Raw genomic sequence first — 141,865 nt, 5'->3', positions numbered from 1 at the left:
CGGTAAGATAACACCTGAAAAATGCTTCACACTGATGCTCAGAGAGGCCAGGGCACTGGTGCAGGGTCCACCCAGCGGCAAGGGGCAGAGGGCAAGCCCTCCTGTCCCCCGTCTGTCTATCTCCACATGCAGCTCCACCTGAGGACTCAGCTGCCTCTGCTGATGTGGTTCCCATCCTCTGAGGAGCCTTTCATTGACTTGTTCATTCTGATACCTGTTGGGGCACAGCGTTGATACACTTTTACCTAAATCTTCCACGTTTTTCTTCCAGCGATGGAGATGTGCCAGACCTTCAGCTCTCCCTTCCAACCTGCTTCTCTCATTTCCCTCTCTCACTTGGTCTTGCTCCAAGACTCCAGTCTTCCATATAAAAATGTCCCGTATTGGATAGAAATCTTTGGAAACAGAGCATCCTGTTCCCTCTTTCTCTGTTTTCCCAGGAGAGGGGAGCTGGCAGTCTGGTAGATTCAGTGCCCTTACCCTCTCGTGGGTCCTACTTACGGCTCAGTCTCAACTTTCTCCAGTGGAGCCAGGCGTGTCGCTGTGGTGGGAGGTAGGGGCTCAGTGCAGGGCCCCTGGACCCGGACTGCCCGAGGCAGCATCCTTGGGCCTCTGCATCTCATTTCCTCACCTGTAAAATGAGGCAGAGAGTAGCCCTGGTGGGAGGGTTAACTCAGATGATCTAGAAAAAGCATGTGGCAAGGGGTCTGGTGACAAAAAAAAAAAAAAAATTCTAAACGTGTTGTTGTTGTAGTTACTGCTCTCTAGGTAATTCTGCATGCTCTGATTTCATCCTATGGAATTTGGATAATCTGCCCCATCTGATGAATAAGGAAACTGACGCTCTGGAGACTTGTCTCCCACGACCCACGTCAGAAACCTTGCCTAGTAGCTCTCAGACTGGAGTAGGCATCAGAATCCCCCTGAGGGCTGTCAAACCACAGACTGCTGAACCCCATGACCCAGGATTCTGATTCAGTAGCTCTGGGCTGGGGGCCAACAATGTATACTTCTAGCCAATTCCCAGGTGCAATCCAGGAGCTCGGATTTGAAGCAAGTGAACCATGACCTCCTCAAGCAGAAGCCAAGTTTGCATCCCTCGGCATGTCCCCTTGCAGCCAGCACGATGCCCGCCAGGTCTGAGCAGGGGCTCTGGGACTGCCTGGTGCCCACCACGACCGTGCCCATCTCGCTGCCTGCCCAAGCGGCCTCTCCAGCTGCTTGGCCACTGTGTCCCCAGTGTCCTCAAACGTGCCCCAAACCCGCCTCCACAGGGAAGCAGGGCCATGAGAGCATCAGCGCTTGAGGTGGACAGATGTCTCAAAATGAGAAGAAGAAAACCTATCCTTGGAAGGTTTCTATGAAAATCAACTGATAGGAAGCCGGTAGTTCTCAAAGTTCAGCTGCATGGCAGACTCACGCGTGGAGAGTAAACAAAATACAAGCGCTCAGATTCAGGCTGAATGAGTCCAGGGTAGGGCCTGGGTATCAGCCCCCAAAATGATTTTAATGGACAGAGACGTTTGAGAGCCACTGACTAACTAATATGCAAACATGAGTCTTCCGGGTCCCTGGTCCAGTCCGGTGTAGACAGACTCAGAATGTGACTGGGATAGAGTAAGGGAGGCATGCCAGATGTCCCCGGGGGTGGTGCATATCTCCACAAGTGGGCACTCATTTCTTCTCTGGTATTTGTCACTTTTTGATAAAAACAACGTATTTTTACCCAGTTTGTTTGGAAAGGCACGAGGCCGATTTCCTGTCCCATTACACCTTAGTGTCCCCTGCACAAGGTCGGACACTCTCTTGCTGATTTCTGGGTTTCCTCCTCCTCTCAACTTCAGATTGCCCACGTGCCACATTTTCCCCTCTGCTCAGGTCGCCCTGTCACCCAATATTCCCAACTGCAGGGGTTGTGTCTCAGCCAAAATATCAGTGAGCTGAGCAGGGATTAGCCCTGTCTTCTTGTTCCTGCTTCCTGGCCAGAGCAGAGGGCAGCCTGGGAGGAGCCCAGGAAGTGGGGCCTCGTTACAGTGGGGCAGCAAAAGGAGGGGACAAGGGAGCCCCCGCTGTGTCCCAAACAATCCACTGTATAGCTAGGTCCCCTTATTCTGCCCCTTTCTCACCCCCAGCACAATCACGCAGCTGAGCCTGCCTAACCACAAACTCGGATTAAAAAGTAAGGCTTGGGATTCAGGAAAATCTGGGTCTTCTTAGAAGTTAGGTTGGGGGGCACCTGGGTGGCTCAGTCGTTAAGCGTTTGCCTTCGGCTCAGGTCATGATCCCAGGGTCCTGGGATCGAGTCCCACATCGGGCTCCCTGCTCCGCGGGGAAGCCTGCCTTTCCCTCTCCCACTCCCCCTGCTTGTGTTCCCTCTCTCGCTGTGTATCTCTCTGTCAAATAAATAAATAAAATCTTAAAAAAAAAAAAAAAGAAGTTAGGTTGGGAAAGTCACCTCACCCGTCTGAGCCACCACTGTCTCAGCTGTCACATGAACGTACAGTTCCTGCCACCAGGGATGTTGGCGGAGCTCACGTGCCATGATGCGTGTCATGTGGCAGGTGCTCAGGAAACGCCAGAGGCGCCCCCTTGTCCATACTCCGTTATAATTGCAGCAAACACTGACCCTCGCTATCAGCCTCCTGGAGGCCGAGGGAGGTAGAGGCGCTTTGGAGAAATTTGAGGCCGTGCCAGAGGTCGGTGGATTAACATCACCACCCACGCACGGGAACTTGATGTTGCTTCAGCAGGCAGAGCAGTTGGAAAAAGTCGGAAAGAAGATGGTCAAGGACATTCGGCATGAGCGCCAGCAAGGACAGAGCTGCTGCACCATGAGAGAGAACCGGGCTGCGTATGGAAGGACAGGCAGCCATGGAGACAGACCCCAACCCCCATTTCCCCCCAAACTAGCCAGCAGCCAAGCCCCCTGAGGATAGAGCACTTACAAGCTGGGACTTGGGGCAAGTCACGCCACTCCCTGGCCCCTCTATTTCTTCTCTAAAGGCCAAACAACCAGGATGCCATTGTCCCAGCTCAGGTTTCCTGGGAAAACAAGCTCTGAGGAAAAGGTGGGGTGCGGGAGGTACATCAGGCAGTGGCCCCGTCCACTCTGTGGGCAGGAAGGAAGCAGGATGGGGCAGAGGCAGGAGCTGGACTGTGGTGCAGTCCCAGCAGAGGCCTTGGCTGAGCCCCCTCCTCTGGGAGCTCTGCTCTGGGTGGCCCCGCGGGGTGAGGGGGCCTGGCTTTGTGTCCCCACATAGGCCAGTGGTGCGGTGCAGGCAACCTGGAAGTGGGAATGTGACCTGGGGCGAGGCAGATCCCTTCGACCAAGGGCAATTCCTGGGGAGGGATTCAGCCGTGAGCTGAGTGATGGGTGTTCCCCCCAGAGGTCCTGGGAAGCTGATGACAGAGTCCCATCCACAGCTCTTAGGTGTGCTGGGCGGAGCGCGGAGGCAGACACACCGTGAAGCCCTCCCACCTTCAGTAGAGGGATCTTGCCATATTCTTGTCTGATAACCTGTTAGGTGACCTCATGGAAGTCAGCCCGAGCTAGACCTCATTTCTCAAATAGTGCAATGACTCTCTACAGTTTCCCCTTGGAAGAAAATACGAGGTGCTCCAAGAGAGGTTCTCATTCTTCGATAAAGAGCCTCTTACGGGAACTCAGAGCATTACAGTAACTGAGGACCAATCCAGCCCTCCCACTGAACAGATGGGAAAACAGAGGCCCTGGGAGAAAAATGGCAAAGCTCAGACCAAGGTACAAGTCTCCTGACTGTCAGAGGAACGCCTTTTCATGGCAGCCCCCTGTGTTCCTTTGCTGCCAACATTCTCTCAAAGCTGATGCCCGATCGTGAAACAAATCAAACTCAGTCCAGCACGTCTTTTGAATGGGATGTAGTCCAGGGACGGAGCATTATGGTCCAGTCGAAACAGATCTTCGCACACATCCCAGCCCTGTCACCCAGCAGCTCTGTGCCCTTGCAGATGCCACCCTCCTCCTGCACCTGCCTTTTCATCTGCAAAATGGGCATGGCAATCCTTGCTTCATAGAAGTGCTGCAAGAATTTAATAAAGATTACCACGTGGGTAAAGTGCTTAGCCTAGAAGCCAGCTTACTAGGAGCACTGCAGAGGGCAGCTGGTGTCATTACTGGGCGCTTGGGGCGGGCCAGGCACTGAGAAGCCGAGAGGAGTAAATATGGACATGGTCTCCTCCTTCCTGGGATTTATGACAAAGGGCTAAGACGTCAAGCTGGGGAGAACTTAACAAATGTCAGGGAGGGAGTGACTAAGTGGCTTTGTGCGAAGTGGCTGGCAGGACAGATTTTCTAAGAGAGGAAAAGGAGGAAAAGCCCAGGGTTGACCAGATTGAAATGAAATATTCATGGGACGTCTTTTTATTTTCTTATTTAAAAAAAATCTCCTGTTAGCTAATATTAGATGCATTCTCATCTAACTGTCAAAGCAGTTCACTTGGGAGGCTATCATCCTTCCCTTTCTACAGAATAGAGAGAGAACATGGGCTCAGAGACACCCAGAGACTCACCCAGAGTCACACAGTTAGACACTCTCAGGGGGTGTTTTATTGGTATCTTTTAGTTCCTCTGATACTTTTTTTCCATTGAGGTGAAATTCACATGATATAAAAAGTAAAGGTTTTATTTATTTTATTTATTTATTTATTTATTTATTTATTTTTTTAAGATTTTATTTGTTCATAAGAGACAGAGAGAGAGAGAGGCAGAGGGAGAAGCAGGCTCCCCGCTGAGCAGGGAGCCCGATGTGGGACTTGATCCCAGGACCCTGGGATCATGACCTGAGCCGAAGGCAGACGCTTAACCATCTGAGCCACCCAGGCGCCCTAAAGGTTTTATTTAAAATGTATAATTCAGGGCCCCCTGGGTGGCTCAGTGGGTTAAAAGTCTGCCTTCGGCTCCGGTCGTGATCCCAGGGTCCTGGCATTGAGCCCCGCATCAGGCTCCCTGCTCAGCGTAGAGTCTGCTTCTCCCTCTCCCTCTGCCCTCGCCCCTGCTCACACTCTCTCTCTCTCAAATAAGTAAATGAAAAATGTACAATGCAGTGACATTTACTACATTCACAGTGTTGTGCAACCATCACCTCTGTCTAGTTCCAAAACATCTTTATCACCCAAACTAAAGTCTCTCACCCAGTGAACAGTTACTCCTCATTTCTTCTCCCCCTGTTCCTGGCAATCACCAATCTGGGTTCTGTCGGTACGGATTTACCTGTTCCAGATATTTCTCATAAATGGAATCAGACTTTTGCTTAGCTTCCTGTTTTCAAAATTCATCCATGTTGTAACAGGTGTCAGAACCACATTCCTTTTTGCGGCCGACAGACCACAATTTGTTGATCCATTCATCCGCTGACAGACATCCAAGTTGTTTCCACCGCTTGGTTTTTGTGACTAAGGCCACTATACATATTCATGGACGAGAATTGTTGAATACTTGCTTTTGAGTATATACCAAAGAGCAGAATTGCTGGGTCATACACCAATTCCACGTTTAACTTTTTGAGGATCTCCCAAACTCTTTTCCACAATGGCCAAAGCATCTTCCATTCCCAGCAGCAACGGCCGAGGGGTCCGGATTCTCTACGTCTTTGTGGACACCTGCTACTTTCCTTCTTCTAAGTTTTTATCATCATCCTGACAGGTGTAAAGTGGTATTCCATTGTGATTTTGACTTGCATTTTCCAAACGCCTGATGACACTGAGCACCTTTTCATGCACTCCTTTGACATTTGTGTATCTTTTCTAGAGAAATATCTATTCATATCCTTTGTTCGTTTTCTAATTGAGTTGTTTGTCCTTTTGTGTGTATCACGTTGTAAAAATGCTTTCTGTATTTTGGATACCGGACCCTTATCGGATATACGGTTTGCAAATATTTCCCCCATTGTGTGGGCTGTCTTTTCACTTTGATGATAATGCTCCTTCATGCATAGACATTTTGCATTTAAGAAGTCCTGTTTCTATATTTTCTTTTGTGGCTGGTGCTTGTGGTGTCATCAGGGCTGATAGGTAAGCCCTGGTCCTCCAGCAGGGAGTCAGGGCCCCTCCTGCTACACGCGGGCAGCCTTTGGAGGGGCAGTGAAAGGCGCTTGTACTTGAGGTAAAATGAACCAGGTCAGGAAGAAGTAGGAAGCCGCCAGTGAGCGAAGCCATATGAAGGACAGTTCAAGGTCAGGGGTAGGGGCCCCATGGCAGTTTCCACCCTGTCCATCCTGCTGGCCTGGCTGGTGGGGCTTAGTTCTAGGGGCCTGAGGGGCTGGGCAGCAGGAGGGGCTTTGAAAGGCCCCATCTTGACAGGAGGGGGGAACTTCAAACTTTTAAACAGAGCAAGGAAGGGGGGTGCAAGCAAGTGGGGGTGGTGACAGCAAGGGAGCGGAGGGACATGCGAGAAAGAAGGGAAAAGAGGGACATCCAGGCTGGGGACAGGGTGAGAACAGATGTTGGGGGAAAAAAAGGGCTTTTCCAAACTCTCAAGCATGGAGCCAACACCCACCACGGGCACTCTTGGGCTCCAGTCTGTGGCCCCCACGGGTGCCCCGAGGGTACTTGGAGTGGGGGCTGACCTTGGGAATAATCTCAGACTCAGATACATGTACACATGCGCTGAGTCTCTTTACACACATTACCTCATTTACTCCTTTCAGCCTTTCTACGGGTATTTATTTTCCCTCCTTCATATGTGAGGACATGGAGAGTCTCAGAGCCAAAATAATTTGCCAAAGACCCCATTACAGACAAGGAAGAGACCAAATTGGGACTCTTGTATCCTGTTCCCTAGTGTGGTGGCTCCTTCTGTTATGACTCAGCTATAAACTGATTCGCAAAGCGACCCTACGTGATTCCTGGAGGTCACTCAAAGTTGGGGCCAGCTGTGCGTAGGATGTCGTGCAGGAGGCTCGCTACTTTGGAGTGTGGTCCATTGACCAGGAGCATCAGCAGCCCCTGGGAGCTGGTTAGAAATGCAGAGTCTCAGGCCCTGCCCCAGACCTGCTGGATTAGAATCTGCATTTTTAACAAGCCCCTTGGGCGATCTGTATGTTCGTAAGAGTTCAGGAAACATCTGTCTAGGGCTATCGCTTCAGACTTTCAAGAGGCATTTTCACCATTAGCAATAAGGATAGCTGGAGGCTCAGGCTCCTGGTCCAACCACAGACAGCTCCAAACGTCTCAAAAATATCATCTGACCAGAAAAGCTTATAACTGCTTTGCTTATCAGCCAACGGCTGACCTCACAACCTCTGGCAAGACAAAATGTTCTGCTGCCCCAATGAGATCAATAGTACATTTCTGGTGATGCACTCGTTACCATTGCTGACGTATATTATGTAAAACTGCCCCTCTTGTTTCCGCGTCTTTGGTTTCTTTGAATTTCTGAACTGCCTTGATCCTAGAGCACTTGGATGCTTATGCAGCAACCCGGACGTCTCTTCCTTGAAGTCCCCCGGGCCCCGCGTGGTGGCCTTGGCTCGTGCCCTCGGCTCAGAGATAAGACAGCTGTGTCCCACCTCCCATTCTCTAGGCGATTTCGGGATCCAGCGCTGCTGAGTCCTTCCCGTCTTCTCTTCTTTGAGGATTTTCTGGACTTGACTGTCCTTTTTGGACCTTCTCTCCCAACATTGCTGGACTCCGAGACTGCTAGGAGACAAAAGGCACCTGGCTCAGAATATATGCCAATGGTGCTAAGCAGAATCTTCCATCCCTCTCCATGATGGGGTTGGGACTAGGGAAATGTGGCAGCTCAGGACCCAGGATGGGACCCAAGGGGTCAGCTAAGGAAGGTAGAGGTTGGGAGAGAACAGCGCTGAAAACCCAGGGCTCAAGGGGCAAACAGAACCAAGATAGGATCCGGCTCTGCCTCTGATATGCTGGATGACTTTGGGTCAATTACTTACCCACTCTGAGTTTCCCTGGCCTCATGGATAAAATGGGGATGATCCCAACCTCTGGAGGTTGAATTAAATATATGTCAAATACTGGATGTGCCAGGTCTGTCACATATGGACACTCAATAAAAGGGAGCTTGTATTTTGACTATAGAGTCAGTCATTGAGGGATAGAGCTCCCCACAAATGTCATGAATCTTCCAATTTTTAAAACACAAACACACACATGCACAATCATGTTTTCCTGCATAAAATTCAATGAAGGATAACTGAAAAATTAAAAGGTAAATGACTCCTTCAGATACTTATTTTTTTAATTTAAGTTCAATTAGCCAACATACAGTACATCATTAGTTTCAGAGGTAGAGCTCAATAATTCATCAGTTGCATATAATACCCAGCGCTCATCACATCCTGTACCCTCCTTCATGCAATACTTAGTGACCCACAGGCCAAATCTACCCATGGCTGATGTTTTATGGCCCACACACCAAGAATAAATTGTATGCTTTTAAAAAGAATCTGGATCAGAGAACCATCCTGGGAACAGCCCCCCTTATCAAGCGCCTACTATGTGTCCAGTGGCGGTCCCAAGTGACCCTGTTTACTCTTCCCAATCAATACACCCAGGGAGACACCCATCATTGTCCCATTTTACAGATGAGCAAACAGAGACTTGGTAAGCATAAAGAATCGGACCAGAGTCACCAAACTAATGAGTGGCTATGCCTGGGTTGAGTGCCACTGCTCTAAACTAATCCCTCTACTGCGAACCTTCTGAATGGGTTTGGCAAGAGTCAAAACCAAGAAAGGAAAATCCTCAAATGCCAAGGATGCACTCCACAGCCTGGAGTGGCGGGGGATCCATGCTGGAGGCCCTGTCAGGGAGGCTGAAGTCAGCTAAGTCAGGAGTGACAAAGGTCTACATCAACATAAGAGAGACCTGTTAGGCTGCCACCATCTACAGTTCTGTAGGTTGTGCACTGCACAAAGAAGATGAGCAGAGGCTCAAAGCCAACCCACTCTCTTCTGGCCAAATGTGTTCCCTGGTGCAAGACTGTATCTGTCCAAAGCCCTTTTCTTCTTACGAGGAGATCACCTGTTCCCTGCGCTGTGAGGCTGCATCCACCCAGCAGGTGCACCTCTCTCTAATTGCATAGAGACTCCATGTAGGCTAGCAATATCCCAACTGTGTCTGAGGATTTGGAGGGAGCCAGGCCTGAGTGGTCTTGGGGATGGAGGAGTCTTGACCTTTAAAGCACACAGAAAGAAAAAAGCAAATGTCACCCACCCCTGAGGTTTTACAGATGGGGAGTCTCAGGCTCCAGGAGGCAGGCTGACTTGCCCAGTGGAGGTAACTTGTTAGTGGCGTGATTTGGAGTAGAACTGACCCTCAGGTTTGGCAATCTCTGAGGGCGTCTCTCAAAATGCAGCAACCAGGACAAGGGGAGCTGGGCATGTGGCTACAGGATGGTGCCATGTCTTTATAACTTCTTGGCAAAGCAAATTCTTTATAAATGGTCATCGTATTGTTGATAACGATATTCGGCACATACCTGGTGGGAAAAAAATTGCAGCAAAAGCAGCAATAAATTGGGGCAATTTCCTAGTTAACATCTGTTTTCCAATAGCGTGCTACATTTCAAAGGTTTTTTCTCATCCCTGTCAGGACCTAGGGGTAACGTACATTGAGGGAAGGGGAAGGAGGAGGTATTTACTTCCAAAATGCCGAGACTGGGCTGTGCCCTCTTGCTGGTACTTGCCTACACAGGTGCCTGGCATGCACAAGGTCGTTGAGCTTTACGCTGAAGGTCAATGCCCTCTCCAGAAGTTGTTCCCTATAAAAGGGGCACATGTCCTTTCAGGTGTCTCTCCACCACGGGCCATCCACAGGCCTCGTCCAATTTCAGCCTCATGTTACTCCTGTGAAGGCCGATTACTGGGGTCACAGAGCAGGGAGCTCCGGTCCACCACCTGTCAGCACAAACTAACACTGTCTCCTGGACAGGCCCCATCCTCACTGGAATGTGGTTCTTTCATGCTAAATCAGACGACGTGGGATCGTCTGTCACCCGTTGGTCATGACGGTGGCGGTGCGGCGCGTCCTGCCTGGCCCCTGGCCCTGCTTAGCCTGCGCATCACGCTAATTGAGGTGGATGCCTTTGTGCGCTGATGAATTGAACAACAGGCCCGCTGTGGGGATGTCAGCGTGGCCTCCATCTGGAGAGCGTCCGGGCCCCACATGTCCTGTGCCAGGCCCCTCCTCGGCGGAGGGAGCTTGGGCATGTCCCTCCTGGGGGTGTGAAATGTTCCATTGCAAACCCGGGCTAAACAGTCATCAGACTATTTTAAACCCCCGCTGGAAGGAGGGCCAGGCCCACTATTTCCATGCTACTTGAGATGGCTTCCTCTTAAACCTGGAAAATACAGCATATGTGCCCGTGTGTGTGTAAGAGAGAGAGAGAGAGAGAGAGAATGTAGAAGGTAAACACCTCAAATTTCTTTTCTCTTGGAGCCTGTCTGCTTCCTTTTTCTCCTGTGTTGTGAGCCTGGGCAAAGGACACGGACAAAGGTGTATTCATTAAAAATGCTTCTTGGGTAGCTAATTTGTGCAGGACTCTGGAAGAACTGGCATGATGAGCCCAGAAATGTGGGCAGAGCCGTGCACTCCTCATGACTGTCAGGCTTTTGCCTGTCCCCACCTTGGGCTCATTGTGGGTGTTAGCAAAATGCTGGCTGAACCGAGCTAAGCCCAGAAAAGCTAAAAGATCATCCCTGTCAGCTCTGTCCCCCTGGAGATCCAGCCAGGCACACACAGGTCTAACCAAGTCAAATCCCAAGTCGTCACGTCATTATTGCATGCTTGTTATGCACCCCAAAATACACTATTGCATTGTTCACTCGTTTGTCCAGCGGAGTGTTTATCTACAAAATTTCTGTGCTTGGCAGAGACCGTGAGCGGCCCCAGGGCAGTGACGAAGAGGTGAACCCAGAATCTTTCCCCTTACATGACCCGGGAGGAGGAGAGACACATACCGTGATAAATATAACACAGTGTGCTCACTCCCAGGGCTCGTGCAATGTGCGGGAGGGACACATCGGGTGGGAGGCACCTGGTTCATGTTGCAAACTAATCTCAGCTCAAGTTCAGCAGTTCAGAAGGCTGAAGGGAAGAAAGTGGGCATTAGCTAAACTCCTCTTGGTTCCTGGCATGGATATGTTTCCCACACAATGCCAAGCATGCTTCCTGAGACCCTTATGAAGAGTTTCTTCCCCTCGGTCTGCAGATAAGAACACAGAGGACCCGAGGTGAAGGGGACTTGTTCAAGGTCATAGAACTGGAATGTTGATAAGGGTTTGCACCGGCAGAGGCGCGGAGGGTGGGAAGGGGTCGGTAGGGTTGAGGAGGTCGGCTGGGTAGCACATTTCACAAAGAGGTTGCCCTTTGTCAACCCCGGGGGGGCCACAGCTGAGCCGTGCTGAGTCTTAACTAGCAGCGAGTACAAGTGTACAGCATGGACTCTAGCAGAGCCAGAGGCCTGAACGGTAATCGCAATCCCATGTCACCAGCTGTGTGACAGGGGGTGAGTTACTTAACTTCTCTGAGCCTCATTTGTCTCATCCGTGACCTAGAGACTATTCACACCGGTACCGATCTCCCAGGGCTGCTGGAGGGACAGAATGAGTTGCACACATTACCCTGCATTGAGCAGTGCCCAGAAAGGCAGAAACACATAATATATGTTAACAATTCTACTGGATAGACAGCACCTAGCACAGTTTCTGGTGCTAAGAGATGCTTAACAAATGATCATTATTTTTATCTCGTGTTTTGTCAAGATTATCCAATATTGTCGTTGCTTCATTGACCTGTGTCACGATCAGGTAAAGAAGGGAGTATTTGTCAGCAACTGATGCCATCTTGAGGCAGGGGCATTGTTTATAAATTGGGAATGAAGCCCTTTTTTGACAACTGAGAAGGCAGGGAACAAGGAGAACGCACTTTCTTGACTCTCCACGGGTTTCTGTTTCCAGCCATGTGGCCCTGACATGAGGGGGTGCACAGCCATTTACGGATGATGCTCATGAAGGGTGCATGAGGCTCTCACTCTGTGGTGGGCATGGAGATGGTTAAGAGTTTCTTCCTCTAAAGTGTTGCCTGAAAAGTACCCCAGTGTCACTGCAAAAGCTAGATGTTTCTTTTGGCTCTACCATCCACCCATTGTGTAACCTTGGATGCCTGCCTTGCCTGTTCATTAGCTGATCTGATCTTCATAATATCCCATTTAATAAATGGAAAAGCGATAGAAAGAGACCTGCCCCAAATTAGAGACCATTAGCCTAAGCATAAACTAGGAACGAAGAACATACAGTAGACTGGGAGCTCCTGGCTGGATCTGGATGTCGTTGAGAGGATTCAACAGCTCTGCAAGCAGGTGTATCAGACAGCCCCGCCCTCCAGCACCCACCCCAGCTCCTCACAGCCTCCCTCAAGGGGTCCAACCTTGACCTTGGACAACTTTCCCACCCTACCCTGCAGGGTTCCAGCCCCTCCCACAGTGACAGGCTTCCCCTCCACCCTGGGGGGGTTCTCTGTTGCTCCTGAGACGTGATTCCTGGGGCCTGGGCATGACCCGCATCCGTGGCCGGGGACCCATGAAGCCAGATCTCTGATGGATGGGAAGTGGGAGCCTGTGAACCTGCTCCCTTCCCTCTCCCTCCCCATCACCCCACAGTCTGCTCCCTGGTGCAGAAGTTCCTGAGCCTCTTAGGGACAGTCCCTGAGATAGAACAATACCAAGTGAAGCCCCGGGTATCACACCCTCCAGGGTGTTCCCCTCCCTCCCCATGTGCCTCCCCCTCCTCTCTCCAGCTTCTTTGGAATTCTTCTCTCGGTAAAGTAATAACAAGGAAGCTTTTGCTTCCCTAGCCTTTGCTCAGTGGGATTCTAAGAGAAAGTAACTTCCTTCTCATTATTATTAATTAGGATAGCTAAGAGGCAGGAGGAAGGGAGGAAGGAGGAGGCAGAGCATGACAGAGAGGGAGAGAGGAGGTGCCCTTGGCTGGAGGTGGGTATTAAAGAAGCATCAGGAGCATTCCAGCAATTGGCCGCAGCGGTCCAGTGCACAGACTTGATGGCAGACCGAGGACGACTGCCAGGGTTTGCATCCCTCTTCCTTTAGTTACAAGCCTGTCACCGGGCAATTCTCTGAACCTTCTGTTTCCTCATCTGGAAAGTGCAGATGACAATGATTCCTACGTCATAGGGTTTCTGCAAATATTAAGCTTACTGGTATTTGTCGAACACTTAGCACATTGTCTGATACATTGTAAGTATTATTTATGTGCTTAGTAAACATACAAGTCAACTAACTCTCCTGTGACCTTGTAGGCAGGACTCTGAGGAAGTGAGTTTCTCTGGGCCACAGTTTCTTTAGCAATAAAAGGAAAGGTTTGAATTGATAAAGGGCTCCTCTAGTTCTGAGCCTCTCTTTTCTAAAGAGAACCCGGGCGCTAATGTGAATCGTTGCGGGTCGGGGATGGTCCTGAGATCTTATATAAATGGTCTTAAGATTTATATAAATTATGCCATAATTAATCCTCACAAGAGGTCTGTGAGGTTGTGGTGAGTTCCCTGTATTTTACAGATGAGAAAGGGAAGGCTCAGAGAGGTTAAGTAACTTGTACGTGGTTACAGAGTGAGCTGTGGGATCCTGTTGCAGGGACAAAGTACGGCTGTGGAGACCTAAGCTTCGGGGTTCAAGATGCGACTCCAGGGCTAGATGCGTTCCTGGCGACTTAGAGATTATTGAATAGGTGTCATTCTGTGTGCTCGAAGCTTCCTGCCGCTGCCCGGTGGCCTGGGCCGCTGTGGGAGGGGTGCATTGGTATGCACGCTGTGATAGCGGGTCTCCTAGGGAATGGAGCGCATTGGGATTAGAGCTCCCGGGTCTGTTTCTCTGTCTGCCGGATCACACTGGAGCTGGCAAATGGCGGGTGCCCAGCATAGGTTGGCACATGGCTACTTCAGCTTTCCCAGAAATTTGGGATAGATGAAGGTTTGGTTTGGCTTTTTAACATTTTTTCCAAGCTATTACCTGTCCGTAAAACACTTCGTATCGTCTTAAACTATTGCATAAAATAAACAAGGTAAGATTTCTTTCATCACCTTCCTAGATGAATGACGATGGGAGAAACTCAGAGCCTGTGACTTCCTCTGTAGGCTTCAAGGGGTCAGGCTGAGACATTGTCAGGCTGTGGGTGGCAGGGGGGTGCGGAGAGGAGCCATGCACCCGGGAATCCTCCCCCTGCCTGGGGGTCTCATGTCTAGGGAAGTCCAAACATTTCCCTTCTGTCCAAGCTAACAGCCTTTGCCGTGAGTTTATTTTGATGTTGTCACACTGTCCCCGGAGAGTGGCACTGACATGTTTTCTTTTCGTCTTGGTATCACAGGACCAGATTTATTGCTCATGGGTATCAGAATCAGCTCATTTTGACACCAAACCCTGGCATCTACAGATTGCAAGTAACGCATTTCTGCTTCTTGGGGAAGCTCAGACAGCTTCTCATAGTGGGGCGATCAGAACATGACAACCCATCTGTTCGGGGGAGATCACTTCATTTAAAGGCATGGTAGTCTTGGACCGAGAGATCTGCAGGTAGATACATGGATGGGTGTATTCTATTTAATACATATATTTTCTTAAGCTTCTTCATGTTAAGCCCTGGAAACCTAGCAGGGAAAAAGGAAGACAATCTCTGCCTTCATCATGCATTTTTAAAGGGAAATGCAGAAAATGAACTAGTGCTTTCCCCTAAAACCAATGTTCAGTTGGGATTATGCCCTAACAGCCGGGCATAGGGAAGGGCGCATCAGAGGATAGCGTGGTCTGGGGAAGAACATCAGAGAAAGATAGCGTGGTCTGGGGAAGACCACGTATAGTAAATGTTCCAGATCACCAGCTCTGGGTCAGGGACAAGGCGGGGTGAGCACAAAATGATGGGAGCGACACACACCCTGCCTACAAGACAGTCACATCTGTTGAGTGCAAAAGGGAGATTATGTGTAAGGTACAATGCGCACGATGGGGAGGGATTCGAGAACATGCCTGGGAAAACCAGGGGCTGTTGCAGGGAAGACAGTGTGCCATCTGCAGCTTGAAGCCAAGCAGTCAGGGCTGGCTGGACAAGATGGCAAGAAGGCAATACACAAAAATATGGAGGGATGAGAGAACACAGAATACACAGGATGCAACAGGAGTCTGGTGCTTAGGAAACAAAATACGACGAGGAGAGGAGAGAAGGGGCAGGATTTGGGATGGGGAGGCAGCCAAGGACAGTCCAGGGAGGTCTGCATGTCCTGCTGATGTGGAATCACTTATATCCTGCAGATGAGGGGGGATCACAGAAGAACACCTTGAGTGCGTCAATGGGATGTCCAGGTAGTCCTGAGATGCTGCTGCTAATGGTAATCTTCTCCCCCTCCTCCTCCTCCCCCCTCTCGTTCTCCTCCTCCCTCCCCACCTCCTCCCTCCTCCTCCTTTCTCCTTTTTCAATTGACCCTTGCTGAATATATTGTAAAATTATGAGTTTATTCCTTTGTCTTAACGGGAAGAGATTCTTGTGAACATCCCAAATATGTTTGCATATTTGTCCAGAGTTTGAGGTCATTATTCAGCACATAACCCTTAGGGCCAGGACTGCAGGTGTAAACAGAGAAAAAATATCAGAGCGCACAGACTGAGGAGCCCTTGGCGTGACTGGATCTGATGGGTCTCCAGCTGTGTCCACGATCCACGGAGGGGATCTTAAGCTGCTGTAGCAGGTAAAGGAGGTCCAAGGGTCCCCTTCCCCTGCATTGAGGATATCTTTTTTTTATACCAGGGTTGTCTCAGCCAGAAAATGTTGCTTGCAAGGAACAGAAACAGTTCACAGTTAAAAGAGTAAGGAGGGCAAATGGAATTCAGTGGAAAAATGTAGGTTCATTCTACATAAATGAAAGGAAAGCTCAACAACAACAATAATAATAAACATATATTGAGCACCTACTATCTGTCTGTCACTATTCAAGAGCTTTACATTAACGTATGTAAGCTTTAGAACAATACTAAATATGAAAGTGGACACTATTATAATGCTGATTTTATAGCTCAGAAAACTGAGATTCAGAGAAGTTAAGTAATAAACCCAAGGTCACACAGCTAGGTAACATCTTAGCCACGATGTGAACACACAAAATCTGGTTTCTTTTGACCCCTATGCTGAAAAACAAGAAGCAGGAAGGTAACGTCTAGTGCTCTAGGTGGAGAGAAGCAAAGAATGATCTCTTCAGGGACGTGGCATGCATGACAGGCCTAGTGTGGGATGCCTGCCACCTTGTAACTGAGGAAGGGGAGGGTCTCATGGCTGGAAGCTCCCCCAAACTACTTGGAATGGGGGAGAGCCATTTCTCAGAACAAAGGCCAACAGGGGGTTCCACAGAAGATTAAGTGTGAAGCAATAAACAAAAAAAAAAGAGTTCAACTACAAAAAGAAAAAAAAAAGAAATTATCCTTAGAGCCCTCTTATTTTGTATATGAATAAATAAAAACAGGAAAAAGTTGAAGTTGGCATTGTAAGTTGTTTATTATTATATATTATTATTGTACATTGAAAAATGTTTTAATATGAAAATCATTAAAAAACCCATTTTGGGGGGTGCCTAGCTGGCTCAATGGGAAGAGTTTGCAGCTCTTGATCTTGAGGTCATGAGTTCCAGCCCTAAGTTGGGTATAGATTACTTAAATAAATAAACTGAAAAAAAAATTAACAAAAAAATTTTTTTCTTTAGGTCTTTGAATTCAACCTACAAATCTCTTTTAACATAGACTATATTTTAACAATTACTTTCAAGGAGTCTCTTGTTCAGTGTTTAAAGAACCCTAAATAGCTTCAAAGGACTGGCCCAGATAAAAGCTCTATTCATTAAATCCCCTCCATTGTTTAAACTGATGTTGCAAAAGCCTGCCTAAGTATTTAAATCATCTAGTGAAGTTATAATTCAACTTATAACTAAGTTTGAAGACTCTCTGATTCTTCTAAACAATCAAACATGGTAAACTTCCTAATTAAAAAAAAAACAACAAAAAACTTTTCCAATGGAAATTTACAAGTCTAAATTACACCACAGCTCAGTTACATTTTAAATCGGCATTATCAGGCTAATCGGACTCTAATGTATCAAAACATTTTCCTTTTCTTTTTATTATAAAGCAGACTTCAAATACCAAACATATGCTGATCTCCCCACAGACCTTACTTCTGGGATTTCCTTTCCCTTCACTCTGTTTAACACATTCTAAACTTGCCAGGGTGGAACGTGGTCAGCACTAGGAGAATAAACAAGTTGTTTCAACATCACAAGCAAGGACTGACGTAAACTTACGAACTTATCAATCAGAGACTTCTGGCCAGAACACAGGGTCTGAGGGACAAGGACAATTTTTTTTTTGTCGAGACAGTTGGCATGTTCAGGCTTTTTCTAGTTACTATGGCAACAAGCTACTCCAAGTCCACACTGTGCACCTGGCATTTGTTTCTGCACTCTTGCCCCTGCATCTAGGTTGAGTGCTCTAACCCCTTCTAACCTTGCAGCATGGACTGCTAATTGTCCCCAAATATCCATTTCCCACAGCGTGCATTCCCAGGATAAGGACTACATTTACCAGTGTCCCTTGCAGCTAGGCAGCTGGGAGTGGCCTTGGGAATGAGATCCTAAGTGGAAATGGTGTGGGCAATCTGTAGGAAAATGTCCTTAAAGGTAAAGAGCATGTTCTTATCGCCTTCCGAATGACTGGAACAAAGATTTGATGTCTGGAGCTGGAGCAGCCAACGTGGACTGGGAAGTCCCTTGGGGCTGGATGGTGCGCCCTGCTGTAGAACCAGAAGGATGGAGCCTGGGTCCCTGACACTATAGAATGCCATGCCAACCTTGTGTCCCAGGACTTAGAAAAAGGAAAGATTAACTTCTACCTGATTAAGCCACTGTGATTTGGGGTTTTCTGCTGTTGAACCTAATCCTAATTGCTATAGACACTTCCGCCTGATTTGCACAGGTGAAATTCCGAATTCTTCCCCAGAGAACAGGATTCTTCGACAGTCAGCTATTTTACTGCCTGATGGAATCACTGTGTCTGGTTATAGACTACAGTCCTAAGGCACCCCAATGACTTACAGGATTTTACCAAACTGACACCCCAAATCAGTAGCAGATGTCGCATCTCTTAAAACTGAGGCTATAGCTCCCAACACAACATCAAGGTAAATCTAGCTGCCTCCAGAATCATTACATGCAGATCATTAAATGCAAGAAGCTAACATTAATTTATATTTTATGAGTTTGCAGTTCGAAATATATAACTGAACATCAAAATATCTAGTACATCAATACACATGAAAATAGCAATAGTTAGCTTACTGTGCACTTACTATGTGCGTGGTTGTCTAAGAACCACCTTATTTAACTTTTCCAACATCCTAGAGGGGAAAGTCTGTCATTATTCTCATTTGAGACATAAGGAAGCCACAGCCACATGTTTTGCCCAAGCTCAGATGTGCAGCTGCATTCCACAATCCACTACGTGTTAGAGGTACTCCTGCCTGGGTGCAGTCTCCGTACGGTTTTAATGACCAAGAGAGAAGAGAACAAAAAGATGCTTGCAGGTTCAGTCTCAAGGCAAGTTAGCCTATTCGACTACCAAAAAATACAGAGAAATTATTTCAGGGCTTCTTTGCAATTTCTCAACAGTATATAAGGCTGTCATCTTTATTCTTTTTAAATATGGAAATCCTCTATCCAAAATTTGGATATAGGCTTGGTTTCTACTGAGCAAAAGTAACTTGCTCTCCTTCGGGAGGGGGGGGGTGCGGAGGAAAATTCAAAATTGTAAGGCCAACTCCATAGGCATAGAGGGAATTACAGGGCTTTCTTCCCCCCAGAGAGATGCTGTTGGTCTGGCAGAGCCCTGGTATTTGGCAACTCCCACACTGGGTACTTTTCCATTCTCATCTATAAAACATTTGCAGGAATGTTGACAAGTATAATATGCATAAGAAAGATACTTAAATTAATAATGGCCATCATTTATTGAATGCTTACTAAGTATCTGGCACAGAGCTAATAATTTTCATATATAATCTTTCTCCTTAAAATGACTCTGAGAGGGCGCCTAGGTGGCTCAGTTGGTTGGGCGATTGCCTTCGGCTCAGGTCATGATCCCGGAGTCCTGGGATCGAGTCCCACATCGGGCTCCTGGCTCAGCAGGGAGCCTGCTTCTCCCTCTGACCCTATCCCATCTCATGCTGTTTCTCTCTCTCTCTCTCTCTCAAATAAATAAATAAATAAAATCTTTAAAAAAAAAAAAACGGCTCTGCGACGCTACCATCTGCCCATTCTGCAGACAAAAACTGGAAGGCTCAGAAAGCGTAAATCATCCTCTGGCTGGAGCCGCCGCCCTACCTCCGCTCTGCTGTTTCCTCCAGCAAGCAAGCAGGGCTCAGCTTCGCTGTCTGTTCTTTCCTTCAATTTCTCAGGTGAAAGTGCTGGTTCTTAAATGTCAGAAAACCATGATAGAGACCATTTTCGATCCTTAAAGAGCCTGCAATTTCTTATCAAGAATGAAAGTGTTAACCTTGGGGTCCTTGACATATTTCAAATACAGTAATTGCATTCTGCTTGTTTCGACTTTACTCAGAAATAAAATCATTGAAAAACATCATAGAACAAAAGGTTTCCGGTTGCGAGGACCCTTAAGATTATCTAAGCCAGTTGTTTCCACCCTGGGAACAGTTTGTCCAAATGGCAACCCACGTGGAAGGGCACGCACAATTGAAGTCACTTCTGCTTGTGCTTCTCTTTGGAAATAACTTCCATAATGAAAATTAATCATGGATACTACAATATCCCGTATCCAGCCATTCAATAAATATTTGCGAAATGGATTAATGGAGGTGGGTACCCAGTGTGCAAGCCCCTCCGGTCCGACAGAGCAGTTTGAAAACTTTGCTCCAACTCAACCTCCTAATGGTACAGACAAGAAAGTCTTCAGAGAAAGGAAACTGTCCAAAGGCAAGTGGCTACAGAGTAGCAGAGCCAGGACTTGGGGCCAGAACATCTTATCAAAAAGACTTTGTCCACAGCCCTGTTGGGATTTATGGTTGAGTGGCTGAGTAAGGTGCTGTCCACCCACCCCTGTGGCCGTTTTACAGAAGGAATTTGTTTAAAAAGGCAGATTCCTAGACCCGGCTGCAGGTCTAGTGAACTTCAAATCTCCGGGAGTGGGATGCAGGACTCTGTGCTTAGAATAAGCCTCCTGGAGTCATCCTTGTGCACACTGAAGTTTGAAAAGTAGACTCTAAAGGTTCCTTGTCTGGCTCCAGGCAGTAACTGGAGACTTTCTTGGCTGTGATTCTTCTCCCGCTTGGGACCAGAATGAAGAGCCACTGACCTGGGGGGCTACCTATAAAGTTCTGTTCTTGAATGAATTATATATTCCATAACCATTTACTAACAATCACCACGTCCTCGGGGCTCCGACCTTGTCCCTCTTCATTGTCCCCAACATCTCCAGGTGATCTGCCATCCATACCTGGTCTCCACCACCACCTGTTGCCTGTGAATCTAGTCCTGCTGCCCAGTCCTAAACATTCAATTGCTTGTGGACTGCCAACTCTGCTGCTCCATCCCCTCCCTCATGACTGGACAGGCTTGCGAGTGCTTGAGGAGCAGAACACAAGGATGACCTTACGGTTACTTCGGAAGCTGGGTCACCAAGGGCATACGGCTTCTATCTGGTTCTCCTGTGATGCTCTGTCTCAAAATCCAGCCTCTATGCCTCGAGAAGCCCAAGGCACGTGGATGTGCTCTAGCTTTTAACCCTATCACGCTCATGCTCGTCTTGCCGTGAGAGGTGGCTGTTGCCTCTCCAGATGTCTCGTGCCCATCCGTGTGTGAACGTGTGTGTTAACCATGTAACTCCGTTGCAAGAAAGAAGTAGGAGCTGGACATTGGGAGAGTGTACCTGACAATGTCACTGCCGGATTTGTTACCAACAGAGAGATGTAAGTGTCCCCCTCCTCTCACGGCCCCTGACCCATTGTGGACGTGTTCTGCTAATTTTCTCTCCTCTGAAACTCATCTGCCTCTGCCCAGGCTTCTGCGCCTCCCTCTGGTCAGACCCCTGACACCTGGATTACTGGAAAGATCATTGCCTCCAGTCTGGACAAGCCCCTCCGTGCCTCACAAGGCTGCCCAAGTGGTCTGGCTGGCATGTCAATGTCGCTGTGTCCCCACTGCCTCTGCCCAATTCTGTGAAGTCTCCGAGCTTCTAACGGTTCTCCGAGTAAAGCCCAGACCGCCCCACCTGGCTTGCAAGGCTGTGGGTGAACTGGATGAGCTCATGCCTCTTGCACACTTCCTCGTTCACCCTGAGATCCCAGGACACCTGTCCCCAGGAGCTATCCCCGGGTGGAGGAGGTCATCCAGAGGACATGACCGCCAGCTGAAAGGAGAGCTGGCTCAGGACAGGTGGAGGATCTTCACCCCCCTCCCTTGTCCTTGGAATGTACACGCCGCCTCAACCGCATCCTGTTCCCACAGTGGGAGCTGTTTTCAGGGACACAGCCTTGAGAGAACCAAGTGTTGCTGAGACCACCTGGATGGTGTGTATGATTGAACCTCATTAAGACCTCTCTATAAACTTTTAAGATTCTAGAAGGTAGGTTCAGAGGTCTACTCATCTTGAGGCCCCCAAGATAAGACTTTACAAGTAAGTTCTCTTGCTTATTAAACCTGCCACTCACCAATCTCTTTCTTCCATCTCTCCCTGTCTTCTGTGCATGGGGCCAGTTTCAGATTTCACCCCAAAGGCTCCTGAGCTCATGAACCAACACCCTCTAAGTGCCCACCTGTTAGCCTATCACAGCATGGCCCCAATGTGCTGAAATTCCCAGCAACTTCAGTCCCCTGAAAGATTGTGGGCTCCTGGAGGGTGGGGGCTGTGTTCTGTCCATCTCCACATCCCCAGCACTTAGCAGAGTATCTGGTAGATTAGGGTGGCCCTAAGTATCCAATGACCACTGTCCTTACCAGAGGAGAAGATAGACAGACACATACACACACATACACATATAGACACATGCAGTCATGTGAAAAGGGAGACAGACATCAAGGGGATCATCTACAAGCCAAAGAAGGCCAAGGACCACCAGGAGCCACCAGAAGCTGGGAGAGAGGCACGGGGCGGATTCTCTCTCAGAGCTCCCAAAGGAGCCAAGCCTGGTGGCACCTTGATTTCAGACTTCCGGCCTCCTGAACTGTGAGAAAATGTATTTCTGCTGCTTGGGGCCACCTAGTTTGTAGTAATTTGTTACTGCAGCCCTAGGAAATGAACACATTCAGGAAGACTGGACCCAAGGACAAAAGTGTTCCCAGGTCTAGAAACCCAGAACAGCAAAGGCTCTACTGATACAGTGAGGACTGCTAGGAAGCAGAGTTCCCATACACCAGGCCTTGCATGAGACCTCCAGATCTTTATATACTGCAGGGGTTGGAGAGCCCCATGATGGCTGTTAGTGAAATCTCCACCGGCCCAGCAAGATGGAGATCCATGTTAATTTCAAGGACATACATGTCATTTAACCAGAACTTCTGGGCTGCATCATGTCTGTTACACAGGGCTCATAAAGAGAAATATTGGGAGAAAATGAATAAGAAACCTACATTGGGACCATATCAAGGAGGACCTTCACTGCTAGACTCAGAAGTTTGGATTTGCATCCTTAGACAATGGGAACCATTGAAGTTTTAAGGGTTTTGAGCTTGGGAATGTCTTGTGGCTTCGGGAAAAATGATCTGGCTATAGTTATGTATCAGTTATCAAGCACCTGGCAGCAAGTAACAGGACCATGATATAAAGTGGCTTAAACAAAAGAACTGTACTGACTAATACAGCAGAAAGACTAGAATTATGCTTCAGGTACAGTGTGATCAGGGCTCTAGATCTACTAAGCTTCAATTTGGCTCCCCTCATGGGCACAAGATGTCGTCCAGAGGAACTGAGTTACTGAGTTAAAAATACTTCCATATTCATGTACGGTTGGAAATAAAGAGAAGCTTCCCAGGACTCTTGAGGACTCCTTTCCTAGAAGACACAAGTATATTTCTTTCTGTATCTTCTTGATCCAAACAGGGATTAAATCTACATCTTCCCAAGCCAAATTCTGGCAGAGAGATGAGAGTGGTCATGATTGGACACAATTAATCAGCTGCCTTAGCATGGATGCTGGGTGTAACCTGTTAGTGTAGAGAGTGATTCTGGGTTAGTTCTACTGGCTCAGATGCCCCCAAGATTCCCAGGGGTGGAAGGGGGCTTAAGGGTCCTGCATCCTGCATTCCCTGTGATGCAAAATATACAGCTCTCCTTCCACATGCTTACTCTTGAGATGGGCACACGATTGCTGACCCATGACCCAGTAAGGCCTGTCAGTCAGATTCCTCTTCTGGAAAAACTCAACCCCAGAACAGATGAACAGGGGGAAGTGAAACTGGAAGGAGTGTTACGACAGTCATCATGACGTAGAGGGGCTGGGGCTGCAACCACCAGGAAAATGGTAGGGGAGACCCCAGGGCTTAACAGAGGAAGACTGTGGGCAGGGAGAGAACAGAGCAGAGAGGGGGCGAGAGGAGGGAGAAAAAGGCGAGGGGTGGGGGGGAAGGAGGGCCACAGAGCCAGAGCCAGAGTTAGAAAGACCGGCTGTCTTTCTCCTTCCAGCTTCTGCCAGTCCCTCCCTCTGTTACTCCTTTCATCTAAGGAAAGTTGGGTCCCCCAAACCGTGATAAGTAAAACACTGCCCCTAACAAACCTCCATGTGCGCACCAGCCCGGAACTCACCGCTGACAAGCCAGGCAGCCCTTTTCTGCCCAATCACCCAGATGGCATCAGGGCCCATTAGGATCCTTCCATTCTGATGCGTGAAGAAAGGGGGCTGGGGGAGAGGGAGATCATTTCTTTCACCATTATGACTGAGAGCCTTGCAGTTGCTCGGAGTACATGGGGGAGGGTGTGTGTGTGAGCATTAAATCAATGTCAGTGCTCCCTGGGGGGACTCACCGTGCAGACACTCCCAGCAATGACTATGACTGCTATTCCTGGGCAGGGTATGTCGGGAGACACACTCAGGGTGACAGTGGGGAATGCCCTGACACACAGCCCCGGATGCGGGCTCCTGGAAAGGTTCAGGGGTCTCAGAAGTGCTGTCTCCATGGCCTATCACAACACTAGAATAAACAGGAGAGTTGGGGGGAGCCCTCTCTCCTACCTGGTAAGAACATTAAAACAGAAAGGATGTGGGCCAGAAAAAGCCTTGCCAGGTTACCCCATCGGAGCCTGGGATGCACATCTTTATAGATAAGGTGATGATTTATGCATGTTTCACCATGGAGTCACTTAATTAGGAATTCCCATCTCACTGTGGAGTCACCTAGGGGAACTGCCAAGAACCTGGGGCTGAAATTAAGAGCTGACTTTGGTTCTTGGCTGCAAAGTGGAACAAACCTGGATAATCAGCGTCCACTTACTTGCCCAATCTGGTCTTCTCTCCAGACTCCGCTAGGAAAAGATGGCACAGTCCTAATTACTAAATGGTTAATTTTCTAGTGGTGAATTTTCTCACTCTCTCCTCCCCCTCTTTTTCAGTCTGCTGCTTTTCTACTTCTCTCTGCTCTGAATAGCTCCCCTTTCCTCCCCCAAGGAAGGCTGAGAAGTCTCCTGGACCACCCTTCACCCATTCCCTGGGGCAGGCCACCTCTTTGCCAGGGGTGGGGGCCCAGGTTGGAGGCCCACCATCAAAACAACTGGGCGTTACTACATGATTGGCATAGTTTTAAGGGTTCAGCATGTATGAATTCACTTGATTACAACAACCTATGGGATAGACATTATTAGACCCATTTTCACAGAAGAGGAAACTGGGGCACAGGGCTACCTAAACTAGTCTAAGATCACACATCCAATGAGGGTAAGGCAGGATCGGAAGCTGGAAGGACCATCCAGCCGGCCCTGATCTGAAGTATACATTACAGTGTCCCTCTGATGAATGATGTGCTAGGGAGTTATCCCCCTTCCGCCACAAAAGGCTGACCTCTCCAAGGAAAGCAATGGAAGCTGGAAGAATTAAGTGCCCTCCAGAACACACTGTGCCTCTTTCCTCTTAGCATTGCTCAAAAAAGTTGCAAAAGAGGTACAATCCCTGTAAGGGGATAAAAGCTGTACAGTCACATTTTTTTTTTTTTTTTAATGCTTCTTAAACCTTGTGTCCAGCATTTAGTCTCTAAGACTGGCCTTCTGCCATTGAGCAAGATGTCTCCGATGCCCCCACTTCCCTCTAAAGGAGAAAGGGCAAACCCTCCCCCCCAAACCTGAGCCCGAAACGGGGTCCGGTCCCAGAAACCCCAGCCCCCGGCCGCCCCGGGACCGGCCCCTGCCTGGAGTCCCCAGGCCTGGCGCTCGCCCTGCTCTGGACCGCGGTGCAGCCTCCGCATCTGGGAGGAAAAAGCGGTGGTGGGCAGGCGAGCCAGGGCGGGGGCCGCGCCGCCGGGGCCGCTCTGCGGCTCGGGACTGGGCCCCGGGCTCGGGCCTTACCAGCGCCCCAGCCCCGCCGCGCTCCTCCCCTCCCCCTCCCCGAATCCCACCTCTAGTCCCGCGCCCTTAGAGGAAGTCGGCGGCTTTGCCCGGTCGCCAGCAGGGGATCGGCCCCTTCTTGCTACGGTGCGCGCCCATCTCGGGCTCTTCGGGGCACCGCCACGTCCACCTCCTCCCGGGGGCTGACCGCCCGGGTTCCCCGGAGGTTCTTCCCTGGTCTCGCCAGCCTGTGGGCGGCGGCCTCGGCGCGGAGTGTCGCGGAGCTGTCCCCGCAGAGACCTCTCCGGGCGGCGATCCGGTCCCCGCGCCGCCTCCGGCGTCTCCCCAGTCTGGCCTCCGCTAGCCGGCTGCGGTCCACGTGGCTCCGGAGCTCGCAGGAAGCCCTGAGCGAGCGGAAAGCCGAGCCGAGAGCGGGCGGAGGGCGCGCGGGGGGAGCGCAGGCCCGAGGGGCGGGCGCTGGGCGGAGGAAGGGGAGGGCCGCGCGCCGCCGAGGCGCCCGCCCCGCTCCGGCGCGCCCCGCTCCCGGCCCCTCCCCGGCCGCCCGCCCCTCCCGTTACACCCGGGGGAAGGTGTTCCCGAGACCGCTCCCATCCTCACCCCGCCTCCCCGCCTCCCCGGCTCCAGCCTCCGCCGGCGGAGCTCCACTATGCCAGACAGTTTCGACACTTTGCAAAGACAAAGACCAGAGGGAGGAGGAAGAGGAGGACGAAGAGGAAGAGGAGGAGGGAGAGGAGGACGGAGCGATGTGAGCTGGGAAGGGGGCGAGTGTTCGGGACACCCCCCCTTTATTCTCCTCGGAGCCCCTCATCCCCAAAGCCGCGGAAACTCCAGCGGGTCTCCAGCTGCGGTGAGCGAGCGCGCCGAGCCCAACGCTGCCGGGGTGCGCGGGGGGCTGCGTCCGCCGGAGTTGGGGCTCGGGCAGTTTCGAGTGTGTTCTCCGAGTGGAGGGGTGGGTGCTCGGAGCCGGGAACAGAAGTGGTCGGGAGGGGTCTAGGAGGGTGTCACACTGGAGGTGGGGACTGAAGACCCCAGGCGCCCGGAGGAAGACACACATAGGGAGACCCCTTCCCCAGCCACAGCGTCACCGGGGTCTTTGGGAGAGGGAGGAGGTCCAGGAGGAGGCTGGAGCTCCGGGATCTTCAGCCGTTATTAGAAGAGCTGCTGGGACCCCGGCGGGGAGCCTGCGCCAGGTCCGGAGCAGCGGTCCCCGGGGTGGCCCCAGTGACACTGCACCCGCGCCAGGCTACAGTCTCCCGGATCGGGGCCGCCAGAGGGCGAAGCGGCCAGCGGGGCCGCGGGTGGGATGAGTCCCCTCTGGGCGGCTGGCTCCGGCGCTTCCGAGTGGAGCGAGGGGCGCGGGGGCGCGCGGAGGCTGCCGGTGATCCGGTCCCGCGGCGGCGGGACGGGGTTGCGATCGAGCCTCCAAATCCGCTACGAGCAGGAGCACATCCGGGAGGTGGCCATCGCCCCCGGGGACGCCGCCGGCCCACGTTGCTCCGGAGATGGTGGAGAAGTTGGCGCGGTAGCTGGACATGGCGTGGTGGGCAGGGAGCGATTGGGTGGGCGCAGGGGAGGCAACTCGAAACTCTTGAGTCCGCCCCAGCCCCGTTAGGCGCCGCAGCTGCAGCGACATAATCTGACAAAAGTTAGCAACTTGTCTGTGTTTCTCGGGTGTGTGACCTGCGCGGGGCAGAGGCCGCTCCTCGGGAGAGCGCAGGGGCTGGCAGCCGCGGCACTGGGGCAGAGCGCCCAGATGGGGCTACGGCTAGATTGGGGATCGGGACCGTGGCGCAACTTTGAGCTCCTCCTTTCGCCGAGCGTGTGTTTGAGCGTGACCTTGCGGGAGGAAGCGCGGCTGAACTTGAGATGGGGGTTGAGGCTGCGCCGGGTCTGCCTTCTCCTTGCCCCGAGGCCCGGTCTCTGGGGAAGGGCGTCTGCAGAGTCTGGGTTCCGCTCGGCGGGTGGCGCCCGGAGTCCCTCCAGCCTGCCGCCCCAAGGTCCTGGCCAGCGCCTGCCACTCGCGGGGCTTGGTGGGGGCGCTCGGCGGGTGGACACGTGCGCGCCCAGAAGTGCGCGGGTGGTGGGGGCTGGGCGGGTCACTGCGTCTCGCGGGCTCTGCGTGTCCCGCAGCTGGAGACGGCCCCGTCCCTGAGGCCAGTGACCCCTTTCCCGCGGGGCCGCGTCAGGCATCCCCCTGGCTTTCGCGTGCCCACCTCCAGGGACTCCTCGCCTCTTCTGGCTCACCCTCCTCGCGGGCCCCTTCGCCCCGCGGATTTGGGCCGAGACGGGCCCCCAGGGAGACAGTGAGCGCGCACCCCTGCTGGAGGCCGAGTGTGTGTGTTGGGACGGGGGGAATGCGGGGAGAACGAGGTTAGCAGGGAAGGAGGTTGTCCAAGAGTCTTCGCCACCGCGCCTGACACACAGTAGGGAAAGGCTGTTTGCAAAGGCCTGTAGATGGAAATGCGCTGGCAGGGGCCTGACGTCGCCTTCTCTCCTTGTTCTCCTTATTTCTACTACGGAATTCACGTTCATCCACCGAATCAAGCCCTTTAGGCTTCTAGACGTGCCTTGAGCACCTACTACGTGCCAGGTTCAAAGCTGGGCTGTTCTTAGAAGCGGAGGGCGGAGCCGCCTGGTGTTCTTGCCCAGGAGCTGCGTAAGGGCGCCCGGGACTTTCGCAAAAGGCAAGGTGCAGTGCCCCCTTCCGGCTGCTTTGGAAACTGCCGCTTGGCTCCGAGGTGGGGAAGGGGCGCCAGAGGCAGGGTGCCTGGGCTCCCTCCAGGTCCCTCCTTGCACCTCCCCTTCCTGCCCCAAACACCATGGCCGGGCCATTTTCAGAAATCCCGTGGTTGGCTGAAAAGACCGACCAGAGTTCACCGTTCCAGCCTTCCCCGCCCTCGCCCAGATCCCGGTCTTCCACCATCTCCCTCTCTGACGTTCAGGCGTGAGACTTGAACTCTCTGAATCTCAGTTTCCATATCTGTAAAATGGGGTCATTACTATTACCTTACAGATGTGTGGCACAGAGTGTTACATATAATCGTGTGAATGTGTGTGCACGTAGGGATATACACGTTCACACATTCACAACATATGTACATATTCATGCGACCTTTGACTTCAAGTCTGGGAAAAGGAATCTCATCTTACAAAAAATTTAATTTTGCTGAATAAATAAATAACAGAATGAGTAGGGAGCTCCTTCCTCCATCTTTGGACAACCCTACAAGCCTGGGAATGTGCTGCCCCTGCGTTCTGCTGGTCCCGCATTTGCTGTCCAGGCTTTACCCATGCGACAAGGCGAGGGCCTGGGCAGAAGCAGGGTCTTCCCCTCACCTCACTGGGTTGGCAGGCCACAGGGCGCCTCTTGAACACTGCCCTGAGAATGGAAACAGGAAATGTTGCCAGAAGTGAGGGCAGAGGGCTCTCTAGGGGGCGTGGATTCTGCTCCGCCGGGCTCTGCCCCGGCTGTGGAAGCTGACTTCTGAGCAGCCTTCTTGCTGACCGCAGGGCCGTGTTCCCACCTGGAGGCACAGACTGGGCATTCCCTCAGCTGGGTTTACCAGCACCCCGCTAAAGTTGGGAACCTCCGTAGAATTGGCTGTCTGGAGCCTTTGTCCCTGAGGTATGGTGGGGTGGATCCATCTGTGGGCCTGGTAGTGAGGGATCCTTGCAGGTCCTGGAGCCTCAGGGGTGTGTGTGGCTTTGTGCCAGGTGGGTCTCTGTCACCCCTCTGCACCAAGCAGCCCCCCAAGGCAGGATATCTCCTGGAGGCAAGCTCTCAGCAGTCTCCCATCCCCCAGGAAGGGGCCTCTTTGAATCGCTGGGTCAGTTCACCTTGCTTGAGTCCCTTGCTTTGTGGCAGGCTGCTGACTCAGAGGAGTTATATTTGGACAGGGCTTTTTGCCTTATGGGATTTAAACCTTAACCCTCTCTCTAGGCTCCCTCCCACACCATGAAAAGCAACCAAAGTAAAGTAAGAAAAAAAAAAAATCCACCAGTCATCTGCTTATCCTGCTTCCTATTAAATCCTATATGCACTAAGGATGAACGCCACTGGCCAGTGGAAGAGCTGCTGGCCCGGTCACAGAAAATTCTAGAGTAAGGTTCACAGGCACTTTGTTCAGTTGTGGAGCACATGGGGAAACTTCATACCTCCTTGTAGACCCAAGGATCTGAGGGCTCTCTCCTCTAATTTGGGCACACGAGCCCAACCTTGGGCCCCAGAGGAAACCCGTTCTAGTCCCAGGGCTGGTGCTCAATTTGCTTCATAACTTGGCACGCGCACTGTTCCAGGCTCTGGTCTCAGTTTCACTCTGCAAAATGAGGAGCTTGGAGTTCTGCTGACATAGCTTTGGGGCCTTTAAAGCCTTTCTTCAGGAAGACAGCCTGCACCCTACTTGCTTATGCTCCAGCTCCATCCTTAGAACCTTCCAGATGTTCCTGGCATCGCAGACAATAGGGCCATCCTTGCAGGGATGCCTCCCTTCCCTTACTTACTCACAGAGAGTTCTCCAGACGCGCAGAGCCCATGCCCATTTGGTGAAGTCACTCGCCAGCAAATCTCAGCACTGGACCTTGAGAGATGGCCCGGAAGTTTCAGACTCTGGGGTCTGAAACTTGGCAGAGCTGGTAACATTTGTGGGGATCCCCAATGATGTGTGTGGCCACTAAGAACCTTGGTGACTTCACCAGGACCAATTTGGTTCCCACTCCAAGAGCTGAGAATGTTCATAGAAATAATTTCATTCAATCTTTCATATTAATGAAAACAATACTGAGGCCCAGAGGGGAAATCATGGGACGCTGGGTGACAGAGCTGACCTAGAACGCTCGCAGGTCTCCTAAACTGCCAAGTAGGTGAGACCTCTCTGTTTCCCCTTCCCCACACCCATATTCTTTTCTGCATATTTAAGTTTCCTCATTGGAAACTGGCATTCCTTGGGAACCCTGGCGTTTTATTGTTTCTTGGGTCTTGTTGGTTGCATTGTTTTGATTTCAGTTGAACCAACATTTATTAGGAACTTATTATGTTCTGGTCACCATGCAAGATGCTGAAAATATAGGGTTGGAAGAACATGTGATGGATCCTTCTGCCTTCCCCCCACCTCTGGCCTGCCCCTCAGAGGTCACCGTGTGGTGGGGGGGCGGCGCCCAGGGGCATGAAGAGTATGTCGCAGCTGTTTGGGTGGACACATGCGTGTGCTGACAGCTGGGACAGAGAAGGGAACGGGTTCTGTGCCTCGTGGGACCCACGGAAGGATTCACTGAGGAGACAAAGCCTAAGTACCTAGGGGAATCAGACTGCGGGAAAGTAAAGTTATTTTCTTGAATGCTTTGAACTGATGTCTAATCAAAGTGGTGTGCACCCTGCCAAGAAAAATTAAAGTGAAATAAAATAACAGACTGGGCGTTGGTCTGTCTGTTCTGCGTGGTTCTGCAGGGGTGAGGGAACTGAGATTTTAGGGGCTCAACGATATGGCCCCGTTCCTGTAGTAGGTGCCGATCTCTGGTTTACTTTTGGTGGGATTTATCATTGCTGCTCAGCCAGAGTGCAGGTCCCCGAATTATGATCTTCCAAGGGTTATGGGCATTGCAGTGATAGTATGTAAGATAGAGATTAGCTGCTTTGCTTTCGCTTTAAGAAAAATAAAATTCGGTGCTTTAGCTTTAATCCTTGTCCTTATACTTGATCTCGGATTTGAATGGCTGCCTGGGGAGACGGGGTTAAAGGCATGGCAGGCAGTGTGTGTGGGGACAGTGCCCAGGTTTCCAGGCACAAGACTGTGTCCAGCTGTGTGAGCTCAGGCAAGCCCTGTACCTCAGGGGCTAGGGTTGAAGTGCAGGTGGGTGATTATCTCCGGATGCACGGTGAGGATTAAAATTCATGCACGGGAGAGTGCCCCAGGAGGGGCCTCCTCATATCCCAGCTAAGAGCCTGTGCAGGAGGGTTAGCAGGGAAAGTGCTGAATGCTGGAGGCATGGTATCCGAACAGAGCATGTGGGAAATAGAAGAGTTGACGGAAGGTGGAACGTTCTGGAAAGCTCGTGGAGAAACACTTGACGTACAGGGCTGGAGTTAATGTTTAATGGTTTGTTAGTAACCCCCACTGGAAGGAGCAAGGCCGAATGACTGGGTTAGAGTAACAGCTTGCTTTTCTCATTTCTGTGGATTGCATAAAGCTGACAGTTTATCCCTAGGGCATGACACAGTGAATTGCCAGGAGCAGGGGTATCTGGGGGCAGAGGGGAGTGCACAAGTGAGGGTGCTGTGCGCCCTGAGCCCCTCCTGTGTGGCCTGGCTGGCGTAGCAAGGGGTGTGATCTGTGTCAAGGTTGAAGGCACCCGGAGGAGACTCGGTCTATCGTGGTTCACACTGGGATGAGTGTTAGGGACAGGACACTGGGGTCAGGGTATTTCCTACTGAGTCAGGTGGATCCAGACAGGGCAACCACTGGCCTAGGACTCAGAACTCCTAGCACCTGGTCCTGATATTCCACCTGCTCCTGGCTGAGGACCTTGGGTACGTCCCTGAACCTCTGAAGAGTCTCCCGTTTGCTCAGTTGGTAGATGGCACTGTATAATTCCCACTCTTGCCGGGAGAGTTGGGAGGGGTCCACAGGATGCGGCCGTGGACCTGCCTTATTGTAATAAATACAGTAGCTTCTAATTTTTATTAAGCATTTAGGGTATGCCCAGAACAGTGGCAAGTATTTTAAACATTGACTCATCCCGGGTTCCAGTAGGAAACATACACTCACAAATGGAGCAGAGTTTAATAAAGGGAATGTCTCCAGAGCTGGGAGCGGTATTTAGGGAGGTCAGCAAGGGATGTAGCAGGACCTGAGCCCAGTTACCACCCACCACCGTCCCCTACTCAGCCCCCCAAGAGGCAGATGGAGGGATGGGTGAGCGGGACCAGGAGTGTGGCAATAGGAGCTGATCGAAGCCTCTGAAGAAAGCCTCTCTCCTCAGCCTGGAGAGGAAGAGCCAGGAGGATAAGGCTGCCACCTTGCTCTGTCCTGCCTGCTTTTCACAATCCTTGTGCCACCAAGAGCTGAGCTCACCCAGCAGCCAGAGGCCAGGGAGTTCCTTGTTGGAGCTTCTCGGGGACTGGACAGGACTGGAGGCTGATCCTGCACTCACCTGTCATCTCCTTTGATTCTACAGCTGCCAGGGGCGTGGGTGGTCACAGGATCCACAAAGGACAGAGTTGGAGGCAGGAAGGGAACTCCCTTCCTTAGGGCCATACCGCTGGTGGGAGCCCAAGTTTTAACCTCTGTGCTCTGTTCCCCTAGTAAGATGCAAGAATCAAGAGTAAGATGTTATTATTAAGACCTTTATGTTTTCAGGGCACCTGGGTGGCTCAGTCGGTTAAGCATCTGCCTTCAGCTCAGGTCATGATCCCAGGATCCTGGGATCATCTGGCTCCCTGCTCAGGAGGGCGTCTGTTTCTCTCCCCCCGCAGCCCTTCCCCCATCCCCTCCCTCAAATAAATAAAAAAATCTTTAAAAAATAAAAAAGACATTTACAATTTCAGTACCGTCTTTGAGAAGCAGAGTAGCCTCAGTATTAAGGTTTCGGGGTCTGAGACTTATCACTTATTGCTCAGTGATCACGTCACTTACCTTTCCTGGGTCTCAGTTTCCTCTTTTGTCATGGGGATGATACTCCGTACAGTTGATGTGAAAAATGAACGAGTCACTGAACAGATGTTAGCTTTTGTTCCCGAGAGGGCCAAGGTTGTGAGTTGGGGGGGGCGGGGTGGTGGCGGGTTATGCTCCCTCTTGTCCTTCTGGTCTATTCCATATTCAGATAATACTGTTTGAATATTTTTGTCTTAAAAGTTTTTTCCTTCCAAAAATATCTGGGGATGTTTGGACCATTTCTTCTGACTCTATGTGTGTGTATGTACATGTGTGTACACACGTGTGTGTGTATTTTTTCTTCCTCCTCTAAAGTATGTAAAAGTTATCTAACCAAGTCTGATTCTGGAGCCCTTAAGAGAATATAAAATGCAAGTTAAAAATCTCAGTAATTCAGAGAAGTTGAGAAGGAAAGAACATTCATTCCAAATTATTGGCAGAATTAAAAAGGGGGTTTCAGATGACTTTTGGTAGGTCCACATGTGGGTATGCAAAGAAAATCGTTCCTTTGGATTTCACCAGCTATCTTCAAAAAATTCAAACCCAAATAGATATCATTGTGATAGATTTTGCTACATTAAAAAAAAAAAATCCATTTGAGTCCACGTTGAACTAACAGACCATAGTGGCTAAAAATTCTCTTCATGAATATTTACTTAGCAGAGGGCTGCTGAGAAAAACCCAACCAAAAAAAAAAAGAAAGAAAGAAAAACCACAACCAAAGCAGACCCAGCTTCTTCTCTAACTGAGAGGGTGGAATGACTCCAAAATATTGTTTCATGCTCAAAGAGCCTAAAACAACTCCACATGAAAGATGAAAATCCATCTAATTGGGCATTTACCTTTTCAGAAATAAAAGGCTCAGCGGAAAGAAAAGAAAAGGAAAGAAGAAAAGAAAATCTCTTTCCTTGGAAGGCTAGACTGGAGCCCAAAATAAACCTCCCGAATCGCGTGGCCCAGTAACGATGGGCTGTGTCCCCACTCCCTGTCTTTAGTGTAATATCCTCAGAGAGCCGCCCTCGGTCTGAGAGCTCAAAGCCCTCCTGAAACCCCCGAGCTCTGCATTCACAGCCATTGGCATCTGCAGCCCTGACCCTGTTTGAACTCCGTTCTAGCTCATCTAGGTGCTGGGCTAGGATGAGGGTCCTCCCCATGTTACAGAGGAAGTGACTGACCCAAGGTCACACGGTCTCTTGCACGCAGATTTTCCTTCCATGTGCCCAAAATTTCCTCTGTGCAGAGTGGGGAGTCATAAGCCCATGCCTCCAACAGCCTGGCTACCCCAGCGCACATCTTCCTCAACTCACCCCTCACAGCCCCCACCTTCCCACCTGAACTGTCCAGATGAGTCGGGTGACCTGGTCCACACAAGGGCCTGTGCTTGGGAAAAGGCAGATCCAGGCCTCTGACCCTGGTGGGGCCACCGCCCTTCATCCTGGCCCCTGGGGGCCTTGCTGTCTCCACCTCACCCTAGGCTCCCCCGATCTGCGTGGCTGAGTCTGAGAATAGTGGCAAAGGAACATAATTGAAGTCTTGGTTTCCTAAGTAGATCTTAGAGTCAACTTAAGGAGCCCAGCCTTTATCATCATAATACAACGCAGCACAGGACAGCACAAGACCACATAACATCAGATAGCAGCCACGGCGAGTGCTTACCGTTCCTGTAAAGTCGGTCCAGAGAACCAGAAGCCGACTTGGCGGCGGACCAGCTTGGGCTTTAGGAAGCCAGAGTGAGCGCTCCATCACCGGGGGAGGCCTGGGGGAGAGGCCCAGGGCAGGTTCTGCTGGTGAGGTCCAGGGAGGCAGATCACAGAGTGGAAGCCCCAGGAAGAACCTGTCAACAAATACCTTGGACATTCAGTTAGGGGATTTACCAACCATGTACTTATTTTGCATGTAAATACTCTTATCAAGGGGAGGAAGTCAGCGAGGACATGGGGTCAAAGGCAAGGAACAAAGGCATAAACAGAATTTATGAGAAAAGGGGAGAGAAACAACCAGCAGAGCCTGAGAACTGGGACTCTTGCTTATAAGTCTTTTGCAGGGTAAACTGATGAACAGAGCAAAGAGATTGTGTGCATTCTGTCCTCAAGGCTTTCAAAGAATATCCTTTCAGTTGATGGAGTTTCTAGAAAACCGCAAGAGTTGAACTGTGGAGCCTCCGTGATGGCTGTCTTGGGTTGCCTGTGGCCGGGGTCTACCGTCAGCATCTCCACGTGGGGCTGGGCCAGGATGTGCTCTTTCCATCAGCAGACTTGACCCTTCCTTTAATATTACTTTCCTGGTCTCCATAATAGCCCTATAAAATCACTGCTCATACATTTTCCCTAATCCCATTTTACAAATGTGGAAATTGAGGCTCAAAGAAGTGAAGCCACTTGCCCCAAGTCACATAGCTAGAAAGTGGCAGAGCCAGAATCCCTAACTGCCTCCTTTCTGCCCAAAGCCCCAAATCTCAGGCACCATGCTGTATAATTCCCGGGATCATCCCATATCTCTACATGGGGGGACTGGGAAGGGTGGGACAGCCTCCCTAAGAGGTGCAGATAGAGAACACATCACACTGGGTATCTGTCCCCAAGCCCAGCCCGCAGGTGGGGCTCCAAACCTCTTCCCGGATTCCGCATTTGGTGCTGGTTGGATGGGTTTATTTAGCTAACCTTGGCAGTCTGGCGGGAGTTTAAATCTCTGCGCCGGGTCCCTGTGTTGGCTGATTACAAGCACTCATCTTTTGGGTTGTTGTCATACATTGAATTCAGAGAGCCGCACGGTGCCTGGGGATTGAGGAAGGGCTGGGAGCCAGCCGCAGAGACAGGACTGTGAGCAGAAAGGCTTAGTCAGTTTGTCACCAGGCGTGTAAACCCACCCAACTCCCAGGGCCTGCTCTGAGTAAAATGATTAGTAAAAGTTGCTCTTGCAACATTGGAAAATTCCCTTTTAATAACATCGTCACAATGGAGAGAAAGGTCTGCTTGCTGTTCTTCCTTGAAAACACTGTTAATCCTACCACCTGCTGGAGAGTCTGATGAAGAAAGACGGTTGCTTGGGAAACATAGGAGCTACCACAAACAAGAATGTCCTTGTGGGGGGTATTCCTGGTTGTTCCTAAAGCAAAATCTGAAATTTCAAACCTCAGTCTTTTGGCAAAAAAGGAAATTAAACCAGAGGGGGAGTTGAGAAGCCCGTGAGATCGTGCACCACTGCCTACGAGAAATTTCAAATGAAAAACACGCTTTTCTCGGAGTGGCTTGAAGAATTGGTTCCAACAGAAGGTCTGCGGTTATTTTTCCGTCTCTACCTGTGACCGGGAGTAAACGGAACTGAGCAAAACCGATCTGCGAACTCTAGGATTAGAAAAATTAAGCCGATGCCTAGATCTACCATGCCAAACAACAGTTTTGGATATCGGAGTATGCCTGCCTCATTGGGAATCTGCCCCTGGGATGAAGTAAAGGAGGTTTCTCTTTTCTCTGAGCAGGAGCCCTGGTGTCCTAAGCTGTGACCATTACCGGAGGGAGGTTGCGGGGGGAGGGGTGTGTGAGTAGATTGAATGATAACGAATGACAGAGTTCATGCATTTGCAGAGCATGAAACAAGAAAGAATTGTAGAATCCGAGCGTTTGCAAAGAGGCTTAGCAGTGCCCTTGTTCAACCTTCCCCTAGTCCAAGATTTCAATTATTCATCTACTGAGTCATTCATTGGTTGGCCCAATAAAAAATACTGGCTCTGCCACTTCTTAGCTGTGTGACCTTGAGTGAGTTGCTTTACCTTTCTGTGCCCCCATTTCCTTATCTACCTTTCACCGGGTACTAAAATGAGCACTAAAAGAGTTGAGCTGGTACTTGGAAAGGGTTTAGAACAGTGCCCTGCAGAGTGCCCACCCTAAGGGCTTGCTGAGTGTGTGGTCCGATCATCATCATCATCATTCAAGTTTAGAAACCCTTTGCTCAGTCTCCCACGAATTGGCTCCTCACTTCCACTCTCCCATGTGGTGGTTATTCTGTCCTCTTGATTGCGAGATCTGTGCCCCACACAGTGGCCTTTTGTCCTGGACACCTCTGTGCATAAAGAAGCTCTTCCTCACACAGAGCTTCCAACCATGGAGGGCTGCCTGGAGGAGGTGGTAGGATGCAACTCTCCCAGGCTATCTGAATTTAAGGCTGAGAGAGTGGCCTGGGCTGTGGTGTGGCCACTGGACCATAGAGGCAGGTGAGCACACCTAAGACGAGACATTTTGGATATTCCCTGCCCTCTGTCTTACAGCTAAGCAGATGGCTCAAAGGCCCGACCTATGCAGTTCCTCAGCCAGTTATCGGTCAGAGCCAGGGCTGGAAGCCAGCCCACAGTTTCGAGCTGCCAAGTCCTGCCTTCATGGCTGGGTTTCCGCCCGACTTGGGAAGCTCAGGGTGTCCTAGAGAGCGAGCCTCCTGCGCCCTCCCCAGGCCCACAGCCAGGGACCCCAGCGGCCGGGTCTCCCACCTGACCCCCTGCACCAGGCTGTTGGCGTGGTGCTTACACCCCCATCTCCCAGACCACCCGCACCCACGGGCTCCTGTAGACCTCCCTCTGAGCAAGTCTGTGCTGGGTTTTATGAATTCTGGTGGCTGTCTGCCCTTTTACCCTTCCTGAGTTTCTGCTCAGGAAATACCATGTACTGGACGTTTTGGACTCCTTTGAACCTTCTAAACAGGGCTCTGTGGTCATTCTTATTATCGGTATTTTGACAGTTGGAAAAACCGGAGTTCATTGGCGTTGGCCATTTGACCTAAGGTCCCCCCGGTTGGGTCGAGCTGGGGGCTGTTATGCCCCCTCCCACACCACCATGGCTCGCTCTCTAAGGCCCACGGGCCAGAAGGTTCCCGGGCCCAGTGTGTCTGCCCTCACTGCCCGTACCAACAGCCTGTCACCAATCTCCCTCCCACCTCCCTTCCCTTTGTTCCTGAGAATCAGGTAAGAGGCCAAAAGAACAAAGCCCCCCCTCCTTCCCCAGCCATATTTCAAAGGGCTATAAATAGGATGGTTCTTGGTGGCGCTCCGGTCACATTCAGCACGGACAGACTTTGTGTGATGCCAGCCCTGTCCTCTGGCTCAAGGTTTTCCTGATCAGCACAAGCTTCCTTCTTCCCTCTCATCCACAAAATCTTGTTCAAAAGTCCGTGGTCAGTCCTCCTGAATTAGGCCCTGCTTGCCTGGCAAACAAACCCATGCGTTGTGGCTCCCAGTTCCTCCCAGATCGGAGCGCGGTTCTGGGCAGCCCCGAGGAGGCGGTGCAGCCCCCAGTCCCCCTGCTCTGAGGGCAAGTTCAGTGTCCCCGGCAGGGAAGGCCTGGGGACCGAGGGGGCAGCCAGGGCCAGGAGAACATGGGCTCTGGGGCAACTGTGGGACTGGGGCAAGTGACTTCCATGTCCGAGCCTCAGTGTCCCCACTTGTCTCTGGGGTAGCACTGCCTGGCCTCCTGGCCGGGAGTTGCATGAAATAAAATAGGAGAGGGCGGCGGAGAGCCCCAGAGAACAGATGGTCTTCCAGCTGGAAGACGGTGGGAACTGGTGGCAGCGGCGGTGAGGGTGGACAGGGCCAGTGCCCATGGGACCCCATGGAGGAAACCCGAGATGGAACCGGGGCCCCTCCCCATCATGTGCTCAGAGGAAGGGGGTGTAAGAGGAAAAACAGCAAAGCTGTGGTTTGGGAGTCCTGCACAGCCTGCATTCTTTCAGTAATGAGGTGTGGCCGAGGTATCCCTTGCTGCACGTAGGAGAGGTTCAGCCAGACCCACGTTGGAGGAACCCCAGAAGGTGGAGGCTGGCGGTGGCTGGTGCACGTGGGAGTAATCACCAGCCGTGTTGGCGCGTCTGCCCCCCATGCGAGTAGCCCACGTCTTCATTCCTCTGGGCTTTGAGAGCTGACTGTGCTTGGCGCTGGGAACCCGAAGTTGAAGCTGCTTGGAGAGAGCTGGGAGCCCAGAGCAGAAGTGCAAACCAGTAAACTGCACCGCCCCCAACTAGGGATCTGTGGGGGGGGGCGGCGAGGGGGACACCGATTGATGACCTTCTAGAGCCCAGCCAGGCTAGAAGGGGAGGAGAAGGGCCTGTGTACCTGGAGGAGGCAGCCCTGGCTTTGAACCGCACCTTGGCCCGTTTCCTGCCCTGTGGCCTTGGGCAAAGGACCTGACTCTTTCAGAGCTGCAGTTTGCACATCTGTGAAATGGGGGTCAGCCTGCACACCCCCCGCTCCCCAGAGGACTGCTGCAAAGATTGCATGAAATCATGCACCCGGTGCTGGCCTCCTTGTCCACACTCATCCATCCACCGTTGGTAGTGATAACCTCTGCCCTGGAGAAGCACCTAGCCTCCGAATCCAGAAATCCACCCAGGCCGAGGGCTGTCCCTGGGTGAAGCCCTTTCCGAGGGGGCGGGTCCGCATGGGAGGACAGCTTTCCTGCCAGCAAGCACATGTGCTTCCTGCCCCAGTTGGTGCTTTTCATATCAGTCCTCCAGGCCGGGCGGGGGGTGGAGGTGCAGCAGCATCGAGAAGGGGCCGCTCAGCCCCTCCACCCTCGAGTCAGCCCCTGCACCCCTGGGGCTCCCCTGCCCTGCACCCTGCTCCCCTCACCGAGCCTGGCCAGCAGCCCTGCTCCGGGCATCCCAGCTCCTACTCCAGGTGTTTCTGGGTCATCTCACCGCTGGCTCCTGATCTGCCCCTGCACCTCCTACATCTGGGTCACCTGTCCCCTCTGCAGACAGATCTGCCAGACAGTTTCCATGCTGATCTCACTCTCCGCGGTCATTGTGTTCTGGACAGGAATTCAGATTAAGAAATGACCCACCTGTGTGCTGACCGTCTCCCTCTCCCCCCAGTGCAGGGTGGTGCGGCTGCTGGCTTGTGTGCCAAGACCCTGAGAGTGTGCTGTTGTCCCCGCCAGGGCAGGGCATGGAGCCTGCAGGGCGCACCAGAGAGAGGCTCAGTGAGCGCTGCTGTGAAGTGCACCTCGCTCCACTGGGGAGGAATTGGTTTATCATTCAGGCTCCGATCTTGGCCATGACCTTGAGTAAGTTGCTTACCCTCTTCAAGCCTCTACTTACTCATCTGCAAAATGATACACATAACAGCTGAGGTCACATCACTGAAGATTAGCAGAGCTTTTGAGAACAAAGGGCTTAGTTTGGGAAAGCGCCAGCCAGCCCTTTAAAGTGTTATCTGCCCCAATTCCTACTACTAGTTTCACTTTACTATTTTTGTTTTTAAAGTGCTTTCATGTTGGTTTTTACCCACTTGTTTTTCAGTATGGCCTTGCAAAGTAGTTGACGTAGGAACAGTGTCTGTTTTAGCAAGGCGCAAACTAAGATTCAGAGGAAGACCGTTCGCAGTCACACAGCCTGGCTTGAGCAGCCTCTCCTGGTCCGCACAGCCAGCCGCTGGGCACCCTGTGTTGGGATAGGACATGACCACAGGCCTCTGAGAAAAGACGTATGTATATTGAAAGGGCAGCACTATTATTCAGTGGGGCCCAGTGTTCACAATGATCCAGATGATCACTTCTCTAGTGGAGGAGGGGGAGGCTAGGATTTCTAAGCAATCTGGCAGCACTCCTCTGGGAGTGATGTGGAATTTCGCATCTAGTCCTCTGCTCCGCTCCCCAAAGAACCAAAATCAGAGAACAGAATTTCTCAGGAGATTTTTCATGTTCTAGTGCATGACGGCGCGGGGGGCCTGCCGATGGGGATGTTTTAGTAGGGGCGAAGAAGGAATGATTTATGGGCTCCCAATCTCCTGTGCCGCAGATAGAGTTGGCGGAAATGTTTCTTGCTTCCGAGTCTCTGGGTTTAAGCCCAGTGGTTGGCTGCTGACGGCCTGGGCTGGTACCTGGTGGCTGCTGGTTATATGGATAGAAATGAAGGGGCAAACGGCCGGGGGAGGAAGGGAGGGAAGCAGGTTGGGGGAGGAGATGCAAGGCACGGGAAGAGAGCCACGATATGGCATTCCAGAAGAAGTTTTCAGGGTGCGTGTTAAAAAGCAAAAGGCAGGGGCACCTGGGTGTCTCAGTCGGTTAAGCATTTGCCTTCGGCTCAGGTCACGATCTCAGGGTCCTGGGGTCAGGCTCCCTGCTCAATGGGGAGTGTGCTTCTCCCTCTCCTCCCTGCTTGTGCTCTCTCTTGCTATTTCTCTCTCTCTCTCAAATAAATAAATAAAATTAAATTAAATTAAAAAGCAAAAGGCAAGGAGAGTCTCAGTAGATCATTAGGCTGCCCCCTGGGATGAGCAGATAATAGAGTGGGATAATTACGTTTTCTGTGCATTTAGCATCCCAGCACTGTGTTAGGAGCCGAGACACCTAGGGCCTGGAAGGTGCGTGACACCTGGGGAACGGTTCTAGCTTATGAAATCCCATAGTTACCAGCATGTCAGTCGGGGTTGGGAATCCAGTGCAAAGGACTGAAGATAAGCACAGGAAGCCATGGGCAGCCGAAGGGTAAGGTGGCTAACTCGGCTTGGTGTGTGCAAGGAAGTAGGTGAAAGAAAACATCTTGGGCGCGTGACATGTGAACGAATTGTTTTGTTCATTCTCTCATTCAGGAAATAGGAACCGACTTTCTCCCACGTGGCCAGTGGTGTGTGGGTGGTGGTGGCAGAGTGCATGTGTGGGACAGGCACGCTCGTGCTCCCGTGGGGTTATCAGGCTAGTGACGCATGCTCTCTGGGAGTGCAAGGAGAGTCCTGGGTAGTGACAGTGCCTGGCCCCGTCTGGGCGGTCAGCAAAGATGTCCCTGGGAAGGGCCATTGATAGTGAAATCTATCGGGTGAGTAGGCAGTGCCCAGGGAAAGGGGACGGTGTGAGCTGGGGTTGGGAGGGAGGAAGGTCTGGGTTACAGTTTACAAAGGTCCCTCTGGGGGCTGCTATAAGCAGGGTTGGCCTCAGGGGAGGTGGCAGGGGCAGGTCGGAGGCTGGGGCCGTGAGCGCCCCGTCTTCATTCTTCTGTCAAATATCAGGGGCTGCAAAGAAAGTTTCATTCCGGGAGCTTGCCTTTTCTGTGACACTGAGCCCTGACTGCTCTGGCCCAGGCCACGTTGTGTGTCTTCCGTGGAAACATCCCACCCCCTCAGCGAGCTCCAAATAGAATCTATTTATTGTCAACACCAGGCGCCTTTAGACAAATCTTGGGTCGGTCTGTAACTAAATCCTGTTGACTTTGCATCTAAAATAGCTCTTGAATCTTCCATCTCTCCTCCATCCCACGGCCGCCCTGCCTTAGTCCTGGCCCTCCACATCTCACAGAATCACTGACTCGGGGCTGATCTTTCTCTCTAAGTTGCGAGTTTATTGTGTTTTATCACCATTGCTGTGTGTGTAACGATTACTTGGTGGTTGTATCAGTGACCTTTCTCTGCATAACAAACAGCTCCAAGCCTTCATGCCTAAAACAACAAACATTTGTTATTTCTCCTGATTCTGTGGGTTGACTGGACATTTCTTGTGTCTGGGCAGTGTGGCTGGGACTCAGTGGTGTGGTCTATGCACCAGGGGACCAGCTCAGCTGGGGTAATGTGGCTGCAGAATGATTCCTAGCAGCGAGAAAGGGGGATATTCTGGACATAAGCTCTGTTGAAGCTTTTATTTGTGTCTTTTGTTATTGGCTCACTGGCTGAAGCAAGTTACATGGCCAAGTTCAGATTCAGAGGGTGGAGAAGTGGACCTCAATTCATGTGGGGACAGGGAGCAAAGACACACTGCTAAGGAGGATGTGTAAAAGGTGGCCCGAGCAAATGGGGGCCGTTACTCTATGAACCTGTCCCAGGGGCTAAGATGAGGACTGTGGAGCTGGACAGAATGGGGGTGTCCCGTTGGGGGCTGTTCTCTACCACTTAACTGCCTTTGTCATCCTGGTCAGGGTTGTTCACAGCAGCTCTCCAAACCCCAGCTGCCCATCCATAAAATGGGATAGTCATTGAGACCACCTCAGGGATTTCGTGAGAAAACGTGTGGTCTATACATCTCTCAGTGCTTGGGACACAGTAAGAGCTCAACCAGGGGTCTCTGTTCTTTCTCTCAGGTGGGGCCTTCCAAAGCCTTCTCCCACCTGGCCTCAGCCTGGTGGTGCATTCAACCCTGATCTCACACGTTCACTATTGTTCACTATTTACATTTTTCCCTATCTTCTTCCTCAGAGACACTTTCCCCCAATTTTTTTCTTTTTGTCACACAGCATTTCACTTGAATGAGGAGCAACTAAAAACCCACCTGCTCTTCTCATACTGAATTAGTCATTTCTCCCTTAGCTCTCCCAAATATCACTCACATCCTCGTATCACATTGCCCTGAGTTATTTATTTGTCTGTTTTCTCCACCAGGCTGAGCTTCTTGAGGGTATGAACTATGGTCTCCTCACCTTTCTGTCTCTGGTACTTGGCTGTGTGCATGGAACAGGATAGGTGTCTATTTAAAAAAAAATACTTGATGTATAAATCATTGGGTGAGTTGGTGGAGCGATGGGCGAATGCCTTTGAATTGTCTTGAGTCATCTTCAAAAGACAGTGGATGAACTAAAGATCAAAACTGACTTGAACTTTTCTCCTCTTCCCTTCCAGCTGGGACCATTTTCAGAATCAAACTTTCTGACCTGGCAATGCCAATAGAAGAAATAATCATTGCCAGGACCTGTGGTGAGCAAACACTTTGAGCTTTGTGGCCAGGACAGTTTCCTCTGAGGACCTGAGATGGACAGTCCCTCAGCCCCCTGAGGTAAATGACTACCCTCTCCCCCAGCACGAGTGAGAGGTGTTGTCTTTTCTGGTTTCTTCCATAGATTAACTTGAGTAGCGGGGAAGAGATGTTCCCCTACGTCTTGGTCTCTTTGTAATTTGGCCTGCTCTCCCAGGGATATGCCATTAAGAGAGAACACTTTCTACCTCAGGGAAAAATGCAGGTCATTAGAATATCAAGCAACCTCTTTTTCTTAAAAGGAAAGCCTTCTGTGTTCTCATTAAACAAGTAGGTAGAAACTGGATTAGGAACAGCCTCGTATGACCAGTGCGGGCCACCCCAAAGAAGGTCTGGAATGACATTGTCCTGGAATGAGGGTTAGCAATCAACTCTGACCCACAGGACAAAACTGGCCCAGTCATTTTTTATAAACAAGCCTCTATTGGTACCCAGCCACATTCTTTCCTTCAGCTGTGTGTCACACCACAACAACAGTGGTGACAGGGGCTGTGTGGCCTGGAGGCCACAAATATTTACAGTCTGGTCCTTCATGGAAAGAGTGTGCCAGCCCCTGGTCTAGAGATAAGCTGCCCACATGTAGCCACTCCATGTGTGGCTATTTAAATTTTAATTCATTGAAATTAATCACAATTAAAAATTCAGCCCTCAGTCACGCTCACCACATTTCAAGTACTCAATAGCCGTATGTGACTTATGGCTACCATTTTGGACAGTGCACATTGAGGAAGTTTCCATCAGTGAGGAAAGCTGGCTTGGGGAAATCTGTGGTCACCCTGGAATGCCTCTCTTTGCCCTGAGTGTCTAACTCAGCTTGGATACAATTGCCACCATTGTGGAAGAAGGAAGTTTGGTCCATGTACGTGTGTGTGTGGCTGTTCTGTATGATTATTGGTGAGGACATCGATCTATTTATCTACCTACCTATCCATAAAAATGGAATTACTTCTAAAATTTCTTTGGACAGCCAAACTATGGCCACTGTATATGAGTCCATGTAAAAACTAAGCCACTTGGACCTTGAGTTATATCAGTTTTATATATGCAAATAGGTTGATAGAAATATGAGCCTTTCCATGGTCATGGGAAGATCAGATACAGTATAGGGCCTCCTGTAAAGGGAACGAAGCAATGGCCGTAGTGTTCCCCATGGGCTCAAGATGGGGCAAGATAGATAAGAAACAGGGAGAGGAAGAAAGTGAGCTAAAGATACAGTGTTCGTGAGTCTTGGAAGAATGAGGAATGATGGAGACAAAAGATAACCGTGGGTTTACTTTCAAAGAATGTGTTAAACAGAGTAATGATGATTGGGACCTTATCCCATCTCAGAATCAGGCTGAGCATAACCAGTTCTATATAGCAGACCCATGGGGTGAAGCTTGGACTTGGCAATAGTCCCGCCATCTTGGATGGGTCAGGACTGGGGGCATAATAAGAGGTTCTACTTGTTGAATAAGGCAATGTGCAGTGCAGAATAAGAGGGCCAGACACTGAGCTGCACAGCATTTATGGGTGGGTCCCAAGAGGGAACAGAGAAGAAACTCTAGGTGGCCAGGGGGCCTATAGGCAAAGGCCCCACGTTGTGTCTTTAGGAGCTGGGCTTTCTCGGCCTTGGGTTGCACAAGAACTAGCAAGAACAAAGCAGAGATTCAGATGATGGAAAAGGATTGAATTGATATGTATCTGTACGTCTAGATCTGAAATGGGCCCTGCCTCTCTTCTCTTGGTTGGTTTTTAAGCTCTTCAACATTGCTGGTGAGTGCTGGAAGCACTCGAAACAGGTGTTTCCATAGTGGACCTTCAAACAATGGAGCTTAATGCAGATATGAAGTAATTAGAAGTAACAATAAGAAAAGGTCTTGATTTTTAGTATATAGTACCGAGCATATCAGGGACAACAGTGGTGGTGATGAGGGTGATATTAACAGCGATGATATCTTCCATCCATTTCAAGCTCGTTATGTGCCACATACACGATCTGGTAATAATAATTATTGTTATAATAGCTTCAAATTATTGTGCTAAGCACTATATTCACTTTTTCTCAGTACATGAACCCAGAGTATGCTTTTCAATTACATTTTTTTTCAATTGCTCAATTTTGATATAATTGCAAATTTACAGATAAGTTGTAAGAAGAGCCAAAAAATTCCTGGATACCCTTCACTCGGATTCCTTAAGTGTTGACATTTTATCCTATATCCATTCTATCCTTTCCTCTCTCTTTTTTTTCTGAAATCCAAAGATTCTTATAACGACAGTAGAACCAAGTCAGAAACTTAGCATTGGTTTACTACTGTTACCTGATCCTCAGACCTTATTCTGATTTCACCAAGGGCCCCCAGTGAAATCCTTCCCAGCAAAAGAAAATCCATTTGGCACGTGGCCTTGTTGAAAAACTTCCTTAGTCTTGTATTTTGTGACATTCATGTTTTTGACATGTTTAAGCCAATTATTTTTCAGAGCGTCTCTCAGCTGGTGTTTGTCTGATGCTCCCGCATGATTAGATTTAGATTTCATGCTTTTGCTGGGCATCCTGCAGAATTCATGTGGTGTCCTCGGTGCCTCATAATTGGAAGGCCGGTGCTGGTCTGTCCCACTACTGTGATGTTGGCTTTATCACTTGGTTAATGATGGAATCAGCCATTTGTCAAGGGGCCCCGGCTCCTTTCCGTGGAGAGTGGTATCTAGAAATACCTTTTGGTCATGAGGTATGTCCGTTGCTACTGAGATACGTTGCCTCTAGGCCCTCTGAGCAGACAGAGCTGGGAAGTAGGGAGTGTGGGTGTGTGTGCACGCACACGTGTGTGAGTATATACCCACGTGTACACACACATATACACACCTCCGTATTTGTGGACATGTGTATACGTAGCTGCATATACATGCATACCCATCATATACATGTGTGAATATACGTATAGGCACATCATCTAGATCATTTCTAAATCAGCCTACATATATATTAAAACCACCGTGAGCGCAGACGGGTGATGCTGGCCTCAATATGCTTGAAATCCACGTCTGTCTTAATGATGCTGACCCAGTCCCACTGCCAATACCCCAGACCACCGCATTGATTAAACCGTGGGTCAGGCCCTGTTCCAGATCCTTCCCTCACTGTTACTGCTCATAACAACCCAGCGGCCCGAGTACAGACGAGGAAACAAGACTCCAAAAAAGTAATCAGCTTCTGCAAAGTTGTACAACTAGCAGATGTGGTAAGCTTACAGTGAGTGCCTGTCCCTCACCTGTCGGCGTTGGATCCAGTGGCCCGCGGAGACACCGCTACCCCAGAAGAAAACCCGAGCGAAAGGGGAGGGAAGTGTTTGTCCCCATCGACCCACGGCCACTGCGGCTCCTAGCAGCAGGAAGGCGACGGCATGTCGGTGGACACCCACGTCCTTCGCTCCCGGCACGTGTTTGTGGCCTGCATCTCTGATGGGGTCCTGAAGCCCATCACACAGGGTGTGCAGAGACGCACGGGCGCAGGAAGGAGCGACCGTGGGTCACTGCGTGCGCGCGCGAGCCTTGTCCTGGGGGGAGGGGCGGTGCCTGGCCATCGCCCTGTGCTTGCAAAGCCCTCGGTCAGGTTGAGGGCGTGAATGCAGAAGTGGGCCTCTCTGGGGAGAGGGCATTTCCTCTCTTGCCATGGGGTATTCGCCCTGAGCCTCTGCTTCCCAGAGGCCTTAACCGAGAACACATTTGTATCCCCGGCTCCCAGCAGAGCATTTGTAGGAGGCAAACTTGATAAATGCTAGTTCCATTCGTGCATCAACAACTATTTCTGAGCTTTTTCTCTGTGCCAGGCACTGTCCTGGGCAGCCAGAGACCCAGGGAGCTCATGTACTGGCCGGGGGCGGGGAAGGGGAAGAGATGGACGATAAGCAGGAACAGAAATATACAGCGGCAGGGTGGGTGGGGTGGAGAGTGCCAGGTGGGGACTGGGTGAGGTGGGGTGGGGTGGGGAGCACAATATGGCGTGCTGGTCCAGAAGGGGAGCTCGGAGGAGCCGTGGCTAGAATCCAATCACACTGCCCAGAGGAGGGAGCGCAACAGTGAAGACGAGGAGCCTGGGCTGCTGATCAGAGGACGGATGGGGAACTCATTACCCTCCCCGAGGGACTGTGGCCTTCACCCTGGAAAGCCGGGCCTGCCTGCTCCAGTGCATCTTTTCAGGCCTCAGGAGTCAACGCACGTGGGCACTCTCCCTCAGAACTCAAACTGTTATCAGCTGGCCCAGAGGCGAACTGGAGGCCAAGGCCCTCTGAGTAGATAAGAGGTGGTCTTGGTGATTAAAGATATGGAAACGGGCAGCAATGGGATGCTGGTGAAATCTCTGTTGCTGATCACCTTAAAGAAAAGAGCAACAGTTGTGGGCACAAGGACCGTTGCTCTGGAAGAGAGGAGACCTGGGGGCCAGCTTCGAGGAGCTGAAGGGCTGGCAGGTGCAAAAAGGTGAGCTCATCCTGGGTGGTTTTAAGGAGGGAATCCACATGGAGTGAGTGGAATTAGCAGAGAGGTTCCAGTTCAGGCCGTGGTATTCCTTCCTTCCTTCTCATCCATTCGTTCGTTCATTCAGGCAGCAGATACTCCTGGGTGCCCGGCACTGTGCTGAGGACCGGGGATGAAACAGAGTGAGACAAGAGCTCCGTCCTCGAGATAGTAGTGATTCAGTGGGAGAAACAGACAAATTAACCGATCAGCGGTAGGCACAGATGCAGTTCTGAGTTTGGGAAGGCCTGAAGCTAATACAATTTGGGAGTCCTCTTTAAGAAATAATGATACAAGTTAGGGATTTAAAATGAAAGACAAGCCCTAGGGGCACCTGGGTGGCTCCACTGGTTAAGCGTCTGCCTACGGCTCAGGTCATGATCTCAGGGTCCTGGGATCAAGTCCCCACATCGGGTTCCCTGCTCTGGGGGAAGCCTGCTTCTCCCTCTCCCTCTGCCTGCCATTTCCCCTGCTTGTGCGCGCTCTCTCTCTCTGTGTGTGTCAAATAAATAAATAAAACCTTAAAAAACAAAAAAGAAACACAAGCCCTAGTTAAGTGGGGTGCAGCCGGGGACTGGAGCTTAAGCTTCCCTGGTGTGGGCCAGGCCTCCTGCCGGGTGGGGGAGAATGCCTTTTCTCCGGGGGTCCCTGGAGCCGCAGGGGTGACTGGACGCAAGGGGTTCTTTGCAGCAGGAGGCTGAGGACGGAGACTTGGTGGGAATGCTGGTAGTGGGGATTCTGGTGGGGTCTTACCTTCCAGGTCCTCCAAGCCCTTGTTCTTGGGCTAACCAATGAGAGCTAAAGACTTTTGTGCTTCTGAGTGCTGCTGGGACTTTCAAAGGCACTTTCCTGGCCATTCTACCAGGGGGTCTACCTTACGATCCCACTTCCGGGACTGCCTTCTGAGCAATCACCTGAACCTTGGGGGTAGGGGGGCTGGCAGAGTGTCTGCCAACACTTGCAAAGGTCTGCCTGTGGGTCATGTGCTCTTCTAAGAGCCCCGAGCATCGACACATTTAACCCCCGCAGCCACCCTGGGAGCTTCCGTCATTCTCCCTGTTTCACCAGTGATGGAGGCACGGAGTGGTTACGGAACTCAGCTGCAGACGCGAGCTGTCAGTGAGTGGAGGAGGCGGGCTCTGTGCCTCTGGAGCCCAGGCCCCTCGCTGTACCGCCCGTCGGGGATCCTTGCCGCCTGACTCTTAGAGCAGTGCACCGGAGTTGGTGCGAGGGGCCGAGGTTAGAAGGGCCGAAGGACATGCACAGAACGGGATAACGTGTGAGGGACCTGCACACGGAGCTTTACCAGCACGCCGCAGGGCTCGCTAGCAGGTGAGGAGGGGGACACACGGAAAACCAGAGTAAATGGTAACTGCGTGTTCACAGGGCTGGAAGCCCCGCTTGGCCCTCCCCCGCTTCCCGGACAGTCCCCCAGGCTCATCTGTCCACACATCATCCGCAGGCGGTTTCTGAGAGCCGGACACAGGAGAACCAGCGCTGAGGAACGGAGACCTGGTTTCTGCTCTCGTACCACTAACAGTGCGGGCTTCTGCCTGCTCGCTCTGCTTGCACTTTCTCCCACCCTGTGGCAGGGCCATATCTTCCAGCCCTCCTTGGTCCCTCACTGGTCCCAGCGCCCTCGGAGCCCGTGACCCCCTGCACCTGTCGCCTCGTTTGGAGAACGGAGCAGGGGACCCACAGACCCTCCTGGACTTCAGAGCACACGCTCTTCACCATGGCCGCAGGAGGCTTTGCAGGCATATGTCGCATCATTAGCATCTGCTAGAAAGGTCAGGCACCCTGCCTGAGACCGGGGCAGTTGACAATGGCGCATGCCCTCCCAGGGGGCTCAAAGATCCAGCCCTGGTTCACAACCGGGCTGGAAGTGGGAAAGCAACAAGCCTCAGCACAAGCTCACTCTGACTCCACCTACCAGCTGTGGGTCCCTAAGCTGATGAGCCTGGCTCCCCTGGGAGGATGGAGCCAGTCGCACCCACCAGGGGAGAGGGACCCCACAGGGGTATGTGAGCTTTGAGGGTTCACCAGAATAGGTCTCGGCGTGAGGAGGGCCTGGAGGCTTCTCCATCTGCATCTCTCCAAGCTCTGCCACCCTGATTCCCAGCCGTAAGGGAGACAGAGCCCCCACCTGCAAAGGCCTGTCAGGGTGAGACGCTGCGCACAAAGCCGGGCCCGGTGCCTGGCCCGTAGTCAATGTGACACGTCACCCATGTTGTTATTCCTAGCTGAGCCACCCTGGCGGGCCATGGATGAGCTGTCGCACAGCTCCGCTCCCCCGCCCAAGCTTGGGGCAGGTGTCTGGCTGCAGCCGAGACATTTCTTCCATGGCAGGACGAACGTTCCAGAATAACCATATCTTCCATGGCAGGACGAACGTTCCGGAATAACCACTGAGGCCAGGCCTCGAGGCCTTGATGACATGCATGGGGGGGCCACCAGACCACCAGAAGCATGGAAATTTCCTTTGTGCTTCTGGAAGCCATGCCCACAGATTGAGTCGACCTCAAATGACTAATTTTTATTCCAGTCATGCCTGGATGATAAGCATTTGGACATTTACTAATAACCTTTGTTCCCAAGGGCATCCAGTCATGTCCTTCCTCTTTTCAGTGTCCATGTCGCTCCTGGCCCCGGCACAGAGTCCAGATTCCACAGCAGGACAGACAAGGCTCACCGTGACCTGGGCCCCACCCAGGACCCTGGCCTTATCACCGCGCTCCTACGAACCACAGAGAAATTTTTAGAGTAGTATGGAGAGTGTAAACTGTTAAGACAGAAGGCCTGAGTTGAGATCCAGGTTCTGTGGCCTACTGTACCATGTTGGACAAGTCACTGCACCTGCCTTGATCTGTGTTTTCTCATGGGCAAAACAGACCCAAGAGATGACAATAGTGCCATGCTCATAAAGGTGTTGTGAGGATCGAAGGTGTTGATATATGTAAAGATGCTTAGGATCCTTCTAGACACACAGCAGTCCTGACGTCCAATGCTGTGTTTCAAGTACTGTTCTGGGTCGGGCTAAGCCCTCGGACTGCTGGGGGCGCTCCCTTGGGGGATGCTCCCCTGGGCCCCGCCCCTTGTGGTGAGCCCCTGTGGTCACTGGGACATTGCCCCAGATCCGAGCCAGTGAGGGGAATGGGGTCTTGCCTTTACTGGGGTTGAGGGGTGGGGTGCCAGGTTTTTGCAGGCTTACTCTTTATTGGTGAATTGAAAACATAAAAGCAGGAATGAGGGCGTGGGAAGGGAAAAGTGGGGTCACTTCAAGCTGTCACCTTGGGCTTTGTAAAAGGGGAACTCCGTGGGTGGGGCGGTGTGCTGTTGGTCTCATTGTGTCGCTGGTGTTGCATGTCGTGGAGATGGATGTCTTTATTTTTATTTATTTATTTGTTTTTAATTTAAATTTTACTTGGTTAACAGACAGGGCAATATTGGTTTCTGGAGTCGAATTCAGTGATTCATCCCTTACCTACAACACCCAGTGCTCATCACAACAAGTGCCCTCCTTAATGCCCATCACCCATCTAGCCAGAGAGAGAGGGATGTCTTCAAAGTGAATGTTTTGGCAATCAAAAATTTAATGTCAGGCGCTTACTTACAATCGAAAAAGCTAATTGTCAGGCGCTTGAATTATAGTACTCAGTATAGATGTGGCTTTGGCTGTGGGTATAGATGTCCCTATACAGATCTAGGTATGTTCTGTGTTTATCGTAAATAGCATTCATTCTAAATGAAGTAATTTTCACGTCCCCAGGATTTGGAACGTGTGGTTTGCATGTGCTCATCCCTCCACCTGAACACCCTCCTCTTTGTACCTTCCTGTTGAAATCATCCCTCTTCAAGACTCAAGTGTCACCTCTTCTGGGAATCCCTTCCCCCCAACTTGTCCCCCGGCCTCCCCCTGGCTCCCGCAGAGAACCCCCGTGTGTGACTTGACCACACTGCCCATCATGCGGGTATCCATGTGTGTTTTCTCTGTTAGATTGGCAGCTCCTTGGGGAGCAGGATTGGGATTCGCTCTTCAAGGGGACTTACTGAAAGTAAGCTCTGCATGCGCAGAGCCAAGAATGGATATATGAAGGCAGGCACAGTTGACCGCCTGTCTTGGCCACACAGAACCAGCCCCAGCTGCTGGGTTGATAAACATGATATCCAGCTAGCTGACCACTCAGCTGGGCTAGACGCAGACTTGGGCCCCCCGGGGGATTATTTCTCTCTTCTTCAGTTCTCTGGGGCATCCACCAGCCTTCCACACTTCTTGTGACTTCCGCCTCCAGCTTCTGAAGAACTGGAAATGGGGGGGATCCCATGTCTGGGAGCTCACGGTCCTTTCACTTTGGGACTAGCTACTGTTCCTGAGCTGCTCTCAGCTCCGCCTGTATGCTCGCTGGAAGAGCTGTTTATGATGCGCATGCCTCAGGTTAAGTTAAGCAAGCACACCTGGCAAAATAGCCAACCACCCTTTCTGATCTGGATAATGGGGAGAAGGAAGAAGAGTGTGGACGAGAACCAAAGCCAGTCTGTCTGAAATCCATTTGGTAAGCACTGTCTTGCATGGGACGTCCCAGGGCCATGCCACCATGTTGCTCAATGGCCTTCATGTAAACACTTCCTCCCAGGTGCTAAAAATATCCTCTGTGTTGGGGGATTGGCCAGCAGAAAACGAGAAGGAAGGGAAGGCTTTGGGGCAGGAGCCATGGATTTGTTTTCTGTTGGTTGAATAGAATGGAATTGGCTCTCTGCCCTTCAGAGACACGCAGAGGGACAGTTAACTGGAACCTCCTTGAGGGCAGGGTCCGTGTCCTTCCCCATTTGCAGCCCCGGTACCTGGATGGAGTTGGGGTCTCTCAGGGAGTGCTTCTGGAGGTGACGTGAAGGGTTGTCACATTATGTGGCTGTGTGATGTTTCACCAGGTGGTGGTACCAAAGGACTTAACCATTTCTGTTACTGCATATTTCTCTATGATGGGAGGAGGACGGTGCTCTCGGCTGAGTGCAGGTGGGACTGGAGCTGGAGGCGCCTCTCATGTTCATGTGTAAAGCTGGGATATTGGTAATTCACAGGGAAAAATACATTCCTGCAGCACGAACAGGGATGCTGACGTTCTGGGTGTCGGCAACATCTGCAAATCCTTTGCTCTGGTTCCTGGACCCAATAGGCTTCAGGAATTTTGCAGAACTCCAGGGTTTGAAAGTTCCATGGGTCTCCTTGGAACTCAGAGTGCCACTGGACTGTGAGGGGCACAGTATGCCCACATTCCATGGAACCTTGGGGGCTCCCAGCATTCCAGCATCCAGTGGGAAGCCACAGAGCTATGGCCCGGAAGTCATCCCTCCGCAATAAAAGGAGTCAAGAATGGCAAATTAATGGACAGCGCAGCTGCACCAGCTCCTGCCCAGCTCCTACTTAGTTCCTCGGTGGTTTGAATGAATGGATACGAGAATGAGTGAGGGAGGGAAGACAAGATATCCTTTCAAAGCTGTGCTTCTCAGCCACACACACACGTGAACACCGGTGAACACACACACACACACAGCGGGGAGAGGCATATTGACTGTCTCGGCACCTGGGTTATCTTCGGGCATTTTGCAGGTAGGGGCTTGGGAGGCTCTACCTCCTGTAGCAGGCAGAAGGAGTCCTGTCCAAACCGCCAAGGGTGCCCTCCCCAGGACCCTGTGGGACGAGGCGTGGAGCCTCGTCACCTAGGCTGTCCTGCAGTGGTTCTCAAGCTGCTTGTGTTCTGGACTCCTTTCTACTCTTAAACATTACTGATGGCCCCAAACAGCTTTTCTTGACGTGGCTTCTCTCTCGTAACATGTCTCATGTTAGTTATGAACATTGAGAAGTGCTTTTCAGATGTATGCCTTCCTTGAAAAATAACAATAATAAATGAATCACGCGGTAACATACAGATGATGAAAAACATGCCAAAACAGAACATTAGTGAGAAGACTGGTGTTTTACAGATCTCTCCAGTGTCTGGCTTAAATGAGAACAGCTGGGTTCTCCTGTCTGCTTCTGCATTCTATCTGTGCTGAAATCCCTTGTCACTTGCCTCTGGGAGACTCCCCTGTGCATTAGTAAGACACGGAAAAGGAGATAATGTCTTAGTAGTAGTATGAAAATGGTTTGCATCATGAACTCCCTGGAAGGGACACGGTGACCTCCAGGGGTCCCGGGAACATAATTTCAGAAGTGTAGGTGCAGTGGTTGAGAAGATGGCTTTTTAAGCAGCTTAGGCAGCCTAGGGGAGAAGGGAGCTTATATCCCGGGTCCACCTGCCACCAGCTGAGTGGCCTTAGACGAGATTACTTTTCTGTGCCTCACTTCCATCCTCTATAAAATGGGATAATAGGACCCACTGCATAGGATTACTATGGGCATTAAGTGAGTGGATATGTATAGCTCTTAGAACAGTGCCAGGCACATATTAAATGCTATGTGTGCTATCTATCTATACACACACATGCAGATGCATGCATATATGTATATATGTGTATACTCTGTGCTAATATGCATGTGTTTGTGTGTGTAGGTACGATATATAGCATATGCTATACATATACTAATGCCAATAAAATATTTTTTAAAGCTACTACAGCAAAAGTCACCCATTTCACATCATTTCTAAGAAACTGAATTTTTAACACAGCTATTTCTTAAGGCAGCATTTCTGTCCCCTCGCCAGCCAAGGCTGTGTGCAGGGAGTGCCTCATGGAGCAGAACCGTAAGTGCAGGACCCAGATGAGAGGTCAGCTGTGCAAACCCCAGGGGGGCCGGCAGACTGTTCCCCTCCTCTTAGCTTCCCTGGAAACCAGATCAAGGGCTTGGTGACAACTTTTGACGATGTTCCTCATTTTCTCTTCCTCTGTTTACTGGTGACATGACCATCTTCATTTAGCCACCCGATTGAGAACATCTGGCCACTGGGCAGGGCCGAAATCAAAGAAGGAGCCCACAGCGCCTGGGCCCAGGGATTTCCTGAAACCCCAGCTGCACGTCACGGGCAGCGCTGTGCTCGGTCAAGGGCGCAACTCACGCTGGGAGCCTTGTCCTGAAATACTTTTGTCTGGAAGCTCGCAGCATGAGCTTTACAAAGGCACATGCATCCTCTTAGCCTTTGAAAATACACAGAAGTTCAAAAAATAAAAAGATAAAAGGTTGGCTTGGATTATGTCGCCGTAGCATGGGACCCGCGTGAAGGAATCCGGGAGATCTCACGCTGAAATGCCGGCTCCTCTTCCATCTGCGCGGGTGTGGACTGTGGCTCCTCACTCTGGCATATTCCTTAATTCAATTAGCAAGTATCGACTGAATGCCTCTTCGTGCCAGGTGGGCTTCGGAGAGCTGGGAAGAAGGCCTCAGTAACTCACAAGCAATCCCTTGTGAAATGTACATTCGGGTGGGGGAACTTCTGGTAAACTCCGAAGTTAGCAAGTGGAGTCTAGCATTTGTAGGAGGGTGAGAAGTGCTGAGGGAGAGAGCTGCCAGGGGAGGGTGGCTGGGGCTGGCTGCTCTCAGGAGGCTTGGAGGAGGTGACAGCCTTGTCCATGTGGCACCTGGGGAACAGCCATTGCCAAACCCTAAGCGGGCAGGGGCATCCCTGGGCCATCTGAGCAGCAGACACCAGGGCTGCCGAGCAAGTGAGGGGCTAGCAGATGGTGAGGGGGGACGGGGGAAGGCCCGTCGTGGTGGCCGCGTTGGGCTTTAGGTGACTGGCATCTCCCAAGTGTGACACTGTGCCTCTCAATGGACGGCAGTGACATCCTACGGCTAACTCCCTAAGCTCCTCAAATCACAGCATCGCCTCCTCTGGAAAACTACGCCTGCGCCCATCACTGGGCCTGGACCCCTCCTCTGGGTACCTGCCAAGTGGGACAGCCCGCCGGTCCTGAGATTCATGACCTCTTACCTTTGTTCGGGAGCACCACCCCCAACATCTGAGCTCCTAGGGCCCTCCTCAAATGCTGGCTCTCCCCTGGGACCCTTTTTATCTTGGTCCCAAAGGGACCCATCTCCTCCTTCCTCAGAACCCCGCTCACATTCTCTCTGTGCCCTTCCCAGGCACTCAGCTCATCTTGCCTGGTATTTGCCTGTCAGATTCCCCTGCTAGATGCTAAATTCTACGGGGCAAAGACTAGGTACACCTCTGAAACCGTGGCCTGAACTCCATGTATGTCACCTGCACTAGGCTAGAGAGCTGGGAAGTCCTTCGCTGGCTGCTCTGTTCCATCCGGATGGGGACTGGCGGCTCCAGGTTTGCCCCAGAGGCCTTGGTGCCTGGTTCCTGAGCATTAGCTGTCCCGCACCGCCCGCGTGCCCCACTCTGCCTGCACTGTAGGTACAACCAGCTCAGCGTTGGCATAGTCCGTGTGTCCTCAGGCGAGCCGTCCCTCTGCCGAGAGTGCCAAACCCCTATTTCTTCAGCCAGCAAGTGTGTCTGCTCAGCCCTTACCTCCTCAACAGGAGGGCCACCTCCTTGGGCAACTGTCACGGATGCCCCATCTGCTTCCATGCAGGGCCCTGCCCCTGTCCCTGTCCTGGTGGAATGTTCTCGTCTAAACACAGTGGAGTGTGCCAGAGGGATTCAGGTGGCCCCATGCTTGCAGGGGCAGCCAACTTGGTCTCTAAAGGGCCAGACTGTAAATATTCTCAGCGTTGCGGGCCTGATGGTCTCCGGTTTGACTGTTCGGTTCTGCCACTGTGGAGGAAAAGAAGCTGCGGGCGGTGCTCAAGTGAGTGAGTGTACGTAAGACGGCATTTACAGAGACAGGAGGCGGGACAGGTTTGACCGTGGGCTGTGGTTTACTGGCCCTTGGTCTTGACTCCTTCTAGGCTGTAGAGGGAAAGAGTTGGATTAGCCTGTGTATGCACTGTCTGCTAATTCCTATGGCCCCTCGCAGGACAGGGGGCTCTTGGGGAACGTACGTTGTGCTGCACTCAGCTTTGCGTCCTCGGGGACTAGCCCGGTGCCTGGCGCAGTGAGCCCGGGGGTGAGTCAGCGAGCGTAGGGATGACCTTTCCGCAGCTACTGAGCCTAGTCTTCTAGGCTAGACCCGCCCCTTCCCTCTAGGCACCTAAGCTGCACCCCCCCCACCCCTGTACTAGACTCAATCCCCCCCTCCAGCTGCACCATTTCTGGAATGAGTTTAATGAGCCCTGGGTGGGGATGGGCGCAGTCCGCTTGAGATTCCCCTGGGAGGATTCGGCTCAGCCCTCTAGACTCTGACATCCTGGGAATGCCTCCCTTCTGGAAGCCCAGTGGACAAACCCACAGATTTCTAAGCACCCAGCCTTGACCAGCGCCCACCTGGATTGACCTGTCCATGGAGCTGGGGTAAGGGTCGGGGCAGATGGAGCTTCCTGTCTGCTTTTAGTCCCCCAGAAGGGAGGCACTGAGGTGCGAGACCCCCAGCAGGCAAGCTGTTTCCCTCCTGCATTGAGATTGTCCTGGGCTCTGCGTGGCCCTGGCTTGAGTCCTGACATACACTGAGGCAGGCTCTGGAAAACCCTACGTGCTCCACACATATTATCTCACTTAATTGTCATTACAGCCTAGGCCTCGGATATCATCATCCTCATTTTATACAGGGCAGACTGAGTCACAGGAAAGTGACTTGCTTGAGCTCACTTAATGCAGGGGCAGAGTCGGGACTTGAACCTACGGACTGGATGCTGGGGCCTTTGCTCATAACCCTCAATGCCAAGCTGACACGAAGTAGATAGGATCCAGAGCTGGAGGGAACCATGTAGATCGAACAAGCTACCACTCCAACCCCCTCTCTCTGGCTGAGGACACCATTGCACAGAGAACTGAAGTCATCTGCCCAAGATCACACAGCATTCGTAGTAGAGGCAAGATTTCTTTTTAAGAATTTTATTTATTTATTTATTTGAGAGGGAGAGAGAACACGAGCAGGGGTGGGAAGGAGAAGCAGACTCCCGGCTGAGCAGGGAGCCCATCCCGGGACCCTGAGATCATGACCTGAGCCGAAGGTAGACGCTTAACCGACTGAACCACCCAGGTATCCCTCATCGTAGAGGCGAGATTTAAAGCTGCGTGATTCGATTCCTAATCCAGTGCTTTATCCACACACTCAAACCCCTTCTTTGACTTTTGACCTATAAATAAACAGAGCCAAGGTCCCTCCCTCCACCTAGAGTAAAACAACCTCTCACCTCATCCTTTGCTAAAAAGCAGCCCCTTCTCCTGGGGGTGACAGTGCAGATATGCACCTTAGTTGCTATGGGTGGGTGTCCTGGGATCTGGTTCCCAGATCTGGGCTCAAGAATCAATACTCGGGTGGGCTTGGACAGGTCCGCTTGCCTCTCTGGCCCTCTCTTTCTCTTCTGGCTCCTGGGGCTGCCAGGCCCACCTTGCCGAGGTGTTCTGAGAATTAAGTCCCCCGATGTACCTGAGTGTTCAGCCAGCCCGACGCCCTGGGTTCTCAGCAAATGTGGCCTCTTGTCCCCGCTTTCTGTCTCCCTCCCAAAGCTCCCCCCGCCCACGGTGCCCTGAGGAACGGCAGCACATCCCACCCACTGCACTCACCTGCAGAACTTCATGCGGAGACTCCTTGAGAGCGACTACTCTGACCTCTTCCCCGGGCAGTGTTGCAAGTCTAGGAAACCACGTTGGGCTCTCTCCACCCCGGAGGCTGTGGCAGCTCCGTGTTTTTGCTCAGCCTGTAATTGGCAGGGTTTTACGGTGGTTTCTCTGTTGCCGGAAAGTCCCAGTCTTCTCTCGTTCTCTCTGACATGTAATCGTATCTCAGTAACCCAAGCGGTGAGGCTCCTGGCCCCTCAGTGGAGGTCTTTTTCTCTGGAGACAGATGTCTGGATAAAAAGGAAGACATTAGCTGATGGAAGCCAACACTATGATTAGCCAGACCCTTTAATGAGAACACCACATGGATTGTCTGGCTCTGGATGTGGGGAGCCTTAAAGTTCTTCATCGGCTCTGTCTTCTTCTTCCTGATCTCGAATAATCTACGGGAGCCCAGACCCTGAGTGCCGGCTGGGGAGTGGATGATGGGAGAGGGAACAGCAGGGGTGAGGGTTTCCGGCATCCAGGAGCCTCCAGGGCTGGGGTGAGTTGTCATGTGTGAGGCCAGGAAGGGATCCTCAGCTCAGGAGCTCGCCCCGCTGCAGGCCGCCCGGAGCCCAGGCCGGCCTTCCCACTCAGCGCTGACTTTGGGAGAAGCGGCGGGATCCACTCGCCTGCAGAACGGTGCTGTCCACCGGGGGTGGTCCTGTTGCCTGGTGGCTAAGAGCTCTGTCCTGGGGGCACTGCCTGGGTCTGTGTCCTGGCTGGGCCGAGTACAGGCCAGGTGACCTTGGGCGAGTTCTTCACTTCTTTGTGTTTCTGATTTTCATCTGAACAATTGGGATGATTACAACTTGTTCAAGCCTCATTAAAGACAGATATTTTTTGAGTGGTCCACAGTCCATTACGTGGGGAGAGTGCCGACCCCGCTGCCGGCCCTAGGGAGGTCCTGGGAATCCCAGGAGAGCGGACTGTGCATTTGACACAGAGCAGGAGAGGTGACTGCCCTGCCGATCTCTCCCCTCCCTTCCCCCTCCCATCCCCCCACCCCATGGCATGCCTCTTCTAAGTCTTGGCATAAACTCTCTGGCTCGTTGAAATGCAGCTTCGTTTCAGCATGGCCACGCCTGCTTTACAGAGGAGGACAAGGACGCAGAGATAGGAAGACACTTGCCCAGTGGTCCCAGCAAAGATTTGGCAGAGCCAGAATCAGACTCAGGCAGCATGGCCCTCATCCACGTGCTTAACCACTAGGCAGTCCCGCCTCTTGGCGTGTGGGGAGAAACAGGCTTACACCCGTATGGTGGTTGTCACCTGATCGTGCTGGGACAGAGGCATGCCTGGGGGATGGGGTCTGTTCATCCTTCGGCTAATGCAGGTCTAGATCCCCCGTCTCCACCTCTGTGGTGTTAGGAGGAGCCAGCAAGCCCTCAGAAAGGGCTGTCCCTCCCCCGACCCTGTGCAGCAACCCCCCCGCCCAAGTCTGGTCAGAGGCAGGAGGCCCCTGGAGCAAGGGGGGAGGGAGGGCTGGGAGGCCACGGAGGAGGAGTGGGGGCAGGGCACAGACCCATCTGTTTGGAATTAGGCATTGAACACAGTTGGCCAGCAATCGGCTCTATTAGGCCAGAAAGCAGTGTGGAAACAGCCTGCCAAATGTCTAAGTGCAGCCAACTCTCCTCCTGAGATTCCATCCTGGTCTCTTTGGTCTAACGCCCGTTTGCCCGGCACCTTGTCTACGCTGGACGGGGGACCTCCAGTTCGCAGATGAAACCTGCGTCTCCTGGGGGCTAACGGGCAAGGCCCACAGCTGCCGAGCGACCCTCTGACGCGGATCTGATCCCAGGCTTTTGGATGCCAGTGCGTGGTTCCTGGGCCAGCTGTGCTGTGGGTTAGAGTACCTCCGGGTCAGATCAGGAGGCCTGAGTCCCATTTCCTGCTCCGTCCCTGACCAGCTGTATGGCCTCGGGCAAGTGGGATGACCTCTCTGAGCCGGACCTTCAGCTCTGACCTATAACATGTGACATTGTGTAACGTCCCCACCAGGAGGGCATGAGGAGGTGCAACCACAGTGAGCCTGGGCCACAGTGTTCAAAGTCCGGGAAGGACCTGTCTACATTCCTGAGGGGCAGCGCCACCTCCCACAGACTTTCCATCTGGGGAGCATGGGGGTCCGGGACAATCTTTCCAAGCCCTCATTCCTGGGAGCCATTTGTATTTTTTTTTTTTTTTAATTTAGAAAATTTTGCTGGGTCTGTGCGGTCACACGTCCCTTACCTTCTGTCCCTGTTGGTCTTCTTTACTGCTCCCTACTTTTCCTTCTTTGCTTTGGGCCTGAGTCTCTGGAAATGAAATCCCCAATCCTGGGAGGCTTTCTCCTTAAATACAGCCCTTGGGAGCTTGCTAGGTCAAGGTTCTGGGGAGATGCCAGCCCAGCATTGGGATGTGAGAGAAGGTTTTAAAGGTGCCATTATTTGTTGAGGGTTTTTTGTTTTTGGTCGCCATATTTTACAACCACGAAAGCAGCCATGACCACTGAAGAAAATCCTGAAAATAGAGAAAAGTATAATGGCCTGGAGGGAAACAAAGCAAAACAAAACAAAACAAAACTGTCCCAGAAAGTACTGATTTTACCATTTTAGAGTATTTCCTTTCTCTCCATTTTTGGTTCCTTTCTTGTTAAGACTATAATTCTGATTCTGGTATTGTTTCTTTTGTTTTTTTGTTTTTTTTTCCAATTTAACAGTACAGCAGATATTTCCCCGTGTTATTTTAAATTCTTCATGAGCATTATTAATGATGGAGACTTCTCTGTCAGAGGACGGATACTTGAACATACCACGCTGCTCTTCATGCTCTCCTTCAGGTGGGGCACGCTGGAGCCCTCTGGCATTTCACTATTAAAAATAACATGGTCATAAATCTCTTTGGGCACAAAACCGCACGTCAGGCCATTTCCTGGAGCAGAGATTCCTGGAGGAAATTACAGAGTGGAAGCCAGAACCGTCTGAGGCCTTCGATGCCCCACATGAACGTCCTTTTGTTCTGGACAGAAGGCTGTGGTCTTGCCCAGCAGGCAAGCGCAAGGCCACCTCCTCTGCGGGGGAGGGGGGGCTCTCGTGATGCCCCTAAGCGAGGTCAGAATCCAAGGGAAGGCTCAGGAAGGCTCCAGGTGAGGCCAGGCTCAAGCTCTTTTCTCGAAGCAGCTCTGGGAGTCATGGTGGTCCAGGTTAAGTTCCGCCCGAAGCTGGGACGACTGGTAGTGGTTGGAAGGCAGAAGCATCAGGACACGGAAGGTTCTGTGATGCTGCCATAGACTATGCACGAAAAGGCACGCACCCCCAAGCCGCGGGCTCCTTCTGGGCCCTACTCTTCACTCTTCGTCGCTGGTCTCTGCACCTCTGACCGATCACGCGTTTGCTTCTTTGTTGAGTCTCTGGAACACCGCAGATCTAAGCTGCTTCATCCACTTGGCTCCCTGCTGCCCTCCTCCCGCCCGGTGCGTTACCTGGTGCACAGTAGGTGTGCACTCCGTATGTATGGAATGAATGAACGGTGAGTGGGGGCGAACGTAAAGACCTTCTGGCAGGCCCCAAAGCACGAGTGTTGGAAGTAACAATCCTTGCCTGCATTCCTTTCTCGAGTTCTTCTTCTGGGCCTGGCATCCAGTCCCGGACACCTCCTGGGCCATCCTACAAGGGATGCAGGATGTTATCAGCCTGTTTCCTGACTCCTGCCACCTTAACATTATAACAGAAACATTTTCCTCGTTTTATAAAAAAAAAATTTCTATGAACCATGATTTTCTTCCTCTCACACATGGAGGAACATTCTGGAATGCACTTCATACTCTCCTTCAGACGTTGGAAGGCTCTGGCGTTCACCTTGGAGGAGGGTTGCTGGGGCATAGAGCCTACCTCTGCGTTGCTTGCCCCAATACTGCCGGTGGCTTCTTGTATGGCTGACGAGTCTACCTTCCCTTTAGCCCAGCATGAGGTTCTGTGTCTACACGTACCCCGGACACTTGGCATCACAGAGCCTGCTAATTTGTGCCAGGCTCATCGGTGTCAAGTGATGCCTCCTCCTGTCTGCATGTGCGTTTCTTGGATTGCTAAGGAGGCCCTGGACTTCTGTGCCTGCCCTGCCCTCAGCCCAGCCGCGCCGCCACCCCAAGCTCACTCGCTCTTCTGTTTGTCCTTCAAGAGAAGTGTAGACATTTGCCCCTTCAGCAGGCTCTGGTCCCAGGCCTCTCCTTTCTGCTCCCCGCACTGCCCTTCCAGAAGAGCAGGATAAAGTCGTGTGTACAAATCCAGTTCTGGAGTCTCACATCACTGGGATCAAAGTCTGCTCCAGCACCCTACGGGCTGTACAACCTCCACCAAGGGCCTTAACCTCTTTGAGCCTTAGAGTCCTCCCTTGCAAACCAAGTATGAAAAATGGCACCTCCTGGGAGAGTTTTCTTGAGAATTAGGGGAGATTATTTACGGGCAGTGTTTGGCCCATCATATGGCTGAGTGCCTCGTAGCTGTGGGGTCCCAGAGCCCTTGTAATTCTGCATTGTCATTACCTGTTTATTTTGCTGGCCTCCGCAGCTTGGGAGGACTCTGGGGTGGGGGGAGGGCTTCTTTTGCCGCATCTTAAATTTTTCAGCTCCCAGCGTGCTGGGCCAACAGCAAGACAGTAATGATGGGTTGGTCTAGATGCCATTTTAAAGTCCCTTCCAACCCTGAAATTCTATGATCAGGAAATGGAAAAAGCCCTCCTTCCTAAGGTCTCTCAATGGGGCTTGATTACAGGCTACAGGTCATTATAGAGGCCGCAGCGGCGGCCGGAGCTCTGCGTGGCCCGATGGCTGCTTGGTACGCTCAGGAGCTATCCTCTTTCCGCTGACCAGGGGATGGGAATCCTGGCAACGGCAGGGCCTCAGCCTTCAGACCCACGAGAGACAGCCCTCCGCTCCCTACCCCAAGGGATGGCAGGGCGGCCTCTGGTGGCGTGTGAATATTAGGAACGTCACGGAAAGCGAGAGCAGAGGGGGCCTTTAGAATATCCAGTCCAGGGGTCATAGTCTCCTGGGTCCACAGGGGCCGTGTGGAGAGTACAGATGGATAAAGAGGCCTGGTCAGCAATAGGGAGTAGTGGGGTCTGTGACAGACCGGCAGACTGACCAGGTTCTGACCAAAGGAGATGGCTGTTGCTTAGCCCAGGGGGAATGTGAGCCCTGGGCTCCTGCATCTTCTCTTCCTTTAGCAAATGACGCCAGAGGTCCAGATTTTTATGTGAAGTTTTCTGATTTTTAAAAGTGTTAGCAGGGGGGGCGCCTGGGTGGCTCAGTTGGTTAAGCGTCTGCCTTCAGCTCAGGTCGTGATCCCAGGGTCCTGGGATCGAGCCCCACATCGGGCTCCCTGCTCAGCGGAGAGCCTGCTTCTCCCTCTCCCTCTGCCTGCCTCTCGGCCTATCTGTACTCTCTTATCTCTCTGTCAAATAAATAAATAAAATATTTAAAAAAAAAAAAGCGTTAGCAGGACGCCTGGGTGGCTCAGTGGGCTAAGCGTCTGCCTTCGGCTCAGGTCATGATCCCAGGGTCTGGGGATCAAGTCCTGCATCGGGCTCCTTGCTCAGCGGGGAGCCTTCTTCTCCCTCTGCCTGCCACTCCCCCTGCTTGTGTTCTCTCTCTCTCTCTCTGACAAATAAATAAAATCTTTAAAAAGATAAAAGTGTTCACTAGGGCGCCTGGGTGGCTCAGTTGGTTAAGCGACTGCTTTCGGCTCAGGTCATGATCCTGGAGTCCCAGGATCGAGTCCCGCATCGGGCTCCCTGCTCGGCAGGGAGTCTGCTTCTCCCTCTGACCCTCCTCCCTCTCATGCTCTCTGTCTCTCATTCTCTCTCTCTCAAATAAATAAAATAAAATCTTTAAAAAAAAAAAAAGTGTTCACTAATTCAGAGTTTTGTCAATTGCTGTATGGCCCAGACAAAACAGGCCCATGAGACAGCAGTTTCAACACCCTCTGATTTAACACCAGATTTGACAGAGTGGGAAACCAAGGCTCAGAATTTGGGAACTTGCCAAGGTCCCCCAAGGGGTGGTGACCCGAGGGATATAAAACACAGTCCTTTGTGGCTTAGTGTAGGCGCATTTTCCACCACCCTGAGGGGCCCCTCAGTGCTACCTTTCTCTGAGGCAGGAACTGAAGCCCAGAGAGATAGGGCCTTTCTCTAAGTCACACAGCTTTGCAATGGCAGAGTCCGGAGGAGGGCTGGGGCTTCTGAGCCCTCCTGCATGGGACTACCCAGCCACTGTGCTGCCAGAAACGACCCTGGAATGGTTCCAGCAAAAGCCTGGCCAGGAGCTTGGCACAGGGCACATTCTGAGTGGCAGCCAGTCAACAGGAAGCGGCTGGCCCACCCGTGGGTAGTCATGGCGAGGTCCTGCTGTGGCCTGGAGAGCAGTTTGTGGGCAGTCTGTAGGCTCGCGGAGCTACTGATCTCAGCCCGACAGTGCAGAGAACGCCTTTGGCCTCTTTCTGAAGGGTCCCACCAACTGTGTGCCTGGAGTCTGATTGAAGGACGTGTCCTTACCCTTGAACCGGCATTCTTAAAGAGTCTGCCTGTGGGGGAGTGGGGGATGTTTATTCTCCTTTGTGGCCAGCCTTGTGGCCTAGGAAAATGAACCTGGGCTTGGAATTATGAGAGTTGTGAGCAGTTCCAGTTCATGATGTCCTAGCTGTGACACTGGCTGGCCATTATAGTAATTGTTGCCCTGCTGACCTCACAGAGCTATTTATTGTGAGAGTGTAGTCTGGCAGATGGATCCAGATTGCCAAAGAAAATGCTAGAGAAATGGAAATTATTTTCGGCCTTAAATTCCTCTTGAACTGGAGCAGAAATAATAGGAGTCAAAGCATTCAGCAGGTGCAAAGGCCCTGAGGCAAGAATGAGCTTGGAGAATTCAAGAACAGGTATGGAGTTAGTAGGATTGGAACAGAGAGGACAAGGGAGAATGTGGGAGATAAAGCAGAAAGAGGTGGCCCATGGACAGGCAGGAGCAGGGTGCAGTTTCTGGAGGGAGGGCCAGCTGGCTGGTGGCATCTCATGGGAGGGTGCTGCCCCCAAGATGGTGGGGAGGTGCTCACCCCTCTGAGGCACACCTTTCTACTGGGGCCTGCCGGGCAGGAGAACAGAGAGGTCCAGAAAATGGAGAAGACAGTAGGGTGGGGGAGGGGGATCACCCCGAAAGACATTGAGGAAAGGGGGATGGATCATCTGGGCTGTGAAGTGGGAGTAGGGTTTAGCTGGATGGTGAGAGGTAGATAGATTTCCCAGGTAGGGCTTGGTATTAGCTACAGAGCCAGTATGGAAATGAGCAGGCTTGCTTCCCTCTCTGGGAAAGCTGTCGTGAGATGCCGGAGTGAGGACAAAGCCTAGAGAGCCCTGGATTGGAAAGGCCAAGAACCCGGAGGACCTCGGGGGTCTTAAGAGGCACACCTATGTCATATCTGGACTCCACGTGTCCACCTGTGCCCCGAGAATGCAGGACCCCCCCATTCCTTCCAGCCTCACTTATTTGCTCCGAAGTCACAGCCCCCAGGAGGGTATCTCGCTGCCTGAGAACGCAGAAGTCTGAGGAGCCTCCTGGGACCCCTCCAGTCCTGCTGTGGAGAGGCAGCCTGTGTAGTGACCGTCCCACAGAGCAGGCACGCAAGGGAGAGAGGGGACTCACCGGAAGGAGCCTGGGCACTTGCTAGAAGGAAGAAGGGCAGCCACAGGTGGCCCCTTCTTTCCTGACCCCAGGCCATTTGCTTCCCTTCCAGAGCATGGAAGGCACGTCCTCTCTGTGCGCGATGCTGGCAACATGAGAGAGAGCCAGTGTATGTGGCTCTGGGGCACTCTGAGCTTCCTGGTGACCCTGAAACCACAGCAAAACACACCCATTCTCCGTTGCCTGGGAGCATGCTGTACCCGACGGGAGACAGGCAGAAGAAGGATGAACTAGGGGTTGGCCAGTCCTGTGGATCATTCCTGAATCCTTGAGATTCCCGTAGGTAAGAAATGACATCTCCTTGTTGTGTGTATCACTTCGATTATTAGTGACCTGGAGCCACTCTTTATAGCTAATTGGTCACTTGCATTTCTTCTCCGTTGATCTGCCTTTTTTGTCCTTTCCCCATTTTTAGAAATTGTGTGCGTATCCTTATTTTGTAAGCGCTCTTTATATATTATGAATATTAGCCAGGTGCCTGGCAGGCTGCAAATAGGCTTCTTGGTTCGCCTTTATTTTTCACTGTTGCTCAGGGCGTTTGATCCCGTAGCAGGCACCAGACACCTTTTTCTTTAGAGGGTCAGGTCGTAGCTATTTTAGGCTTTGAGAGCCACAGCCTTTCTGTCACAGCTACTCACCTGTCGTCATAGCACAAAAGCCACCACAGGCACTATGGAAATAAATGTGCACAACTCTGTTCCAATAAAACTTTATTTACAAAGACGGGGCCAGACTCCAGTTTACAGCTCCTGCCTTAGGGAAGTTTGCATTTCTAATGTGTTTCATCTTTTCCTTTATGTAAATATGGAATTTTATGCTCAACAGAGGACTTTCCCACTCCAAGATAAAATGGGGCAGGGGGAGCTAGAATAAGAAAAAAATACTCAAAAGTAGTGTGAGCCAAATGCCACATGAGTGATTAATTCCGTCAGTTGGTTCTAGACAGAGCATCCTGGACGTGCCGACACGGCCCTGCACCTTGGCCAGTCCCAAGTCCCCTGCAGGGAGAGGCACAGGACTGGGTCAGGGCCAGCGGCATCGGGACCCCGAGCACGGTGGCCCAGAGTGGAGGATGGCACTCCAGAGGGGTCTCCTCTGCCCCGTGCCCTCCTTTCTGACCTTTGCTCTCACCACTGACCTTGAAAAGTGTGTTCTCAGGGGACACTTGAGAGACCTGTCCAGTCAACTAGCTAGTCATAGGCAGCCCCAATGGGACCCCAAGTGAGAACCCCCAACTTCCACAGAAGCAGCCAGTCCCCTTTGCCCCCTCTCCTCCCCCCAGATCTGGGCCCTTCTGTGGACCGGGTTGTCAGCCTGATGTTAAAGGATCACATGTGAATTTTATACCAAGCCAGAGGAGACTGATTCCTCTAGCCTTTTCTTCCGATCTCGCAGTTATTTTTTACACCCAGTGCTGCACGTAGGATATAGCTTGTCTGTCAAAAATTTTAATTAAAAACTCATAAACCCCACCTGGTGTTGCAAAGAGCAAACAGGGAGATGTATTTACTTCCCTGGATTTGCGGGGTCCAGTGGCTTTTCTCCTCCTTCCCTCCCTGCTTACCTCCCACCCCCTTGGCTTGCTTAGCCTCAGGGCCCCCTGCAGACCCGAGGCTTGGGGTTGAGTCTCTGAGGACACTCACAGACAGATCCTTCACCTTTCTGCACCTCAGTGGGCACTCCTTAAGAATTTAAGTGATCATGTGGAACTCTGTAGGTCTGTGGCCAAGGGGAAGGGGGATTAACTAAGGTCATGTATCACTGCTGGCGTCAGTCCCAGAGCCTGGCAATCTGGATTCAGGCACTGACTTTGCCACCTGCTGGCCGCGTGACCTTGGACCAGTGACTTCCCCTCTCTGTGCTTGCCTAATGTGCAGGGCCGCTAGGCCCCGAATGCTAGGTTGTTCGGAAGATGAAATGGTTTAATCCACATCAAGTGTTTGTAACAGTGCACGTGGGAGTAGTTAGTAAGTGGCAGGTGTTGTATGTGATGTGCTGGGCACATAGTAGCTGATCACTAAAGACAGTCGCCCTTCTGTGGTATCAGGTGTGCCCGAATGTTTCCACCATCTTCATCTTCGCCACCTCCCCAGAGATTTCAGATCCCCTGCCTGTCTACCTCCTCATACACCTGGATAGCCTTGCTTCTCTGTCCTTAGCAGGCTTTGGCTTGATGAGAATTTCCAAACCATGTTTGCTGATCTTTTAAAACCCCTGAGATGAGTATTTACTGCCAAAATGGGCAAGTCTATCAGAAGGATTTAATTCGGGCACGGGATAATAATGCTGGAGACCGAAGGAGGGAGAACGGCAAGGGTTTCCTTCCTTTGCCCTCTGAGGCCACGAGCCACGAGCACCTCTGTTGATCACTTAAAATCCTATTTGAAAAGGTTACTGGTTATTATGGAAGAATTGCACAGCGTAAGGACTCAGGAAGAAAGAACCGGAGGCTGGCCTCCTCAGACTCCTCCTCCATCCCCAGTCTTCCCTCATGAGGGGTTTCACCCTGCATCCCCAAGCTGCTCCCAGCCACGGTGGCCGCCCCTGGGCAGAGGAGGACCCCCCCCCCTCCCGGGCCCAGGCACGCGATGCTGTCAGTGGTGATGAGACCAGGCTCCTGTGCCCCGTGTGCCGAGTCCGTGAGCTGCCTTCACTCCACTCTGTCAAGGTTACTGGTGTGCCCATTTTCCAGAGGAGGAGACTGAGGCTTCTGATGCTCTCAGCACTGGTTTCAGGTTGCCTGGCAAGCAAGTGGCAAAAGGTACAGCTAGCTGCCTTCTGAGAGCCTCGGGCCCCTCTCAAAGTCTACCCTCTGCCTCAGCTCATCTCCGATGACTTCCAGCCGGTCTTCCCCACACCTCCTGCAGCTGTGTCTCATTTGATGTGGGATGAAATGAAGGATGATGAAATATTTATTGGCCTCGTGTCTGATGGGCGCCTTCCCAGGAAAGCCCGGAGAAGCAGTTTGGAACGTGGAGCTGGTGCTCAAAATTGCTCAAAAGGCTACTAACTGGTTTATTCACGAGGCTTAATCTCTGGTATTGAAAATGCGATGTGAGAGGTGGTCTTGGCCTGGGAGCTCCAGTGGGAATGGGTGAGTCTCCTGGTTTCCCAAGGACGGAGCCAACCCAGAGGAAGAGACTGGAAAAGGGAATCCAGAGGAGTCACCTTTGCCCATTTGTTGGCTGACAGGTCCCTGCACTCCTGGGCTGACATGATCAGGTCCTGTTTCGCTGTCTGACCTCGTCTCGTAGAATCACCCCTTCTGCTGGGCACACTCACACTGCACCGGCCCCCGTGCTGAGGACGGCCGCTTGTTTCTGCCCTGTGATCTCGCTCTGCCTCTCCCCTCTGCCTGAACTCTGCTTCCCTCACCCCTGCCTTTGCACGGCCGACTCATTCGGAGGCTCGGCTGAGCGTTCACTCCAGTGCCACCTCCCTGTCATCCATGGTCTTGCTGTCTGCTTTTGTTTTCTGCAGAAGTGTTCGCCATGCTCTGCTGTTTGATTTGATGCATGAGCTTCAAGAGGAGAGGGGCTTTGTCTTGTTCACCGTTGTATCACCCATATCCAAAACAGGGCCTGGCACATTCTGGGCCCCGAGGAGTCCTTGCTAAATGACCGATGGCTCCTGGTTCCTCATTATATAAAGCCAAGGGCTTGGACCAGGTGGTTGCGGAAGAGATTCCTTGCTCTTGACAAGTTCTGTGCACTTGAGAGCATTTCACTCCCGAGGCTTTCTCTTACTGGCAGTCACTGCTCGGACCAGCCTCATGCAGGGATCTCAGTTCCTTGCTAGCAGAGCCTGAGGCAAGCATTCGGTGTGCGTGGATTACTAAGGAGGTGCTCCAGGAGAAGGCGAGGTGAGGGAGACAGGGGAGGGGAGGGCAGGGAGAGGAGAGAAGCCGAGCAGGGACGTGCCTCCAGCTGCAGTCAATCCTCGGCTGACTCCACGGGAACCCTGAGCACAAAGTGTGCCCATGACAGGTTTGGCTCCAACACAGAGGCAAACGATGCCAGCACCGTGTAATCACAGGCACCTCAGTCATTCCGGGGGCTGCCCAGGGTGAAGGGGGCCAGGCTGTGGGCTCCTCCCAGGCAAGGCAGCTCCTGTCTAGCCGGGACAGTCCTCTGGAGCCAACAGCCACAGCAGCTGAGGGGGAATGGCCATTCAGGCTGGGTGCCAACAGCATCTCTGCTCTACAGGGACCCGGAGCCTTCCAAGTAGCCTGACCCCAGCTAGGCAAATGAAAACCTGAAACCTGCCTTTCCAGGTGAAGGGAGTCCGGAGGTCACTGGGAGTAATCTGCTACCTAAGGAAAGCCCAGCAGCTCTTGGTTACCATCGTCTGCCCCTTGGCGCCACTCAGGTTTCTTGCTCATCCTCCAGGCCAGCCTTTCTCTCCAGAGAGGAAAAAAGGAATGGAGTTTCTTTCCTTAGTGTCCCTACTGTGTGCCAGAAACTGTTCTGAGAGTTTTGCACGTGGTACCTCACTTAACCCTCTCAGTAACCCATCGGGGTGGGTCTTACAATGCCGGTGTCTGCAAGGCATAAGCCCTGGCTCTCGAGGTCTGACACCTTGCCCAGGGCCTCACAGCTCAGAGGTGGTAGTGGGAGAATCTCGCCCATGTCCTCTGCGCCAAAGCCTGGGATCTGCCTTCTCCCCACACTGCCTCGGTGAGCTTGGGTAGGGAGAGAAGAGGCATCCCTCTGCCCACAATCTTCGAAGGCTCCCACTTGCCTTTGGGGTAAGGCCAAACCTCTGGGCCTGGCTTCCTACGCCCCTCTGTGTTTTGCCACCTTCCTTCCTGTTCCGTCGTATCCCTCGTGTTGCCCGCCGCCACCCTCCCTGTGGTGTGAAGGGGCAACTGGCATTTGCTCAATGCCTCAAAATGTTAGCTCTTGTTTGGGGAGCCCTCCCCATAGGCCCAGGCTAGGTATACTTTGTAGGGGTTATTTTTTGGAATCCTCCCAAGAACCCACGAGATCAGCCCTGTTTTTCTGGTCTTAGAGATGAGGAAGAGGAACTCAGGTGACGTAGCTTGCTCACATTCTCATGGCCAGCAAGTGGTAGGAGGAAGGATTGAGCCCCACATCCTGAGCTCTTATCTGCTAGACCAGGGCTCGCCGAGAGAACTTTCCCAGGCATGGGAATGATCCATAGCTGTACTGTTTAGTCTAGTAGCCACCAACCACCTAAAGCCAGGAAGTGCTAGAAATTTGGTTAATACACCTGAGGAACTATATTTTACGTTATATTTAATTTTAATTAAAAGTCGCCACATGTGGCCAGTAGCCGTGCAGAACTGTGAAAATCTTGAGGTGTTACTCTGCTTGCTGCCTAAGACATCAGCCTGATGGCAGATACGGGCAGAAGACATGAGTTTCCTGGATCAGAGACAAAGGACTTTATCACTCCCAGAACAGCTGGGCAGCCTGAGCTTCATGTTTGCGTCATTTCAACTTGCTCCCCAAGTCCTGTGGCTTTGCTTCACAGCTAAGGGACCGTGATCTTTTATAATGGCCCACAAGCAGACCTCCCCAGCTTTTCCCCCTGGAGGGAGACATTATGATACTGGATGGTAAGCAGATCTGAGTTCTGCTCCAGAGAGACCCACGACCTCTACCTTCCGTTCTCTATACATCTTGGAGTTGGCCTCAGTTTCCCCCATTTTTCAGATGAATAAACTGAAGCTCACTTCAGTTACGCTCCCTGAAAGTTGAAATTGTGGACTGTTCTATCTGTTACTCGTTGTCAGCTCTGCCCCTACCCTGCAAAATAAAAACGAAAACAAAAACTTGAGACCTTTGTCCTCCTTGCTCCCTTTCAAAACTTTACCCTACAAGATTCTGGAATTCCTTTTCTCTTTGGCCTTGTCATGTTCTTCCCATCTTTCTAGAGCCAGGGCCAGGGTTGCCTCCTCCCTGAAGCCCTCCCTGTCCAGCACAGTCTGTTTCTTCTCTAAAAGAGAGCATCCAGTCTCATACTCCTGACTGGCAGCTCTGGATAGCAGAGTCTTAACTTCCTGTGCTGAATTTCCTTGCACAGTGCCTGTTGAAAGCCTTGGGGAAAGCAAACCAGCAAACAGAGACCCCCCCCGCCAAAAAAAAAAAAAACAAATCTAGCAACCACCAACTCCTGCTTTATGCCCTGAACAGTATTCAAAGCAGATTACCCCATTACCTACTCCAGGAGCCAGGGTGTATGAAGAGGACTGAGTTTCCCAGAAAGAGAAGGGGGAGTTTTGAAGTGACTTAAAGAAAAGCTTGTTGAATTGTGGAGTTTTGGTAAATCCACCCACGAGGATAGAGAAACTTGACATTTGTCTTCTGAGCCAGTGCAAAGAATGAGTCTCATTTCTTCCTATATGAGCAGGAGGCAGTGGAATGATGCCTGAGCTGGTCTCAGGAGATCAAGGTTCTAGTCCAAGTTCTGATGCTAACCAGCTGTATGACCGTGGGGAAGACACTCCCCTTTCTGGGCCTCAGTTTCTCCTCTAAGAAGTGGGACAGAAATGAGAGAAGAGGAACCAGCCCCTCAAAGTACCTTCTTCCCACCCTTCTTTTCAATTTGTGCTTCCACAACTCTGGGCCTAGGAGAGCCCATCTTCCCCTTCATAAGAACCAAGGGCCTCCCTCCTCCCCCCTCATCCTGCTTCCTGCTGCCTCCCTGAGCAGGACCAGCCTCTGGCCCTCCTCCTGTAGAACATGGACCTCCACACTGGCTGGCCGAGGGAGCACTAGCTGTAAGATGGGCTGAAAAAGGAGCACTTGATTTGAACCCAGGCATGTTTCTTCAGCTTTAACGCATCACGCCGTCATCCTACGTGGCAATCGTGGTCATAGTGGGCCTTTACTGTGTTAGGCACTGTGCTGAGAAATTCATATCATCTCCTGCAGAATCCTTGCAAGAACCCCAGGATGCAGGTGCTATTATTACCCCGATTTTGCAGATGAATAAACTGAGGTCCAGAGAAGTGAAAGCCACGGAGCTGGTGAAGGACAGAGCCTGTTCTGGAAGTCCGATCTCATGAGCACTTACTCCATTCTTACAAATGGAATGTGGGTTGGTTGGTTGGAGATAGGAAAATTATAGAATGAGCCCTATATGTGTCCACTCTGCTGCATAACAGATAATCCCTAAGTCTCAGTGACTTACAACAAATGTATATTTCTTGTTCGTATTACAAGTAGACTGTGGGTCAACTGCAGGCCAGCAATGTGCCTTGAGTTATCTCTAAGGCCTGGGCTAAAGGTAGTCATTTTTTAGGGCATGCCATAATCTTGCCAGAGCTGAAAAATCTACATAAAAAACCCTCACATAATCAAATTTAAATCTTCTGCTTTGAGATGGTACACATCATACCTCTTCACATCCCACTGGCCAAAGCAAGAGCCAGGGCCAAACCCAACATCAATGGAGTGGGGAGGTATAGCCTTCTCGCGGTGACAGGGAGGGGGCAGGGAGGGGGCAGGGAGGGGGCAGGGAGGGGGAAAATAAATATTTGCATAATACAGTCGGCCATCAACTGTTGGGCTCTGCAGCCAGATGCATAAGTCTGACCACCTGGCTCTACCACTTAGTAGTTGTGTGGCCTTCAGGAAGGTACGTCTCCTCCTGATGCCTCAGCTTCTTCATCTGCAAAATGGGGATGGTTATTACAGCCCTGCGTGAGTCTCCTGGGGCTGCCATCCCAGAGTTCTACAACTGGGTGACTTAAACAACAGAAGCTTATTTTCTCCCAGTTCTGGAGGCTGGAAGACCAAGATCAAGGTGCTGTCCAAGTCGGTGTCTCTTGAGACTTCTCTTCCTGGCTAGCAGACAGTTACTTTCCCGCTGCGTCCTCACTGGCCTTTCTTGTGTGGGTGCACTGTGAGTGCTCTTCAGTGTCTCTTCCTTTTCTTACAAGGCTACCGGTCTGTGGGCTTAGGGTCCCACCCTTATGACCTCATCTAACCTCAGTTACCTCCCCATGGGCCCTGTCTCCAAATACAGTCACATGGCGGGGGGGGGGGGGTAGAGCTTCACAAGGAAGCACTGAACAGAACCTAGGTTGCTCTTAGTGCTTGGTTGTTGCTTGTCCCCCATTATACTGATTGTGTATTTCCCCATAGTGGTGAATCCTCATTCCATTTATCTTTATGTCCTTCGCACCTATCCCTTGGTACAGACCAGGTGCTCAGAAAATACTTCTTGGAATCCTACAGGGAAGCGGGAGGCAGTTACTGGGAGCCACCCAGGTTTGGGGAACCCTGGGTGTTGCTAACCTGCTGTGACTTGAGGCACATCATTATCTTGTGCCAACCAGGATCCAACACATCAAGGCAAGTGTTTTGCAAATGGCAAGATTTTGTTCTTTTTATGGCCAAGGAGTATTCCATTGTGTATATATACCACATCTTCTTTCTCTATTCTTCTATTGATGGACACTTGGGCTGCTTCCATGATTTGGCTATTGTAAATAATGCTGCACAGAGTGATGTAGAGAATTGTTGAATCACTACATCGTACATCTGAAACTAATATAACACTGTATGGTAACTACACTGGAATTTTTTTTTTTTTAAAGAAAAAGGCCAAAGGTTGTGCCAGCAAAATCTAAGTAGATTTCATTTTCTCAGGGCCTTTGATGCCTACACCAAGGCAACTGGGCAACGTTCAGAACCAAAATTGACTCCAAGAGATTCTTTTTACAAAGATGCTTTTGTAAACTCCAAAGTGGTAGTATTTTGGCAAACCCCCTCCCACAGGTACTGTCTCCCACCAATAAAGCACCATAATGACCCTGCATGACAGTGCTGGGTGTGGATGGGCATCAGGAGAACTCACTCTTACTGCCTTGTGTCCAGGAAAGTTTCTGGGTCTTGCTCATGAGTCTGGGTATTCATCTTGAGTAGCCACTCAGAGACAGAACCACCAGGCTCAGAGCCACCTCTTGGGATTCAGTGGTGACACTCCAACCTCCATGTTTGTTTCTTCTTCCCAATTCACATCTGGCTTTGCTTAGGAAGAGCTGTGTCTGAGCGTGTTTGTTTAGCAGAGGGACCCACCAGCTAAGGAGAAAAAGATCACAGGACATAGGGACAGCCCGCCTTTCAAAGTTCTCTGCCTGATGTGGCTCAACTCAGCTCAGCTTAACAGTGTCAGGGTGGATGGCACCATGTGCAAGTTCTCGGCTTCCTCCCAGCTCACTGCTAATTAATTATTGGCATGATGAATAATTCAGTGCATTTTGACTCTCAAAGGCTCAATTTCTTCATCTGGGAAATGGGAGCAAAATGACACTTTCCATAAGATGTGTCGTATCTGGCCCAGAGTAGATGATCATGATGGTGATGGTGATGGCGTGTGATGATGATGATGGTGATGATATGATGATGTTGATGATATGATGTTAGTGATGGTCGTGTGATGCTTATGGTGATAATATGATGATGATGTTGGTAGAGACAGGGAGGGATGATGGTGATGGTAATGACGGTGATGGTGGTGGTGATGATGATGATGGTTTTGGTGGTGGTGATGATGGTGAGGACGGTGATGATGATGATGATAGTGATGATGATGACGGTGAGGATGGTGATGATGATGATGTGGATGATAGAGATGATGATGATGATAGTGATGGTGGTGGTGATGATGATGGTGATGAAGATGATGATGTTGATGGAGATGATGATGATGGTGATGATGGAAATGATGATGATAATGATGGAGATGATGGTGATGATGATGGTGATGGTGGTGATGGTAATGATGGTGATGATGGCAGCTTAGCCCTTAGAGAGCACTTACTACCAGCCAGGCATGCCTTAAACACTTCATATGTGTTGACCTTATTAATCTTCTCAGCAACCCAGGAGCTAGGCACTATCCTTCTCCCCACTTTACAGATGAGGAAACTGAGGCACAGTGGAGTAAGTGGCTCACCGAAGGATGCACAGCCAGGAGTGACAGGCTGGTGGTCCCCCAGCCACTGGCTCGATGGGTGAGGCTCACCAGTTTTACTTACGCAGGGCTGCATTCCCTTCAATGTTCCCCAGCATGTGGTGGGAGAGACAGTGTCCGCAACACTTGTTGCTTATTCTGGAAAGTAACTACTTTTAATTAAACTGTTTTATAGTTCTTAAAAATTTCTCCTTTCATGTTGTGTCCATGGAGAGTCAGAGGCAGGCCAGCCCATCCTGGGCACTGACTCCCTCCTGCTGGCCGGGGTGGCCGCTATGTACTATTAACATCCATGGGCTTCTGGGTCATCCATTATTGATGTGCAGAGGTCAGCGAGCTCAGGTCCACGGACGCAGGTGCGCTCAGGTGAGAGGGTGAGAAAGAAGCCCAGGTGGTCTTGACTATTCAGAAAGTGCTTTTCTTGCTTGCCTTGGCAGCACACATACTAAAATTGGAATGCTACAGAAAGTTCTCTTCAACCCCACTCCCAGAGGGAAAGCATTTTGCATGCCTCACAGGTGACAAGAGCCAAGACAGCATGCGGCTGAAGCTGCTGCAAGCTGGGGGTTATTATTCATCCCACGGGCAGAGTGGGTATTTTCATCCGTCCTTATTACTGTTTAGGAAGGGCCCTCCCCCCACTCGGCATCTAGGAAAAAAAGGCTAAAACACCTCCCTACTTCTCAGATTCAAGTAACTTCTCCCTTTGCAAAATGCCCAGCTGTCTGATTCCTGCCAATTAGAATATTCTAGAATCAGACCTTCCCCCACCGCCATGTGATCTGGGACTCGCCACTAGTCCCGTTGCAGATGCACCTGAAAATCCTCTGTCCTCTGTCATCCGGGCAGAATGGCTTCCAGCCCCGCTCTGCTGCTCGCCGCTCCTGTGGCCCCACCAGGCCACTCTGCCTGAGCCTCAGTTTCCTCCCCGGTCTGCTGGGAGGCTGGAACTGCCTCAGGGACTGCCGGGAGTGGCGGGTGCGGAGCAGCTAACCCTGCCAGGTGCATGAGAGATGGCCAAATGAGCGCACACCACCCGCCCTGGTCCTCCATCTAGGGCAGGAAGTGGTCTCAGAGATCAGGCAGTACAGGGCTCTCACTTCTCCGCTCGGAGCACAGTCTTGCACTCGTTCTCCTGACTCGGACCCTGCGCACTGAAGGTGACTTGATCTCTCCCCTCACCAGGGGCCTGCCGGGGCTTGGCCGTCAAAAGAGCACTTCATGCCTACTCTGTGCGTGTGAGCTGAGCACGTTGCCGGCATTCTCTGGAGAGATTGTCATGCCTTCTCCCTGCAGTGAGTCTGAGTATTTTTTTCCGTTTTTCAGATGAAGAAACGGAGTCTCAGAGAGGTTAAGGAATTCCCCCGAGGTCGCACAGCGGGTAAGTGACAGATCTGGGATTCGAATCCCGCTCTCTGTGACTCCAGAACCCGTGTTCTCAATTGCTTGCTCTCTCTGCCTTAAACTGTGTTGAAATGGTTGTCCCCCTGCCACACATGTGGGGGAGACCTGTGACCCGGTTTTTGAATCTCTCGCTGTTTCTCCTGGGGTACCCAGGACACAGTAGGCTCTCCAGACAGACAGGATGTTTCGAAGGCAGAGTGCTTTCTTACCCCAAGCGGTTGGGCAGTGCTCGGGGAATGGGAGGTTCCTCTCATCATTGGAAAGTTCTGGTTAACCGAGTGTGTTCCCTTTTTGCTACGTTCAAATGCATCAACAGGTCACCAACAAATACAGTGAGAAATGCATTCTGCGCTGATTATAAAGCATGTCTCACGTCCCACGTGCAGACTGTAGCGGTAGATTATTTCGACCGTGGATGTGTCTTTGTGATTCAGAAAGTAGGACACTTGACTTCGTGGTGAGAAGGAGGGCAGGGCGGGTGGCAGAGGTGGGGTCCGGCCTAGGGCTGACACCCACTGGGGCCCCCAGCACCCTCCTCCCACATGCCGTTAGGGGCCTGCCAGAGCCTAACCCTCTCCCTCAGCCTTTTCTGCATCGTCCCCGTGGCTCTGACCCTCCCTGTTTTCTCCTGGTCCTGCTGCTTCTCACGTCCCCTCCCTCCCGTCACTAGGGGTACCTGTCTCCACGTCCTCATCCTTGAAACCCACTCTTTTGTTTTCAGAAGTTTTCCGAGAACCTGTTTCCTAGAACCTGAGAACAAACAAGACCCATTTAGTAACATGACCGCAGATGAACTGCCTGATTTGGTCTCCTGAATCCTCAGAGAACACTCTGGACTGGGGGTAAAGGGGGTGTGACTTTGATCTGCAAACCAGCTTCAGGGGTGGTGAGACCCAGCAGCTGGGCTGGGAGTTCCCACCCCCACCTCACCCGGAAACGCTGTTTAAGTGGCTAGTTTCTGCTTGGGGGAGATTCCAGTTTAAAGAAAATTGGAAAACCACTAGCTAACAAACATCCTCTTCCTGAAGTCTGGAAAGCTGGTTCTAGGCCTGGCTCTTACACATCACACTGTGTGAATTTTTAAAAATTTTTTATTTTATTTTATTTTATTTTATTTTATTTTATTTATTATTTTGCCAAGTGCTTTCCCTTTGGAAGTCACTTCGAGGCTCCAAACTCTCTGAGAACCAGGCCTGGGGGCCCCCCAGCAGAGCCAGGTGTTCCCGTCCCATGCTGTGTGCCCCACATCCTGCCTCAGCCACAGAGGACCGACCCCAGGAAGCAGGTCTCAGGCTTGTATGCCACCACCCTCGGCAACTGCACAGATGCACAGTGTGGTTTTGTAATATTTTTGGTTTTGTTGTTTTTGCAGAAGCCAAAGGAAGTCCATAGGCTGAGCTCTGCCTTCCCTTCCTGGGGGTGGCTGATCTGCTCGGTCAGGGACAAAGAGGCCCCCAAGACAAGGTACCAGGTTGAGAGGGCACCTGCCCTGAGCTGGACGCTGCCCTGGGCCATCCGTGGGCAGGACTGCTTTGAGGTTGTCACTGTCACCATCCCATTTCCCATATGAGGACACTGAGGCACAGAAATGACCAAGGACCACCCCCCCTTCTCCCATTACACACAAACCCAGATGAACCTCTGCTTCCTGAGCTCTGAGCACTTTTCACCCTGCCTCCAGCCTGTACATGTTGTGGAGAGCCCACTGTTGTCCTCTGCATGGGGGACCCAGCAGGCAGGGACACAGGTGACGTTCCTGCCCTCCTGGTAGAGGGAGACAGGCACACAAAGAAGGAATTCTGTATACAGTGAAGTGTCATTTTGTGATTAAGTCTGTGATGGAAAATGCAGCTGAGCAAGCAGACAGTGACAGCGATGCTATTTTAGGTTCATCAGGGAAGGCCCCTCCAAGGAGGGCATTTGGGCAGAACCATGAATATAGCCAGGGAGCAAACCATGTGGATTCTAGCATAAGAATGTTCTAGGCAGGGGGAACAGCGTGTGCAAAGGCCCTGGGGCCAACACAGCTACCAGTCTCTATTGTTTCCTCCATGTGCCACCCTCCATGTGTCTGCGGGGGTGAGGCAGGGGGTTGTGGCTGTGTAGCGAGAAAAGTCAAACAGAACTGAATGGGGCAGAAGGAAGGTGTATATCTAATAGGAAACAACTTGTCTTGTTCCTTAATCCTCTTTGTACCGTCAACTCTTGGGTGACATTTGAAATAGTTCCATAGTTCCAATAGTGCCTTGCTTTGTATTTTTTTCTCAAACCGTATGTTTGAACCAGGACTCTGATCCACTACTTCAGGCTTGTCCTTCTAAGCAGGGCAGGAGCCTGGATTCCAAAACTACAGAAATAGAGCAAGAAATTGTGCTGGGGCTGTACCACTGACCTCGAACTGACCTCGGGAGAGGGAAGTCCAGCAAGCATAACCTCGGGTGGGGGTGGGGCTGGGGAAGGGGCAGAGGCAGACACATCTGTGTCCCGGCAGGGCCGGTAGTGGGCTGTGATCTCGGACAGACTTGTCCTGCCTGGGGTCACTTCTTCTGCCATCTCTGTGGACATTGACACCTGTCTGGCGCCTGCTGGAGCAGCTCATGGACCAGGTATGCTGGAAGGGACATGTTTGGAGAGTTAGGGACCCCAGATTTTAGTCTTGGGGCCAACACAGACTCATGTACAACCTTGGGCAAGTCGTGTCCCCTCCCTGAGCCCTGGTTTCCCTACCTGGAAAAGGAAGCAGAGAGGTATGGTCCTCCCTACATTCCTCTGTGATCCTGAAATGCTGCAAGCCTTTGCCTCTGAGGGAGGAGGCAGCCAGGCACTGAGACCGAGCCTTCCAGCAGCTCTCCTTTGATTAGGTAGGCCTGGGGCTCTCAGCAGAGGGATGCCCAATGCTGAGGGCATGACCTTGGCGATCCTGCCTCAGGCATTCAGTTAAGAGCTTCAGGCAGTCCTCACCTCTCCCTGATCTGGGCTCTGTGGCTGTGGAACCAGAAATTCATTTCCAGGAGCAGAGAAATGTCTCTCTTTCCTTGGGGCCCAGAAGGACTTATTAAGTGTTCCATTAACTGAATCTCATTCAGCCGGAAAAAGAATAATTAGAAAGCAGTTCTGCCTGGTTACTGGCCTGTGAACCCCTTGAAAGTTTCCCAAAAGGAATTCTCAAAAACGCATAAGACAGCCCAGCCCTTCCTGCTGGTAAGGAGCAGGTAATCTGCGGGTCGACCAGCAAGCCTGTCGCGAGTCAGCATCGTTGGCTCATCCCTCTGTCCGTCTACCCATTAAGCAGGCCCCCATGTGGGTACAGTACCAGAGACCTTGAACAAAATGAGACACGGTCTGTGCTCTCAGTGGCAGGTTAGGCTCAGCCTGATCAGCTTCTTCGTTTGATCGAACTCCAGAGAGTTCATGGCTGAGCCGCTCTCAAGGTCACAAAAATGTAAACATTCAAAACTTTCTCCTCTCTGTGTTAATTTGTCTTCTACGGTGTCTGCCCCAAATTCGTTGGCTTAGCCTTCTTCGATCAAATCAAATTTTCTTTTGCTCCCTTCCTTCCAATACATAGTCGTCTCACATGAATTTGAGGGGAAGGGCGGGGGAGGGAACCAGGGAAGTGTTCCTGGGCAGGTGGCACTTGAGACACAGAGTTCACCAGCCAGGGGATGCATGAGCCAGAAAAGTGGCTCCGTAGCAAACAGTAAGCGAGCCGTCTTTTGGTCCCAGAGAAAGATACCACCTCATGTTTTGCAATTGGTTGCTGCAGATGCAGTGCTGAAGAATGATCCAGATATAGGACTGGTGGGGCCTTGCATTCTTAGCCTGCCCAGTAAGACACATGGGAATGCCAGAGACCCATGAAGTAGCATCTCTTGACAATAGGGTGGCATTGAAAATGTCTGGATTTGAATCCTGGGTCTATCACCTACTAATCGTGAGATTAGGTAAATTGCAATTGCTCAACGTCTTTTAGCCTCAGTTTTATCATCTATAAAATGGGATAGTACCTACCTTTCAGGTGATTATTCAAGATTATATAAGATCGATGTTCTAGGAACATGGTGGGGAACAAAAACAGAGTTTGAGTTCAAGGAACCTAGTTGCATGGAGAATCTTTTCAGATGTTCATAAGTAGATAATGTTGGAAAACAGGTGGGCGAAATGCAGAGTGTGATAGACATCATTATTCAGGGATGCAGAAGGTGCAGGGAGAGTCTCTCCAAGGAGTTGACGTGGGACCCAGCATCCTGCGTTAAGTGATGGCTAGCCTCCTATCTGTGGGAGGAGCATCTGGGCAGTGCACATAGCCTGTCCCCACGTCGTGTGCTTGTCATCTTGTGGAGGGCATGGGGCTGGTAAATAGAGTGAGCAAAGAAAAGGCATGGAGAGTGGAGTCAGAAAGTAGGCAACGACCAGCTCTAGTAGGATCTTGCAGGCTGTGGCCAGAGCCTTGGATTTCATTCTTGGCATGGAGGGAACTGTTGGAGACTTTTGGGTAGTGTGAGGCATGTGCAGAGAGGGGCGTGGAGGGGCTGGAAAGCTATGGTCCAAGCTTTGAGTTTATCCTATCTCCCTCTTGCTGACTGAGAAGCTAGCCTGTTCGTGTGTCATGGATCCTGGCAGGTGCCATGAGGCTCCGGGGCGTGGGCAAGGGCTGTTGTGAAGGGGAGGGGGAGTGCGGAGATCTCACACCTTTCACGCCCGGAGTCAGGGCTCAGAGTGACCCCTTCTAAATTTGGGGGAAGATGACAGCTCAGTCAACACTCGCAGATTCTGAGCTCCAGAAACAGGAAGGAGTGAAGGTTCTTGGGGCTGGATCCAGGTCACGGCTTATCAGAAAGCCCCCATCTCTCTATGTCTACCTGTCAAATAGGGAGAAAATTAGCAGCCAGGCATACTGTTTGAGCCTCGTAAATATAAGTTGAATCTGAAGACGGTGTGCTTATTTTCTGCATTGGCCAGAATATTTTACTCGAGGCAAATTATACTCAGAGACTGAGATGCTCTTTGGCAATAATTTAACACAGGTTCACTGTGGGAATGGTAATTTATAATAGTAATATTTCACAAGCCAGTAGTCTATAGGATGATGTCTCTTAATAAGCCATTAAAGAAATAACATGCTCCGAAGCAGTGATTGATTACACTGTTGTTTCAGGCAGAGTAAAGTCCGAATTTAGTTGAGGTGTACCTTTCTACGAGCTGTGTGTCTGTGGAGTCAGTCCTTCCAAGTAAAAGCTGCCGGCTTGGGTCCCTCGATGCTGGGGCACGCGGCTAGCGGGTGACAGGTGGGCTGCGCAGCAGGTTAGTGCCCCAGGGACTGGTACCCGGCCGGCGCCCCTGCCCACGGGGGAGCCTTGCCAAGGCAGGAACAGGCGCCCTTCTCCGGAGACCGCCGAGTGGGTTAACGCCACTGCCAACCAGAAATGGCCTGGTCAAGGCAGAAGCAAGTGTCCCAAGGTCCCCGGAGAGCAACTCAGGTCAGCAAAGAGGAGCCTCGCCTGGACCAGACACTAAGGGAGTAAGTACCAAGAATTGTATTCTTGGTATTTACAGTTCAAAGGTCCATTATGTCACACCCACTGCTCCACGTGTCCTTATCACCACGTCCCCAGCATCTCGGCCACCAGCCACCGGGCTCCCGAGCGCCAGCGGAACCAGATGTTCATGGCGATATCCTGACACATCCTGACACGGCTTCCTCAGTGGAAGTGGCTCACCCCGAGATCAAAACAACTGCGCTGAAGTCCTAAAGAAGTAGAGTTGAAATCCTAACAAACCACAACACAGCAAAGAGGAAGGGAGCTCAGCCCGATGGTTCATCATTCTGGGTTTTTGATTATTCGTTTTCTTTGCAGAACATAGCAATATTTGATATGTAGCTCTAACAACACACACACACACAGAGACACACACACACACTGATGCAAAATTCACCCACCAGTGTCTTCCATGGCAAAGGATGCTGTTAGTCACTCACTAAGGCAGGGAAGGAGAAGGTGTAAAGGGTCGGGACCCCAAAAGGCCAAAGAAAAGAGCAAAAGGAAGCCTGTGGGACACCCTATCTCGGGATCTGGTCCTTTGCCCCACGTCGTGCTGTCCACATGGAGGGAGCGAGGCTTATCTCGGCATCCCTCACACACAAGCTCGTGTGCTCCCTGTGTCGGCCCAGGATACTCAAAGACAAGGAAGGCTTCGTGAGGTCCCCCAGCGGGCAAAAGAGAAGTGCTGATACTCGGATCGCGAGTCCTGCCGCACACTGTGTATGCACCACGACACCCGGATTTGCGCCAAGGCCAGCCTGTCTAGCCTCGGTCTCTGCGACCCCAGGATAGCAGGCAGCCTTTCCGAAGCTCACCTCTCTCCAGTGCACTGTAGGAGATCAAAGGGCACCTGTTCTAGAGCAAATTGGGCAGAGTAAGAAAGTGCCATAAAGGTGCTGTGTTCCCCAAGGGGGGGGGGGGCGCCCTGTGATGGGGAGCCGGGGACAAGCTGTGCAGTCTCCCACCCCAGCACTCAGCAGAGATGCAGGTGGGGGTGCGCGGAAGACTCCCAGTGTTGAATGCCCACTCGGCGGCCAGCTCTGCTGGGGCAGGGGCACCCCGGCCTCAAGGGCATTCACTGTCCTGTGGGTCATCGAGACTCACTCATTCCCTCTCTCCCGCTCGACCTGCCTCCTCCATTGATAGAGGGTGAGTAGTGGTTGTGTGCACCTTGCAGGGGTCAGGGAGAGCAGGGCTGAGTGGGGACAGTCCCCCTGCTGGTGTGGGCACACCCTCAGGGGAGGCCATAGACTCCATCACCTGAAGGGCAGATACTTAGCTTGAAAAGCTCCATTTTGTGGCTTCCCTTGGCTTGGATCACCTTTGAGCTTCACTCTTACACAATGTATGATCCTGGCTTAACCTCCCTGGGCCTCCATTTTCTCATCTGTAAGATGGACAGATTAACAGATTCAGTGAGTTACCAGGAATAGAGCTCTTCGACCAGCTTTTAGAGCTGCACTGGGCAGAAGTCAGTGAGCTGGAAATGCCTGCTTTCAAGAAGATCAATACAGAGAAGGGATCAAATAGATCCCAGAGCTCTACACTGGCTTATGTTCTTTCCCAGAACTCATAGGGCATGTGCTGTTACTGTTTTGGTTTTGCGCACAGGGGCAGGGGATGGCTCAGTGTGGTCAAGTGGCTTGTCCAAGGTCACACAGCTAATCAGCCTTTGGAGCTGCAACCCCCGTTGACTCTCCACTTTCCCACATAGCATCTAGACCTGAGGTCTCTGCCTCCATCCACTGTTTCCCAGGTGAGTGACCCTGAGTGGGTCCTCTAACCTGTCTGAGCCCGAGTGGCCAGCAGGTGCTAGATGATGAGGCATCTTCATAATGGCTAACGACACGAGGCAGGAAGTAATGCCGAGGGGAGAGAGCTGCCTGGATGTTCCCCAGGCCCCAGCATCCCTACGTGCTTTAAAATACAAACACCAGGGGCGCCTGGGTGGCTCAGATGGTTAAGCGTCTGCCTTTGGCTCAGGTCATGATCCCGGGGTCCTGGGATCGAGCCCCGCATCGGGCTCCCAGCTCCGCGGGGTGTCTGCTTCTCCCCCTCCTTCCTGCTCGAGCTCTCTCTCACTATCTCTGTCTCTCCCAAATAAATAAATAAAATATTTTAAAATACAAACCCGGCAGGGGATCAGCAGCACCATAGGTGCTTCGCGTGTGCACTCAGCACAGGCCGACTCCGGGTTGAATCTGGAGCCCGTCCCTCGCTGTGTGCCCTTGAGCTCATCCCCTCGGCCTTCGCTACGCAAGACGAAGTGTCATCCCCTTGCAAAGCGGTTGTGATGACTGAATGAGCCCTAGGAGAAGTGTCCAGCTGGATGCTGGCACCCAGTTGTGGACATTAGGGACAGGTACCCATGCCTCCTTCCCTGACATGCTTGTGCATGGATTTCTCCAGGACTCACCAGCTCTGGGATGCCAAGACTGGTATCTCTTTCTCTCCCTGGCTCTAAGCCCTCCTGTTCCCTTGGCGGCTCCCAGCTCTGGGGACGCCTCCCACACGCTCACCCCACGTGCCAGGGCACCCCTGGCCTCTGCGCCCTACTCGCTGGGTCCCCGCTGACCAGACTTGCCCTGTGCTGTTGTATTTGCTGCCCTGAGCCTCACAGGGCTGGCTGGTTTCAACTGCTCTGAAAGCTCCCCAGCCCACGATGTGAGCCTTGCCCATCTGCTTCAGGCACCCGCGTTCCCGGTCCCCCCAGTGGGCTCTTCCAAAGTCCCTTGTCAACGAGGCAAGATGTCCCTCCTTTCCCAGTGTGGGCTCAGGAAGGCCCCACACAGGTGGCTTGGGCGCAGAGTGCTGGGAGTTGAACAGGCAGCTCTTTCTGATGGTAGCTGCCCTTCTTCTCCTCCCGAGTGGGCTCTGGGGGTCTAGGTCAGGACAGCGGTATCCCAGTAACCCCACTGGACATCATGACACCCCTTCAACCCTTGGTTGCTGGGATGGTTCGTACCAGACTCGTGCTTGCCGTCTGGGGCTCCTGCCCATTTCCAAACCCTGGAGGGTGCTGGGCTCCTCCCACCGTATTAGCCACTGCATTGATCCTGCAATCGGAATTCCCATTTCTGGACATCACCAGAGATCGTCCCCCCTCAACCCCTTCAGGAGCCTACTGGATGCCCCTATAAATGGTTAAAAAAATCTCTCCTTGGAAGTCGGGGGCCTGGGAGGGGCCTTACCTCAACTCTCTAAACCTTCACTCTACACCAGCCAGGACTCCAGCCTGTCACTTACCCGGGAGCCCTTTAGAACCAGCGGCAGACCCCCGAGGCAGGGCTGGGGTGGGGGTCTGGGTCTCAGAGTTCTGAATAGTCTTTCCTTTGCCATGACTTAGACACCACTGAAATCAGGGAAGTCCCCCCTTTTTTTCCGGGGTCGGAGGTGGGGTCAGGTATCAGCCTGGCCACGCAGATGCAGTCCTGACCACATTACATGCCTTGCATGTTGTAAGGGTGTCTTCAGACTGAATTTAGCACCGCTCAAGCTACACACATAAGAAGATTTGTGGATTTAAATTCCTTTTGTGCAGCTCAAAATATGAAGGTATATCCACTGCTTCTCATATGACCCTAATCCTGCTTAATCACGTTTCTCAGACGCGCTTCTCAAAACCGGCCTGCTCTGAACCCCTCACTATTACTGCTGCGGGGAATCTTTGTTTTCCCCTCCAGCAAGCAAGAGGTACCAGGGTAAGGAGAGGAGGATTGTCGAGCCCAAGAAGGGGGCTCTCTCAAGCGGTCAGCACTGCCTGGCTGTGGGGGACCTGGGCAGACAGATGGTCAGGTCAGCACAGGAAGGAGTCAGGAAACAGGTCCCGAAGGAGATGGGCTTCCCAAGGCACCAGGATGGACACAGGGCTGGTCTCAGACTCCACCCCGTCCAGTCTAGCTTCCTGATGCCGGTTGCCTGTCACTGCTGTGTGCCGCTCACAAACCATCAGTAGCTCCCCGATGCCTTTATCCCAAAGTCCACGTTCCTAAAGACTTCCAGGAGCTGGCCCCACCCACTCAGGGCACCCTGATTTCCGAAACTGTGCCAGGCGCCCCCTATCGCCGCGGCCGCCGCCACCGTGCACTTTTGGGAAACTGCCTGCTCTACTCCACCCTCTCTACCTCCCTCAGTCTCCACGACCACCTCCTCCATGGAGCCCTCCGTCTTCCTCCAGTTGTCATCGGCCCGCCACTTCCGAGTCTCCATGTGTGAACTGCCACGCGCTGGCTCCCGGCGCTGGCGCAGTCTGGCTTCACTGGCTCAGGGTGAAGATCGACATGCCGCTGGGGTGTGCAGGGCGGTACTGGTGTCCTTGCAGGTGAGAGGTGCGCAGGTGAGGGGCCAGCCGGAGCAGCACTGAAGAGCAGACTCGGGAATCCACCCTGCCCTTCCTAGCCGTGTGACCTTGAGAAAGTATCCTGAGGCCACAGGCCTCAGCTTTCCCATCTGTAATATGGGACTGATAGTACTACCTTCCCCACAGGACCTGCAACTGCCTCTCTCACCCCCTGGCTAGTCCCTAAGAAGTTGTGTAGCCTCTCAGAGCCCAGTGGCCTCCGCCCCCCAAAGCAGAGGGAAGGGTACCTGTCCCAAAGATCCTCTGGGCACCTTGCTAGGAGTTCCGCACAAAAACGTGCCAGATATTGACACTGCCGATTGGGCAGACTGTGCATGGGGAAGATTGGAGGCGGTTGAGGCTGCCAAACCATTATCGAGATGAGGAGGAGACCCTGCCAGTGGCCACCGAGCTGGTTAGAGATGTCCTGTGGGCCTTTGTCCGCCGGCAAAACCAGCTTGATATTGAAGTCTAGCGGGAGTCCGAGGGTCGGTGGATGGGAGAGGCAGGTGAATGGGTGGCAGAGGGGGTCTGTGCAGTGGCTGGGGGTCAGGCTGCCGTCAGCACCCGGAGCAGCCCTGGGCTGTAGGGGCCTGGCCCTGTGTCTTGCCTACAGTCAGCTGCGGGTTCCTGTGGGAGGTGGGCCCTGGAAGCAGCTGGTGGTTGTCACCTGCTGGGGCCTGTTAGAGGGCCCCCTAGTGGGACCTGGAATGTGGTGAGTCTGGAACCTGAAGGGAGCCCAGGGGGAGCCTCTGGCTCTGTGGCTGCTCCAGACCATCTCAGTGGAAGACCTCCTGATGGGTGAGTTCCTGGGCTGCAGGGTTGGGAAGTTTCCAGAAAGATCAGCTACCCAAGGCAGGAGGGGAGCCAGGGCTCTGGGCGTCCAGCTGGCCCAAACCAGCTCTTCGTGCGAATCCTCTGAGGCTGCCAGGGCTGTTCCTAGAGATGCAGGGCTGGCGCCTGCAACAGGCAGGACCCTGGGGCCACCCGCGCCACTCAGCAGCATGCAGATGGTGCCCTCAGCATGGGCCACGGGGGGGCAGCTTGTGAAAGGGGGGTTTATGAGGACATGGTCTGGGGCAGAGAAACCACAGGGACGGGGCCATCCCTGGCGATGGAGACTGTGGGATGTTTCCAGCCCTAGGGCTAAGGAGGCAAGAGGATGAGATCAGAGATGTTGCTAAGACCCCGAGACACAGCCAGTGTATGCAGGGAGGGGCCGGAGCCCCCAGTCTCTGTCCCCTTTCTCTCCAGTCTCCCACCGCGTTCCCATGGCCAAACCCACAGGAAGCCAGCCAGAGTGGGAGCCTATTGATGCAGGCACTAAGGCTAGCCCCTGGGTACGGAGCAAGGTGGGAAAGGTGGAGGGGACCCCCAGATGCCCAGCTTCCCGCCAGAACCCCCAGAAGGCTTGGGTGCACGCATTCAGTACTCCCAGACAGTCCGGGCCACGAGAGGGTGCTGCTGTGGGAGGAGCCATTTTCTCAGCCCTGACTCTGCATCCCGGCAGCCTGACTTGGGCAAGCCTTGACCTCCCTGAGCCTGATCTGGAAACTTCACTGTGTCCAACCCTGCTGGGACTTCCTGTGGCCCCAGCCCACTGGCCAGCTCCGCCTTGCATCTTTCTCTCTGGGGTTCTGCTTGGCTTGGCCTCTCTCTCTTTCAGTTCCTTCAGACTCACCTGCTATCCCCGACAGACCTCTTGCACCTGCAGCTTCCCCAGCCCAGAGCTTCCCCAGCCCGGAGGCTCTTGTCTTCTCTGCCGTGCAGGCCTCAGGCCATTACCACTTCCTAGGACACCTGCCAGCCCCACCCCATGCCCGCTTTTCTGTAGCACTGAAGACGGTTGTATCAGTCAGGGTTCTCTAGGGAAACAGACCCCATAGAGTATAGGTGTATGCGTGTTAAGAGACTCATTCTCAGGAATTGGCTTATGTACTGTGGAATGGGCAGCTTCGAAATCCATAGGGCAGGACAGCAGTCTGTAGACTCAGGCAGGATTTGATTTCTCTGTTGCAGTTTTGAGACAAAATTCCTTCTCCGGGAAGCCTCAATTTTTGCCCTTCAGGCCTTCAACTGATTAGATGAGGCCCACCCACATTTTGGCGGATCGTCTCCTTAAAGCCAACTGATTATAGATGGCAACCACATGGATTAAATGCCTTCACAGCCACATCCAGACTAGAGCTGGATCAACCGACTGGGCGCCATGGCCTAGCTGAGTCGGCCCACAGAATTGATCCATCACAGCCTTTCTCAATTCTTCGTGTGAGCCCTTAATGATCTCAGCCTCTGCCCCACTCTGTAAAGTTAGGTTTCAGGAGGGCAAGGATGAAGGCCATTTCCTTTCTCTAACTGTTGTTTTGCCCAGCACTGGACAGAGCTGCTGCTGCATACCCAGGGCACAGTAATGGTTGTGTGAGAGAATCAAAGGGAGAGAGAGAATCTGCAGAGGGAGTGGCGGGGTGCAGATCAGAGGAGGGTGTCTGTCTGGTGCACGGTAACTGCGTGGTAAGCGCTCCGCTTCGCACAGGCCACGCCTTCATCCTGAACCCCGCCTCCTCCCCCCAGCACACACACATGCTTCTTAGTTGCCCAAATGTCGCTGACACCAGGGCAAGGTGAAATTTCCTCAACATTAATGATGACAACCATCGTTTACTGAAGGTCAGGATCATTCTGGACACTTTTCTAGGTCCATAAACCCTTAGCATTGATTCTGATGCATGTTATACATTCAGTACTCTAGGTAACATTCTTATTATGTGGGGGCTACCTGTTATGGTCCGTTTGGAAAGTGACCGTCAGTGCTAAGCACGTCGTATGCATTAACTTTTTTTCTCTTAGCGGAGTCTGGGGTGAGCAGGGGCTGCCATCGTCGTCCCATTGTACAGAGGAGGTGCTGAGGCCCAGAGATGAGCACTGGCCTAAAGTCCTGAGGTGCCTCCGTGTCACTGCCGGACCACAGGGTTGCTGCCCCAGGGTGGGGGCTGTCTCCTTTGTCCCTCTTCCCCTGGGAGGCACAGGGAGGAGAGAGGCCTCAGGGTCAGCACACCTGCTGGCTGGGTTAATTAGAGACCTAGTTTTTCCTCTGGAAGGAGAGAAGCAGCCACTCCGCACTGTGCAGTGTCCAGGAGCCTGTCACCCCTATTTACGTCTGCATGCCCGGGGCCACCTCTCAGGCCTCACCTCACTGTGGCCAGGTTTCTCTCGGGTGATGTTTTGTGCCGGGAACAGGGTCGGGGTGCAGCGTGGCTGGTCCTTCCTGGCCCAGGGGAGGAACGAGGCATTGAGGGCATCCAGGTCTGGGCCAGGCCGTGGGGATCCAGCTGCCAGCTTCGGGGCTGACTCACAGCGGGTGGAGCTGAGCTGGAGCGAGCCCACCAGGAAGAGAACCAAACAAGCAGGGAGGGCCCGAGCTCGCCCTGAGCCAGCTGCTGAGCTGGGCCCCATGCAGACCCCGTTGGGACTGCCCGGTGGGGCTCCTCACCTCTCCTGCGGCTCAGATGCCAGGTCCAGGGCAGGGCAGACCCCTGGACACCCCCCACTAGGCTCTGCCTCGCCTGCAACTCCTCTTCACCACCTACCAGTGGAGGGTCTTGGGCAGGGAACTTGTCTAAAGGCCCCGCTGGGGCCTTTGTTCCCACCTCTGAAAGATGGAGGTAATCCCCATTTCCAGCACCACAACTGTCGTGGGCTCAGGCACTGTGATCTACAGTCCTGCTTAGAATAGGGTCTGCCAGAGAGAACCCTTCCTTCCTGTTGACAGATGAACTGTTGCCCTGCAGCTCCCTCAGAGGCAAGGGCGGTGTTTACCCCCCGTTTATGGACGAGGGACTCGAAGCTCAGGCAGCCGAGGTCTCGTCCCTGGGGTCACACTGCCAGGGGCTCAGGACCTTCGGACTTTCCTGCAGGGCCTCACCCCGGGCCGCAGCAGCTGGACCAGCTCCCAGACCTCTCTTGCTCTGTTTGGGCTCAGCCCACGACGCCTTCCCAGCCCCTTCCCGGGGAAGCGTGCAAACAGCCCCACCAGGGGCAGCCGTGGGAACAGAGCGGTTCTATCTCTGAGGCCAGGCGTGTCGTGGAATCTGGGGCCTGGCTCCCCTCTCAGCTCTGGCGCCATATCTCTGGGTCATTGGACAAGTCATTTCCCCTCTCTGAGCTCAGCCTCCACATCTGTCAGCAGAAATGGGGCAGAAATGTAGGGGTGGGGTGTTGGCGCTCCATGCGGGAAAACAGAACCCGCGGTAGTAATTACACCCCACACTCCGGAGCACTCGGGGTGTGCCAGGCGCCGCTCTACACAATTGACCTACCTTGACTCATGTTTTTCTCGATCCAACCCTGGGAGGTAGGTACCATTCTTATCCTCGTGCTACGGACGAAGAAACCCGAGGCAGAAACTTTAAGCCGAAGGATTGGATTCAGGGGCTCTGGTGCTTGCAAAGTTGTTGGAAAGGTGACAGGAGGGAAGTCCTTGTCCTACTACTCCAGGCCGAGGTCCAGAGGCTGGGAAACTACAGGAAGCCAGCTCGGAGGTGAGGGAGGCAGGTGGTTCTGGGTCCAGCACTCGGAGCACGAAGCAGCCTCCACCGCGGTGGGAGGGAGGACGGCCCTGCCTCACTTTGGCCAGTCCAACGAATCGCAGCTGCATCCAGAGCCCTCCAGGCAGGGGAAGCCGGGAAATGTGGTTTCCAGACTTTCAGGCCCTGCAGTAGGGGAGAGGGCACAGAGGAGGGATGGAAGAGTCCTCACTGCTGTAGACTGTATCCAGCCTAGGGGCCTTGCAAGCTGCAAGAAACAGGATGTCCTAACGCCCCCAGGGGCAGATGAGGTCGGCACTCTGAGCATTAACCTTTGCACAGAGAACTTGGGCCACATGAACTGCACGTACTCTGCTAACCTCTAGCCCCTTCATTACTTAGGGGTCCCTTCCCTGCAGGTTCTCAGAGGTCATGGCCAGTAGAATAGGAAGCAGTCCCTGGATGGATGGAAGCAACCCATGGAGCAAGGTGGGATCATCATTGTCCTAATGCCCCTCGGTGCTTTCATGCCTGATTTCATTTGTTCTTTTAAATAACCCTGCCAGGAAGGCAAGCCGGGGGTCCTGTTGGATTTTTTTTTTTCCATAATGAGGGCCTAGACCTTGGGGAGGGGCAGAAAACTGGCATTTAGAACCAACTCTGTGCCACATTTAGAACCAACTCTGTGCCAGACTAGCTGGTCACTTCTGGGCACGTCCTTTAAATCTACCACGACCCTCCAGGTGAGTGCTATTAGTCCCGCTTCTTGGATTCAGAAACCGATATCAGAGTGACGGAGTGCCTTTCCCACGAGCCCACAGCTAGGAATGGGAGGAATCGGGATTTGAACCCTGGTCTGTCTGCACCATTTTCTTTTCCCACAGCCGTTGACCATGACCCACTAGCAGGTGCCTCACAGAACCAGACTAGGTGGATGCCGCGTGTCTAGCGAACAGGCCAGGGCTGGATAGCAGTTCAGGAAAGAATAGATCTTCTTTGATAGAAAGCTTAAGGTCAGTTCTTATTCCATGCCACCCTGGGCCACCATGTGAAGCAGCCAGGATGCCAAAAGCCAGGACATAGTGGGATCAATGATCAGCAGGCTCCTGGATGCTAAATCCCTGTAACTACTCATAGTGTTCTCAGGATGCGTTGAGCTGGGAAGTCATCCTTCCGTGTGTCCTGAAGCTGGTGTGTGTGGAGAAAAAGTGAAAGCAGATGGAGCCGGGGGTGGGCAGGTGGTGACAGACGAGAGGCTGTGGCTGACGCTCTCCGCCTGTTGATTGGCTGCCTTCCCTCCCACCATCTGCTCGCTTGGCTGGTGTGACGCATTTTGCTTTGCGTGGCACCTTTGGGGCTTCTCTGGGCCCTGCCCTCTTCTCTGGATTTTCCAAGCTCCCCCCACACCCAGGACTCCATGCCAGGCACCGGGCATCCAGAGAGGCAGAGGAAAGCGAGTGTGGCCTCCACGTCCAGCAGTGGCAGAGGCTTGTAGACCATTTCTCCCACCAAGGACTAAAAAAGCTGAATGAGCTAGAAATCCAGCTCTTTGGAGGCATTAAGAGAACAGCCAAGGCAGCCAGGACTTGAGAGGTGAAGATCCATGAGAGAAGGGAGATGAATGGGAGGCGGAGCCCGATACTCCAGCTCCCTTCTTGCATGAGGGATGTGCTGGCTCGTAGGAGGCTCCAAAAGCAGGCAGAGAGCATGGCAGCTCAGTGCTGGGCTGTCTCACGAGGCTGGGAGTAAAGCAAATTAAATTACATTAAAAATAGAACTCAGGACTTCCGGGTCAGCGCAAACCTAAGCGACCAAGAACCTAGAGCAAAGGGAACCACAGAGAAAAGAGGGAATGCTCTGCATCTCTTCTTCCTTCCAAGGCATCTACCAGTATTTCAGCTGCCTGGGACCAGAGCCTGAGAATCCAAGCTACAAACAGCAGCGGAGAGACTAAAAGGCTAGACCCAGCTTTTGACAACCTCACAGTGCAGGGGAGATCAGAGGTGAGAACATGCAAGGAGGAGGTGCCTTGGTAGGCATCCCAGCTATCCTTTGAGAAGGGCTGTGGCCTATTAGTGGGGGCAAACCAGAAATAAGTGGGAGCAAATCGGAAATAACCAGACGCTGTGAAAACTGAAGTGTGGCCCCAGTCACCCCGGTACCTGGAACAAAGTAACATGCCCCTGCTCCACCTGCCGACCAGGAGAAAGCACCTTCCTCTCTGAATAAGGACAGCCTGCTCCAGAGCCTCTACGCTTTTGGCTCACACAGTATGCATCATTACCAGGCATGCCAGGGGACAGAACCAAATGACCAAAGAGAGATAAAGAGAGAAAACAGACAATAGAAATAGACCCCTATGCTATCCAGATGTCACAAGGTGCAGACATAGTCTTTAAAATAACTGTGATGAATAATTTCAGGAAGATGGACAAGGTGGGGAGTTTCACCTGAAAAGAACTAGAACTTATAAAAATTTTGCTCAGATGGAAATTCTAGAACTGAGAAAGACAATAACCAAAATGAACGTAATACCCTAATTCACACAGCAAAAGAGGATGTGAACAATGTGGTATCTGTCTCAAGAAATTGGAAAGATGACAGATTTCAAGCCCAAAGGAATGACAAGAAAGGAGATAATGAAGATGAGAGCAGGTATTAATGAATTAGAGGGTCAGCTATGGCTATGTAGAAAGATCCGGGAGGAGGCAGAAGCCTGGGTCAGAGTGCTGGCTCTGCCACTGTCTTGCTGTGTGACCTTAGTCGAGTCACTTGCCTTCTCTGAGCTTCAGTTTCGTATGTCAGGGAAATAAGCATGATTATCCATTTTGCCCAGTTGATGTGAGGATCACACGGACGACAGTTGCAGCACCTCCTTATTAGACGTGCTGATGTTACCAGCAGCCCTCATGCAGGGGACTCTGCAGAGCGCTAGGAGGGCATCCCAGCCTGGGGAGAGTTGTGCACTTGAGCAGGTGTGAACTAAACATTCAGAAACCCATGCTGTTCATTCACCTAGTTTTCCAAGCATTTGAAACAGCTTATCTATCAGTGGCTGGTCATTGCCAACGTCTCCCTGTTGCCCAGGTGGGTTTATCTTTGTTAGGGACCCACTTTTGAGAAATCTTGACTTTCTGGACCCTTGAAAGGGTGCTAATGTGTGTTCAACATTGTGCCGGTGACCCCGTTAGACTGTCACATATGCATTCTCCGTGCCTCCTCCAGGACAGGCGGACCTTGGAGATAATCGTGGGTTCAGTTCCAGACCACCGCAATAAAGTGGACATTGTAACGAAGCGAGTCAAATGAATTTTCTGGTTTCCCACTGCATTCAGAAGTTGCGTTTGGGGCACCTGGGTGGCTTAGTCGGTTAAGTGTCTGCCTTTGGCTCAGGTCATGATCCCAGGGTCCTGGGATCAAGCTCCACGTCAGGCTCCCTGTTCGTTCGGCGGGGAGCCTGCTTCTCCCTCTCCCTCTGCCTGCCTCTCTGCCTACTTGTGCTCTCTCTCTATCTCTCTGTCAAATAAATAAATAAAAAATCTTAAAAAAAAAAAGGAAGTTGCGTTTATACTATAGGGGTCTATTAAATGTGCAATAGCCTTTTATCTTTAAAAATCAAGATAGATACCTTAATTTTAAAATCCTTTATTGCCGAAAAGTGGTGTCATCTGAGCTTTCAGCCTGTTGTCATCACCGATCACAGATCATCTCAACAAATTCAGTAATGAAAAAGTTGGAAATACTGTGAGAATTACCAGAATGTCACACGGAGACGCAAAGTGGGCGAATGCTGTTGGAAAAATGCCACAGGTAGATTTGCACGACACTGGCAGGCTTGCCACAAACCTTCTGTCTGTAAAAAGCTCAGTATCTGCAGAGCAGGACAAACAGGATATGCTTGTCCTCCACTATGTGGCTGCGAGACATCAGCCACTCTGCAGGCGGGACAGGGAGCCGTGTCCTCCCCCCACTTTGTTTTGGGGAGGCGGGGCTGGCCTCCCTCACCGCGCACGTGGCATCTTGGTCTGGGTTCTGTTTCAGGGAGCCAGGGCTGGCATTCCCCCAGGTGTTGCAGGCTGCCTCACTTACTGGAGTGCGGGGAAGTCACGCATTCCTCGTTGCTTCCCTGGGGCCAGGGAAGGGGGTGGAAGGGTGTTCTTGCTTTTCCACTGCAGCTTATTTCAAAAGGCTTTGAAAAGCACTAATTGATAGCAGCTCAGAAGGCTCTGCAGGTCGGTGGGACCCGAGCACGCACTCTGGCCTCAGAGATGCGGCTCCCACCACGTGCTGAGTGGACAGGAGGGGGGTGTCACAGTTCTCCTGCCTCTGCAGCCCAGCCCCGCCCTCTGTCTCCACTCTCTCCCCACCCCAGCATCAGCTTAGACCATGAATACCTCCCTTGCAGAGCCAGGACATTGTCGGGAACCTGACCCCTCGTTCAGAATTGTATTTGGTCTGTGTGGTTCAACAGTAATCTATTTGAGTGACCTTGTCTGTGACCTTGGCATCAGGATGCAGAGTCAGCGAGAGCGTCTTGGGTTGTGCTCATTACCGAGACAGATGCAGTGAGACCCGTGTTGCCCCTCTGCTCAGACCCTTCAGTGGGTCCCACGTCACTCAGAGCAAACTTAGTCTTGCTTAATGGCTTCCACAGCCCCACGCTGTCCACCCCACCCCACACATGCCTTCTCTTCTCCTTTCCTCTCCTTTCCGTCGATCCAGGGGTACCAGCCTCCTTTCTCCTGAAGGCACCAGGGTCTTGCAGATGCCTACAAAGCTTCCACCTTAGAATATTTCATGATGTGTCCCAATCACCTGTCCCAGAGCCTGGCCCACCACGGGCCCCTAGAAAATAGGTAGTGAGTGAATCAGACAACTAGACAGACTTTGCCCGGTTGACAGCCCAGAAAAGTGGACAGAATCGGTGTTATCCTCATTTTCCAGTTGAAGAAATGGTTCAGAGAGGGCAGGTAATTTGTTCACAGTCACACAGCAAATGGGTGGTGCAGCCTGAGAATCAGAGTCTTCTGACTCTTGGTCTGTGCTTTTCTGCTCACATCTCTCCTCTGATATGTTGGCCCTTGCCTTTCCCTTCATTCGCTTCTGCATTCCTTCATGCCAGGTGACAGGCGCCCAACAATGAGTGAGACCGAGCTCCTATCCTCATGGGGCTCCCAACCCAGGGAAGAGGCAGATAAGTAAACAGTGCTGGCGTAGGGGAAGCCACGTCACCGTGGAAGCCAAGAGAGGACCCTACTCCTGCCAGGAGAGGGCAGGCCTTCCTCCAGGAGTCAGCACCAGCTGATTCCTGAAGAATGAGTAAGAACCAAGCAGGATGGGATGGACTTTCTGCACAGTGGGAGGTCAGCCTGGGCAGGAGCAGCTGTGACCTGTGGGTCAGTCACATTGCTTCAAGTTTTATATAAGTAATCTGCTTTATGCAATAAAGGGGATTTATTATCTCATGTCATTAAAAATTTGAGGTGTAGGGTGGACTGCAGGTATGGCTAGATCAGGGAGTCAGCACCACTTGTCTCGGCCCTGTTCAGCTGTTACCTCTTCCACATGAGCTATTAAAATGACCAGCACGTATTATATGTTGGCTAATTGAATTTAAATTAAAAAGATTACATAGTAAAAAAATAAAATGAAATGGCCAGCATGAGCCTGACTTTTATATGCAAAAATCAAATAGCTAGAACAAAATAAAGTTTCTTCCCTCCGTACAACTCAGGGGTTTCAGTGTGATTCCATGAATTAGCACACATACCCATCCCAGGACCAAGAGGACTAGGAATCTCTGCCAGCCAAATTAAATCAGAGCCCACCCTTGAAAATAAGCAGGTTAATCTCACTCCAGTGACAGAGCTGCTTCTTGCCAGAGGAGCAAGGGGTGGCTGGAAAGGATGACCCTGGACACCATTAGGTTATAAATACGAGTCAGGTTGTTTTGAACAATGAGAAATGGAGAAGTGGGTGAATCAAAATGCCCTTGCCAACTGAGCTGAAGAGTTGAGGGAGTAGACGCACATTTGGACCTTGGATGTCTCCAGGAAGCATTATGGGTTTAGCCTGATTCTTGAGCACCCCCCTCTTTTCCTACCAAAAGGTAATCAATAACCCTTCAACTGTCACTTTCCTAGAAAAAATGCATCCTGCTCATTGACATCTACATATTAAGGGTGGGGACGAATTGACCAGACAGAGACTGGGTCGGGGACAGGGGACACATTCCAAGAAAAGATCAAAGGCATCATGCTCAAGTGAAGAGATGTGACCAGCACAAAGGCAGTGTGGTCTGGGGGCTCGTGTTATGGACATCTGAGGAGGTGCTCTCTTTGATGGAAATACACTCCCCCTTTCTCTCTGTTCTTCCCACTGAAGACGAGTTGAGAGACAGGGTGTTGCTCCCAGAGCAGACCCTCTGCCCCCAGTTCCTGGTGCCCCCTCCCCTCCACGCACATGGAATCAGAGGCCTGTGGATTTGGATTCAGGTCCTGCTTCCTCCTTTCCCCGTGACCTTGGGCAAGTCATTTAATCTCCTTGAATGTCAGTTTATTCTGAGGACAAAATGGGGACCCCCTATCTGGCTGGCAGTCTACTTTGAGGACTGCTGGAGGAAATAGATGTACATGCATGGCCCATCGTGTCCAGCTTTGAGTGGATCATCCAAGAATACTCATTCATGTAGGCATTGAAAAAAGGAAAAGCTTAGCAATTGCCTAAGAGATCCCAGCAGCTCAGCCTATAGCATTTTATTTTATCTTTGTAACCATTGGTAAGTGGAGGCATTGTTTTCTCACTTTACAGAAGAGGAGGCTGAGGGCCAGGCAGACTGACTAACTTCCCAAGACCACAGAGCTGGTGAAGTGGCACTTGAACCTGGGCCAGCTAAAGCCTACTCTGTAGGACTGAGGCAAACAGGCAGAGCTTGAATGCTGAGGTGGGCAGGAGCCTACAATTCTTATTGAAATTCAGAATCCAAAAGAGAGTGAAGGAGAGAGAAAGTAGCATGTACTTGGCAGGTACTCAGCAATCTGTATGCATTCCACTGTACGTGCATCATTGACTCATTTCACGACTTTGGTGGAATGCTTAAATGGACTCGGTTCTGGTTGCAGGAAAGATGGTGGGGTGACCCCTGTGTCCCTTAGCAGACCTTGCAGAATGGGCGTTAACATCCCATCATACACATGCACACACCAAGGCTCAAGAGGGTAAATAAATGGTCCAGAGCCACTCACCATGTTGGCTTGACGCCAGAGCAGAAGATCACGGAGTTTATCCTGGAGGAGGTGGGGAGAGAGAAGGATTGTTTTATAACAAGGTAATAGAATTTCATCCTGTTTTCTTCCTCCTTTTCTGTGCAGATGACAGGCAAGCCTCAGTGCCTCCATCCGGCATGCTGCTTAACGGCCACATCTCTGGTGACAGCATGGGAAAGACCCGGTTCTAATTAAGCATCGTCACCCATCACCCTTTCCGGAGGACAGTGGCAAAGACATCGTGCCTCTGTCCCGCACTGTGATCCTTCCTCCGAGGTCCTCACCCCCGAGAGTCCCTGCACTGTCACCAAGATTAATTACCCCTCAACCCCTTTGGATGGGAAAGTAAGTCATTTTATTAAGTTTGATTAAAGCTTCAAGAGACATTGTTGGCTGTTTCAGGACTGCTGACAAAGCATCCTGCTTATTTCCTGAAAAGACAAATTATATGTAAGAAGGGCCAAGCCCCGCAGAGGGGTCCTCTTAGCCTCAGACCATCACGTGGTGATGTCCCGCACACAGGCGTGGCCATCGCCCGGCGGGAGTGAAGTCGGCCCTAGCAGGCCTGGAGGCCCCCCTGGGAATCCCTGCCTCACCTTGTGACCGAGCCTCCGTCTCCGGGATTTTTCTTCCAAATCCCCCCTGGAAGGCGTGATTTCCTCCAGCCCAGCCAGCCCCGGGAGGTGCCCGTCCGGACGGCAGAAATGGTGACCATGAGAAAGAGGACTCTCAAAGTGCTCACCCTCCTCGTCCTCTTCATCTTCCTCACCTCCTTCTTCCTGAACTACTCCCACACCATGGTGACCACCACCTGGTTTCCCAAGCAGATGGTCGTCGAGCTCTCGGAGAACTTCAAAAAGTTCATTAAATACACGCACAGGCCTTGCACCTGCACCCACTGCATTAGCCAGCAGAAGGTGTCGGCCTGGTTCGACGAGAGGTTCAACCGGTCCATGCAGCCGCTGCTGACCATGGAGAACGCGTTCTTGGAGAAGGACACATACAGGTGGTGGCTGGTGAGAGCTGGGGCTGGGGCTGGGCGGGGCGTGGCTGCGGGGGGCGGGCCGGGGGGCCCTGCCAGGTGCCTAGCAGGATTCGGGGTGGTGGCATTCATTCGTTCGTGCAACCACCGTTTATGGAGGGTCCGTGATGTGTAAATCAGAGCAGGGCGTTCTGTATTCGCTTCCCGTGTCTGCCTTAGAGGATTGCCACAAACTGCGTGCCTTAATACAACAGACCCATCACGCCACCTGACCCTCTCCTCTCGGCCTCTCTGCGTCTCCCGTCTCTCTCTGCCTTCTCTGCAAGGCCACCTGTTACTCCGTTCAGGGCTCCCTAAATCCAGGATGATCCCATCTCGAGATGCTTAATAACCGCCGTGAAGACCCTTTCCCACCAGGTCCCGTTCACAGGGAGTTGGGACTTGGACATACTTGTGTGGAGGTTCGTTCCACGCAGTACAGATACCGAGATGCAAAAAAGAGACAAGGTCCTCACTCTCACAGAACTGTGTCCTGGCTGAGAGAGACAGATAAGAAACCAAGAAGACAGGCTCAGGTGGAAATGCCCTGAGGGAGGTCATATGAGGTTTGTGATGGAGAGAGGCTGGGGGCCCGGGGCCTCTGTAAATGGGGTCATCGGGGAAGGTGTCTGCGGAGGCAGGACTTGAGCTAAGACCCGGAGGTAGAGAAGGCACCGGGCATGGAAGGACCCAGAGAATGCGCTACAGGTCACATAGCAGCGAGCATAGGAGCCCTGGGGAGGCGTCCGCTGGGTCTGTTGGAGGGGCGGGGGCCCCGGCAGTGGGCAACCCCCTGGTGGGGCTTCTGGTTGGTTCTTTGTGCAGCAGGAAGCTGCTTTGAATCTGAGGGGAGTCCCATGATCTGATCTAGTGGTTTGAAGGTTATTCCGGTGGTTGAACCCCAAAATGGAGTGAAGGGGAGTAAGAAAGAATTTATTCCTTGCAGATTTATTGAGCACTTACTATATGCCAGGCACCGATATATTGAGATCGAAAAGACAGCCTCCCCTTTCTGGTCTATGGGGTGGCGAGAGAGAAGGAGACAGCCAGCCACACGCCGGGGTGATAGGTGCTGCTTTGGAAGTGGCCCAGGAAGTGCGGAGAACCCAGAGGAGGGGCGCCAGACCTACCTTGGGGCCGGGGCGGGGGCTGTCAGAGAAGGCTTCCCAGAGGAGACTGTGGTGGAGCTCCTCCTAAAGGACCCAGAGAGGTTGTCCCGGCAGGGACTGCAGGAAGGGCTCTCCAGAGGGACCAGTGTGTGTATCGGGCCTGGAGGTGTGAGAAAGGCCTGTGTGGTTGCTGGAGGCGCAGAGCATCATGGCTAAAATCCGAATGTGAGTGAGGGGTGGGGTGTGAGCGATGAGGCCATTGACGTAGCTCATGAGGCTCTTCCTGTATCATGTTAAGAAGTTAGAGAGAGTTGCGTGTAGGCTGAGAAAATCAGGGGAACCTTCCTGCAAGAGGCCGGCTTTCCCAGTCAGCAACTCTTCAAGCAACTGTTGCAATCTGGGAGCTTACGGTCTCTTTGAACAGCTTGGAAGAGTCTACAGTGACTCAGAAGAAGTGAATCGGAATGTCCGGGCTCAGTCTTGGTTCACTAAGCTGTGTTGAGCACCTCAGGGTGCAGGTCCTGGGGTGGTCCTGGGGAGGTGACAGAGAACAGAACAGGCAGGATCTTCACCCCCTCGAAGATTCCAGTGTCTGCTAAAGGAGGCAGCGGACCAGGCTTGACAAGGATTAGGGCAGGGTTTCAAACTCGCACTCGTGACAGTTGAGGTTGGATACATCTTTGTTTCTGGGACTGTCCTGCACATCGTAAGATGTTTAGCAGCATCCCTGGTCTCTACCCATGAGATGCCGGAGTCTCCCACCCCCCAGCTGTGAGAACCAGAATGTCTCCAGATATTGCCAGTTGACCCTGGCAGGGGACAGGGGGTGCAGAATTGCCCCCATAACCACGGGGGGAGGGAAGCAAAAACTTGGAAAAGAAAGTGACTTGCTCCAAACAGCACGTCCCATTCAGCCCCTGGAAGTAGTGATGAGAAACTTCTAGAGTGGGTAGCCAGGACGACTTCATCTACTTCCTTCCTGAAGGTCCTCGGGGAGGGCAGTTTCTAAAACTCTCAGGCTGGCTTAGCCCAGGATGGATAAAAAGGTACAAGAAAAAAACCAAGAAACAAAAAAACTCGGTTTCTTGCTATAACCTGTGTATCTTCGCAGGACCTGCTCTGTGCCTTCTAGACTTAGGAATTAGGATGTGGCATCACGGTCCCTGGGTTTTGCTCCTGATTTTCTAGGTCTTATCAAGAGTGCTTCTGAGGTACCTCTTCGTCTGGCTGAGTCCTCAGATTGAGGCTCTAACAGCCGCCTCACCAGCTTCTCTACGACACTGCAAACATTAGGTTTTAACACTTGTATTTATTTTTGCTGGCTGAATGGGCAAGTAATAATGAATGTGCTTCCCCCCTCCCAGCGCTTATCAAGGCTGAACAAAAATTTTTCCAAGTGACTGTTGGTATTTTATCAAGTTTTCTCCCATGTCCCCAGCCCCAGCCCTTATCTGCAGCCCTTCTTCAGAGCCCTGGGGTAGAGCAGACAGCTAGAGTCCCTGTTCTCCCACTTAGTCTGTGCGAGGGAGCCCCCAGGCCAAGTGAAGACTGCATCGATGCGGAGCCCGACCTGGAACTCGGCCGCCTGTCCCAACACCCCTGCCTTCCCTTCCCCTTGCCCACGGCTGCTCATCTGCTCCATGGACGGGAGGCCAGGACTGGGTGGATCAGAGAAGGAGCGGTGGGAAGCTGGAGGCTAAGGGACTGAGGTGCCTTGGGATTGGCAAAGCACCTGGTGAGTGCAGCATTAGGGTGCTGACTCCATTGTCCCCTTGGGCACGGCCCCCACCCACACCCATCTGATCCTGATGAGAAGCCCTTGGCAGAGCCAGGCCCACAGACCCTTCATGCCTCCTTTCCCAGGAGACAGGGGTGTATGTAACGGGCCAGCCAGCTGAGCCAGGAGGAGTCTGAGGCCAGAACTGTGGGGTCCCGAGCTCCCACCCCGCCTCTGAGCTTCAAGGTCTCCATCAATGGGCATCGCAATCCCAGCAGGCGAAGGAGACAAGGCAGGTGTGAGACAGGGCAGGTATAAGCTCCGGCGGGAGCAGGAAGACAGGAGCGATCACACGGGGCCACCCCCACCCCGCCCTCAGTCAGCCTGCAGACCCTGTGGCCCTCTCCTCCTGCCTCTGTCCCAGTCACCAGGACAAGGGTCCCCTCTGCCCCGGCCTCATTTCCGCACACTGTTGGACCCGCCCACGGGAGACAGCTTCCTGCCCCAAGCATCGTGCTCAGTGCACAAAAGACAATCATACCCCCGTCCGATGCCAAGTGCCACTCTGGCCAGGCCCCAGGCCAAACTTGCCAGGCAGTGCCCTCCCGACCCCGCCTTCAGCACACCCTGTGAGGACACCTTGCCTCCGTTTCTCACTTGTCAGGCCCGCCTCATTGGTGAGGGGCACAGTCGGATTACATTCTAGTTCAAGGACGAGCTCTGCAGTCAGGTCGGGGTGTTCAGGCTATCTTGGGGGCTCTGGGCCATCCACTCCACCTCGCTGAGCCTCAGTTTGCTCAGCTGTAAAATGGGTACCTCATACGCCCTTGCTCATAGGATGGCTACGGGGAGTAATGAGGAAATGCCTGTGAAGTCCTTCGCGCGGGGCCTGGTGTACAAGCACTTAACACACACTGCCGCCTGTGACGAGCGTTCCCAGGCCGGCACGCCTGCCCGCTCTCACTTGCCCTCCGCACGCGGCATCTAGCACACGACGGGGGCTCCGCAGCGATGGGTCCGGTGGACGTGTGAATGCGTGTCAGCCGTGGCAGAGGTCATTCACTCACTCAGGACACGGAGCGGGTGTTGTCTGTCAGTCCGTGCTTGCTGCTCGGATGCTCGGGGCTGGACAGACAAGCCCACGGCAGCTGCCGATTACACTATGCCCGTGGCCAGGGACCTGCGTGCCAAGCACATGCATAAGGCAAAGACCAGTATTTTGGGGGGATTGTGGGAGGTGCCGCATGGTGAGCTGGACATGGAAGGAAGAGCAGGGTTCACTGGGCAGAGCAGAGAGGAAGGGTGGGAGGAGAGGGTACCTCTTTCCAACACAGGGGTTTGAGACGGGGGGTACAGAAGGCCAGCCGTCCTGCCTCCAGGCTGGACAGCCTGGGCCACAGTTCACACCCCCAAGCTCCCCATGCCATCAGGCAGAAGTGCAAGAGGAGTGAGTGAGGCTCTCCCCATCTGTGCCCTGAGTGTGTGTCCCTGATGTGCGCCTCCCTGGCCCCGGCCCGCTGAAGTGGACCGCGCCGTGGAGCCCGTGTCCCCCGCCCTCCCTCGCTGCGGCTAGCGCCCGCCCCACACACCTGTAGCCCTGACTCCAGCCTCCGCTTGCCGGCCCTGCCCGAGGTCCCGGTGCAGCCTCAAGGAGCCCTAACCCCCAGTAGGCAAGCACTTGTGGAGTGCTGACCGAGAAGGATACTTGGAAGCTCCTCCAGAAGAGTGAGAGGGGCAGGATGTCTTTGAACTTCTCAACATGCCCTCCCGTGTGCGAGTTAGCAGCCTGGTGGTCCTTTTGCTGTCACTTACAAGAGCCAGGGACATCGGAGTACCCCTTCCCAAGGAGGACAGGCACAGGGACACAGATCAGCACTGAGCGCCCTGCCCCGTCTGACCCAGCGGGCAGGTGCGCAAGTTAGGATTCTAACCTGCAGAAGCACAGCTCGGCTTTCCCACCCAAGCTCTTGCCGGCTCCGCCCGCGCCCGATGGCCTAGCCCTTCTCCTCCCTGGGCCTCAGTCTCCACTCCTGACGGCGAAGCACTATAACAGGTCCGAAATCACCGACGTGGAACCACACACTGCCCGGGGCTAGGGTGATGGCGGGGCTGGGCGTTCAAGAACCGCACATCCCAGCGCGAGGACTGGAGGCCTTGGTGATTCTCTGGCTGTGTTTGCGGGTGCAAGGACTTTAATCCGGCCCGATGTTTGGTTATGCACTTCTCCAGCCCCGTGCCCGTCTTCCTTCTAACGAAGCGTGGGCAGCGTGCCCGGGCCAGCCCCAGTATGAGCGGGAATCAAATAACGTTGTCCTGTTTCCATGGTTGGGTGCGATTACTTTTTTTACTTCCGCCAAGTAATGCTTGCCTTCCACTTGTGGCAGGGATGTGAGATTTCCTTTGAAAATGCACTTACTTTTTTTTTCCTTCTCTGAAATGAGCCATGAAAAATGAGTTCAGTCAGTCAGAACCGGGTGAAGACATTGCCTGTGCTGTGCTCCCAAGTCACATCTCCTGGGGCCTCAAGACTTCAAACCACGGGGACGTCCGTGGAGGGGCCTGCAGGAGAGCGTGGCGGGGGCCCTCCACCCACACCAGCAGCAGCATCGCCTGGGAACGTGTTGGAAGTGCAGGATCTTGGGTTCAGCCCAGCCCTCCGGAGTCAGGCTCTTTGAGTTAGCAAGGTCCTGGGTGACCGCCCATCCAGGAGCTTGGAGCTGCCCTGGGAGATCTTATCGCAAGCAGGTGTTTAATCTGGGGATTGTTAGGTTTTATTGTGTTGAAATGTACATAACATAATTACGATCGTAACCATTCATAAGTGTACCGTTTATCGGCATTGAGGATACTCACACCATTGTGTCACCAACACCACCCTCTAGAGCCAGCAGTTTTTCATCGTGCCCCCAAACCCTGCCCCCGTTCAGCGTGAACTCCCCTCACCCCTCCCTCGGACCCTGGCAACTAGCTGCCTTTCTACCTTCTGTCTCTATGAATTGGCTCCCCTAGGGGACCTCATATAGTGGAATCCTACAATATTTGTCCTGTGTCTGGCTTAGGTCACTAAGTGTGTTTCTAAAGCCCAGCTCTTCTTCTCTTTTTTTAAAGATTTTATTCATTTGAGAGAGAGAGAAATCACGAGCGGAGGGAGGGGCAGAGGGAGAGGGAGAAGCATAGGCTCCCCGCTGAGCAGGGAGCCCGACGCGGGGCTCGATCCCAGGACCCTGAATTCCCTTCTTTTTTATGACTGCATGACATTCCACCCTTGTTTCATAGGCTCACCTACCCGGGGACGTGTGGGTTGCTTCCACCTTCTGGCTCCGGCAACTAATGCAGCTATGGACATGGGTGTGCGAGACTGTGCGTGACCCTCAGTCCTTCCGAGTGCATCCCTGGGAACGGAAGCGCTGCCTTTCGTGGGCATTCTGTGTGTGTTCTCCATGGTGGCCACACCATTTTCCGTGCCCACAAGCAATGCACGAGGGGGCCACTTTCTCTGCATCCTCTCCAACACTTGTTCTTTCTTTCTCTCTCTTTTTTATTTATTATAACCCTCCCGGGGGGTGTGCTGAGTGGTCCAGATGTCACTGCTCACGGGTCTCCCATGGCATGTTGGAGGAGACGCTGAAGGTTTTAACTAAAGGAGCCACACTCCTGGGGGGCCTCTCCTTTGGAGATCTGATTCCTCCTGTCTCAGGGCGGGGGGCTGCATGCCTCTGGATCTCTGCATATACCCCTCACAAATCTCCTAGACAATGCCCACAGCGAGCTCTAACCTTCCTTTCCCAGATACTGCCCTGGGCCTGGGGCTGGGAGAGGCTGGTGGGACTCACCCCACAGCCACTTCTCCCCCCCCAGCCCCGCCAACCCACCCCCTCCCCAGGCCCTGCAGCCCCAGGGACTGGGCTTTCTGAAGGTCCAGGTTCCAAGGGTCTGAGACGGGCAGTATTGTGGGAGAGAATTTTCAATGGGTTTCTGAAAGCCTGGGTTCAAATCTTGGTTTGGATGTGGGACACGTGGTTCAACCAGTCTGGGCCCCACGGCGTCCTTCTCGTCTACAGTTCAAATGTGGTGTGGTATGCACTGCGGCTGGTGACAGGGTCAGAGGTGATACTGCTTAGGAAATGTCTCCAGGTTTTACCATGAGTGAGGAAGTCAGAAGTCTGGAGCTCAGTCTTAGAGAATGAAAACAATTTGCTAGGCAGACGTCAGAAGCCTTGATGCATCTAGCAAAGGGCTGGTTTTTTGGCCTTGCTGGAGCCCAGTGGTCCCCGGGGGTGGGCAGGAGGATGAAGGGAGCCGAGGCCGGGGAGGTGGCCTTGGAGGGTCACCTGTCCCTTTTCCTTTCAGCCAGTGTCATTAGTGAGCACATAGTAGGTGCTCAAAAAGCATTTGCAGAATGAGGAGGTGATTTTTTTTTTTTTTATTCTTAGGTTAATCCCCATACATTACATCATTAGTTTTAGATGAAGTGTTCCATGATTCATTGTTTGTGCATAACACCCAGTGCTCCATGCAGAATGTGCCCTCCTCAATACCCACCACCAGGCTAACCCATCCTCCCACCCCCCTCCCCTCTAGAACCCTGTTTGTTTTCCAGAGTTGAGGAGGTGATCTCTTTCCCATCTCCTTGAGCGGCCCCCGGGCTTCGGGAGGGGGAAGTGGCTGTCTGAGCCTCCTCAGTCCGTCTCCAGGTGCCCAGCAGAGAGGGGCCCCGTGAGCACAAGTGGGGAGCTCGGGGCCCAGCACGGGGGCGGCTGAGCGGCCCCGCCCAGAGGCAGCACAGCTGGACTGACCTTTGTCCTTCCGTCCTCGGCCCACAGAGGCTCCAGCGGGAGAAGCAACCCAATAACCTGAACGATACCATCAGGGAGCTGTTCCAGGTGGTGCCCGGGAATGTGGACCCCCTGCTGGAGAAGAGGTCGGTGGGCTGCCGGCGATGTGCCGTGGTGGGCAACTCCGGCAACCTGAGGGAGTCCTGGTATGGGCCTCAGATCGACAGGCACGACTTCGTGCTGAGGTGAGTGCCCGGCCCCTCCGAGCTACCAGAGGCACCTTGGCTCAGGGCCAGGAGGTCAAGACTCCAGTGCTAGCACGCCCAGACTTCCCCACGGACTCCAGGCCCTGCCACGACCCCCTGTGGGCCTCAGTTTCCCCAACTGTGCATTGTAGGAAGGAGGCCGACCAGCCGTGCCTCTCTGGACCCCGATGGGAAATCCTACACGGGAGGGAGCCAGCGGGGCCGGAGTTCGGCACAGAGAGGCCTGGCGAGAGGGCAAGATTTCTTTGAAGACTGGTTTAATCTTTAAAATTCGGCCCCATTTTGCAATCGAGGCCATAATAAAACTATATGCTTTTAACGTAAATACATTTCCCTGTCACCCAATAAAATAGATCCTCCGGGAAGCTGGGTATCCTTGGTTTCTTGTCATCTCCCCCCGCCCCCCGACTGTTCACTTGGCAGTGGGACTGCTGTTCCCCAGGCGCCTTCTGGAATAGTCTCCTGTTCCTGTGATCTCTGCATTTATGTCCTCAGACCACACGCCTGGCTTCTCGGAGCCTCGGTGTACCTGGCGTGCAGCAGGAATGTCCGTGGTGAGCGGAGAGGTGTCAGGTTCTGGATCAGACAGACCTGAGTTCAAGGCTGCCACCCACTAGCTCTGTGTCCCGGGACAAACTCTCTGCGTTCAGATTTCTTCCCTCATGAAATAGGACCACAGAATACCTCCCGGGCACGGTTGTCATTAAGGTGCAAGGCGCTGCGTTACTCGGTCAGGATGGTGCTTTGTACACGGTAGGTCAGCAGTGGTGACAATGGCCGGACTCGCTGGAGATCGAGAAAGAGAAAGTAGCAAAAGCTTTCTAGCTGCGTCTTAATCATCCCCATTTCCCAGCTGAGGGAGCTGGGGCCCAGAAGCCGCGCCCATGTGATGCGATGCGTGTCCCTCTGTCCCTTCACCCCCAGGATGAACAAGGCCCCCACGGCGGGCTTTGAGATGGACGTCGGGAGCAAGACCACGCACCATCTGGTGTACCCCGAGAGCTTCAGGGAGCTGGCGGAGAACGTCAGCATGGTCCTGGTCCCCTTCAAGACCACCGACCTGGAGTGGGTGGTCAGTGCCACCACCACGGGCACGATCTCTCAGTGAGTGCCCCCCCGGGGCGGGGTGGGGAATGTTGGGGGTGGAGAGGCCATTGCCCCACCCCCTCACTGATCCTCCATGCCCCCCACCATGCTGTTCCCACACCAGAATGCCTCCCCTGCCAGACTTCCTTCTGGAATGCACCAGCCCCGCGGGCCCACAGCCGCCCCCTCTTCCGGCCCCCTCCCACAGGATCAGGAGAGTGAAGTGCCCCCATTAGATCTAACTAAGGCCAGATGGCCGGGCATTTGCACCTTCATCTTGGGGCACACATAACCTTGTAGATGGAAAGGGGGACTTTGTGGGGCTCATCATTCAGTCCCTCAGCAGTGAGCTGTGCTCCTTCAGCCTCCTTCGGGCTTGCTGGGAGCAAGTCCCCTGGTCTTAAGCTTTGTAGGGGGAAAGCGGCATTTAAAAAGCATTCTCGAATTAGCCAGGAGCGCCCTCTGGTGTCCATACTGGGCCACTGCTACAGGAGCACGGGGCTGTGGCAGGGAGGGGGCGTCCCTACCGCCCTCTCCCTCTCCAGGGTCCATCCCCAGAGCTGCATGCAGGCAGCCCGGCCCCCTCGCCACATTAACCACCTGCTCTTTCTCCTCCTGCAGCACCTATGTTCCTGTCCCCGCAAAGATCAAAGTGAAAAAGAATAAGGTAAGTCGAGGCTTAGGCCCTTGTCCTCTGAGCTGAGGCTCAATTTGATGACAGAAAGCCCCGTCTCCCCTCTGCCAGCAACCTGGGTGCAGAGAGCCCTTGGGGTCCCTGGGCTGCTGGAGGCCAGAGCCCCTACGCAGCTTCCCTGCTCGACAGACTGACCCTGGCAAAGTTTCTCCACATGGGACCCCGGCCCAGCAGCATCCCTGGGATACGGTCCTAGATGCAGACACTCAGGCCCACCCCAGACCTACTGCGTCAGAAACTCTGGGGGGAGGGGACGGCCCAGCGGCCTGGGCTTCTACCGGCCCTCCGGGGATGCTGATGTGGGCTGCAGTGTGAGAACTGGTGCTGTTCGGTGTGAGCCTCTCAAAGCCAGACCTCACCTCCTGCCCCCCGTCTCCATCTTCCCCAGTGGGCCCCCGGAATGGGGTTGGCCAAGACATGGGCCAAGGGCAGAAGATGCAAGAAGTGACGTGTCCACCACACTGGTCCTTTGCACACACTATGAGATCAGGGTCAGAGAGGTCAAGGGACTGGCTCAGGAACACACAGCCCGTTCATGGTGTGGCTGGAACTGGAGCGCTCCAGCACCTGCCCTTTGCACTGGGGTGCAGCGCCCGGGGGAGAAGCCACATGGGAATCCCTGGAGGGCTGAGTGGGTAGAGGGGAGAGCCTCCCGGCCAGTGGCTCAAGGCCAGGCTGAGAGATGAACGGTTCAGCAGAGACCTCATGGTCCTCTGCTCCAGTCTATTCCTGGGGGCTGGCGTTGGGCCTCCTGGACCTGCATGCACACCCTCTACTGCCTGAGAAGCCCTTCGCTGTCCTCGAGGTGGGGGGAGGGGGCAGTCAAGGGTGGGTCTGCTACCAGACAGGCTGGCTGTGTGACGCTGGGCACCTCGCTTAGCCTCTCTGAGCTCAGTTTCCTCATCTGTAACACGAGGAGGGGGACGGCTAGCACGTAGCCCATCGCTGCCGAGCGTGTGTCCCCATGCCTGTGTTTCCTGCAGTGTCACAGGGATGTCCCCAGCCCCAACTCATACTGTTCCCTGGAACCTCCCTGGCCTGACAGGAATGCGACTCAGATGTCTCCTTCTCCCGAGGCTTCTCCCCTCCGGTTTTACTGTCTGTCTGCTTAAGTTCTCTCCACGTTCCCATAATGGCTGTGGTTCAGCATCCTCTCGCCCCGTGGTTAGGCTGCTGCCCGTCCTTCCCACTAAATGTCAGGCCCACGAGGGCAGGGGCACTGGTCCTGTGCACTGCTCCGTCCCCCGAGGCCACGACAGTGGGGGGCACCCCGCAGGTGCTCGGGGCCCTTGGCAGCGGCTCACGAAGGGCTGGGTCCTCCTCCCGCAGATCCTCATCTACCACCCGGCCTTCATCAAGTACGTCTTCGACAGCTGGCTGCAGGGCCACGGGCGGTACCCATCCACAGGCATCCTTTCCATCATCTTCTCGCTACACATCTGCGATGAGGTACGCCAGCCTCGTCCCCGTGCCCACCGGGCCGCCCGCGAGGGCTCCTCCTGCTACGTCTCCCAGAGCGTAGTGTGAGCGTCTGCCATCGCATTGGGCAGACCTCCTCCGCCCCCGCCCTGGGGCCCCGACATAGGTCTTGCTGCGGAAGCTCCGAGTGCTGGTCTCTATGCTGGCGCTTGCAGTGCGTCTCTGTGCTACTCTCAGAGTGGGCGGCAAGGAGTAGCGATGTTCTCGGGAGCAAGAGTCCCTGCTCCCTCCGTGGGGGCCCCCAGGCAGAGTCAGAACCAGTGGGTGGAAGCTCGGGAGGGGCAGGGTGGGGGGCAGAATCACGGAGCAGATCCTAAGAGGGGCAGCTGTGGTTTCAATCTCGGCCCCTCCTTAGAATCGTCCCCGGAGCTAAATCCCAGCGCCCAGACCATGCCCAGGCCCACGTTCACCAGAAAGTGGGAACCAGGCACCCGGGGGTCCCGGTGTTCCCCGAGGTGGAGAACCAGTGATCTTGCCAAGCGTCTTCGTGTTCCCCTTCGTGGACTTGCCTGACCGTCCTCCAGGCTGTGCCTGCGTCTCCATCAGTGATGTGGGGGACTCGCTGCAGCCCCGGGCAGAGAAGCAGCAGGGGCCACGGCACCCCCACACTTCCTCCCCGGCCCCGCGTCAGGCAGAGCCATTGAATGTGCCTTCGGGTCACACGCAGCTGCCCCCCCCACCGCCAGCCCGCCTGGCTCCTGGGTGAAATCCCAGGGAGGGTTGTTCTGTCACCAACCCCAGCCCCCACCCCGCAGGGCCACCGAGAACCTGGTGTCTCTGCCAGAAGCCGCATCCCCCTCTTATCTCCCCTGGCTCTCTCAGAAATGCTACTCTCGTCTCTTCGCCCCTGTTGGGGGGCTGTGGTCCTGCTGGCGTTCCGGACAAAGCTGCACTTGCCACAGAGCTGTCTCCGGCCCCCACCCCCAAATCTGCCCTCCACGCTGCAGCCCAGAGAGCAGCTCCTCTCCCTGGGGGGCCCTCGAATATTCCTTCCTGGACATCTTTAGCTCACCTCCCGAGACCCAGTTCAAATGGCACTTGCTCTCCTAGATCCCTTGAGTCCTTGGCCCTGCCTTCCTCTGTGTGCGGGAGCCCTGAGGTTAGCCCCCGTCCCTCACTGGTGCTCATGGTCATTCACGGGCTCCGAGGTCTGACAGCTGACGCCTGTGTCCCTAATTTCTCCGGCACCCACACAGGTGGCCCCGATGAAGGTCTGCCTGAACTCTGATGTATTTAGCGCAGTACTCAGCACAGAATAAGGGCTCGGTAAATGCTTGTTATGTGTCGGAAAGCCCTCCCAGCCCGGCCACTGGCCAGTGAGAGCCCCTGGACCACGTGGAAATTAGCCTCAGGGGAAAAAAAAGATCAGCTCCTACCACCTGCCTCAATGTGGTAGTTCCTTTTGGCCCCATTTTCCAGATGAGGGAAGTGAGGCTCAGAGCAGGGGTTTGGCAGTCCCAGGCTCTACCAGCAGGTGGCAGATCTGGGAGCCCTGCTCTCAACCCCGCTCTCCTCCCCCCTCCACAGGCCTTGGAGAGGAGGTTCTCCTGCCCCACCTCCCTCAGGGCCTCCCATTGTGCCTTCTGGCATTCAACTTGACTTTCACATAACTTGCTTTTGCTGCACGAAGCCCCTGGGAGGTCCAGTAAGGAACTAGAAGGGTTCGTAGGGAGAAAGGTTTATATGAATCTTCAGACATGGTGTTTGCAGATTCGAGGGTTAACCTGCAGGTGCCCCCTTCTTAGAGGTTCTACCTGTGGCCCCACCCTCTGGATCTGACCTGTGCTTTGCCCCCACAGGTGGACTTGTATGGCTTCGGGGCAGACAGTAAGGGGAACTGGCATCACTATTGGGAGAACAACCCATCGGCGGGGGCTTTTCGCAAGACCGGGGTGCACGATGGAGACTTTGAGTCCAACGTGACGGCCACCTTGGCGTCCATCAATAAAATCCGGATATTTAAGGGGAGATGACGCTGCCAAGGAGCCCCAGAGCCCGCCTCTCCGTGGCCAGCCCCAGCCTCTCGCTGGAGCCGTTCTGACCCGGGAACTTTGAGGGCTGGTCTCGGGGGTGTGTTCAGGTGCCCCTCGCGGCCTCTTGCACTCCAGCATTTGGCAGCATCTACTCAGCAGGGCCCCCAAGCCCTGCCGGCTCTGCAGAGGGAGTGTCAGAACTGGCCTTGGATGGGGAGACCCCCCTCAGTGCTGTCCTGCAGCTGGGGGAAGGTGGGGAGATGCGGGGGAGATCCAGTCTCCAAACGCTAGAGTCATTTTGGCTTCTGGGGAGGGGGCAGATACTGAAGACTCTGTGTTCCCAAGTGAAGGACAGTTTCTCAGGGAGGTTGGGCAGAGACCTTCCTTTTCCCCGGGGGTCCAGGGCTGCTGACTCCCAGACTCTGACTCTTGCTGGGATCTTTCTGAGTGAGGAGGACTTCAGGACAGAGCCCCTTTGGACCACGTGGACACCGGGGCGAGATGGCACCTATCTTTGCACGCTGCCTGGCCCCTCCTTCACTTGGCGTGACAACCCGCCCCCCACCCCGCTGTCTTCCCAAAGCTCATTTCTGGTGGCCAGGAGAGGCTCCCCAGCCCGAAGGTCTTCATAGACACTTGGCAAAGAATTTTGGACTCCAGCGGATGTCTTCTTCCCAAGCTGATGTCTCCTTGAGTCATCGATCTTGGTGGCGATCATTACGGCTGAGAGCAGATCTGACTACTTTCATGTGCCTTTGTGTTTGGGGGAGAAATGTGTGCATTGGCTGAAATAAGGCAAAAGCCTTGACTCGGGAATGGGGGGGACCCCCGGCATCATACCCCCTTGCTCTAGAGCTGGGGACATCTTTTCTAGTTTCCTGAGGCAGTGCCTGAGCTGGGACAAAGCTAGGATGATACTCAACGCTGTCCAGAGGCGCATCAGCCGGGGAACGTCACTCTCATGTTCACAGACTATTGGATTTGGTGCCCATGACCTTCCAAGGCCACACCCAGAACCTTCACCAGCCAGCACTTTCTCCAGGAGCCCACGCTCTGGGCCAAGTCCCTACTGGCCACCGGCACAGTGTCCTGGGGGCTGCAGGGCCATCCCAGGAACATGACCTTCAGAGCGGGAGAAGACATACCTCATCCTCTCTCTCCCAGGCTGCTCTGATTCATCCTCATCAGCCTACCTGATTATTTATTGATTGATTTTTTTTTTTTTTTTTTTTTTTGGTAATTCAACTGACATTGCGTGCACTTTGTGGCTCTGTGGCTGGTCCTGAGTTTTAATTAAGCTTGCTCTTTCTTCACCTGGCGGCCAGGGCGTGGGGAGTTTAAATCAAGCTCAGACGTGGGGTGGGGGGCATCTAGGGCTTGGGGGCTTGCCGCTGGGTGGATCCCGGGGTTTCAGGTTGGTAGGTTCGTGGAGTGCTCTGTACCTCCTTCCCTTCTTTCTCCATCATTGTGGACTGGGTTCAGTCTCAGGCTACGAATCTCCAGAACACAGCGGGACTTCCTTGGGGCCAGGTGGGGAGTGGGGTCACACACGCAGGAGGACAGTGATGGTTGGCTCCAGTTACTGACATTGAATCGGAGAAACCACTTTTCCTGTCCAGAGCATTTCCTAACAGGCCACTGCTACTTTGAGGACATGTGACAGTGTCCTGGTGGAGTGGGAAGCAGGCCAACGTCGGGAGCCACGGGTCCTGTCCTCTCAGCTCCTTGCTGCACTGTGGCAAGCTCTGTTCTCCCGGCTTCAGCCTCTCCCTCTACAAACAGGGAGGGGGGCATCTGGGGAGCTCAGGGGCCACAGGTGGTTTCATGTGGTTCACAGGCGGCCCCAGAAATAGCATGCCACGCTTGTGTTTTTTCCCCAAGCCTGTGTGTAGGAGCATTTTCCTGAGGAGAAGTTCTTCCGTAGCTCTTACTAGATTCTCAGAGATGTAGAATCCAGACAGTGGTTTACAAAAAACAAAGTAACAACAAGCCAACAAACAAAAACCTGTTCCAGCTTTAAAAACCTCCACAACGAAAGACTCCCTTGACCGATAAAGGCTCATACATGAGGTCATTGTTCTGATCATAAATCCCCAAAGAGCAGGCATCTGTTGGTTGGCTGATTCATCCCTTGAGAAAAGTGCCCACTGAGACAGGGAGCAGAGAGGACACCCGAGCTCCTCCCCGAGTCCTGGGAGCTGAGTCCATTCAGAGATGGCACGTTCAGAGCGCGCCATCTGCATCTGGGCTTGGTAGAGTCAGAACAGGTCCCCAGAGCAAGCAGACTGTGTGCCGGCTGCCTGGTCCTGGCTGTCCCTCCCTCCTGCTAGGCCGTTCAAGCTGTTGAGAGGCCTTCCCGCCTGCCTTCCCATTTCACAGAGGAGGAAAGCAAGGCCCAGAGAAGGAATGTGACTTGCAAAAGTGAGTCAGTTGTGACAGAGAGGGCAAGTCGAACATTTTGAGCAAAAAGAGAACACCACTGGCTCTATGTTTAAGGCATCCTGGGTGGCCTTTCCCAGCTGGGTTCCATCCAGCATCTTCGATAGCTGTGACCTGGTAGAGTTTCTGGCAGCTCTGCCTTTCACCACCGGGCTCCTCCTCAGGCTGCTGGTGGTGGCCCTGGGAAGCTCTGGTGTCTGCCTTTTCCTGCCATCCCTCCCATGGGGGAGACAACCTGGCTCTTCCCACCACCCCAGCAGACATCTCTGTGTTCACTGGCTTAGCCAAGGGGTCTTAACCAAAGAGCGCCAATCCCCATGGGGGACGACTGAATGCACAATGGGCGTAAGCCAGCTGGCGTCCATACCTGGGGCGAGGGTAGCTGAGAATCAGACAGGAGTATTTCCCACAGAGCGTTTGCGTGCTGTGGGCAGGATAACGAGACCCCCACCCCCCCCCCACCCCCAGAGGAGGCTCTCGAGTGTCCACCCCATTGTTGGGCTCCTTGGAGACCAGTCCTGGGCCCCGGGCAGAGAGCAGAGGCATCCCTGCCTGCAGTCAGTGCTGAGCTTGAAGCCAGAAAGACCGGGGCAGAGGAGGAAGGGAGAGTTCAGCGCCCTCCCCAACCCCCATGGAGCCAGGAGACCGATTTTTCTCGAGCTGGAGTTACCTCTGCAAATCAGCACCTGGTTCCACATGCCCTCCCCTGCCCCGAGCCCCTGCCCTCACCCACCTGATAGGGCAGAGAGCGGGGTGGGTTTGTAGCTTCTGGCTTCCAGAACCATCGGGCAGGAAAGGAAGTTCTTAAAGTGATGCTTTTAAGGGTATGTGCTTAGTGGGAGGAGCCAGATTTAAGAAAATAGGACTGAAAATGGGAAAGCCAGACAAGAAGGTGGGGAGGGCGATTCTTGCAAGTTCTGGGGGCCAGAAGGACTGGGCCTCTGGTCCCGGGTGGAGTGGAATCACAGAGAATATTTAGAACCGTAATGTTTGCTTTAACAGTTCTCTTCAAGGCAGCCTGAACACAAAGAAAAATGGAAAACAGAAAAGAACTCACTGTCCCTCGCGTGGGCATGACCAAAAACGCTTTCTCCAGGGGAGCGCGAGCCCAAAGGTGGCTGGCCACGGGCCACGTGCCATCGGGGACCAGCCGCTGCTTTGCCCCTCCGGAGAGCTCGGGGTCATCGTGTCCATCGTGGACATCTGGTTGGAAGCAAATGTGCCCACAGGCCACTGGCTGGTCATCCTCCCCTGCGGTCCGGGCTGATGGGTTTCAAGAGAGAGAGAGTCCCCTTTCCTCTGGCCCTCGCGTTGAACGTGTTGAACTTGACCCCACTGCCCGGCTGCTCGCAAAGGACAGGACTGCCGTGTGTGCCCAGCTGCGGTCGGCCCCGAGCCGGTCGCCAGGCTTACCCCGGGCCCGTGACGGGAGGGGCCGTCCCAGGGGACGGATGCGGCTGCCCACCACCTCACCGGATGCACGTCAAAGCCAAAGTTTCTCGAGCACTTTTTGTTCTTTGCAATCCTGTTTGGTTCGTTGTTGGTATTTTAAAATTTGCTTTCTTCCCCCTCTTGCCTCGCTCCCATGTTTGTGTGGTAGCGGAGCGCTACTCTGGATGCATTTTGAATGAAGTTAGCAGGAGTCTGCCTTCCCCAGCCTCGGTTCTGTTTTATTTATTGTGGAATATTTCCAGTGATCCAAATCAAAGTGAATTAAAACAAAGCTATTTTATCGTTCGGGGGTGGTTGTCATCTTTCTGTGAGGGCCGTGCCTTCCTGCCGCCCCTCACGGCTTCCAGTCGGGGTGTTCTCAGTCTTAAAGAAGCCCCAAAGGCTCACCTGCTGGGGGGCTCCTCGGTTAGTGTCTGCCCCAACCAGAGGTTCAGAGCGGGAGCCTCTCAAATGCCACAGTGCCTCTCGCTACTGTGTGACTACGATGAGTCCCCTAACCTCTCTGAATCTCGACTGCCCGCTCTGCCAAATGGGACATGACGGTACCGGCTGTCAGAGGGGGTGGGAGATCAAGAATAAAAGCAACTCGGGGTACTTGGGTGGCTCAGTCGGTTAAGTGTCTGCCTTTGGCTCAGGTTATGATCCTGGGGTCCTGGGATCGAGCCCGGAGTCTGGCTCTCTGCTCAGCGGGGAGTCTGCTTCTCCCTCTCCCTCTGCCTCCCCACTCCCCTCCACCAGCTCATATTCACTCTATCTCAAATAAATAAATAAAATCTTAAAAAAAAAAAAGAATAAAAGCAACTCAGGAGGCCTGCCCAAGGAGATCTGCCCCAGCTGCTCTAAGCATTTGCTGAGTGAAACAGCCTTGGCCAGGGCCCCATGTGGGCTGAGTTAGGGTTCATCTTTTCCCCGATAAATGGGTACATCTGTGGATGGATCCAAGTTTGATCCAAAGTTGGGACAAATCTCTTGTGAACAGATCCAGAAATCCAGGATTGGGGTGCTGTAATGTAAAATTGGTGTAAATCATAATACCTTCCGATCGGTGTGGCAGATGACCCTTTGCACGACGCCTCCCTAGACATGATCTTGAATTCTCACAGCAGCCCTGTGGGGCCGGCCTGGTTTCCATGTGTGCAAATGGGTGCAGAATTAAAGCCGGCTGAGGGCAGAGGTGGGGTTCAAGGCAAGCCTTCCCTCTGCAGATCCAGAGCTTCCTGTCACTCTGCCGCCTCCCAGGAGGAGTCTCCCAGGTTCATCCGGGAAGCGGGTCTGCGGTGACCCTCTGGAAGGCAGTCCTCAGAGCAGAGGGCCCCCTTCCCTTCTTTCTTGCACCTCTTCCCCGGCTCCTACCCCCATTGCTGGGGGCTTTGGGGTTACTTCTGATTGCTTTCCAAGTGGTTGCTTCAACTCTTAGCATTCCTTTTCCTTTTTTCCCCTCGCATCACTTCGTTATCCTCTCCCTATCAGCTCCCTGCTCTCAGGTATTGTTAACACAGGCCCCCATCCCCCTCTATTAAAGACCCAGTTTCTCCCAAGTTCCCTCCTGGGAGAGCTCCCATTACAGCTGCAATGTGGGAAAGCTGCCACGAGGTGGCGACACGTGCAGGCAGAACCCATCAGGAATGCTCACTCAGCCAGGTGGGGGTTTGTCCACCTGGTCCCAGGCAGGAAGGAGCCTGGGAAGGAAAAGGAATCAGCCAGGGCCCTCCACAGAGAGACCCGAGGACCTAAAGATATTTCTTCAGGACCCTCTGGCACCTGCGCAGGTACAGGAGCCAAGAACCAGAGCCCCCTTTGCTGTGCACCCTCTGCGCCTCCCACAAATGCAGGTCCTCCAGGATTTGGTTGTGGGAACCCTAGGAAGGTCCTCCCCAGCACACCCCTCAGGCTGCTCCAAACACACACCTGACTGTTCAGCAAAGAGCTAATGGAATCAAAAAGAAGTTCCTGGGAAGAGATGTTCTAATTGCTTCTTGTTTTAAAACACGAGGGTTTTTAAATATATGCGTGGATTGAGAGTGTATGAACCCCACGGGCTCGTTCTCCAGATTCAACCATCATGCATGTTTTCCACTTGTGCTACTTCTTTTTTGTTTTTCCTTTCCTTCCTCTATCATCATTATTGTTCCCGCAGTATTTAGACGTCTGCCTCAAAGGTCACTTTGCCCGCGTCTGTGAGTGAGTGCCACAAAGCGTGGCTGTCCTGGGAGACTACAGTGTCACCCAGCAAGGGGGAGGGTGTCCCAGGACCTCCCCAGCTGTCCCCAGGCATGCCTTAGGCAGTTGGTTTATTGACACCAGGATTCACCATAGGTCATGTCACAAAAGAATACATTCTATATATTCAGAGTCCCATCCCCTCCTAAGTGAAGAAGTCTTGTGAGGTCTAGGACATCTGTGCTCTAGGGCCTGGCGAGGAAATGCCCCCGACTGATTCAAGGGTCCCTCTGCACCTGCTGGGGAAGGACCTGCCTCTGTTTCTGCTTCTCCTTCGTTCACCGACTCAACACCTACCAAGTAGAGGCACCTGTGGGGCTCAGGTCCTGACAACAATAACCATCTGTAGGATGATGCTGATGTATTCATGTGCCCCTCTCGCTCCGTCCCCTCTAATGCCCACCCTGGACCTGCCCACGCCCTGGAGCCCCGTAGAACAAGGTGAAGCCTTCTTGATAATCTTCAGCTGAAACACTGGGTCCTCACAGGATAGGTGAATCCCAGGTAACCTGCTTCTCAGAAATGCTGGCTACACCTAACATTCTGCGAGCACACGGAATGATTCAGAGACGGGCTGTATTCAACTCCAACCCACTGCTATGGACTGAATCGTGTCCCCTAGATTCATATGTTGAAGCCCTAACCCAAATTCATATGTTGATGCTACTTGGACAGGAGCCTTTGGGAGGTGATCAGGTTTAGAGCAGGTCATGAGGGTAGGACCCAGGATGAGATTAGTGCCCTCGTAAGAAGAGACAAAAGAAACTGCCCCCTTCCACTTCCACCACCTCCTCTACCACCATGTGAACGCAGCAACAAGGAGCTCAGGAAACCACCGCCATATTGGCTCCCAACTCCGGGGCTCTAAGGGGCTCACTCCAGGCTGCCTGCCTGCTGCAGACGGGAGGCCACATCCAGGGATAGAAAAGTCAGCTCAACTCGATGAGATAAGCAAGAGCAAACTGGATCTTTTGCCGCAATTCTAAGCTGTGTTCTCCAATTCAGCCGGACCCAAAGTACAAGTAGCAATAGGCTCCTGAATCATTCTCTCTGTTAGCGCAGAGCTCATTGCAAGAAGGCAGGATTGTGGCCCTATGACCCCTGCCCCTTGGACACAGAGACTTGGACCTTGCCAGGTTATAGACCATGGAGGCTGTGGGTCTGGTTGAGAAACTGCAAGAGGTGAGTAGGGACAGTCTCAGGAGGAGGAACAGGACAAGGAGACTAGAAGGAGTGAACAGAGAGGCCACAGGTCCATGGGGCTCTGTGGTGCCCCAAGGCCAGGGCCAAGAGGACTTTAGGGAGAAATGAGGCATGAGGTGTCTGAGTGGCCTTCAGGATGGAATTGTTCCAGGTGATGGCGAGCCAGAAGGTGGAGGGAGGAAGTGGAGGGAGTGTAGATGTCCAGGGCCCAGAAGGGCAGGTGCTATACATGAGCTCCCCAGGGACACTAAAGTCACCGGAATAAAGGCACAAATTGGGTGGAAACACACTTAACGAATTTGCAAAAGTCCACCAGGAATGAGGGAGAGTGGGCAGCAAGATGGCGGATACCAGGGCAGGAAGGGACAATGGTGTAACCAGATGGCAGGTGCAGCAAGAGAAAGGTTTGGGGAGGATGGGGGGTGGTGTAAAGTCCAGAACCATAAGTGTGGGCCCCTAGGGACGTGGTCCTCATTCCAGCAGCTGCTGCTGGGAGCCAGAGGAAAGCAGCCAGGGGCTGGGACGGCAGCAGGGGCCTCAGGACCCCCAGGCATGCCTCCAAGGTCTGGGCAGTGAGCCTGCCTCTTGGCAAGGCTGGAGAGCTCCCTCCGTGTGCCTGGTACACTTCCTGGAGCACAGAAGACTAGAGCCAGGGGCTGTGATTGCTATCAACTGAGAACATCTTTTCTCAAGCCTTCCAGAAGCTTACCGATTGTGTAAACTATACTACAGAAAGCTGAATGCCCTGAGGGTGTCTGCGGATCCGCCCATGTCCAGCCTCGCCTTCCTGTAGCTGCTCATGACTTCTGAGAACTCCTCCCCCTCCATGTTTTATAACCTCTGGACTGGCTTTCCTGAACCTTTATCCAAAACAGGGAGCTCTGATTGGTGTAGATGTGTAGATTCCTGAAGATTTCTTCCCCCTGGAGGCCCCCCATGAAGAGGGCTTGGTTGGATCACGGGCCCCCACATACCCCGGGAGTCCAAGACCTAGATCCAGACATGGGGCTTCTCGGAAAAAGTGGGACTGATTCCTGATCTATCTGCCTCATGCGATAGTGGGGAGAACTAACACACTTTATGTTTACATACATTTCATTTGAAGAATACCCACCAAGGGACCCTGGGGACTGGGGCTGGGGCTGGACAAGACAAGGTCTCTGCCATCAGGAGACCACAGTCCAAAGCGGGGGATAGGCAGGTAGCCAGACAGCGGCAACAACCGGAAAAGTGGGAGATTGTTAACGACCATGGTTCCCTTTCACACTGGGTCTACATGGGCCAAATGCTTTGCCTACATTAATCTCATTTAATCCTACAACAATCCTGCCAAGACGCACAATCCCCCACTAGAGGAGAATTTAATGAGGAGGCTGAACCTCTAGGAGGTGGAGTAATGTGCCAGCAAGGAAGGGGTGTACCCAAGACTTCAAAAGCAAGGTCCTGAGTTCCTGAGTCCTGGCTGAGAATGAGAAACCTCCGTTTCCCACAAGAGTGGGGGGCCGGGGGACTGTCAGCTTTGCTCCAGACTGAAGCACTTTGGAGACGAGCCCCCGCGGGCTGGTTGCAGGTGGTAGAACAGGTCCTGCCCTGGGAAAGCCCAAGCTGCCAAAAAGGTTCCTGTTGTGACCTTGGCGGAGAGCGCTGACCCAGCTACCTAGCGATGGCAGCCACCAGAGGGCGTAATGGATTCCACCGCCCCCTGCAGACAGCTTCCCACTCAGCGTTTTGTAGGGCCCCAGAAAGCAGATGAAAACCACAGGAGAAAACACACACACCCATCAGAACTTTAAAAAAAAACAACAAAAAAAACAAAAAACTTGGCTTTAAGTATCAATTCCAAAACCCTCCAGATAAGGAGACGGATATCTCTGCACTCGGCCAAGAGAACTGGGTCAGGAGGCAGAACATTGGCCCAGCTGGAACAGGTCAAAACCCCCAAGCGAGCGTGGAGTGGCTGAAAGTTTTCTGTGCGCTCACCACACACGACATTGTGGGCCTGTGGGCCGGACGGACATCCAGATCTTGGAATTTTGCTGGCTTCCCGCTGCGGCCCTTCTCCGTGACTCATTCGCTTTGTGAGCTGGGGGGAAAACCTGATTTCTGGGAACCTTCGTTTCTTAACCTGTAAAATGGGCACGTGTGTATTTGAGTGACGGAGTGCGTGCAAGGCAAACAGGGCAGTGTTACCGCTGTTTGAGTCCTTTCTGTTTGCCAGGCATTTATCAGGCCTTTTCTCCTTGAAGTCTCCCCACAGCCGCATGAAAAAGATAGTGGTACCGTCTGCATGAGGCTCAGAGACTGGTGGATACTTGGATGGAGGCGTGACTCGCATCCCCCCTTTCTCCCTGGAGCCCACACGCGACGAGCCCAGCCCTCTTCATGGGGGGCCTCCAGGGGGAAGAAAGCTTCAGGAATCTACACATCTACACCAACCAGAGCTCCCTGTTTTGGATAAAGGTTCAGGAAAGCCAGTCCAGAGGTTATAAAACATGGAGGGGGAGGAGTTCTCAGAAGTCATGAGCAGCTACAGGAAGGCGAGGCTGGACATGGGCGGATCCGCAGACGGGACCTGGAAATCCAGGATCGAGGGATGGCCATTGAGGTTAACACACATTTAATCCACATAACAGAGGAGATGGGCTACATGCTTCCTTCGTGGCCCGGCCTGGCCAGGGGAGGGGCGGGCAGCGTCCAGGTCATCCTGACCCTGGCCCCGTGCGACGGACCGAGCAGGCCGGGGCACGCCGGCGTGAGGGCAGAGGCTGGCTGGGAGGGCTCCAGGATGGTCAGATGAGAAGAGAGCCAGACTCTGCACATACCAACTGGCCCCATGTGCGTTATACCTCGGTCTGTCCCCTGCCTGGGGGTTCAGATGTCCTAGGACAGCCTGGGGGTAGGGACCATATTTATTCATCCACCCACATTTGTGAGGTATAGGGCACTGTGACAGCTGTGGGAGGACGTTCTTTACTTCCCTGATGTAACCATCTTGTCTTTCTGGTGGAGATGGTCAAACCAGCCATCAGAAAACAGTGTGACATGTGGCTACAGAGCTCAGAGTTCCCTGGAGCCCAGGGCCTGAGCCTGTTTAGGGAGATCAAGGGAGACTTCCTGGAGGAAGAGGCCACTTGGGTGAGATGTGAGGGGTGAGGATGGTGACTCAAGCAAGGAAGGGGTGGGAGGGGGTGCCCGGCAGAGGGAGGAGCATGTGCAAAGGCCCGGGGGTGAGGAGGGTGTGGCACAATCATAAAGCCGAAGGTGCTCGTGTGACACTGAGGAAGGGAGGCAGGATCCCATTCTCTTGGGAATCTGGGGTATATTGGGCTTTATCCTCAGGAAAGTGCAGAGCACTGAAGGGTGCAGACCAGACTGAGTAGGGAAATCTAAAGTGCCGTCAGCAAAAGAATGCTAGGTGTGGTGGTTGAAAACATATTTACATAAAGTGCATATTTTATAAGGTGCTTTACATTCTTGCTCTCCTTGAGCAACACCCAGCCGGCAACAGGTGAGCAAACTCGAGCTGACAAGTGAAATATCTGGCTGAGAACAACACCCCATGAGTCAGAGGCAGGCGGGACTTGGGACTGGGGAGGCCAGCGCAAAGCCCCTCTGCACTCCCCAGCTCTGCACACAGTCCCACTGCTGTCTCCCAGCTGGACAGTGAGCACCTCGTGACTGCAACCACCCTGCATTCCCACAGTGCAAGTGTGAGGAGCTAAGTGGTTTGAATGGAAGGGATCTATGATGGTAAGGCCCAGGTTTCCATTCCTGGGGCTCGCTCCTGGCCAAGACTCGGCAGGGCTTTGCTGCACTCCCAGGCTCAAGGTCCTCAAATGGGTGGGAATCACGGATCCTTGGAGGACGACCAGCTCCATTATTCCATAAAGGAACAGTTTGCAATGTTCCTCTGTGAACCATCCAGGCATCCCAAAGGAGTTGAAAACTTCTGAAAGTTATGACTGGAATCTCTTACTGGAGAAGAAGAAGAAGAAGAAGAAGGAGAAGGAGGAGGAGGGGGAGAAGGAGAAGAAGAAAGAGGGGGAGGGGAGAGGAGGGAGAAGAATTGGGAGGGGAGGGGAAGGGGGAGAAGGAGGAGAAGGAGAAGGAGCAAGAATAAACAGAAGGAGGAAAAAAGGGCTAGGGAAGGAGAAAGACAGATGAGGGAATGTTACAGCCACCAATTCATAATAGTTTTCTTTTAAATTATTTCTAACTGGTACTAAAAATAAATTATTTTTAAAAACCTACAGAATGGAAGAAATTATTTCCAAATCATCTCCCCGATAATTTCCAGAATATATAAAGAACTACCACTCAACAACAAAAAGGTAAACAACCCAATTATCCAGTTTATAAAAACTGTCAAAGGATTTGAATAGATATTCCTCCAAAGAAGTTACGAATGGACAATGCGCTTGGGAAAAGATGCTCAACATCGTTAGTCAGGACTTTGATTGCTTTGACTTCACGCCCACTGGGATGGCTGTAATCAAAAAGACAGAAAATGACAAATGTGGGCAAAGATGTGGAGGCACCAGAATGCTTGTCCCCCGCAAGTGGAAACAGACCTGCCACACAGTAAAGCGTGGTGGTTCCTCAGAAAGTTCCATGGAATTGCCATATGGCTCAGGTATCCTGCTCGTAGGTATATACCCAAAATAATTGAAAACAGGTATTCAGACATATGGACGTGAATGTTCTTAGCTGCACTATTCACAAGGGCTGAAAAGTCCAGGCCACCTAGTTGTCTTTCAACAGAAGAGTGGATAGATCGCGGTGTGTCCATACAATGGAATATTCTTCAGCCATAAGAAGGAATAAGGTACTGATAAATGTCATGATGTGGATGCACCTGATATTTAAACATCATATGAAGTGAACAAAGCCGGACACAAAAAGCCACATGTTATAAGATTCTATTTATGTGAAATAGCTGGAATTTGTGAATCCATAGAGACGGAAAGCTGAGCAGTGGTGGCCAGGGCTGGCGGACGCCATGGGGCCACGGGTGGGCCATGGGAGTGACTGCTTCATGGGCCCAGGGTTAGATTCTGGGTTGATGTGAAGATTCTGGAACTATATAGAAATGGTGGTTGCAGAACAATAAAAGTACTAAATGCCACTGGGTAGGGCATCTTAAAATGTTGATTATTTGTTAAATGGATTTCACCTAAATTAAAAAAAAAAAACTAAAAAAAAATTAAAATACTAATACATAAATTTTTTCCCCTATATCTTCTCATTTGATAAGATGAGCCCTATGAGGTGGCAGAATACGTATTAATAATAATCCCTTTTTATGGATGTGGAAACCAAGGCTCAGGGTGAATAGACAACTTGCTCAAAGTCTCTGGGGTCTTAGCAGCAGTGGAAAGATCAGACTGTCCGGCTTTGGCAAGAATCTAGGGGCCGGTGTCTGTATCTCTGGGCCCATGGCCCAAAGTCAGGGAGGTACGAGCCCCCTCTGGGCCCCGTTTCGGGGCAGCTGTCCAGCCCTGTGTCCGATGGTGGTGACCTGAACTCAGGGGTGCGGGTTACACATTCCCCGCAGTCCGGCTTTTGGGATACAAGAACCAAGAACAACGAAAGAGAAAAGCTGAACCCTTCCATTGTTTGCTGGCCTGTGGGGTTTCACTGGAGTTTTCTAAAGAAATTAGAGCGCGTAGAATTGTTCCAGAAATAGGGCTGTGATTGCATTGCACGTCCTGGAAATCAAGCTTCCTGTTACATAAACGTGGCTTTCCTTTACCAGCTGAACTTTCCTATTAAAGATGGCAAATGCGTGCACGGCCTCCCCGGCTCAGTGTTGTGGGGCAGTGGCCGTGTCCTGGTCTGCTGCACGTACGCGCGGCTGAGTGGGGGTGTCAGAAGCAGCAGGGCTGGGCAGACTGGTCACACTCTTCCCTGAGCCCGGGGCTCCCTGGAAAACGGAGTCCCCCTCCTGCCGCTACCTCCAACCTTCGGCTCTGGCCACACATGGATTGCCTCCTCTCCTGCTGTTATGCTCGCTGACTGGACTGGGATGGAAGAGCCCTCTGGACCACTGGAAAGCCATCTGCTGTCCTCTCAGCCTTGGCTGGAGGATGAATCACCCCTTCCCCCTTTGCATCCCTCATCCCAGGGCTCATCAGGCTTCCAGAGCCCCCAGGACAGCCAGCACGCTTATTCTACAGAATTATTCCTTCACCTTTCTGTCTACCTCATTCCATGGGGAGCTCTTAATCAGACACAGGTGAGCTCTTGTGTTCTCCGTGTCCAGCGCGGTGCCTGGCAGCGAGCAGGTACTCGATCATGCGGGCTGAGTGGAAAAAGGCATCGTTTTAAAAAAAAATACCAGATGGCTGGGCAGCAGGGTGAAGGGAGGTGTTGATGCAGAATGTGAAGGGCCGGGGCCTAGGTCAGAAGATCAGAGAGTCCTCCCTGCATCATTCCCAACCCCCTGGAAAGCACTAGGACCTCCCTGTCCCTTCCCCAACCCCCATTTTCTCATCTATAAAAGAAGAAGTCTGGGTGACCTGATCCCCCAAGGCCTTTCCTGCTCCGATCCTCTACGAGACTTGCCCTAACCCTAACCCTAAAATGGTGTACTTCCCTGTCCCTCTCACCTCCCTATCGCTCTGTACACAGAGACTTTAACTTTGTACCCTCAGAGCTTAGCACACTGTCCTGTGCGTAGCTGATTCTGGAATGTATGTAGTAACTTACTGGGTGCAAACGATGGGCCAGGCACTGTACCAGTGTCTCCCATGGATGAATTCACTGGACCTTCACATCAATGGGCAGGGCTCCTGCTGACCTGTTACACATAGAAGCAGTCTGGAGCAATGAGCCATCTGCATGACTGTCCTGTAGACATCACCATCATCCTCATGGAGATCATCATCATCATCATCAGCCCCCTTGTATAAATGAAGAATAACAGGCACAGAGAGATTCAATAACTTGCCCAAAGTTACAGAGCTAGTCAACACCAGAGTCAGGATTGGAATCGGCCACCCGGTTACAGGGCTTAGGCTCTTAACGATTATATTCTGCTGTTTTCTCCCCCACGTGGCTGCCAACATATACGTTTTGGGAGTTGGAAGGCAAGAGCAAGTGGATTTGATGCCTTTGGGAAGAGCGAGAATGAGAAGGCATTTCGGGCATTAGCCAAGGCATGTGGACGCGGATCAAGAGGGCGCCCCTTCCAGGACCCAACAGTCCGGATGAATTGATGTTGCCCCCCGTTCTCTGACTTCTGCCCTTCTCCCTACCTGCCCAGAGGTCTGAAGCACCTCCTGCTTCTGTAGGAAAGACCTGAGCCTGACACATACATACTTCCTGTGTAGTATGTGGGCACATTTCTTAATCTCTCTGAGGCTTAACGTCCTCATGGGTAAAATGTAGAAAAGAATCGCGCCTTCCTCAATTTGGTTAAGGATCGAATGACAAAATGCCTATGAATTGCTTAATATGGTGCCACAAACATCGTGAGGGCTCAAGAAATGGTTGAAGTCTGATGTTTTTGATAAGCATGATGAAATGTATCGTGCAGACAAGGGACCCTTGTCTGCTCTGTCCCCGAGGGCTGACCCTTGCAAACTGCATTTCCCAGGCTCCTTGGCCCATGCTGTGGGCTGGGTTCAGCCATGGTAGGCCCTGAGGGATGGGGCGGGTGCAGGAGGAAGGGGGGAGCAAGGGCATTTCTCCATCTGCTTCAGGTAACATCTCTGCAGTGGCTCCATCCCTTCCCTGGTCGCAGCCCCAGGCTGGCAGAGCCCTGGCAGGGTGGCAGCTCCAGGGTCAGCCTCAGCCCCTGGACCCTGGTATCAGCCCCTCCTCCCTTGCCCCCCACACCAGGAAGAGATGCTTTCTGTGTTGCTAAGCAGAGAACCCCATGGCGTGGTCAATAAAAATGCAGGATGTCCAGTTCAATTTTCTTTTCAGACAAACGACGTATCCTTTTTTAAGAATAAGTATTCCCAAATATGCATGGGACATACTTACAGGAAAAAAAAAATTCATTTTTATCTGAAATGCCAATTTAACTAGCCTTCCTGTCTTTTATCCAGCAACCCTCCATGGAAGTCTTCTCAAGTCTTCAAGACACCATTGTACCTGTTTCTCTGTATTAATTGTCTCTCTTAAACTTCCTGATAAGGGCTCTTTTGTTGCTGGATCCTGCTTCATATAAATGCCTGGGCAGGAATGAGCCAAATGCCTATTTCTGGAATCCAAAAGTTACTCCCTTACCCCAGCCTTTTATTCACCTTCCAGCTCCCCGGGAGTTCAAAAAAGAATACAGAATTTCAAACTAACATTAATTGAGCATATGTATGCGCCAAGCACTCAGACACTTGGCAGGCATAAAACGCTTTGCTATCTTAATTGCTGGCATCAGAACACCTCTCAGAGAGAAGTTTTGTTTAGAAAAATACCTTAACAAGACACTTGGGGTGGAATCTGAGACCCTGAGGGCAGAGACAAACAACAAAAGAAACAGCTAACTTGCCAGGCTTAAGAAAATCAGGGGAACATTTTTTCTTTTCTTTTCCTTTTTTTTTTTTTTTTTTTGCCTCTGAGACAGCAGGGAAGAGCCGTTCCAGTTTCTACGTTACTGGATAGCAAAGCACCCCCAAACCTGGGGGTGGAAACCCTCAATTTGATTATGCTCAGTAATTCAGTGAGTCGGGAATTGGGACGGAGCCCCGCAAGGGTGGCTTGGGTCTGATCCACGATGCCTGGACCTCAGCTGGGAAGACTCAGCAGAATGTTACAACATCAGGGAGCTGGAAACATCAAAAGGCATGTGCATGGGCCAGCTTGGTGGCCGAGGCAGCCTCAGCTGGGGCAGGTGACCAGAGCCTCGGGCATGGCTTCACTAGGTGGTCTGGGCTTCTGCAGGGGAGGGTGGCCTCGAGAGAGCCAGACTTGTCGCGTGTCAGCCCAGGCTTCCAAGAGCCAAGGGTCCCCACGGGAGAGGCAGAAGCCACCTTGCCTTTGTTGGCCTGGGCTCAGAAATGACTACTGCTCCCTCCTCGCTCTCCCTGGCGGAGGCAGTCACAGGCTGCCCAGAGTCAGGAGGTGGGGACGGGAGGGTGGGAGGTCACAGAGCTCAGAGTGTGCACAATGGGAGGCAATGGGAGATATTGTCGCAACCGGGAAAAAAATACAGCATGCTGCAAGCAGAGAGAGAGAGAGGAGGGAGAGGAAACAGAAACCAGGGAACTCACAGGCCGTTGGAACGTGTGGCTGAAATGGCAGTGGAAATGTCTGGATGGAGGTGGGGAGCGTGAGAAATTGAAACCGGGTTGTTGACTTCCTTTGGAAGCTGTGTGCATGGCTGCAGGGGGAATGCGATCCTCTGCCTTCTGCAGACCAAAGTCAAGTACCCAGAACCCACAAAGGCCTGGGCCGGCGTGTGCGTGCCCCGCACGGGCACACAGAAGGGCAATGGGGTTCCACGTGCAGCCTGTCGTCATGCGGGTAAGACGGAATGAAGACACCCAAATGTAAGGAACCCGGCAGAAAGGGTGGCAAAAGGCCACAACCCTGAGCCCTGGAGCCCAAGGGCCTGGGAACTTGCAAAAGCTTGGGGTGGGCTTTGGATTTTTCCAGAGTATAGAGAGGAGAGCCAGGCCAATTTTATTTGTTCACTCATCTATTCCTTTGTTCGATAGGCTTTGGTCGTCCGCCTACCTGTGCCCAGAGACAGTGCCAGGAGCCGAGGCGTCAACAGGGACCCAGACAGCCCTGGCGCTCTGCCTCACGGAGTGGGCATTTTAGCGAGATGGACAGTAAACCAGTAAATGCAAATACAAAGGTCAGCCTCGGCCGACAACCCCGAAATCCCAGCACCTAACACACTGGAAGTGCATTTCTTACTCGCAGAGAAATCGAGCATGGATATTTATCAGGTCTTCCCTGATTTGCGGGCACGGCTCTTCTATCATGCCACACGTCTCCCCATCGGCTGAGGCCTCCCGGCCTTACAGACAGGGGTGGGGGAGCAGAGAGGACCATGCGGGAGATTCTTAGAAGCCAGCCCTGCGAACAGAGCACATCACTCCTGCCCAGGCCATTATCAAGGGCACAGTCACACGGCACAGCTCAGGGCCAGGAGGTGGGCAGGTGTGGTCAGCTGGGCGCCCCGCAGGAGGAGAAGCGAGGCAAAGGGGTTGAAGGAAAGAAGGGAGGTATGGTGACGGTGACAGGGAGTTAAGTGGGGAACCAATCACACTGTGCGGGCGAGTCGGGCCTGTCTGAAGAGATGGGACCTGAGCTAAGATCTAAAGGGCAAGAGGGTCCACACTGCTGGGGATGCGTGCTCTGCACGGCAAGGAAAGCAAGGACCGGTCCTAGAAGGTGGGCCTGGTTGGTGTGTTCAAGGAACCAGAGCGGCCAGTGTGGACAACCTAGGGTGAGGGTGGAGAGCTGGCCAGGGCTGGACCGTGCCGTGTCTGCAGGGGTGTTTGGGGGGGGGGGGGGCGCTCGATCTCAGCTGGGAGTGCTGCCGAAGCCCCTGGCGGATATAAGCCGGGGAGTGGCAGACTCTGGGCTGCATCCCCCAGAGATTTTATCCTCCTTCCAAAGGGCAAGGGGGCCTTTATGGGTATTTGAGTTATCTGAATTAGAGTTTACCGCTTCAACCCATCCTCATGATCGCTTTGGGGAGGAGATGTCATGGACCCTTTTGTGCAAGGGGGAAACAGAGGTTCAAAGGCAGCAGTAGTTTTTCCAAGGTCCCTCGTGACCTTGACATAGCCAAGTCTAGTTCCAAACCCAGGACTGAGAGAGGAGTCATGGTGGACAATAGAAGCCAAAGCTCCATCAAGATCCAAGAGTGAGGAAGCAACCCCCCCCCCCAGGAGACTGACAGGGGCATATTGTCACCCTCCCGGACAGCAGGAAAAGTTCAGAACGCCCATGCCTGTGAGTCAGTGGGAAGGAAGCTTGGTGACCTCAGGACATAGTGTCTGTCAGTGATCATTGCAAAGAGCACTCAAACTCACCGTGCTCAGCGGAAGAATGGCTTCCTCCCCAGAGATGTCCGTGTCCTAACCCCAGAAACCGGGACCATGTTACCTTACAAGGAAAGGGGATTTGGCAGATAGGATGACGTTCAGGATCTTGGGATGGGAAGATCATCCTGCATGACCTGGGTGGGCCCAACGGCATCACAAGGGCCTGTATAGGAGGGACGTAGGCGAAGCAGAGTCCCAGACACAGATGTGACACCAGAGTGACGTCACACTGAGCCAAGCAGTAGTGGGCAGCCTCTGGAAGCTGGGGACAGCAGGCAAATGCATTCTCCCCTGGAGCCCCCCAGAAGGAAGGGAGTCCTGCTGACACCTTGATTTTAGCCCAGAGACCCATTTCAGACACCTGACCCCCTCAAATGATAAGACAACACATTCACGTTGTGTGGAGCCCTTAAGCGTGGCGGCTTGTTATAGCAGGCCCAGGAAATGCATACAAGCATCAGCTAAGACGGAGCCGTGGGGGCTCTTGAAAGATTCCAGAACTGTTCAGTGGTTGTTTGCTCCTCTCCATGGCCAGTTTCCTCACCTTTTTCTGTTTCTCCACCCGTAGAATGCATGAAAACTTTGAAGCCAAGAAGACTTGTGGGCTCATCATGGGCATGCCAGAGGATGTTTGCCCGTGTCCCTGACTCCGATCCAGCTTAAACGCCAGGGTAGAGGTGGTAGCTGAGGCCCCCAGTCCAGTGGGACAGGAGACAGCCACGCCCCAAGTACTCAGAGGTAGGGCGTAGGAAAGCCAGTTTCCCCACAGGGGCCATCCTGGGGTCAGAGGAAGCAGAACTCAAAGGATGCCTTCCCTGAAAAACACCCTCAACAGGGACTTTTGGAGACTCCACGAGTTGGCACCAAAGTCAAGTGGCCCTTGGTGCTGCTAGTTCTCAAGATTCCTGACAGCTGGGCCTGAAAACAAGGCCAGGCTTTGAGCCTTGGCCACCTTGGCCAAGGTGGCAGTTTTGGCCTCCCCAGGGTGGCAGAGGAGTTGGTAGGCCTGGAAAGCAGGGCTGGTTAATCAGTAAGGTTTTTGTTTGTCTGGCCTGGCCTTTTGGTGACTTAGCACTCCTTGGCCTATTTATGAGGGTTTGCGATATCAGCATTTAATCAAAGGTAATGAGTAACCGGGGTCCTGAGGCCTCCACACCTGCCTTTTCCAAACACAGCTGATTGGCCCCCGTCTCCCCAGGGACTTCAGGCAGGGGACAAATCCGACATGGTTGAGAAGAGGTGGCCTCCTGTGGAGACACGCTTGAGCCCTGAGCTGTCTGGCCTTGGCTTCAGGGCCCAGGTCTCCTCACTAGCTGTGGGTCACCCAGCCTCTCCGAGCCTCCCGGTCTGCGTCTACAAGGGACACGCCTTTGTCTGTTCAACAAATGCTTCTTAACCATTAACTCTACGGCCTGTGATGAGCAAGGAGAATACGATAACAATGGAAGAACGGCAGTTGAGAGAATTCGGGGTGCCTAAGAAGTACCCAATAAATGGGAGGTTCCCTTCCCCTTAGTCCCAGGACAACAAAAGTGGCGTGAGTTTACCCTGAGGGTTCCCAGAGGCCCAGAGCCTCTAAGAGAGGTGTGCTGGGTGGGAGAGGGGCACATTCAAGGTGGGCATGACCCAGGGACTGTCACCTCGGTGGTGGCAGGTGTACCAAGCATCTGTGTGTCCTCAAACAAGTGGCTCAGTGTCCCAGAGCATCAGTTTCCTTGTGTCTAAAATGAGAATAATTAGCCATGCCGCCCCAAGTCGGGACACGATTTGTCTAGAAAGCTGTGTCCATGTGGCTGGCACAGAGAAAGCGTTCAGTAGAGTTTGGCTCCCTGCTCTGCTCCCCAGCTGCATGGCCTCACTCCATGCTCCCAGAGCTCCCCGGCAACGGAAAGCCTCATTCTGGAAAGTAGGGAGCTGCCCACGGCTAGATGTTTTCCAGCAGAGATAAGACTTCCACACATGAGGTAGTAAGAAAAGATTGACGTCAGGGGTGCCTGGGTGGCTCAGTCCATGCAGCATCTGACTTCAGCTCAGGTGTCGATCTCAGGGTCCTGGGATAGAGCCCTGCCCCGGCTCTGCACTCAGCATGGAGTCTGTTTCAGATTCTTTCTCCCTCTCCCTCTCCGTCTGTCCCTCTCACTAGTGCCCTTTCTCTAAAATAAATGAGTAAATCTAAAAAAAAAAAAAAAAAAAAAGGATTGGCGTATATGGGCATGCTTGTTGGCTTGAGATGTGTTGGGAGCCACTTGGAGGGGGCAGTGTGTTCCAGGGAGGCTGACCACTGGGGAGATGGGGAGCAATGGGGAGAAAAGTAAGAGAGGTGATAGGGTCAGGGAGACATCCCTATTCCTCAAACCTGTCTTCTACCAGGACATAGGGGTCTAGAGTGTGTGTTCTTGCCAAAGGCTCTTTTTTTTTGTGGCCGTGTACAAGGTACAGCTTGTTCTTGAGGTCCAGAGAGTTTGAAGACTTCAAAGACATTTAGGAGAGTGTCTACTGATATCATCATAACATGTTAGGGCTGGAAGGAGGCACAAACACTCTTGGGCCTAAATCCTTCTTCTACAGATTAGGAAACTGAATTCCCAAGGCTGGTGGAGATTTCCCCAAGGTGATAGCCAGGAATCTAGCCAGGTCTTCATCACGAGGGCTGTGCCCAGAACAGATCTGTGGCCTCACACAAGCCAATTCTAACCCTGTAGCCTTCCTCCCAGTGTCCGCAGGCTCCCGGGGCCACCTCTAATGGAGAGAAGACCCAATGCTCCATGCTGGAACATTCCAGAGCATGGATGCGGAAATGTGCAGAGGCCTCAGCTCAGCCACCAGGGCTGTGGGTGAGAGAGAGACCCCTCCGGGAGGCTGTGGCAGGGCCACTGTGGGGGTCTCCACAGAGGGCAGAGGTAGAGGGCAGGAAGTCAGAGGTGACTGTGACAAGAAGTGGAGCCATTTGAACTGTGGTGTTCATGATATTTGGTTGCAAAGAACAGAGAAAGGGAACGTTCGGTACCATGTAGTGAGTACTTTCTATATAGCGGCCACTTTAGCTACATAGTTTCTTTAATTTCTAGGTATCTCTTCCTCAGAGAGGCTCTCTATGGAAAGACTCGTCCCCTATTCCTCTCCATCTCTGCATTCAGCTCACTTTCACGCATTTTGTTTTTTATTGAAGACATTTATTCATCCATCTAACACATGTTATTAGGTACCTGCTATCTGCCAGGACTGAGGATAACACGGTGAGGAAAAATTTTCTCGAAAGGAAACAGCTGTTCCTGCCACCCCGATGCCACTAGTCTAGAGGTAGGACAGATAGATATTCAATAATTTTACAAATAGCTCTTAGTTTCTTCCCATGAAACCGTGAGCCCATGAAGACCAGAACCAAGTTTTTCCTCTGGGGAGGAATGGTCGGAAGAAGCTCATAAGATCCTGAAACCCAATGGTTAAATATGCAGGAGTCTTGCCAACCCGCTTGACTGTTGGTAGCTGGAAATCGATGACAGTGGGAGTATTCACACCACGGAAACTGGCGAGGGCCACGAATCAGGGCTTTTTTCCTTCTTTTTCCGAGTGCAGTTTATGGGCACGGCCTCTTCTGTGTCTTGCTGGCCCCCACACAGCAAGAACTCGGGAAATGCTTATCAAATTGACGAGCACCCGTAAATTCCTTTTCTTGAAAGAAGCACTGGATTATGCCCATTTTTTAGACAAAGAAACTGAGCTTTAAAGGGGTTAGTAATTTGCTCAAAGGTCGTACTCAAAGTTAGTAATTTGCTCAAAGGTCGAGGCTGGATTCAGGCTCAGGTCTCTGGCTCCTACACCTGGCTCTCAACCTCCTATGGGCAGGGCCAGGCCTTCCAGGGAAAGGGAGCTGTCTACACCGCTGGAAAGGGGACGGGAGGAGTGCCTGGTGCTGGGACACCCAGGGCTGTCCGGGTAGGCGAGGGAGGGCTCTGTGACAGAGCCTTGTGAGATCAGAGCTGGGTTTCTGAAAGTCAGGACCAGGCCCCTGACTTTGGAGGCAGAATACGCTTTTGCCTGTTGTTGATTGGTTTTGTTTCCAAAAATATGAAGGCCCTCCCTCGGGGCCTGGAGTCCTTCCCGGGAAGACACGTTTGAGGCCCATTCCAAGGTGAGGTCAGCTGGCTCACCCCAGGGCCAGTTGCTTAATGGACTGGTGTTGGCAGAGCTCATGGGCAGAACTGTTTCTTTTAATCAGAAAAGATGTTCACTAAAGGTTCTGGGTCACCTAGGTCCGCTGCAGCTGCCGCCTCCTTCAAAAACCCGAGAGCTTCTCGAAGGGGTTTGCACAAGGGCTTCCCCTCTGGCTGGCTCCTGACTTGATTGGTGCTCACCGCACAATAGGCATTTGGTGCATGTCGTGAATGAACGAGACGGTGCATCTCTAATACGGGTTAAGTTAATAGCACTTGTTTATTCTGGTTTAAAAGTAGCATAAACTTTGGGCACGTGAGTGGCTCAGTCAGTTAAGTATCCCACTTTTGGTCTCAGCTCAGGTCTTAATCTCAAGGTCGTGAGTTCAAGCCCCATGTTGGGTTCCACACTGCGGGTGGAGTCTACCTAAAAAAAAATAATTAAACTAAAAGTAGCATAAACTTGATATAATGTTACTTTGGAAAACACAGATAATTATAAGAAAGAAAATAAAAACCACAACCCAAGAACAGAGATAACCACGCTTATCATTCTGGTGCAGTTTTTAAAAAATATGTGTGTGGGTGTGTAGGTACATGCGTATCCTTACTGAATTACACAGTATATACACATTTGTATTTTATTTTCACATAATCCTGTATCAGAAAAATTTCTCATGCTTATTAAAATCCTATAAAGAACAGGGCACCTGGGTGGTTCAGTTAGTTAAGTGTCTGACTCTTGATTTCAACTCAGGTCATAATCTCAGGGTTGTGGGATCGAGCTCCGCATCAGGCTCCATGCTGGGGGTGGAGCCTGCTCGAGATTCTCTCGCTCTCTCTCGCTCTCTCTCTCTCTCCTTCTGCCTGCCCCACACCCCACTCGTGAGGTCTCTTTCTCTAAAAAAAAAAAAAAAAAGGAAATAAATAATAAAGTAAAAAAAAATAATGAAGTCCTATAAAAATCTTCATTATTCAGCATACTGAGATTACCAAGATTTATGGAACTGATCCCCTAATTTTTGACATTTCTTTTGTTCCTTTTTTTATTCTTATAAATTACACTGTGTGGTGATGATTCTTCTACATCAATCATTATCCAGATGCCTATTTTGGTTTTGCTTCCCTTTTTATTATGATTCCCTAGAGATGGAATTACTGGGTTAGAGAGTAAGAAGTTTTCAAAATAATATGTATTACATAATAAATACATTTTAAAAATACTGTATGATAAATCAATAGTAAATTGATCTCTAGAAAATGTGTTCCAGGACATTCGAGAGCCGTTGAGTACTAGCATTTTGAACTTTGCGAATCCAGTGGGTAACCGGTGTGTGTTTCTTTGATTGCTGGGGTGGGGAGACCACATTTTCCATGTGCTCGTGAGCCCTTCACCCTTCCTCCTGGTCCACTGTGCTCCCCCGCCCCCCGGGCTCTGAGGACGCAGGTCTCCAGCACGGGCTCTGAAGCGGGTACTGGCAGGTGCTCGCCGCTGGCCCCCTTCTGCCCCGAGGCCCGGGGGCTGCCTGCTCTCGCGGAGGCTGATCAGAGCAGCAGAACCACCACTTTGTGTGGCACAGTGGGCAGCCCAGATTCCAGGAGAAGATTGGCACGGTGTGAAGATTTCTGGGAAAAGCCACAGCCCACCTGGCCAGTGCCCGAGGCCAACTTGGCACCCTAACACCTCCCCTCCTCCGTGGGACGCCAGGACTGGGGGGCGGGGGGGCGAAGGCAGGGGTGAGGGTGCAGCCTGTCTCCAGGCTCACTTGGCTCCCAGCAAGGACAGACGGCCGCAGCTCCAGGCTGCCGGCTTCCTCCGCAGGAAGAAGATACGAGATGGAGGAGGCGAGGAGAGGCTCCTGCCTCTAGGGTCTGAATTAGGAAGGAACTAGAATCATTTTAGATTCTCCCCCAGAACTGACACTGAACCAGTCCACCAGCGCATTTCTGGATCACAGAACCAAAGGTCCCTTGCACCCTGTTATCCAAGGGGAGAAGCTATGGGCTGGGGCTCTGGAGCCAGACTGCCTGGGTTGCAATCCGCACCTGCCCCTCGCTGCCCATGTGACAGGCACTTCTCACCTCTGTCAGCCCTCAGGCGCTCCATGAGACCGCAGACGTGGTGGGCTGAGCACAGTGGAGACAGACGGGGAACCCTCCCTCAGAGGTGTTAACCACTACTTCTATATTGGGGTCCTATTGCTGCTGTAACAAATGCCTGGGAAATTAGTGCCTTAAAACTTGAGATCTTCCAGGGGCTCCTGGGTGGCTCAGTCAGTAAGCGTCTGCCTTCGGCTCAGGTCATGTTCTCAGGGTCCTGGGATCGAGCCCCGCGTCGGGGAGTCTGCTTCTCCCTCTCGCTCTTCCTCTGTGCTTTTCCTCTCTCTCTCGAATAAATTAATAAAATCTTTAATAAAAAACAAAAAACTTAGGATCTTACAGTCCCAGGGGTCCAAAGTCCTCAACGGGACTCGATGGGCTAAAAGCAGGGCTGGGTCCTTCTGGAGGCCTCGGCCTGCTTTCCCTGGCTGGTGGCCCTACTTCCATCTTCAGAGCCTGAAACCGCAGCCCTCTGACCCCCGCTCCCATCATCATGTGTCTGGCCCAGGTGCCTCCCTCTTCCAGCTGTTAAGGACCTTTGTGATTACCTCGGTCCTACCCAGATAACCCAGCATAAAGTCTTTATCTTAAAATCCTGAACTTAATTGCATCTGTGAAGTCTCTTTTGCCAGGTAAAGTCACATAGTCACAGGCTGTGGGCGTTAGGATATGGACATCTTTAGGGGGCATTATTCTGCTTATCACACGATTTTATTTTCAGACGTATTTACTGAGTACCTACCTACCTACCTATTCTTTGTCAGGAGTAGTGTCCTACTTTGCTCTGAATAAGATTTAGGACAATTTTCTCCAGGAACTCACAGGCTGGTGCAGGGGACCCGTAGGTAAACACATAACCAAACTAAAGATTTTGAGGTGTAAAGATGTAACGTTATACAGGGAACAGAGAGCCAAGGGAGGAGGAAAGATCTGAGGGAGAAATAAATCCCACACAGAGGGAGCAGGATAAGCAAACACATAAAGTTGAGAAGAGGCCATGTCAAGGGGTTTGCTGTAATTCTGGCTTAGAGCCTGTCTAATCTGTCTAATCTATCTAATCTGTGTTGAGTCAGGGGCTGAAGTGGCTAGAAAAGTGGCTTGAGCCTAGAGAATAAGGAAGACACTAGATCATAGAGGGCATATATATCACGGTGAAGAGCTTGGACTTTATTGAGCGGGCCATGGAGAGAAGATGAAAGATCTAGAGCATGTGACATGGTTAGTCTTCTAGTTTACAGTAATAAGATGGAGTGTGGGCTGTGGAGGTTGATGAGTGCACAAGGGGGACCAGCTTACCCACCACCATCCACCCATCCATTAAATGTATTTAGTACCTATTTTTCAGCCCGGCACTGTGCTCAGAATGCAAAGACATAAAAAACAATCTGTGCCTTGAATAGCTCAGCTTTTAGAAGAACTGGCAGTTGAATGAAAACCAATTACGATAAATGTGGTAAGTATCAAGATAGCAAAAGTTCTCAGGGGCAAAGGAGATGTGACTGAAGGAGGCACATTAGAAGGATACCTAATTCAGCCAGAGTGTGAGATCAGGGAGGACTTCCTGGAAGAGGCAATGCTTAAACTGAGTATTTAAAGTGGAGTAGGCATCAACAAAGCAAAATAGAAGTGTGGGACAAGCATTCCAGGCAGAGAGGACACTTAGAAGCATGAACAAGCCTGGTGGATTCTGAAGTTCGCCGAGGGATCCAGAACAAGACCCCAAACTCAGCAAGTAGCAGGAATTATTGTCCCAATGCCCAGCAGAACATGAGGTGCACAAGGGCTGCAATTTTGCCTTGCTCCATGTTTTACCTCCAGAAACTAGAACAGGATCTGACACATAGTAAGTACTTGACTAATATTTGTTGAAATAAAGGAACGATGAATGAGTAATGATGAAAAGGATGTTTGTGCCCTTATGTATGTTTCCAACACTCCTCCATTGTCACCAGCTGGTGATCATTCTTACTACTTTTCAATAGTGAGTTTCCTACAACTTGCATTCTATTTCAGAACTGTAACTCTCATGTTTGTTGTGAATTACTTTGACATTGAAATGGACTCAGTGTTCACCATCAGTCTTTTGACACCAGCTTGTCCATCTCCTGATGTATCGTTTGGGTGACAGGAGCTCCTATCAGCTGGGTTTTCTCTTGTTCTCATTTTCTTTCCCCATGGAGAGCTCATGGACACTCTGGTTCCTAATTTCTTCCTTGGCTGCAAATGTCTGTCTGTTGCCTTCCTATCTGAAAGTCAACTTGGCTGGAATTCACATGTTTGGGCCTCCCTTCCTTCCTTCAAAATTTCATTGCCATTGTTTCTAGCAATTAAAAGTGCTGGAGAAAAATCGAGAGTCAGCCTGGCTTTGTCCCTCTTATACTTAATTGCTTTTTCTACCTGAATGTCTCCAAGGTCCTTTCCTTATCAGGAAAATTCAGGAACTATATCTTGGCATGGATTATTTTGCAGGCTTTGTGTGTGTTGGTGGGGCAGGGCAGGGAGTGGGGTGGGGGTACTTTGTCCATTAAATCTGCATATTTATTTCAGGAAAGTTTCTTTAATACATACATGTGAATAATTTTTCTCCCATTTTTCTGTTTTCTTTCTCAGAAACCCTAATTATAATATTCTGGCTGTCTTCTGTTTGTCTTTCTCCTTTCTCTCTGCCCTGTGTGACCCTATGTTTCACTGCTGGAGCCAGGACAGAGGGGAGAAGATAGGATCAGAAAGAAAAGAACGCCAGCACACATCAATTTGTAGCCAGTGGTTTATGGCTTTCCTTTGAGTGAGATGGAAAGCCATCAGAAGGTCAATAAACAACTGTTATGTTTACTGATGTCTTTGTTTTTATTGTCGGCAAAATGGCTACAGTATCCTGGAACACTCCAAGGTGATTGTCGGCTGTCCGTTGAGTTAAACATAACCCTATTTGGGGGCCACTGGAAATCCATCCAACGGTATGATTTCTGTGAATGTAGCTTGGGTCGTAATCCTCCGCCCGCAAAGCCAGTGTGTGCTGCCTCCCTGGATCCCCCCTCCTGGTCCCAGGTCCCGAGTAAGCAGCAGGACTCAATCCAACTCATGGGCACCTGGCGGGCACTGGCCCTGTGCTTGGCTTGTCCATCCATTATCTCCTTGAATGTTTCCAGCAAACTCCTTGCAAGCATCCATCCTCATCACCAGGCTTAAAGGAAGAGCGAGTGCATGGGGGCAAGTGAGGGGTGGAGGGCAGCATCTGAGGGCCTCTTACACAAAGTGAGAATGTCTGGCCTCAGGGAAATGGCTGGAGCAGAGAAGCCGGGGATAATGGCTGTCCGTTTTGCAAAACCGGAAAGACAACGCAGGTGGGTCTTTGCACAAAGATGAGGGCCACGGG

General features: G+C 52.4%; 1 protein-coding gene and 1 long non-coding RNA gene across 2 annotated transcripts; both read left to right on the top strand.

Annotated features, from left to right (window-relative positions):
* The first annotated feature begins 26,163 nt into the window (after positions 1-26,163).
* Positions 26,164-100,084, top strand: LOC110578949. The gene is made up of 5 exons (XR_002480212.1): positions 26,164-26,447; positions 43,829-43,982; positions 66,828-67,056; positions 78,048-78,102; positions 99,901-100,084. It is a non-coding gene; the product is annotated as an uncharacterized LOC110578949 (long non-coding RNA).
* A 6-nt stretch (positions 100,085-100,090) lies between these two features.
* Positions 100,091-114,218, top strand: ST3GAL1 (ST3 beta-galactoside alpha-2,3-sialyltransferase 1). Its single transcript, XM_021688471.1, has 6 exons — positions 100,091-100,811; positions 108,466-108,662; positions 109,608-109,787; positions 110,391-110,436; positions 111,793-111,912; positions 113,742-114,218. The coding sequence occupies exons 1-6, from the start codon at positions 100,500-100,502 to the stop codon at positions 113,913-113,915; spliced, it is 1,029 nt and encodes a 342-aa protein (XP_021544146.1). The 5' UTR covers positions 100,091-100,499; the 3' UTR covers positions 113,916-114,218.
* Positions 114,219-141,865: the final 27,647 nt, after the last annotated feature.

This window comes from Neomonachus schauinslandi, chromosome 4 (assembly GCF_002201575.2).
Source record: "Neomonachus schauinslandi chromosome 4, ASM220157v2, whole genome shotgun sequence".
NCBI lineage: Eukaryota > Metazoa > Chordata > Mammalia > Carnivora > Phocidae > Neomonachus > Neomonachus schauinslandi.
Note: the sequence above shows the minus strand (reverse complement) of the source record. Positions and strands in the feature narration are given on the sequence as shown.

Coding starts and splice junctions, on each gene's coding strand:
- ST3GAL1 (XM_021688471.1), top strand. CDS start 100,500: ATGGTGACCATGAGAAAGAGGACTCTCAAAGTGCTCACCCTCCTCGTC. Junction 100,812..108,465: donor ACACATACAGGTGGTGGCTG/GTGAGAGCTGGG, acceptor CTCGGCCCACAG/AGGCTCCAGCGGGAGAAGCA. Junction 110,437..111,792: donor TCAAAGTGAAAAAGAATAAG/GTAAGTCGAGGC, acceptor CTCCTCCCGCAG/ATCCTCATCTACCACCCGGC.